Raw genomic sequence first — 114,506 nt, 5'->3', positions numbered from 1 at the left:
CCACACAGCCCGGAAGACCCACACCAGCCATCGTATGCCGGCCGTGAAAGCCTTCGACAATACATTAAACTGTCCCGACCCAGAAACCTGTGTGGGAGATCAGGGTGTTTTACAACTCGATGCAGCGTTCATCTGATCACTTGGACTGTGATTTGAGTTGTGATGGCTTTACCTTGAGAGAACAGTTAGCCGAATTCTACCCATTCTGGAGTAGTTTTCCCTTGCCCCTTAGTTTTCTTTCAACTATTTTTAACCTTGATATAAAGACAGATTCCTAGTAATCAGTGACTCTCAGTCTGAAAAGGCATCTAGCCCGAGATTATGTCCTCTCGGGGAGGAAAGAAAACTGCCACTTGGCACCTCCCAAGTGAAGCAGGCCAGAAAAGGATTTCCCTGGAGTAAAGCAGTGGGTGGTAGGATTCCTTCATAGGTTCTTCTCAGCAGTTGTGGGGCAATGGAGTAGGGTTATGGGTAGAGCTGCTGAGACCCCCTTGAGGTCCCAATCCATGATACCCCACGTGTGTGTGTACCACTGCAGCTACTTCTTTTCAGTGCCCATGTAACGTGGTTTCCCCAAATGGGAATAGCCTGATGGACGTGTATGGAGAAAGGAATAGATGGTGTTCTGTTTGCACTGGGGGAGCCCAACTCTTCTTTGGAGAATGATACTTGGTCTTTTAGTTCTAGATGGTCTGGGACCAATTCAGGTTTTAGAATGAAAGAAGTTACTGTAGTCCTGTTGGGTTTTGTGTGGCACCTAGATGTTCCTGCCAAACTTCTCAGGGGCTTTGGATGCCATTAACTATGGCTGGATTCCCTCCACAGGCCAATCCGTAAAATAGTTTGCTTGTTTGTAGCTTGATGTGCTATGTGTTCCTGACTAGGATTATTTACTAGACCTAGAAAAGCTGTTTAAAAAGAATGTAAAATGCAGGTCCTTTTTACAAGAGAAGCCGGGTTTGATTTTGGCTCTTCTTTCTCCTGCCTGGGTCATTAACTGATTCAGAGCCTCGTGGTTTGGGCAGGAAGGACAGGGACATCAGTGCCTTGTGAAGTCCTGACAATGTTTAATAAACCAGAAAGGGGCCAGACAGTTTTTCACAGAACTGTGCAACCATTCAGAACAAATTTCTGCACCAAAGAACTACTATGAAACAGCAAGTTCTCTCTGTTTATTTACAACCCTGTGCCACATTTCTGAGAACCTCTGCTGACAGGAAGAGCACTATACAACAGCTTCCAAGAGAGTCATGCTGAGCCCCGTTTCTTCCCATCCTAACAACCACCATGAACACTAGGTCAGCCAAGTGGTCTATTTTCTGCACTTTCTGGAGGAAAGGTTCTTCTGACTGATCCAGAAACAAGGCACTTTTGAAAAGCTGTAAATCTAAACAAAGTAGCAGCTCCCCTCAACAGCCAACTCACCAGCAGCTGCCTCTACCCTCAGCATAATCTTGCCAGCTACCCCAAGCAATTGGGAAAGGCACCTTTCATCTGCAGGACAGCTGATAACATCCTACTGTATCTGCCTGAGTCTGACATGTAAGCATACAACAATATTGGCTTGACTGTTCGCAAGATGGGGCAGGGAAAGCTAGACTACAAAGATACAGTGCCAGCAAGGAAGTCCGGGGTTGCAATCATTCGGCTGGCTGGCTTCTTTCAGGGTAGATCTGTCAAAGAATCAACTGTAGTTCCCAACCAGGATTTTCTTCCTTCCGCCACTGCTCCTCATGATACCCTTGTATTATTACATAGGAGCGGCGTATGGAAACTCCCCAAGGACAGTCCTGTGTGCTGGTAAGCAGGTCCAGCACCATTTCCCCTAAAGTATTTCTCAATAAACAGCAAGGATATCTCTGCAAGGATCTCAGCGCTTCACTCGTCGCTTCTCCAACTCTGCTTCGACTCGTTGCCGAAGGGCTTCCTGCAAAGCTGGTTCCAGCTGATTCTGGGCACTGATCTTCTCAACCACTTCTTCAGGGTCATTGTCCTGCACCAAGAAGCAAAGGGGTCCATTAGGAAACATAATAAGCTGTAAGCACCCAACATTTCTCTCCTGCACTGCTCAGATGATGATGCATAAACAGAACTGCTCCTCTATTTTAATACAGCTGGGGAGCCCTTTTTGGAATATAAAGCACTTTCCTAAAGCTTCTAAGAGCTTAATACACACATTTCACTCTTTTTAGAAGGAAACAGTGAAAATTGGTTTTGCCACCAAACTTCTCTGGCATAAGGTTCAGGTTGTTGGTGGCCACAAAATGGGGGTGCAACTCCCCAACCCTACTCCCCAAACACTTCAGTAAATTATCATGGTCAGTAGTACCAAAAGCTGCTGAGAGATGCACGAGCATCTCTCTTTTTAGGGTGCCTAAGGATCAAGACAACCGGTTTCATTAAAGAGCTCTACCCCCTTCTCCAGGTTAAATATGGAATATAGGATACTGGCCAGTATTTATCCAAATCAGCAGGGACTAGCAATGGCTTTTTAAGTGAAGGTTTCACAAGGGTCTTCTTGACAGTTGCAGGGAATACTTCCAAAGGTAAGTACTTATGATGCAAGGGATCACTGGCAAAAACAGCCCCTCTGAAAAGCCAAGCCGGAGAGCAACCCTGCAGGCTAGCAGCAGCGGAGCATCTGCTGCTTCCTCAGGAGACAAGCACCAAGCCGGATGTTAATCAACAAGTTCAGTTATTTTAAATTTCTAGCCTTTCCAAATGAGAAAGATTTTGGTGGGTGGTAAGAAAAAAGCTGAAATTTAGCAATCTATTGGTAGTGCTGGTCCAGGTAAGCTCAGTCAAGAAAGTGTGCATAGGCTTTACTAAGTGGCATATTATTTCCTGCTGAACCTTAAGCCCAGTGAACTGTTACATTCATAATGTGGGGGTTAGGGTTGGGGGGGTCACACAAATTCCTGTATCATTTTAGAAGGAGCCTGAGACCCTGGGATTGCTCAGCATGAATCTGAGTGATTTTAGGATGGGATTGTCCCAGCCAATGCAGAAAAGTTTGAAAACATGAAGTTGCCATGAAAATATAAATTTAATCATGTGTTCTGTGGTTGAGGTCACCAAGTTTTGCCTGTAATCCTATATGCATTTATTGCGATAAAGTTGTCTTGAAGTCAAGGAAATCAATTCATACCTGGTACAAGATTATAGTGTAACTTGCTCAAAGTGTACAATTTTGTCCCTGTCCAATCTTGAGTCTCTGGTACAACCTTTTTTTTCATCAAAGAATAATTATGATTTATTGTTATCTATGAAACATGTTTTTGTTACTTTGTTTTATGAATTAAAAAAGGAACTAATAGAATGGCAGCTCTATGTTCCAAACTCAAATACTGCTACGTTCCCCATACAGATTCTGCAACAACTATTCTTTTGGACTAGGTCCTAAGACGTGCAGAGCGATTCACGAGCACCAGAATGAAACTCTTTTTTGCACCATGCATAAACAAACTGTTGTGGGAATGGCACTTGAAATGGATAGTTTTAAAAAAGGAATAAACAGGTTTGTGGAGCATCAGACTCTCGTGGGTTACTAATGTTGATGTCTGTTGAGTTGCTCCCGAATCCCAAGCAGCAGACCTGAAATCCTGGTTGGTGGAAACCAACAGAGTAGCCTTTCCATCATTTGCTCACTCAAGCTATTTCACTCTTTTTTTAGCGCAACAGATTGGAGCAATAACCGTGCAAAAAAAGGATAAAAAACTAAATGGACTTGAACCAGACCTGACGAGGATGACAGAATGCTTGCACTAAAAGATGGCAAGGCAGGCCCTTGCAAAAGAAACATTCCTCCCAACCAGCATATCAGACAGGCTCTGTAATTGCACTGAAATGCAGAAAAATTGTGCAATCTCTGCAGCATCTCCAGAAGGGCAAGAGAACAACATGGAAAACATGGGGGGGGGGGGGACAGCCTGGGCAGCCCCGTGTTACCTAATAACAGAGTGGTTCAGTCCAGGTCAGTCCAAGAGGAAACAGGTAGTGCTAAGGCAAAGGCGCTCTTTTATCTTTTAAGCGTTTTCAGCTTGAGGCAGCAGGACAGCAGGTCCTCCTTCTTCACCAGCAGCCACAAAGGAGCTGAGCATCTACCTGGCATGCAAAAGTCAAGAAGGAGCTGAGCACACCTACCTGGTACACGACCACCGAGGTAACTTGGCCACCGTCAGCCTCATATTCCAGGCAGAAAAGGGCAGGTCCGCGGGGCTCTCGCTCAGTACTGGAGCTGCTCCCGCTGGACCCCTCGTACTCGTGGCCAAGGGGGGCTTCAGCTTTACCTGGAAAGCAGAGAGTGGGCGCAAAGGAGGGGTCATCGGGCTCCCCTCGGACTCCCACCGAGACGGACCGGGGGGGGGGAACCGAACTCACTTCTCCGGCAGGGGTGATAGACCTGCTGGTCGGGCCTCCTGGGCCGGGGAGGCGCCGGGGTGTGCCGCCTCCTCAGCTTCTCCTTGGCCTGCTTCACCTCGCGGTCGTAGTCGTCCCTGGGCGAAAGGGAAGAGGAGGCGGTGGGAGCGGCCCCTGCGGGACCCCCTCCCCCCCGGGAGCTCAGCAGCGGGGGCGAGGTTCGAGCTGGGATCCGGACCCCCCGGCCCCGCCTTCCCGGCGGCGGCGGCGGCGGCGGCGGGGACGCCTCCCCGCCGGAGCCCGGACCTGGCGATCTGGTTGCGCCGGATGTGCCGCACGAAGCCGTGGCTCATGTCCAGGCGCCCGCCCGGCTGGCAGCGCCTCGCGTCCATCGGCGCCCGCACCCTCCGCCTCGGCCTCCGGAAGCGCGCCCGGCCCGGCCCGGCCCGGCCCGGGGGGAGGAGCCCTCCCGACGGCCTGGCCCAGCGGCCGTTCCCCGCCCGCGCGCCTGCATGGCGGGGCCCGGCGGGCCGGGGGCGGGGGCCGGGCTCGGGCTCGGGGCGGTCCCGCCGCCCGCCTGCAGGGGCGCCCCGCGGCGGCGCGCGACCCTCGTGACGACACCGCGGCGCGCCGGGCAGCCGCCCGCATGCGCGCCGGCCTCGGCGCTGCGGAGATGGCGGTGCGGGTGAAGCGGGAGCCTCGCAGCCCGCAGCCGTGGCGGGGCCCGCTGGCCGGCGCGCCTCGGGGCGCGGCGGGCTGGGGACGGGTGAAGCGGGAGCCCGACGACGAGGTCGCCATCAAGCAGGAGCCCGACGAGCCGGTGAAGGAGGAGCGGGGGGAGGAGGAGGACGGCGGCGGCGCGGAGCCCGCAGGTGAGGCCTCGGAGCGGGCTGCGGCGGCCCGGGCCGCCCGCCCTGGTCGCGGACGAGCGCGGGTCGCCGGCAGAACCGCTCTGGCTTCTCTCTTGAGGGGCCGGTTAGGGCGCGAGTCTGCCCTGCGGGTCGGAGAGCCGCCGCGTCGAGCGAGGCCACGCCGGGCGGGTGGACGGAAGGCTTTGAGGCGGAAAGCCAAGGCGCTTCGGGCCAGGGGCTCGTGGCTGTGCCGGGCGGAGCGGGACCGCCCTGCTGGCTCCCAGGCGAATTCGCCCGCAGCGATTTCACGCGAGGAAAAAACCCACCAGACGCTGTACCGTCGGGGCAATCGCAGTAATGGAAAAGTGCGCCGAAGCACCGTAACGCGTAGAAGTTATTAAGACCAGTGGGTTTCTCCTGTTGTAACTTCCATCATTTAAGTATGCAGGCAACAGTCTTAAAAACACAGATTTTAAAAGGAGAGGGCTGGAGTCTGAAAATAAAGGTGTAAAGCCAAGGGAGCTGGGAGAAAACCCGATTTCTAAAGGGAGAGAGTTCCCAAAAGCTGAAGCAACCCTTAACCGTAGAGATTTCCAAACCGCCCTCATTCTGAGATGGTGCCTGCAATGCGCTCTTAGTGGATGCTGGAGCTGTCATTTCACCACATGCAGGCAAGCAGGACACATCCTGGGCACAGGTGGACCTTGGCAGTTTCCCCCAAGCTCCCATGGGGAACTGCTAGGCAAAAATCTGTTGGCTGCGTTCTTGGCTCACTGCGCTTTTCAGCTTCCCTTCAGGGGCTGCTGCGTGTAAAGGTCATTAAGTTGAAAAATAACTAGCTGGTAGATAATGGTGGCCTGGTCAGACTTCTCCAGGAAGGGGTACAACAGATAGATTCTATGCAACTGGGTTAGGGTTAGGGTTAGGAAAGCCAGAGAAATAAATTCTTTAAAAATCAGACAATGTGATTTTCTGGATTTTTTCCCCCATTTTGTCTCTCATAGTTGAGGTATACCTATGATGAAAATTACAGGCCTCTCTCATCTTTTTAAGTGGGAGAACTTGCACAACTGGTGGCTGACTAAATACTTTTTTGCCCCACTGTACATGTGTTTTATCAAGGCCTGGTAAATAAAAAATTCAATGTAGTCTGTTAAAGATTTGAACCTATGCTTCCCCTATTTATTTCCAGAACTCTAGCAGCTGCAACCATCCAATATCCATCTGTCTGTCGGTGTATCTATAGGTTCTCTTATTTGTTTCATGGGCTTTTAAAAACTTACTTGAACTTTAATTTGCAGCTTGTATTACTTTGTAAAGAGGAAAAAGCTAATGTTAAAAATCAATCAATATAAACAATTCATTCCACTAAGGGCATCAGATTCCAGCAACTTGCTATCTTACATGCTTACTTAGATCTTGATACTAAATGTTTCTGATTTACTTACCTTTCTCAGTAAAGTATGGTCGATTTGACCCAGAAGATCGACGGAGCAGGCACTGTCCATACCTGGACACCATAAACAAGTCAGTATCAAAATGAAATTGTATGTGGGGAGGGCATCAGTGAATGAATAATTGTATTAAAAAATGGGTCCATGCAGAGACTGAAAAAACACATTGCTGCATTAGAAAGCTGTCTGTAGGAGCACCGTTTAATCCTTGGTGTCCCCCTTTATTAAACGCTACCAGCATAACTCTTAACACCCCAATTGAAGCCTCCTTTGGCAGGAGGATCCTCTAGAAAATAATTCCTGTGAAGGGCTTGGAACAGTCCTAATCCAAGATCCTGCCCTCAAGAAAAACTCTGGTAGGTCCCACTGTTGAATGCCCTGGGCTGTCCCTGTGACGTTTCCTTTTCTGTGGCAGAGACTCCTCAGAAAAGGGGGGAAACATCTTTGGTCCCCCTCAGTATCCGTAGCCAGATGCACGTAGTTCTCACATGTCTCTCCCTTATTCCTCCCTGGCCTATTGCTCCGAAACTGGGGGAAGGGCTTTCTTTCAGAGAGTGGAGTCAAAGAAGTCCCTTCTCAGATGTTTCGACTGGGCTGAAAACATTGCATTCAGTGATTTGATCCAGGAAGAATCTTCTTCTGGGATGACATCAGATTCTGAGCATTTCATTTTCACTTTCCCAGATTTCAGAGAATTAAACGTTTGTGTAAATTGAAAAAAGTTTTTCTCCCTTTTTCTGTTAAGAGTATATTACTTGATTTGCAAACATAGGCCCCTTTCTTATGCAGAAGAAAATTGAGGAATCTGAAGTAGGCAAGAGTCCTTGAGAGTGGCACATGTTTATAGCATACCAGAATTATATACAGGAATCTAATACTTAATATTATTTCCAGATTTTGTTTTGAGGGGAAAAGTCCTTGGGAGAAAAATCTCTAGTCTTCTTCCTACAGCTTTAAATCTTTCCTTCTAAGTCTTTAGAGAAAAAGCAATATGTTTTTCTGTTTGAAGTACTAAGATGAGGTAGGAAGGGTCATCTCCAATTTAAAAGCGGTGGAACCGCCACCATGGGGTGGTGGGGGGTGGTATTTTGTTCCTCTGCATCTTCTGTCGCCTCTTAGAATACCCCTGTAATGCATTATTTGCATCTCCTAAATTCACTGGCATGGTATTGATAGTTCTGCAATGTTAAGAGGGCCATCTTCTGCCACTGCAGGAGCGTCCTGGATTTTGACTTTGAGAAGCTGTGTTCAATCTCACTCTCTCATATCAATGTCTACGCTTGTTTGGTGTGTGGGAAATATTTCCAGGGTAAGTCTGTTTCTGTCTCTTATACCTCTTTTTTGACAGTTGGCATAGGAGTGTGCATGTAATTCTTGGTCAGCTTAGTAGGAATTTTCATGCATAGTAACTGGGGGTCTTGCTGACCTTGATGAGCTTCATCTTGAGCAGGTATTAACTGATCTCAAATGTAAAATGCAGGAATGTCCAACTATGAGTTGTCCTAAATGAGAGATCAGCGCTTGAAATGCAGCATTCACCATTCCTTTCCATTAGGATTGGCAGGGTATAATGCCATGGAGGTATCAGTAGCCGCAGCCAGCTGACACATAACAACTGACACCCCCTTCTCCCCGCCTTTCTCGCCTCTCTTCTTTCCTGTTTGTAGTGCGCAAGCCTGGTCTTTTTTCTTCTTCTTCAGCTTTGCTTTCATGATTCATTGAAGTTTTTCAGATCACTGTTGGCCTGTCACATTTCCTTCAGCACTTCTCAGCCAGTCTTACAGCTCACTTGCTGCTTGTTGGAAAGAATAAGCCCCTCAATCTCTTTCCTGCCTGCCCTTCCTTTTGATCCTTTTGTATCTTAGCTCCTCTCTGGCCTACACAGCCTGCCCTTAACCCAGGCCAAACTGACCACTTTCCTTTTCCTTTTAGAAAATGGGCTTGCACCCCTCCAGTGCTCTGGAAGCTGGCCAAACAGCAGCCTCCCTTCATTATCCCAGCAGGGTACCTGCAGGAATTAATTGGGTGGCTGCAAGTCCACTCTGCATGGGCTTCTTACTCATGGGGTTTCTCTGCCTCCCGTCTTCTCCGCAGGCCGGGGCCTGAAGTCACATGCTTACATTCACAGTGTCCAGTTCAGTCATCATGTGTTCCTCAACCTTCACACCTTGAAGTTCTATTGCCTGCCGGACAACTATGAAATCATTGACTCTTCTCTTGAAGACATCACTGTATGTGGCTTCCTGGTGAAGGGGGGAGGGGAGAGGTGGGATATCCAGCTCAGCTCAAATCATAATAGTAAAAGTGTTCCTTCTCAGACATTCACCCCACCATATCCTCCTTTGTTGCCCCTTCCCATCCTGCCATATTGTGCTGGAAAGCTTTGAACTAGAGCTTTGTCTGTTGCTATAGAAGTGCAGCAGAGGGGAGGTTTTTAGCCACCCTCCAAACCTAGTGTTTATGTCCTGGATTGTAATGCTGTATTTGTATATTGTAAGCTGTAAACAAGTCAGTTATACTCCTCCTTCCAGCTTTCTCTGTCCTCTCTGGCAGCTTCCATGTTTAATGACTCAGCCTCCCTGAGCCAATATATGTATTTGTTAAACTTGATCAATCTGCCAAACCATTGGTTCTTTTAATTTTTTTTTTAAACTTCTTCTGGAATAAAACAAAAATACCTATAGAAAACAGTGGCAAAATCCAGAATGTTAATTGAGATTTAAGTGCTGGCTGTATGATCTCCCCTATCTGTAATTTTCTGTTCACCACTCGATAGGAACTCAGGAGGCAATTGGGAAAAATAAAAAGATGCCCCTCCCTCAGTTGGCTAGGAAAATGGGGAGCCAGCCCAGTAGTTCACCAAAGGGGGATTAGAAATTGAAAAATTCTCATCCCAATTCTCAATCCCAATAATCTGGTTCTAAAATGAAAGCAATCCAGTTGTTGAAACTTCTGTAAGCCAATCCCTCTCCCTTTCAAAAAATCTGGTTAAAGAGGATGTTTGCTTTTATTTAAGTTGGCTGCTAAGAACCTGACACCATCCCTGCCTCCACATATGATACTGCAGAAAAGATGAGAGTTTCTATGTTCAGTTCAACCTGAAAATTTCTTTTCCAGGTTTTCCTGTCCAAATTCACTGTTAGAGAAAGTAATAATAATATTGCATTTATCATGAACTATTAAGCTTAATTTGTTTCAACTTTAATTGACACTCTGAAAGTTTGAAGATCCTATTAGTATTTGCCCTTTGAGGAGAGTGTGTTGTTGTACCAAGCGGGCATGAGCTGAATGATCTCTTACTTTCAGTGAGAACAAGTCATAATTTATTTGTTTACAGCTTACAGTGGACTTTCAGTGGAAGGTCCTCTCTCTTGCTTACTCCCTCCTTGCCGTCTCTTGTTTTCCAGTATGTGTTGAAGCCCACCTTCACCAAGCAGCACATCACCAACTTGGACAAACAGGCCAAACTGTCACGCGCCTACGATGGCACTACATACCTGCCAGGCATTGTTGGACTGAATAACATAAAAGCAAATGATTATGCAAATGCAGTTCTCCAGGTACTGTGCTGTCTTTGAAGTGGAGAAGAGTAAGAAAACACACTACAGGTAGGCCTCGTTTAGCGACTGCCTCACTTAGCAACCGTTCGCAGTTACGACGGTGATGAAAAAGTAACTTTATGACCAATCCTCACATTTACGACCTTCGGAGGTCTGTAAAGCAAAGGAAAGCTGAAGTAAGATCATAAGTATGGTCGCAGTTTCACTTAGTGACTGCTTCACTTAACAACCAAGTTGCCAGTCCCAATTGTGGTTGCTAAACGAGGACTGACTGTAGAAGGGCAATATTTATTCCGCAGATATTTATTCTTACAATGGTATTGGACAGAAATAGGAATCTGTTACACAAAAACTGCTTTCATGTTCAAGAGTTGCATTGCTTTAATTCTAGTTTCTAATCTGATAGTAACCAGTAGACATTTGGAGAGGGAGAGGCTGAACATGTAAGTAAGTAAGTGTGTGTTTTGTCACTGATTGTGAGTATTTGTGTACCCAGGCATTGTCAAATGTCCCACCCCTGCGGAATTACTTTCTGGAGGAAGAGAATTACAAAAATATTAAGCGCCCTCCAGGGGATATCATGTTTCTGCTGGTTCAGAGGTTTGGAGAACTCATGAGGAAGCTGTGGAATCCCCGGAATTTCAAAGCTCATGTCTCTCCCCATGAGATGCTGCAAGCTGTGGTTCTGTGCAGTAAGAAGAACTTCCAAATCACCAAGCAAGGTAGGATACAGGAGGAATTCTGGGAGAAACAGGTGATGCTGAAAACAATATGCTGGAAATTTGTGATGATTGTTCCGCAGAATCTTGAACTTGGCCATCTGGTCATAGCAAGCACATGACCATTATGCATCTGAATCTGGAGTATTCACCGTTTGGATATGAGGGGGAACAAAGGGGTGAGACCACCACTAAAAGGAGAGCCAATATTTCCCCATGTGTTGTCCCCTTCTGAAAAGTTTAAACCTGTTATGGTCTACTTCATGAGAAGGAGATTCTGCTTTAACGCTGGACCCCACTGCCAGGTTACAGTGGTGTTCAAAAGAACCCTTCCTTTCATGGCCTTCATCTTCTCCCGCTTTGCAGGTGATGGAGTTGACTTCCTTTCCTGGTTCCTGAATGCCTTGCACTCTGCTCTTGGGGGGACAAAGAAGAAGAAAAAGAGTAAGTGAGAGGTATCGATGCCACTGATAATTTATGTGGCATTTTGTAAGAGTATGTGAAGCTTCAGGGTTTTGAATAAAGCCCCTTCAAAGCAGCTTCCTGAAGCAGTACTGGTCCGGTCACTTCTAAGACCAGAACCAAATGAAGTGGTCACTTTGGAGCCCCTCTCGGTGTTCTCCCAGAGAGGAGCCTTTTTCAGCTAGGTTGAAAGGAGCTTTCTGCTGCAGGGATGACCAGGGCATCTCCCAGGCTGTGAGCTGCAGAGGAGTCCTGCAGCACAAGCTAGAGGTGGCTGCCACAAAACTGCCTTAGTGCATCTAGAGGTTTACAGGAGTGCTGCCTTGTCCACCCCTCCAATGCCAGTGGGGAAAAACTCCTGGCTGGTGCTCCTATGGCAACCATAGCATTGTCCATTACCAGCACTTGCTTGCTAGAACTCCTGGCCAGCTCGTCCTGGGGGAGATGAACCAGCGGCACCACCCACTTGGTTCTCTCCAGTGCTGTGTGAAACAGAAACTATGGCCAGTGGGTGACAAAGGAGGTGGCTGTAGTGTGTCACCCATTTCTTCAGCCACACACTGAAAATGTCCAGGTTCAGCGGCTTTCGTGAAGGATTGCCTGTAGAGGGTGAGCACTGATCTAGGCTGGAGATCCTTCTCGTGCACAGAAGGTCTTCAAGGCTAGATAGCCATGAGATACTAGGCAATTCTAAAACACCTTCCAACAAAATGGATACCCATGCAACTTTATCAAAAAGTGCCTGACCATAGAACCTGCTACAGCACAACCAATACAACCCATGAAAAGGATAACACTCCCATACATCAAAACATTTCACAAATAACCAACAGACTACTACAAACACATGGCATCACTGTAGCGCACAAACCAACTAAAGCCCTCTAAAACATCTTAAGCAAACCAAAAGATCCAGTAGCCCAAGAAGAAAAAGCAGGAGTCATCTACATGCAAAGACTGTAACAGCCACTATGTAAGACAGACAAGCAGAAGACTAGCAGAGCCCATCCATGAACACCAACTAGCAGTCATAAGACATGATGAAAACTCCTTAATCTCACAACACATGGACAGACTCAACCACAGTTTCAGCTGGGAAGCTATTAGCATCTTAGGCCAAGCCAAATCCAAAAAATGCTAGGGAATTCCTGGAAGCTTGGCATTCAGACAAATCAGCCATCAACAGACACATAGAGCTAAACCACATTTATACACCATTCAAAAGAGACAGTAAGAAAGATAAGAAGGAACCAAAAAGGACCAAAACACATCCCTCCAGTAGCCAACACCCAGATAAGCAGGGATTAACACCAAAATACAAACAAGCAAAAAACAATGTCCTAATCAAGGAACTACCAAGGAGGAAACCACACCCCCATCAAAACTGGCAGGGCAAGCTACTGTATATAAACAGGGAACAAACCCCACACCTATTCACACTGATGATGTTACCTAGTTGGGTAATAAAACATCTGCAAGTGAACAACCAAGAACTAAAGCCACCCAGCCTGAAGTGTGAGCCCAGAATTGGATATAGTACTCGAGGTGGGGTCTGACCAATGCAGAATCAAATAATTCCCATGACTTGCAAATTATACTTCTGTTGATGCAGCCTTAAATTGTATTTGCTTCTTTTGCAGTCCATTGTACTGCTCTATCTAGTTTTTGACTGCCCTACCTCCACAAAAAGCAAGATTTTTCCACAGATTCTTTATCATGATTTATTGAACAAGGATAGGAGAAGGTGACAGAAATCTCAGGAACTGGATTTTTGTTTTTATAATCCAGTTTATCTTCTAGGTTTCTAAAGGCTTTCTTAGTCTCTTACTCAGTCTCTTTATGAACTAGAGGCTGTTTTCTTAACTGAAAAAAGAGAAACATTCAGATGGTTAGGATGTGAATCTCTCTCAGGCTCTAAAAATACCATTATGTGATAGTATATATTCAATTTACAATCAACTATTATTTCAGTATCATCCTCACATGTACAGTTATCAAGTGTTCTTGACCAATTCACATTAACGTCTGGTAATTGCTACATTTTCAAGAGTCTTGGACTGACATTGATGCCTAAGAGTTTTTAAGCAGATTGTAAAGAGATCGACGAAACTCATCTGTTGTTTGCTGAACCTTCTTTTCCCCTTTTTGAAGCTAGGAACAACATTTACTCAAACATTTCATCAGTTCTCCAGCTTTTCTCTCTGTATACACATATAGATATTGATAAACACGTGGTTTTGGCCAGATCATCAGGTCTTTCAGCGCTCTAGGTTGCCGTTCATCTGGTCCTGGAGATTTAAACTAATTCAGTTGAAGAGGCGTTCCCTGTGTTTAGAAACACAGTCTCAAGCTACAGTCCTGCCTCTTCCTCCTGGTAGAACACAAGATCTTTTTCTTTTCCTTCTCTTATGAACATGCTTAAAGAATCTCTTTTCTTACCATCCTTTGCTAATCTTAGCTCATTCCTAATGTTTGCTTTCCTGACATTAACTTTGCAGTACTGGACCACTGGACTATACTGTTCCTTTGTGACTTAGCCCTCTTTCTGTCTATTTACATGTCCTATGCTTTTGATGTAGCCACATTGCTTTTCCTGTCCTCCAGTTTTCTCCTCATTGGAATGCTTGCAATGGTGCTTTTAGTATCTCCTCCTTTAGGAACTTACACCCATCTTGAGCTTCTACTATGGAAGCCTACTTATAATTGTTCTGAGTTTATTAAAATCTACTTTTTTTGAAGTCCAAGATTTGTGTTTGACTATCCTAAGTTTTAATTTCCCTTAAAATCAAGAACTACAGTTTCACATTGTCACTTTCCTCCAATACCCCTTCCATTTCTTCAGCTAAGTCTCCCATAAGTGTCTTGGTGAAGATCATGTCAGGGACACCTGATCCTCTTGTGCTATCCTCCATTCTGGAGCAAACAACAGGAAATGAACAATTTGTTCTCCTTATTTTAACTCAAATGTTCTGCAAATCATACTGCCCTTCTATACTAAGAGCTCAAGCTTCTCTAACTTATTTCTCATGTTCTGAGCATTAATACAAATCATTATTCTAGTTGACTACACCCCAGATGCAGTTACATCTATTTGCAGTTTTAGGGGTGGGGATGAAATTCTGTTTGGGTCAAATCCTTAACCAGAAACAAGTGGGGAGAGACAGTCCCATAAGTAAGCTTCTTTATGCGATACTCATTCTGTGATGCTATGGTTGTGGCTGATCTTTGCCATAGCATTTGTCCCCACATATAGCAGCAGGAAGGAATAACTTTAGGAACCCATCATCCTGTAATTCTGTTTTTTTCTCCTGAATCCTCAGAGCATTAGAGGGGATGTATTGAACTGATATGGATTGTTGTAATTTTATACGAATTTTGCTAAAATCTATGGTTCTAAATAAATGTCCATATACTGAAAGATACTCCTAAATGCTCGGAGCCTGCTTCAGCTGCAAGTGCTTGAAAATTGTTTCTAAATTCCAGCAGTGCAAGTCTTACCTTCTACATCTTTTTTCACCTGATTATTATTTTTACCCATGTACTTGTCCCTCTGTTTGTTTTCTTTGCTTGTGAAGGGTTGGTTCCATTGTCAGTTCCTGTTATAGAGAAACAGATTTGATCAGTTGTTCTTTCTTATCAATTTGTGACCACTCCACATTATTTGACTTTTTTTTAAAGACTGCTACAAACTTGCAGTTGCTGCAAGTTCATCCCAGGTTGTTTTCAGGCAGGAGGAGAAACATTCCAGAAGCATTGCAAGTCACAGTTGCAGGCTCCTGTCTGTTCGCCTCATTTTTTTCTTTTTGGAGCTCCATCAGTAAAAAGGTTTTATTTTTCTCTTGTTTCTTTCTCAGACATTCACATTATGAACTACAAATGCTTGATTTAGGAGGAAGAATGTTTAGGATTCCTATTAGTTTTCCCTATTCACTTGCTCCCTGAAACAGGCTGCCTTCTATTCCTTCTTATAGCCTCTGCTTACTCACTCCCCCACAGGGCAGTTAGGCACTCTTTGCAATCAGCAGCTGTTCAAGAGGTTACCTTTTCACACTTCACAACTCAGCACACAATCCCTCAGCATACATGGTTTTTTCAGTCATTCTTCTCTTTTCCTCCTGTAGAGCTCCACAGGCAAACTTTCTCTGTCCATTTAGTTGATAAGTACATGTGAGCTAATCTACCCCATTGCATTGATCACATGTTAATTACATTGATTCTCAATTTGCTTCTTGAGGTCAATTTAAAAAGTCAGTCTTAGGCCCTTTGAATCTTTACACACTCTGGCCAGGGTTATTGTAAGGACTGTCTTTGTCTATGTCACCCTGCCTGAGCCTTCATCTAGGATCAAGTTGGTGGACCCTGGGCCAAGCCTTCATTTTGGAGGTATTGGCAACTGCGGAACACAATTCTTTTTCTCTGTCTGTTTTCACTGTTTTACCATTGTTCAACTAGACTATTACACATTTATATGCTTGTACTTTTTTTTTAATTCTGTGAGTTGATGTAGAAAATGTTGGAATGCAGATGATTAAAATAAAAACATGGAAGGTAGGACTGGGAATAAATTGAGTCCTCTTTTGTTCTCTCCCATGTCTGCAGCCATTGTAACAGACGTCTTCCAGGGCTCCATGCGGATATTTACCAAAAAATTACCACACCCTGATCTGGTGAGTTGGGGGCCTAGTTGCATTTTTTGCATGAAAAAGAGAGTGCTTCCTCTGAAGTGAAAAAGATGAATGCTTGCCTTTGCTAGGACATTTAATTGAGTATCTCAGCTACTCACAAGCATGTTGGAAGTTGAATCCCACAAAAGGCACTTCTGCAGCAGTTAAAGGCTGGTGCAGGTTCCTCTTATAGGTGCTCTGTCAGTCCAGCTACCCACACCACTGCCACCAACCATACAGCCAAGCCAGATGTCTCTGCATCAGGCCTTGATTTCCTTGTCCTTTGCTATTCAGCTCATAGTATTGTTCTGTTTCAGCCCGCAGAGGAAAAGGAGCAGCTACTCCAGAATGATGAGTATCAAGAAAAAATGGTGGAGTCTACCTTCATGTACCTGACCCTGGACCTCCCCACTGCCCCCCTCTACAAGGATGAGAAGGAGCAGCTCATAATTCCACAAGTGCCGCTTTTCAACATATTGGCCAAGTTTAACGGAATAATGGAAAAGGTAATTCCTCTACTTTGCCATCTGTTTAGTAAGTTGTACTGGAATGGGCTCTAGAAGTCCCAACTGGGATTAAAAGCCATGGACGTGGTACCTCCAAGAACGGCCTCTTTTGTCTGGCAGCAACAGCAGTAGTGTTGGCCAATCTCAGTTGACTTGGTTCTTCGAAGTCATGCAACCCACAAGCCTTCCCTGGAGTACATGTCACCAGTTTTCCTGATTGCCTGGGAAGGAAAGAGCCTGATCCGCAGGAGTGTGCTTTCTCTATCCAAACAGATTGGTCAAGGATTCTTGATTCAAAGGGCTTCATTCTCTTTGCTGGATAGAGAAGATCTCTTCTCCTCCTCTTCCTCCTCCTCGAGAAAGAGAGCAGATGAGCATTGGGCATAGGTCACACTGGCTGCTAACTCTGGCTCCTATGTCCCCACCCACTGCTGCATGTGGTCCTTTGGGTCCCAACTAGGCCTCTTCTAAACAGGGTATGGATTGACTGAAGGGAGCCTCTTTGACACTGGTGAGTGCAGCACAAAAGGTGGCCACATAAGAAACCCGCATCTGCTCCCCTTCTCCCCCATTAACATCCCATGGGTGAGTTCATGATGGTCCTGTGATAAAACACACATAAATGGCTATATTGAAAAGAGGCATAAGCTGGAGGTTATGTAGCTTATTGTTGGCATAAATGAACTAAGGAAAGCTGGTTTCAGAGAAAGTGTGTCTAAAGTTGTGCTTTAGCCAAAGGTGTCTTGGCAAATCTGTCCCTGCCTAAACCTGGTTGCTCAGCTCTGGCTGAGGAAGGGTGCCAGCCAGCCCTGCTAGATGAGGGAAGAACCCAGTGCTGCCCTGCCTGGCTCAGCTTCTTGAGAAAGAGTTTCTTTTTGCCCTTCAGGAATATAAAACATACAAAGAGAACTTCCTAAAGCGCTTCCAGCTCACCAAGCTCCCTCCTTACCTCATTTTCTGTATCAAGAGGTTCACCAAGAACAACTTCTTTGTGGAAAAGAATCCCACCATTGTCAACTTTCCCATCACGTATGTATGACTGTTCTCCATAAGGAGCAGCTCTGCCTTAGCAAAGGGCTGGGCTGGCCTCTGCCCGAATTTGTCCTTCATCTCGTGAAAGTCTGGAGGCTAATGCTGGGATTTGAAAAGCCAGATGGCATGCAAATCACTCCTTACAGCAACCATCACATATTCCAGATCTGTCCCTCTAGAATACCAGCTTTCCAAAGCAGGAGAACATTGTTGTAAGAGGTGTGAGAGGTCCTGGTATCTGCCAGCAAGGTCTAGGCTCTTACTAGGGAACTTTGTAGGCCCTTTGGAGAGGATGTCAGTCAGCAGGATCCTTTTGTAGTGTCCTACTTCCTGCTACTTTGACCCAGTCAAAGTGAATGCTACCTCCAGGAACTTCAGATGCATTCTTTTTCCAGGTCATAGGACTGCATTTTGTTGTAGCTGTGAGAAATCACAAACACCAAAGCCTTTGTGAGCTTTGGAAGGCCAGTGGCAGAGAGTTCCATTTTGGCTTAGCATAAACTTGTCAGAAGCAGTCCTCCCCCCTGAAGCTGCTTCCACTCCTCTGCAAAGCCACAAGAGAAGGGAATCCCTCCGTGAGTCCCCAGTCAGGGCCTTTGCAGTTGGTGAGAGACCTGAGCCGCAGAGCCTTGACGGCGTCTTTTCTGCTGTAGGAACGTAGATCTCCGAGAATACCTCTCTGAAGAAGTGCAGGCTGTGCATAAGAACACAATCTACGACCTCATCGCAAACATTGTGCATGATGGTAAACCTGCTGAAGGAGCCTACCGGATTCACGTCTTGCATCATGTGAGTTTTTGGCTTCCCAAAAGGATTGCTCTCCTCCGTATTCTGTCAGCTCCTGGCTCGGGTCCCTTGCCTTCAGCCCTTGGCCTTGGGAATAAAACGCCACTGGGCGTGGATTCACCCCTGGTGGCTCCCTCTTGTCCTTGGAGACCAGGCCTCTGGTGATACCTTCTGACTTCGATGTGATTCTTGCAGGGCACAGGCAAGTGGTATGAGTTGCAGGACTTGCAGGTGACAGATATCCTCCCCCAGATGATCACGCTGTCTGAGGCTTACATCCAGGTGAGTGTTTGGTGTTTCTGCTGCTGCCCCTGAAAACCATGGGGGAAGTCAGGGCCAGCAGGGATATGAAAAGACCGCAGGGGCTGTGGGGGCTTCCCAAAGTTGCACAGAAAAGACTAGTAGTGTGTACTCCCTTCTTAATATGAGTTGGCTTTATTTCTGTAGATCTGGAAAAGGAGAGAAAACCAAGAAGAGAGCCACCAGCAAGGAACATGAAAAAGGAACAGGCCCAGCTAGAGGTTGGAGCGTTGCTGCAGATGGAGGGTTCCAAACACGGGTTGCCTGGGCTGTTCTGGGAAGCTGGTGAACCTTTAGAAACCGTGTCCAGTTTTGTTTCTCTGTCAGTGGAGGTTCCTTACTGGCACTTCGGCCTTGATGCAGGAGCAGCAGCAGCAGCAGCAGCAAGTAGGCTGGTCTTCACTCCTCTGGGCACCACTAATGCAATCCTGTTTCATCCTCCACTTGGAGAAGGTCTTGTGGGGGGGATGGACATTTCTGCTCCTCTCTCTGCATTAAACGTTTTTTTTCCTAAATGTTTATTTTTCCTAACGTTGCTGTTTTCCTGTTCTCTTCTTCCCTCGTGCCCCCAAAAACACTTGCTTCAAACAAGGCAAGCATCCCACCCAGAGGGGGTATGTGTTAGGGACTTTCACATTATTCAGATGCTGCTTTTGGTAATAAAGGAACAAGCACGCACACGCTCAGCAGGAACAGGTTCTTTAAGGATATGCAGAAACAAAAATCTAAACAGCAACAAAATGTATTGTTAAAAAGAGCTCCATGTGTTCATGCTATATTCACCTCACATACCCACAGACAAGCCCTCTATATCAGGTTGATCAGGCACTGCCAAAGGGGAATGGGAACCATCAGGTGTAGATCACACAAGATGGACAGAGGGATGAGGAGGCTCTGGGCCTTTCAGAACCTCGGCTACTTTGCAGTCTGTATGGCTGGGCAGACGTCTGCTGTTGACTCCCAGCCAGGAGAAGGGAAAATTGTTTTGGCAACCTTGGCTTTCTGCCCAGAAATTCTGAGATGTTACATAAGCCTTCTCTGAATATGTCACCCAGCAGCGGCTCTGATGAAACCCCTCTTCCCCACCGTCATGCCTGCACTGCACAACATTGGTTTTCAAACTTTGTATGTATGTATGTATGTAACCACACTCTTTGGATCCTGTTCAGGCATTGAGGTTTCTGCTTTTCCTGTTTGTTACTCTCCTAAGCCAGGGCTGCACAACCTTTTCCAGGACCAGACTTGGATTTTGAGCAGTGCACTGGAGATCCTGTGAGCCAGGATCAGAACAGAAAGAAAAAAGAAATTTAAAAAATACTGCTAAGGAGACCAATGTTCAAGTCTCCACTGAACCCTGCTGCTCACTGGATGATGTTGGGCCAGTACTTCTCTGTGTGTACTTTTCTATCAGAGAAAGCCAGGGGAAAAAGCCTCCTTGTGCTCCAGTTGCAAAATGTGACCCTCAAGCCCACTGTTTCCTATCAGGAGAATAATACACCCCTATTGGAAGACCCACACTGGTTGCTTATTGTTCTCTGGCTTAATTTAAGGGGACGGTTTTAATGTTTCCTACCCTAAATTATTTGAAGAACTGCGTATCCCAAGGTTGACCATGCCTGAACAGTGAGGTCAGCGGGGTGTGTGTGTGTTTTTAAAGATTTTCTGGAGTCGATTCAACTAGCACTTGGGAGGGTCTGGATAGTTAGCTACCATGAATGTTCTTTGGGTAGAAATGGTTATAAATCAAATAAATGACATATAATAATTGTGCCCTGCCTTCTCAGGGAAGGGGTGGGATATAAAATAATAAAATCAATACATTATATTCATTGTTAAATCATTTTCCCTTTCTGCCACATTTAATATTCTTTGGTGACTTCTGAGGGCCTTTGAGAGCTACATCTAGTTTGGAGTATTAAATTATGCCCCTGCCTGAGCCATGCGATGCCTCTGGGCCCTATTTCCTCAACATTGTTTTCTAGGGCTAGGCAATGCTTCAGCATCAATTTGGAAGAAGTGCTTTGGAATGTCCCCACAAGGGAATTCTTGGGGGCTGGGAAAGAAAAGGGTGTTTTTCCAAGCCTGGCAAATGAGGAGCAGATGGGCATTTCAGCCTTATTTCCTCAGCAAAGGGTCAGTCCATCAGGGCATCTCTGAGAGAGAAATTCCAACAGCTTGCAGTATATTAGTACTTACTAATACATGAAGGCTCTGGTGTTTTTGCTTAGTTTCCAGGGTTCTGTAAGCTAATCCCTTTTTCTTGGCAATAACCTGATTCATGAGACACTGGAAATCTTCCTTCCTTGGTTGTGTGTGCTGGTGTTAGGGGCTTGGCAGTGCTGAAGCACTTCTCTGAGGTTCATTACAGTAGCTGTGTGATTCTAGAAAAAGACACAGCTCCTTTAATGAGTCAGAGTGGTGCTTGGCTCATACTCCTGCATGTTCCAAATTGATTCCAAGCCATTGCCCAGCCTTGCCGTTTTCTGCCCCACCCCCCACCCCCAAGATTTCTAATAGTAGCATGGTAGAATTTTCAATGGCATTGAAGCCTCAAGAGTTCTCATGTTTTAAAAGTAAGATATAGACTTGGTCTTAATTTTTTGGTTTTTGTACTCTGTCATCCTGCACTCTGTTGTTGTTGTTGTTTAGTCGTTAAGTCGTGTCCGACTCTTCGTGACCCCATGAACCACATCGCGCCAGGCCTTCCTGTCCTTCACTGCCTCCCTGAGTTTGCTCAGTTTCATGCTCATTGCTTCACTGATGCTATCTAACCATCTCATCCTCTGCCGAGTTAGCTTGCACAAGGAAAACACTTTATCAGTGTGATCTGGAGGTTAATTTTAATAGCCGAGAGAGTAAGATTCTTTTCTTCATCAGCAGACAAGGTGAGAGAAGCAGGGCTGTCCTGCCTTGAGCAGGACCCCCATCGCTTGGCTACAGCCACACGTGGTCCTGGCAGTGCTGTACAGCCTAGAGGAGGATGAGAGGGGGAGGAATCAGATTCTGGCTCCAAATGAGGGATACACATCCCCGTGAGCCCCTGCAACTTTCTGGGATAAGCCATACAGAAAGAGTGTAACAGCTAAGCTAGTTTAAAATTCATCCACTTGGAGAAAAGAGCTGCAGAGGCCCATTCCCAATTCTGCACTCACTGAATTGCTGGGACTGAGATAGCACCGGTGAACTGGCAGCTGTTGGCCATGGAGACCTGAGCAATGACCAAAGCCAGCTTTGAGAGCCGCAGCTTTCAAATGTTGCAGGGACACCTGGGAGGAAGAGGCTGTATGTGCAGGTGTATGTGCCCACAGTCCTCACCTTGCACTGCTTGGCTGTACTCAAGCTGGAGCACCAGTAGGTGGGTCCCTGGGCACAGGCAGTGGCTCTTGGAAAAGGCTTCTCGGCCCTGCAGGCACCCAGTTCCTGTGGAGGGAACAAGGGGAAGTGAACAACTAGGGAGACCACATTTGTGTAACCTGTTTGGATAGGAAGTTCACCTGTTCTTCCCTCCTTGACCCAAGAGGAAGGGGGGAAAGTCTGACTTCACTGGCAAGTCTCTTGTTTTTTGTAAGTATCTGTTATTCAGCAGCTGTTTTAAAGCCTTCTGTCCTAACTCTTCCTTTCTCCTTGCAAGCCACTTTCTTGTTCTCTTTCTTTAATCTGGAGAGAAAAGTGGTGCTCAGGTTAAATGCCTGTTTCTTTTAAAACCTCTTGGATGGACAAGTCCACCTAACAGCAGCGCAAGACCCCTTTTAACCAGAATAGATGGGCCTTAACTCCCTTTTCTAATGATTGCGTGCTTGGCTGCTTTTTCCTCATGCTGAATCCCAAAGAGATCTTTCCCCAAGAGAGGCAGCAACGTCTCCCCCTTCTTAAAATCCTTTGTACGTTTACACCCTTTTCCTCAACTGCCTTTGCTCCTCCAACCCAGAATATGGGGCTTGGATTGTAAACACCTGATCCAGGAGTCTTCTCAGGGAAAGTTCTGCAGAGGGCACAGCCTGTGGTTTAATTCCAAGTGCTCTGCCTCTTAGAATTAGTCCGAACAGCAAATATCAGTTGGCTGTTCTTGAAAAGCTACCTGGCCTCCTGGTTCTTCATACCTGGCAGGTAGTTTGGGAGTCCTGCAGCTTCATAAGCAGTGCAAGCAGGCTTGGCTGGTGCTGATAGATGAAGTGGTTGCACTGCAAAAGAAGAGTTGGGGGAGCAGGGAGAGGAGACAGAAATGCATCTTCCAGGCCACTGGAATTCACATCCCAAGACCCACAATCTGAGCAGGGGCGTGCAGGTGAAGGGGATGACACAACCCTGCACTGTCAACTGAGGCAGGGCCAAGGCCAAAGAGGGGTCCTCTCTGGTTTATGAAGGCAACCTGTCAGCATAGTCAAGGCTCCATTTTTCCTAAGCGACCCTTGAACTATTAGGCGTAAAAATGACTGCTCTTGCCTATCATAAATGCTGGGAACTTACTTGTAATATATGCTTCACCTCTGGTCCCTTTTCAAGCCCTCCCATTCCTCTACCAATGGGAAATGCCTTTTCCATAGCCATCATGCTATTCCCTTTCAGGATAAGCAGCATTATGCGGAGCACAAGAAATAATAAGGCAAAGAAATTAAAAGCAGGTATCAGGAAAAACTAACAGACATACTTAAAACTGTCCATCCTTGATACTACCACGTCCAGATGGTGTTTCATACATTGTCTTTGACTTTTTTTAAAGTCACCTCTCTGAGGATCTCATCTCCTCCATTGAGGAACCATTTCCTCAGTTTTCTTCTTTGCTGATGTCCTCATCCTTCATACATTAGTTTTGCAGTTTGATTCTCTTCATAGGACTAGCCACCTCTACGTTCTTTCAGACTGGTCATTGTCCCCTTTTGTATTCAGTTCACATTTATTCCTGACCCATTTTTCCCTGTTCCATTGCAGAATTGCATTCCCTTTCCGTTCAGGTTTCTCCAAACACCCAGCTCTCCTTCCAGCTGTCTAAGCAAGCAGAAGCTTCTTTTCACTTCTTTTGACAAACGCTCATTCCTTACCACATTCTGCTTACTATCTTTTGACTGGCATTGGCACATCTTAAGATTTCTTCATTCCATTTTTAGTAAACATTCTATGAAGATATGCAAATTTACAGTGGGGCAAAAAAGTATTTAGTCAGCCACCAATTGTGCAAGTTCTCCCACTTAAAAAGATGAGAGAGGCCTGTAATTTTCATCATAGGTATACCTCAACTATGAGAGACAAAATGGGGGAAAAAATCCAGAAAATCACATTGTCTGATTTTTAAAGAATTTATTTGCAAGTCATGGTGGAAAATAAGTATTTGGTCAATATCAAAAGTTCATCTCAATACTTTGTTATATATCCTTTGTTGGCAATGACAGAGGTCAAACGTTTTCTGTAAGTCTTCACAAGGTTTTCACACACTGTTGCTGGTATTTTGGCCCATTCCTCCATGCAGATCTCCTCTAGAGCAGTGATGTTTTGGGGCTGTCGCTGGGCAACACGGACTTTCAACTCCCTCCAAAGGTTTTCCATGGGTTGAGATCTGGAGACTGGCTAGGCCACTCCAGGACCTTGAAATGTTTCTTACGAAGCCACTCCTTCGTTGCCCGGGCGGTGTGTTTGGGATCATTGTCATGCTGAAAGACCCAGCCACGTTTCATCTTCAATGCCCTTGCTGATGGAAGGAGGTGTTCACTCAAAATCTCACGATACATGGCCCCATTCATTCTTTCCTTTACACGGATCAGTCGTCCTGGTCCCTTTGCAGAAAAACAGCCCCAAAGCATGATGTTTCCACCCCCATACTTCACAGTAGGTATGGTGTTCTTTGGATGCAACTCAGCATTCTCTCTCCTCCAAACACGACGAGTTGAGTTTAGACCAAAACATTCTACTTTGGTTTCATCTGATCATATGACATTCTCCCAATCCTCTTCTGGATCATCCAAATGCTCTCTAGCAAACTTCAGACGGGCCCAGACATGTACTGGCTTAAGCAGGGGGACACATCTGGCACTGCAGGATTTGAGTCCTTGGCGGCGTAGTGTGTTACTGATGGTAGCCTTTGTTACTTTGGTCCCAGCTCTCTGCAGGTCATTCACTAGGTCCCCCCGATTTCTTCACACCAAGCTGCTTGCCTATTGCAGATTCAGTCTTCCCAGCCTGGTGCAGGTCTACAATTTTGTTTCTGGTGTCCTTCGACAGCTCTTTGGTCTTGGACATAGTGGAGTTTGGAGTGTGACTGTTTGAGGTTGTGGACAGGTGTCTTTTATACTGGTAACAAGGTCAAACGGGTGCCATTACTACAGGTAATGAGTGGAGGACAGAGGATCCTCTTAAAGAAGTAGTTACAGGTCTGTGAGAGCCAGACATCTTGCTTGTTTGTAGGTGACCAAATACTTATTTTCCACCATGATTTGCAAATAAATTCTTTAAAAATCAGACAATGTGATTTTCTGGATTTTTTCCCCCATTTTGTCTCTCATAGTTGAGGTATATCTATGATGAAAATTACAGGCCTCTCTCATCTTTTTAAGTGGGAGAACTTGCACAATTGGTGGCTGACTAAATACTTTTTAGCCCCACTGTATGTACTTGCTCTAGATGTTCACCATGCATAGAAGACTTGCAAATGTTCACTCCGGTTATCAGGTCAAACATAAGTACCATGGTTTTTGATACTTTAATTTTCAGGTCCATATTTATTGTTGTACCGTACAATTCATCAGCAGTCGCTTACAAGTCATTCAGGTTCTTAGCATTATCTACATACATTCCAGTCCCCAACCAGCCTTCTAAAACATATTAAACAAGTCCCACAGATTCTCCATAAATGCCCCCCAGGTATACTATTTTATCGTTTCTCTAGCTAATGCCAACTACATTGGCCTCTTTACTACTTTTCTACATTCTCACAGCATTTTTAAAATATTGTTTGCCTTTATTTAATACAGCAAAGAAAAAAAAATAAGAATCAAAACAATGCAACAACAGAGTATATGTGTATTACCGTAGTCAAATGTGGGTTTCTCAAAGGAGTTATAAAATAGCTCCAGATTCTCTATGGAACTCCAATCTAAGATAAAAATCAATGGTCTTTTTTCATCTGCTTTTTCACTCTAAAAAGGTATGAGGCATGGATATCCTCTTCTCCTTTAATTTTTTATATTTCTTTAGAATTTTTAGTTGTGCTATTAGACAAGATTATAATATCCATAGATTTTTGCATAGTTCATTAGAAAATACATTGGTATTCTACGTGGATGATATTTTATCGCTTATCTCTGAAGGTCATACTTTGATTCTGGCTTTGATGTATTTGTTTGGGAGAACTGTGGAAATCTCTGCTAAATGGTCTGTCAGAACTGATGCCAAAAGGCAAAGGTGGTTTATTCATATAGTAAGTGATTATTATTTTTGTATATGTACTGAATTTATTAACTATTTAGGAATTTTTATCCCATGTCACATTTCTCAAATAATTACATTAAATATGAATAAGATACACAAAGAGGTTTCCTTGGACACTGATAGGTTTAAACCTTACCCTTGGAGTAGGGTAAACACTCTCAAAAATGGAGGTAAATCCCAGTATACTGTACATGATATTTTGCTGGAATTCTTATATTTTGAAAATATTTTCAAAAACTCATTACATTGTTGCAGTTCTGAAGATATCTTTGAAAAAGATGCAATTGTCATTAAAGATGGAGGTTTTGGTTTCCCAAATCTTGAATTGTACCATTCTGCAGACCTATTGACTACTACCAGATTTTGGACACCTTCACTTAGTATAGATTCAGCAGTGAGCTATGTCCTGTTCAATATCTCAGCATGTCTCCCCGTGTCATACTTACAAGAAAAGGCTAACTCTGCACTCCTGGGAAAGGTTGAATGCTAACCTCAAAGCAGCAGTTGCACCCCAACCCCGGGACACTCACCTGATGCCAGTACGAAAAGGTATGGCTACAGGCTGTGAGCAAGGCTGCCTCAACATCCATCCAGGTGCTGTTTGCTCTTAGAGAGGCTTTGACTTGGTCACTGATCATGAGGCACACCTGGCATCCATCAGCTGAAGCAGGCAGCAGGCCCTGAGGGCTCTCTGCAGAGGAGAAGCACAAAGTGATGGGCACAGGCTACTTATCTGCAGGGCATTGTGAAGCTTACCATGCCCCAAGAAAACCCCTTTTCAGCCTCAGCTTCCCCTGGAGAGATACCAGATACAGCAGCAAGTAACCTTTTCTCAAAACTGTCCCTCACATGAGAATTTTGTTGCAGGCATTGCAGGCAAACAGTGTTTCTCCTCTCAATTGAAGAAGCTGCTGTCTTCCTAAACCAGACAATACTGATTTCAGGGAAATAGAGTTCAAGGGTGATAGCAATGCCTAGCATGTCTCCATCTTTATATTGAAGACTGGCTTTTCTGGAGGCCAATGAATGTCTTATGCCATTAAAATATTTACATGCAACTAGATATGTTCCCATAGCTTCACTGAAGCTTCCACCTTCTCATATCTAGCACATTCACCAGGACTCAGGGAAGATAACTTGCTTGGAGGCCCAACAAGAAGAGGGAAATATGCTGACTCAAACAAGGCATTGGGGCATCTCCATTTTGGACAGTCAAGCCACTGCATGGACTTTCCTTGCTGAGACCCAGATGTCCCACCATTCTCCCTCCCCATGTTTGGGCATAGCCTCTTCTGTACTGGACTTATATTCTCATACTCATATTCTTATTCTCATATTCTATTAAATATTTACAGCTCAACTGTACCTGGACCACAGTTTTCCTCTGTAGCACACATGAACATCATTCCACATATCAGGCGTGGCCCCAGCTTGCTCACAATCATGTCCACAATGATCACAGTATATTTCTCCATCAGACACTGGCACATGCCAGCAATAGCTGCTGGCAGAACATGGCAGAGTTGGGACATGGTTTTGCCAATAGCAGCCTGGGGAAAGATGGGATATGTGAGTAAGGAGGTCAACAATCTGTCCCACCTCTCATTCAAGAAATCATGTGGGGCTTACTTGAAAGCTGCTGAACTTTGTAATTTGCAACAAAGAGATTCTTGAGATATTACCTAACTCTTTCACAATGTTTTATTTCATAGAATGGACAATGCTTTATTCATAAAATGTATGAATTATTTCCTCAACTGCGTAGAGTCCTAACGTGAATCAGACCAACATTCCCTCTTGTCCAGGGAATTTCTACTGTGGTTGACAGGTGAGTCCCGCTCTCTTGCAACTGGCATTCATCCTTCTGAGGCAACATTTACCCCTGCTAGCTGAGACCTTTCTCTGCCTCCTCCAACATTTTGTCCAACCCCCTTCAAAACTACCTACTGTAAGCTCTTGACTACTGCAAGCAATTCATGGTGAGTTGTGCAAAGTAGACTTCCTGTGATATCCTTTGAATCCCTTTGCATTAGATCCCCTCCAAGTCAAGTCACATCAAGCTAAGCTGCCAAGAGACAAGAAAACCAGGACAGTTGCCTTAGTTACACAGTATCAGAGATGTTTAGGGCCAGAGGCAGCCTTGGTGACTATCTAGACCAAAAAGCAGATTCTACAAACACATCATCTTCCCTTAATAAGGAACCACGCAGCCCCAGCTTGATATGCCTTTACAAAAAGCCAACCTGAACCACTCATGCCAGTAAAGCCAGCGGTTATGAACCCACTGCTTCAATTAGTCCCCTTCCCTGTGGAAAAAGGGCCACACCCCACTGCAATCCCTGGGAGGACCATTCCCTCCTGTCTTCCTTGCCAGTGGCTGTCTCTGCCAGTATTAATATATGCCCATTCTTTACGTGCTGCAGTCTTGCTGTCTTTCCCTCTCTTGGTGCTGACTTTTGCCACAGATGGAGGGCACAGCCTGATGTGTGCATTAACACAGAAAAACTAATTCCATACCTTGGGGATGACAGATTCAGCCTTGCCAATAAACGTCCTGCACAGCCAGCAGAGAGGCAGAGGGATGGGCAGCAGTTCCCAGGGGGGCTCCTAGCAAAAGAAGAGCCTGTAACTGGGAGTCTTCTCCTGTGGCTGGAGAACTCTCACGCCATATTGGAGTGGGTCTGCACGGCACCTTTGGCCAAGAGGTCAGAATGCCTCTGGTCCAGCACAGGGCATTGACCCTGCGGTGTTATTTTCCAGCAGCAAAATCCCTCCCTCTCCATTTCCTCATCACATGTACCCCATGGTGGAACCCTGATCTGATTTTTGCTCTTTTTTCATTCTACCTGCCTGTAACTCACTGTGCCTCTCAGTCTTTTAAACATAAAGTTTGGAGTTTAGAGTGGAAGGGCATCCTGCCCTTCCCTTTTTCCTGGCTTCCCCTCCCCTTTTCACCTACTGTACACTGCTGAGAAAGAACGGGCCCCACACACACTCTGCCCTTCTGGAACATGGCTCAGGCTTCACAGCCAGCCAGGCTTCCTTTCCAGCTGGCAGAAGCAGAGGAGAGCTGTTGGAACTTGGAAGCTGCCCTTACCTGCGTGCGGCCACTGGGCAGGATGAGATTCTCGCCTTGCAGCCATGGAAGGAGCTGTTCTAGCCCTGCAAGCAGGAACATAAAGGCATCCTTGCTCCCTGGTAGGTCTGCTGGACAGGCACTCAGCTGGGCACAGACAATGCTGGGGTCCTAGTGGGGAGAAAGAGTGAGGGCTATGGAATAGCCAGCAGCAGCAGCTGTGCTGTTGGCCTTTGGGGTGGAACCCCTAGAGAAGCTCTTTTGCATAAGCTCCACTGAAATCAGGAGTGGTGCAAGAGTTACAGAGAAAGCCTTCCCAGTACAGGATAGGTGGCTCTTGGCTGCTGCCAGACCTGGAACTCCCACCTAATATATACCTGTCTTGAAATAAGGCAGCCATCCATCCTCCCTGGCCCAGAGACTACCTTCTCTGGGAGTTTGTGGTCAAGACATCTGCCCATTCAGGGGTAATAGCTACTTACAAATTGTTTTTCCAGACTGGCAATTAAGCGGGCATAGTAGTCCTGTACCAAGGCCTGGCATTGTGGGATAAGTGTCTGGAGTGGCAAATTGGTACATTCATGCTCCAAATACTTCTGGAGAGTTTTCTGTTGAGAGATAAATAATGTGAAGAGGTTGGGACAAGAGTGAGATCCCCAGGGTCTCCTCTTCAGCTAGGAGCTGCTTAGACCACTAGGCTCTGCCCTGTGGCTCCAGCAGTTAGAAAAAACATTTATGCAACAAAAGAACAAATATACTGCACATCTGAGTCTGGAGAAACTTGAGGAGAATAGCAGACCCAAACAGTGTTGTTAGATTCCACCCATAGAGCTGGTAAATTAAGGCAATTCCTTTGTCACCTTAAAGGTTGATTCCTTGGCCATGCGCATGAGGATGGTGATAAGTTGTTTGCAGTCTGCACACATGTTCTCCTGGAAGAAAAGGTAATTCAAGAACTGAAGGTAGTTCCACCAGACATGGGTTCAGTGGCAGAAATCATCAATGCCTCTCATCCATAAATGTATGTCCTCTGAGAACCTCCTCCCCAAAGCCTCCACTCACCCCATCCCTAAGTATTTCCTCTTCCCTGAACTTCGCCATGGTGACTTTTGAGTCTTGGCAGTCAAGGAGACCAGTGGATTCCTGTTAGCCCTTCGAGGTAGTCCAGATAAGAAGCACAACCAGGAGCACTATCTTTATTGTATGGTTACATTAAACAGCATCTTGCTAGACTGAAAGTTTCTCCCCTCCTCTCTTTTTAGTTTCTGGAAAACTAAGGAGGATCCCTTCTGAAATGTTTCCCATGTTTTTCCCCCACCTGTGGACTGAGCTGCCTCTTATCAGACTGTTGCAGGTCTTCCTCCTGTCTCCCAAGGTCTTTCCCACATACTATCACAATACCTACATTGGCGATTCTCTTCCAGACACTCCTATTGGTGGCTTGATTCCATCCAGCCTGGACACAATGATCCAAAGCGCCACACTGGATAGCCGTCATTAGGTTGTTGCACCAGTATGCTGCCCCCTTGGTGCATTCATTCTGGACCTTGCTGGTTAGGACTGGGAAGAGAAGGAGAAGGCCAGGTTTTTATCAATGGTGTGCAGTGAGGACAGAAGAAACAGAATGCATCAAAACAGACCCTTAATTTTAGTCTGCCCTTCTGTTCAGAACAAGTGTATATTGTTTTCATAACAATTCTGTAAAATAGGTTAGATCGACTAGCGCAATAGATTGACTGGCTCAAGGTTGTGCAATTCATTTCATAGGAGACTAAGCTTTTGACCCAAAGTTCAACTACTCTTATTCCAGCACAGCAACAGCAGAATGACATGAGCAAATGACCCAGTTTCCAACTAATGATTTACAGTGTTTGCTCTTGTCGTTCTGCTGTTGCTGTGCTGGAATAACAGTAATGCAGATAGGCTTTATATCACTTTAATGATGGCTAGGAGATGGTATGAAGATGCTATAAGTCACTAGTGTCAAAATACCCTTGGTTCTAATCTAGTGTCTGACTACAACAACAAGCTGACATTTTAGCATTATAAAAAGATTTTTAGCCATGCTATCCTTACAGAAAAGAATCACAAGCTAGAATTAAGATTGCAGGGAGAAACATCAACAACCTCAGATATGCAGACAATACCACCCTAATGGCAGAAAGTGAAGAAGAACTAAAGAGCCTCTTGATGAGGGTGAAAGCAGAGAGTGCACAAGCTGGTTTGAAACTCAACATTAAAAAAACTAAGATCATGGCATCTGGACTCATCAATTCCTGGCAAATAGAAGGGGTAGAAATGGAAGCAGTAATAGACTTCATTTATTTGGGCTCCAAGGTCACCGCAGACGGAGACTGCAGCCATGAAATTAAAAGACACTTGCTCCTTGGGAGGAAAGCTATGGCAAACCTAGACAGCATATTAAAAAGCAGAGACATCACCTTGCTGACAAAGATCCGCATAATCAAAGCTATGGTTTTTCCAGTAGTAATGTATGGGTGTGAGAGCTGGATCATAAAGAAGGCTGAGCGCCAAAGAATTGATGCCTTTGAAGTGTGGTGCTGGAGAAGTCTCTTAAGAGTCCCTTGGACTGCTAGGAGGTCAAACCAGTCAATCTTAAAGGAAATCAACCCTGACTACTCATTGGAAGGATTGATACTGAAGCTCAAGCTCAGATACTTTGGTCACCTAATGCGAAGAGAGGACTCTTTGGAAAAGACCCTGATGTTGGGAAAGATTGAAGGCAAAAGAAGAAGGGGACTACAGAGGATGAGATGGTTAGATGGCATCACTGAAGCAATGAGCATGAAACTGAGCAAACTCAGGGAGGCAGTGAAGGACAGGAAGGCCTGGCGCAATATGGTTCATGGGGTCATGAAGAGTCGGACATGACTTAACGACTGAACAACAAAAAATCCTTTCAAAATGTATTGCTCTCATTTTGAGGATGGGATTGAAGGGGAACTGGAGTAAGAGGAAACGTGCCCAGGCTTGCATCTTCTCTGCAAGATTGGGTTTCCAAAATCTGTGATTTTCATATGACCGACACAGATGTCTACAAAGCTGTTACCAAGGTCAGAAGCATACATGGAATGCTATATTTCAGTTCAGAGCCATTTTCTATTTATTACAGGAACCTTGTCATATAAACCAAGAGAGGATTCTTTCCCAGATGAGCATGTGAGGCTTGCAAGTTGCAATCTGAGACAGAATGGGGAGGCACTGAAAGTTCCTTCAAGCTGGTATGTGTCAGAGGCCAACCCTTGTTCAGGATCTGGATAGGCAGTGATTATGAAGTTGGAAATTAAAAAGCAAGTTAATTAAGCAGACGTATCGGGGGGGTTAGTGATTTGGGAAAGAGAAAACTGAATTAGGGTATGAGAAGAAGAGGGAGCCTTCGCCTACATCTCCCATAGAACACAGCCGTAATGGAAATCAGAAGCTCCCCATCCCTGCAGTAGGACAAAGGAAGAGAGATTCTACTAAGTATTTCTCAGTGAGAGGGCCGAATTCCAGGCGTGTGAGGCAACAAACAAGAGAGAAGGGAACCAGACATCTCTGGTGGTTGAAGAAGCCAAACTGTGGCCATAGATGTGTCTGTCTATGGAAAGAAAGAAAGAGGGGGCAGAGTGGACTGTGCACAGCCTTGAAGTTAGAACAAGGAACTGGTGCTAAATCAGGGAGCAGATGGAGAGCCATCTGAAGGAAGACCCACCCTCTGACTTGAACAACAACAGAGGAAACTAATTCTGAGAGGACCAGGTGGGAGAGAGAAGATTGGAACAGTGCAAGAGATGGCCAGACTTTATTCTGTTACCTTTTAAAACATGGGTTTATACCAGTGAATGACCTGGACTAGAGATTTCCCAGTTACAGAAATGCAGATTCAAGTGAATGCTAGGACAAAAATATCCTAACATCTAGAGCCAACTGGCAGCACACTCAATGTCCCAGAGAGGCAGTAAGCTTCCCTTCACTCCAAGCAGAGAATGGGCAATCCTTGGCTGGGAATCTTTGATTGTCATTCATGCACTGAGCAGAAGGAAGGTTCAGCTCCACTGTCCAGCTCTAGGATACAGTGATCCTAATACTGCAAGTGTACTAGAAGATCCCATAAGGCACAGATCCAAGAATATTTTGCCAGTATGCCCTTGGATAAAGACTGAGTATGAAGTGATGAACTGACAGTAGAACATAGCCTTGGAAGAGAAAGGGAAAATGATGCCAGTGTTCTGTCTATTCTTCATCCTATCTGGATAAAACTCTCAATGTTGTTATGGGTGGCTGACCCCTTCCAAAAGGAATGGGAAGTATCAGGGCACCCCTGAGTTTATTGCAAATGTTCCCACTCAAGTTGTTTGCTCAGGTCAGTACAATATTAAAGTACAGACAAGAGAGGCTGCCTGGGTTTGGGAGCTGAAAGGTGAAACAGCCCAGCTGCTGCTGACTCTATCCATGTGGGCTTTTAAAGTACGCAGAGTTTAAATTCTTTGCTGCTGATGCTGGAGAGAGCCAACAGACATCTAATTCACCAATGTCAGCCATTCAAGGTAGATCAGACCAGGAAACCAATGTCATGTAGGTCAGGTGATTTTTACTCTAAAGCTATAGTAACAGAATCTTGCAAGGTTGAATGCACTTCCCCCCTCCCTCCCTTTATCTTCATGAGAACTAGGGAGGGGCTTGTCTGAGATGTTTGTTGTTGTTCAGTCGTTAAGTCGTGTCCGACTCTTCGTGACGCCATGAACCACATCGCGCCAGGCCTTCCTGTCCTTCACTGCCTCCCTGAGTTTGCTCAGTTTCATGCTCATTGCTTCAGTGATGCTATCTAACCATCTCATCCTCTGCCATCCTCTTCTCCTTTTGCCTTCAATCTTTCCCAGCATCAGGGTCTTTTCCAAAGAGTCCTCTCTTCACATTAGGTGACCAAAGTATCTGAGCTTGAGCTTCATTATCAATCCTTCCAATGAGCAATCAGGGTTGATTTCCTTTGATTGACTGGTTTGACCTCCTAGCAGTCCAGGGGACTCTTAAGAGTCTTCTCCAGCACCACAGTTCAAAGGCATCAATTCTTCGGCGCTCAGCCTTCTTTATGGTCCAGCTCTCACAGCCATACGTTACTACTGGGAAAACCATAGCTTTGACTATGCGGATCTTTGTCGGCAAGGTGACGTCTCTGCTTTTTAATATGCTATCTAGGTTTGCCATAGCTTTCCTCCCAAGGAGCAAGCGTCTTTTAATTTCATGGCTGCAGTCTCCGTCCGCGGTGATCTTGGAGCCCAAATAAATGAAGTCTGTTACTGCTTCCATTTCTACCCCTTCTATTTGCCAGGAATTGATGGGTCCAGATGCCATGATCTTCGTTTTTTTAATGTTGAGTTTCAAGCCAGCTTTTGCACTCTCCTCTTTCACCCTCATCAAGAGGCTCTTTAGTTCTTCTTCACTTTCTGCCATTAGGGTGGTATCGTCCGCATATCTGAGGTTGTTGATGATTCTCCCTGCAATCTTGATTCCGGCTTGTGATTCTTCCAGCCTGGCATTTCTCATGATGTACTCTGCATATAGGTTAAATAAGCAGGGTGACAGTATACAGCCTTGTAGTACTCCTTTCCTTATTTTGAACCAATCGGTTGTTCCATGACCAGTTCTAACTGTTGCTTCTTGGCCCGCATACAGATTTCTCAGGAGGCAAGTAAGGTACCCCCATCTCTTTAAGAATTTGCCACAGTTTGTTGTGATCGACACAATCAAAGGCTTTTGCATAGTCAATGAAGCAGAAGTAGATGTTTTTCTGGAACTCTCGTGCTTTCCCCAAGATCCAGCGAATGTTGGCAATTTGATCCCTAGTTCCTCTGCCTCCTTGAAACCCAGCTTGTACATCCGGTAGTTCTCGAAGCCTAGCTTGTAGGATTTTGAGCATGACCTTGCTAGCATGTGAAATGAATGCAATTGTGCGATAGTTTGAGCATTCTTTGGCATTGCCCTTCTTTGGAATTGGAACGTAAACTGACCTTTTCCAATCCCGTGACCACTGTTGCGTTTTCCAAACTTGCGGGCATATTGAGTGCAGCACTTTAACAGCATCATCTTTTAGTATTTTAAATAACTCAGCTGGAATACTGTCATCTCCACTAGCTTTGTTGTTAGCAATGCTTCCTAAGGCCCACTTGACTTCACTCTCTAGGATGTCTGGCTCAAGGTCAGTGACCACCTCAACATGGACATCAGGGACATCAAGATCTTTCTTGTATAGTTCTTCTGTGTATTCTTGCCACCTCTTCTTAATCTCTTCTGCTTCTGTTAGGTCCCTGCCTTTTTTGTCCTTTATCATGCCCATCTTTGCATTAAACGTTCCTTTGATATCTCCAATTTTCTTGAAGAGATCTCTAGTCTTCCCCATTCTATTGTTTTCCTCGATTTCTTTGCATTGTTCATTTAAGAAGGCCTTCTTATCTCTCCTTGCTATTATCTGGAAATCTGCATTCAGTTGCCTATATCTTTCCCTTTCACCCTTGCTTTTCACATTCCTTCTTTCCACAGCTATTTGTAAAGCCTCATCAGACAGCCATTTTGGTTTCTTGCATTTCTTTTTCTTTGGGATGGTTTTAGTTGCTGCCTCCTGTACAATGTTACGGACCTCTGTCCATAGTTCTTCAGGCACTCTGTCTACCAAATCTAATCCTCTAAATCTATTCATCACCTTCACTGTGTACTCATAAGGAATATGATCTAAGTTATACCTGAGTGGTCTAGTGGTTTTCCCTACATTCTTCAATTTAAGCCTAAATTTTGCAGTAAGAAGCTCATGATCTGAGCCACAGTCAGCTCCTGGTCTTGTTTTTGCTGTCTGTATAGAGCTTCTCCATCTTTGGCTGCAAAGTATGTAATCAATCTGGTTTCGGTATTAACCATCTGGTGATGTCCATGTGTAGAGTCATCTCTTGTGTTGTTGGAAAAGAGTGTTTGCTATGACTAGCTTGTTCTCTTGACAGAACTCTATTAGCCTTTGCCCTGCTTCATTTTGTACTCCAAGGCCAAACTTGCCTGTTATTCCGATTACTCCTTGACTTCCTACTTTAGCATTCCAATCCCCTATGATGAAAAGGACATCTTTTTTTGGAACTAGTTCTAGAAGGTGTTGTAGGTCTTCATAGAATCGGTCAACTTCAGCTTCTTCGGCATCAGTGGTTGGGGCATAGACTTGGATTACTGTGATGTTGAACGGTTTGCCTTGGATACGCACTGAGATCATTCTGTCGTTTTTGAGGTTGTACCCCATTACTCCCTTTCCCACTCTCTTATTGACTATGAGTGCTACTCCATTTCTTCTAAGGGTTTCTTGCCCACAGTAGTAGATATAATGGTCACCTGAGTTAAATTCACCCATTCCCGTCCATTTCAATTCGCTGATTCCCAAGATGTCGACGTTCAATCTTGTCATCTCATGTTTGACCACATCCAGCTTGCCTTGGTTCATATATCTTACATTCCAGGTATCTATACAATATTGTTCTTTACAGCATCGGACCTTCTTTTCGCTTCCAGATACATCCACAGCTGAACGTCCTTTCGGCTTTGGCCCAGCCGCTTCACTCTTTCTGGAGCTACTTAGAATTGCCCTTCGCTCTTCCCCAGTAGCATATTGGACACCTTCTAACCTGAGGGGCTCATCTTCCGGCATCATATCTTTTAGCCTTTTAACGTTGTCCATGGGGTTTTCTTGGCAAGGATACTGGAGTGGGTTGCCATTTCCTTCTCCAGTGGACATTTTATCAGAACTCTCTGTCATGACCTGTCCGTCTTGGGTGGCCCTGCACAGTATAGCTCATGGCTTCACTGAGTTACGGAAGCCCCTTCGCCACGACAAGGCAGTGATCCATGAAGGGGCTGAGATGTTTACTCACGCTACATTCTTGCCCCGGACTCAGGCCTCTTTTATCTGACCATTGCCTTGGTAGCAGCTCTTCCTCCTGTCCCCCAGCCCTCTACAACCAACCAACCAAGAGCCACCTTGTATGAGATGGGTGGCTATATAAATATGATAGATAGATAGATAGATAGATAGATAGATAGATAGATAGATAGACAGACAGACAGACAGACAGACAGACAGACAGACAGATGATAGAGATGAGAGAGAGAGAGAGAGAGAGAGGAAGAGAGATATTAAAAAACCTGCCAGGCCAAAAGTCACCAAGATTACCTAAGGGATCTCTGTCCTGCTGCTTGTCTTAAAGCTCAGGGCAAACCAAGTTAAGCCAGCATAGGGAAGAGCTTCAAGAAGTAGATTCAGAACGTCGGAATTTCTCCAATTCAAACTACAGTTAGTGCAATCCAACATAGTCCCTAGATCCAAATGAAATTCAGAAGAACAGCTTTGTTTTTCCAGGGTCTAAGTGCAAGAAAACCAGAAATAACTGTAACTCGTTTTTCAGTAAATAGCGGATGAGCTAGATCTTTATGAAAGAAGTTTGCCAAGTTTTCAAACTATGCTTCTTTGAAATGTGATTGTTTTAAAAAATACCTGTAAAGTTGTTGTTCAGGAACATAATATGATTAAATGTATAATAATAATAATAATAATAATAATAATAATTCCCTCCGATGGCTTGGATTGATTACAAGAAGGCACTTGACTCCCTGCCACATAACTGGATAATCGAGTGCCTAGAAATAACAGGAATCAGTAGAAACATCAGAAGCTTTGTGGAAAGATCAATGGCACAGTGGAAGACATAGTGGCCGGTCAATGGAGATAGACTAGGGGAGGTTAATATCAAGAGAGGAATCTTTCATGGAGACTCACTATCACCACTACTGTTCGATTCCTCTGTCAACAATACTGAACAAATCAGGCCATGGCTACCAAACATCAAAATATCTGCCAGGCTATTCCACCTCCTTTAACATAACAAACTGAAGCTATATGAAAAAAACACCATCTGAAATAGAATCGCTGCTCAACGCTGTCCAAATATACAGCCGAGATATTGCAATGGAGTTTAGACTGGACAAATGTGCCACCCTTACCATCAACAGGGGAAAAATAGTGAAAACTGAAGGAATCAAGATGCCCTATGGAAATAACATCAAGAGTCTGGGTGAAGAAGATCATTACAAATACCCGGGCATCCTTCAAGCTGACAACATCAAGCACATTGAAGTCAGGAAGAAGGTTAGTAGTGAATACATTGTGAGAGCGAAGGAGATCTTAAAGTCCAAACTCAGTGGAGGAAATACCATCAAGGCAATTAACACCTGGGCAATTCCAGGCATTAGATACACAGCTGGAATAATGGACTGGACTCAAGCAGAACTAGAAGCCCTGGATAGGAAGACCAGAAAAATAATGAGAATGAATCATGCCCTTCATCCACGCAGCGATGTCGACAGACTCTACTTACCAAGGAGCATAGGTGGGCGTGGAATGTTGCAAGTACAGCAGGCAGTTGAAGAAGAAAAAGGGCATTGGAAGAATATCTGAAGGACAGTGAAGAAGATGCATTGAAACTAGTCCACCATGAAGGCTTACTGAATACTGAAGAGATCAAACTGGCCTTCAAGAAAGACCAAATGAAGAATAGAAAAGAGACATGGCAAGGCAAAGTATTACACGGCCAGTACACAGAAAAAACTAGCAGGCAAAGCAGATGACAACAAGACCTGGCAATGGCCAAGAGCAGGAAAGTTGAAGAAAGAGACAGAGAGGCTAATTCTGACTGCAACAAGACCAAGCCTTAAGAACAAATGCATATAAAGCCAGAATTGAGAAGACAGCAACCGACAGCAAACGCCATCTCTGCAAAGAAGCTGGAGAAACAGTGGACCACCTACTTAGCTGCTGCAGGAAGATTGCACAAATTGACTACAAACAATGGCATGACAAAGTAGCAACAATGGTGCATTGGAATATCTCCAAGAAATACCATTTGCCTGCAAGCAAGAACTGGTGGGACCACAAAACAGACAAAGTAATAGAAAACGAAGAAGCTAAAGTGCCCTGGGACTTCAAGCACCTGCCACACAACGCCCCAGACTTAAGTTGTTGATAAGAAAGGCAAAAAAGTCTGGATAGTGGACACTGCAATACCTGAAGACAGCAGAAGAGAAGAGAAAGAATTGGAGAAAATCACAAAATACAAAGACCTGCAAATAGAAATAGAACAACTGTGGCAAAAGAAAGCAAAGACAGTACCAATAGTTATAGGTGTCTTAGGTGCAATCCCAAAACATCTGGAGCCCCATGTGAAGACCATTGGCATTGACAAAATCACCATCAGTCAATTGCAAAAGGCAGCTTTACTTGGAACAGCTTCCATCCTGTGTCAATACGTTTAACACCATCAAACAACAACATCTACTTACCTCAGGTCCTTGGAAAGGACTCAGTAGGTGGATAAAAATGCCAAATCCAGTCTAAACAACTGGCTGACTGTGCGATCAACAATAATAATTAAATTTGACAAAGTTATTTCAAAAAGAAATAATGTTTGTTTGTTTGTTTATGGTTCAAGGTAGCCCCACCTGAATGACTGAATAAATGAAGAAATAATACACATAAAAAAAGAACATGGCCAACCAAGCCTGGGAGAACCACCACACTTTTAGTAATTTCCAGAATGTCATAAGGGTGGGAGCCACATGAATCATCAAATGGCATTGGGAGGTGCCTAAATTGAATAAATTAAATTTTCCAGAGGGCAGGCCTGCAGTTGAGTAGCCATGCTTCCTGGGTCCTCCATTGTTTGATGTACAGGATACAGAAGGACCCGCCCTGCTCGATCACACCAGATGGGCAGAAACAAGTGGAGATAAGCAGACCCTCGGATAGCCAGGCCCTATGCAGTGAAGGACTTCAAGGGGGATAACCAGCACCTTGAACTGCACTTGGAAGCCACCTGGTAACTAGTGTAGCTCGTGCAGCAGTGGTGTCATGTAAGCATAATGCACTGCTCTCATCATCACCTGCCCCATTGCTGCATACTGGACCAGCTATAGCTTCTGGATGGTCTTCGAGAGCAGCCCCATGTAGAATACTTTACAGTAATCCAAACGTGAGTAGGGTGTGATGGTCCAGGAAAGTGTGCAATTGGTGCACCAGATGTACCTGTGTAAAGGCCTCTATTTTTGAATAGATATTTTTGAAATATCCATGTCCAATTTCAGACTGATGTAATTAAGAGGGTTTTGTACAAAGGGAGGGAGATCTCCTGAATGGGGTAGAACTGATTGACAACAGATGCGATGAAAGCGAAAAGCAAGATCTCTGGGGTCTTCTCCATAAAATCAGCCAGGCGTGTTAGAAAATGTACAGGAATAAGACATTGCAGGCCATGGGGATTCAGCTTGACTGAGTGGCTCAGGTCCTCCAGCTGCAATTAAAACATGGCAGAACCATTTTTGCTGCATTTTCTCTGGAGCTGTGGGGCACGTTTTCCATGGTCTGCCAGGTCCCAACCCATCTAGTGCCAGGGCACTAGAAGGCTTTGTCCAGACACTTGACCAGATGGGTTTTCATTCTCCTCTGCAGAAGCATTCTTCTCTGCTCTAATATTCTCCCCCACCATGCTTTTCTCCTCTCAACTACCCCATGATTGACCTAAGAGATCTTCATGGCTGAGAAGGGAAGGAGGGATTTGAATCTGGATCTCTCCACTACAGGCCCAGCAGGTGGGTCTTCGGTGTCATGTAGCCTGTCATGTCTCAGGCTACATGACACCGAACGCAAAAAGGACAGTTGGAACCACACCTCCTTGGGGAGGGGGCAGAGTTTTGCTGTCTGGAATCTCAGGGAATTCTCCAGATGCATATACTGTACACACTAGAAGGATGCAAATTATTTTGAATTTGAAACACATAAATTCCTCAGAGAACTTAGTCAGGATCCTCTCTCCACCCCTCTAACAAAGATCCCTTCATGGTGGCAATTGGCCCTTTAGGTAATCTTAAACATAGGTGATCTAATAATCTCACTTATCTCCAGATGCGTAATAGAAATAGATCAAGGGCATTTTAGAGGGAGTGCATTTAACTATAATGCAGCAAAGTTTGTCATCTATTTTTTTTTCCTCTGAAAATATAAAAGTGCAAGTAACGAAAACATTGAGATTTTATGGCGAGACAGGGAAGCTAGGATGAATTCTATTGACTTAGAAAAACTAACGGCTGGGTAAAATTGAAGACAAAACGTGGCGATGGAAGTAGAGATGAGGAGGGAAACATCCCAAGTTGCTCTTTGGCCAAAAGTAGAATGGACTGATATGGACTCAGGGTGTCCCTCTACTTGAGGACCTCTGAAAGTCTCCTGGTTGGCCACCCAGAGATGACTTGGGTTGTCTCCAAGAGGAAGTCAGTCAATCACCTGCATGTTCTCTAGCTTCTTCCTTTTCCACCTCAGTTAGGTGTTTCCACTGCAGAGTAATGGATTACAAGCTGTTGGGGCAGGTTTCATAGCTATTCACAAAGCAATTGAAATGTCACTTGCCCACCGCCTCTACATCCTTCAGGAGGCCTAGCAGGACGCTGCCCTTCTGTCAGGTTCAGCCCAAGAACAAGGCAATCCAGTACAGTTCAGTTCCTTTATTAGCTCACACCTAATAGACAGAACCTCGCCAGACTAAACCTATGCTATAGCAACTAGTGGATAAAACCCGTGAGACTCTAGGGAGGGGCCAGCCTCATCCTCTTCGTCTTCCCACACTCTTGTTGCGGGCTGAGGAGGCGCTTGCCCGGGAATGTCTCTCCCCGCTCCTGACAACCTTGAAGTTCTATTCCAGAATCTTCCCCGCTCATGCCATCCATTACACCTTCCAAGGAAGGACAAGAATTTCCTCATGAGCCTTTCCCTCAGTTTTGGATTCTGTTAATGAGAAGCCTAACCCAGATGGTGGAGGCCCCACGGGTGGTTATGCGTGCCTCTCTGATGTGGCTCCTGGAACCCAGGAGCAGCTCACTTCCCACCCTGCCCCACCCTATGTTGCTTACCCAGGCCTCCAGAAAGCAGGCTGAGCAGGAGCAGATGCCACATGGTGGAGCTGTCCAAGCATGCACAGAGCTATGAAGGTGCCCTTTTTATTGTGCTGAGCAAGCAGAGGCAGCCAATGGAGAAGCTCATGGAGAAGCATCATGTTCTTGGCATTTTCCAATCCATTCACCTGTGACTTCCCCTGGGAAGGCGGCTGCCAGGTTCTCAAGATTAGGCGTCTGCAGGGGATGTGGCTTTTGCAACTTGGGATGGGCACTTCAGATTTGCAGCTATGCTGGCCCTCAATTTCGTCCTGTGCAGCTCTACCATTCCTGGGACACTCCAGCTATCTTCTATAGTTTCTATGCTTCTATAGCAATTGCTTTGCCCAAAATGGACCATGTTCACTCCAATGTCTTCACAGCAACCTCCTCACCCTCCTGGGATCGAGTCATCCTCTATGTTAATATTTGTAAGAAATGTTATAAAGGCATGTGCTGGCATGGCTCTCCTCATGCCTCCCTCAGTTGAACCAGGGCATTATTTCTGGCACCCAGCTCCATCCTCTCTGCCTGCCTGCTGATTGGCAGGTGCCCTGGAGTGTGCCACCTTCATCTCTTCCCTGTGTTGTGGTCTCCCATGCCACACACACAGTCACTTAGTACATGCTCACAGGTAGGACTGCAGTCTGGGGCCTGCCTCTTTTCAGTGTCTGACTTAGCTGATTAACTGAGATCAGGGCAGAGGCTCCTGGCCTTTCGGGGGGCATCCTTTTGAAGGAGACTCCCTCTTGGGGGGCTGGCAATGGTGTCCCTCTGCTCTCATGGAGCTGGGCTTTGCCTTTTAAAGCTCTCTGCCTTGAACAGTGTCTGTGCAGGGAATGTCATCCCTGGAGACAGTTGGTTAAAAAGCAGCCTGCAAATCTATTCATTCAGCCATGAACATCTCAATCCTCAGTAGAGTCACTGATTTCTAAACAGCAGAGATCAAAATATATAATTATATGTTATCTGAAACACCAAAATCATACACTGTACAAATGATTTTGCTTTCTTCAGAACTGAAAGCATTTATTGAAAACTGTCACCATTCTTCTATTTACCTGTAATAAATGTTATTTATTAATATGATCTTGTTATATACTGTATTCAATAAAATGGAGAAAAAAATGTTTTTTCTGAAACCCTCCTGCGCTTTTGTTATGGGAGGGAGGGGGTTCCCAAGATATCTCCTGACCAAGACTGGACCTCCATTTTGCTGGCAGGTGTGCCAAGGTCCAATCTCCTAACCTCCCTTCAGGGTTTGAGTTAGGGTCAGGCTTTTACCCCAAAGGTGTGGAGGCTGCCTTTAGTGGTAGGTGCTGCAGCACCCAACCTAGAGGTGGGATGGGGTGGGGGACTGAGAAGGATCTGGGATGCCCATACCTCATGATGGGCTTTTGTAGCAGAACTGATTGTTTTTCGGTCAGGTGGGTACAATCCTGCATTTGGTCTGGCCTCTCTCTTAATTAAGTAGGACTCTTGAAATAAGCTTATGCAACTGAGCAAACAAGTTCTGAATAGACTCATTCATCCACTTTTGGATGGAGAATGAGGAAAGCGTCCTTCTGTATTTAGAGAAGTGGAAGGGCACTAGAAGAAAAGAGGCCCCCTTCTCCTCTCATCACGCAAAACTACAGAAAGTCAAACATCTCTCTTCTTTACCTTCCCAGATTTTTCTTTTCAAAAATAAAGATAATTAAGCAGCTCATATGAACCAGAAAGAAAAGCACAGACTTTACCCAGATGGATACTCCAGACACACAATAAGGGAGAAAAGGCCGAGGGTGGGGAGAAATTGTGACACAAGTGATCAGTTCTTAAACATTTAGTTACAGCTATGTACTTGCATTTAACTAAACAGTACTACAGATAGTCCTCAGATTACGACAGCAATTGGGACCGGGATTGCCGTCACTAAGCAATGCGGTTGTAAAATGCAACATCATGTGACCACATTGCTTAGCGATGACAATTCCAGCAGTCCCGGTTGCTGTCATAAGCCCAAGACATGCACATCATTAAGCAGGAAGCAGTGGGAGTCCCAGGTAAGGAGTGCAGGGGTGCTCCAAGGGCTGAGGGGGTGCCGCAGGGGGTGGTGGAGGTCAGGGGAAGCCCTGCGAGGGCCGGTGCAGGCTGCGCATGAGTTGGGGGAGGCCAGAGGAGGACTTGGGAGGCCCAGCACAGGCCACGTGTGAGTGCAGGAAGGCTAGGGGGACTTGCCAGAGTGACTTGCGACCTTCCCTGCCAGCTTCCCCATTGATTTTACTTGGGAATCACATGACCGTGGGACACTGCAACTGTTGCAAGCGCAAGCAGCTTGCCAAGCACCCAAATCGTGATCGCATGAGTGCAGGGGCACTGCAACAGCTGGAACTTCAAAGACCAGTCATAAGTCCCCCTTGTTCAGCACTGTCACATCTTCAAATGGTTGCTGAACGAGTAGCTGGTAGTGAGTGAAGACTACCTGTGCCATGCAGCTCACTTGGCCTTATGTTCACACATATGCCCATCACAACTGGCATCCTAAGAATTGTTTCTTGTGCGTGAGCAAAAAGTCCTGAGGAAATATGCATGAATCCAGTCAGTAATCTGATTAAATGCTGGTGCTTCACCCAGATGGTGGCCCTTTTATGCAGAGCTGCTTTTGAGCTGCTCGGTCAGCAAGAACAAAGGTTGGAACCAAGTTTCTGGTCCTGCGTCAGGGGCATCAGGGTGGGTTTGCACTTAGACCTCTCATTCTTACAACATGCTAAACAATGATGGGGTTTCAGAGACTCCTAGTTGGAAGGAGTCTAGGGAGGGCCTTGAGGCTATAGTCCAGCACCCTGTTAAGTGAAGGAATCCAAACTAAAGCTTGGCAGTAAGATGGCCGTCTACCCTTGGCTTAAAGATATCTGGTCTGGGTCACTGGCTCCATTGCCCAACTGCTCTTGTGGTTAGGTCCCCCCCCCCCCAAATAATCAATTGGCCTCCCCCTTCCTGCAACCTACATCCATTATTCTATGTAGCACACTACTGGATGAGAAAGGACAGATCTTAATTTCCTCCTATGAGGTATCAGCTTAGATATTTGAGCAGTACTGCCATAGCCCTTTCAGCCTTCTCTTGTAAAGCTAAGCACACTCAGTTCCTTCAAACTCTTTTCATGGCTTCTAGGCAGACCTAGAGGATCCTCACTGGCCTCCTCAGAAATTATTCTAGTTCATCTGAATCATTTTTAGTACAATGCCCAGATTGAGATGTAGCACTTAAAATTGGGTCTGACTAATACTGAACTACTATTGTTGTTGGTCGCACAGTCAACCAGTTGTTTAGACTGGATTTGGCATTTTTATCCACCTATTGAGTCCTTTCCAAGGACCTGAGGTAGGTAGATGTTGTTGTTTGATGGTTTGATGGTGTTAAACACAGGATGGAAGCTGTTCCAAGTAAAACTGCCTTTTGCAATTGACTGATGGTGATTTTGTCAATGCCAATGGTCTTCACGTGGGGCTCCAGATGTTTTGGGATTGCACCTAAGACACCTATAACTACTGGTACTGTCTTTGCTTTCTTTTGCCACAGTTGTTCTATTTCTATTTGCAGGTCTTTGTATTTTGTGATTTTCTCCAATTCTTTCTCTTCTCTTCTGCTGTCTTCAGGTATTGCAATGTCCACTATCCAGACTTTTTTGCCTTTCTTATCAACAACTGTTAAGTCTGGGGCGTTGTGTGGCAGGTGCTTGAAGTCCCAGGGCACTTTAGCTTCTTCGTTTTCTATTACTTTGTCTGTTTTGTGGTCCCACCAGTTCTTGCTTGCAGGCAAATGGTATTTCTTGGAGATATTCCAATGCACCATTGTTGCTACTTTGTCATGCCATTGTTTGTAGTCAATTTGTGCAATCTTCCTGCAGCAGCTAAGTAGGTGGTCCACTGTTTCTCCAGCTTCTTTGCAGAGATGGCGTTTGCTGTCGGTTGCTGTCTTCTCAATTCTGGCTTTATATGCATTTGTTCTTAAGGCTTGGTCTTGTTGCAGTCAGAATTAGCCTCTCTGTCTCTTTCTTCAACTTTCCTGCTCTTGGCCATTGCCAGGTCTTGTTGTCATCTGCTTTGCCTGCTAGTTTTTTCTGTGTACTGGCCGTGTAATACTTTGCCTTGCCATGTCTCTTTTCTATTCTTCATTTGGTCTTTCTTGAAGGCCAGTTTGATCTCTTCAGTATTCAGTAAGCCTTCATGGTGGACTAGTTTCAATGCATCTTCTTCACTGTCCTTCAGATATTCTTCCAATGCCCTTTTTTCTTCTTCAACTGCCTGCTGTACTTGCAACATTCCACGCCCACCTATGCTCCTTGGTAAGTAGAGTCTGTCGACATCGCTGCGTGGATGAAGGGCATGATTCATTCTCATTATTTTTCTGGTCTTCCTATCCAGGGCTTCTAGTTCTGCTTGAGTCCAGTCCATTATTCCAGCTGTGTATCTAATGCCTGGAATTGCCCAGGTGTTAATTGCCTTGATGGTATTTCCTCCACTGAGTTTGGACTTTAAGATCTTCTTCGCTCTCACAATGTATTCACTACTAACCTTCTTCCTGACTTCAATGTGCTTGATGTTGTCAGCTTGAAGGATGCCCGGGTATTTGTAATGATCTTCTTCACCCAGACTCTTGATGTTATTTCCATAGGGCATCTTGATTCCTTCAGTTTTCACTATTTTTCCCCTGTTGATGGTAAGGGTGGCACATTTGTCCAGTCTAAACTCCATTGCAATATCTCGGCTGTATATTTGGACAGCACTGAGCAGCGATTCTATTTCAGATGGTGTTTTTCCATACAGCTTCAGATTGTCCATGTAAAGGACAAATTACTATTACTATTACTATTATTATTCCCACCTGGGTGGCAAACATATCTAATACTCCTGCCATCTATTTTTCCCACAATAACAACCCTGTGAGATGGGTTGGGCTGAGGGAGAAGGACTGGCCCAACGTCACCCAGCCAGCTTTCATACCTAAGGGAGGTATAGAACTCAGCCTCCTGATTTCTAGCCAACACCTTCACGAAATGAGCTCTCAGTTGCTATTGCTCCCTGTCATTTAGCATCTGTACTTCCTGTGAAAGAATTCATCCTTTTAATAGCCAGATCCCATTGCTGAGTTATATGCAGCTTGCAATCAACTAAAATTTAAAAATAATTTTCAACCTGTTCAACCTATCCTTCATCTCTCAAGTAAAGAGTTTTCTATGAAATTGTATTGTTAGTCTATTTTTCTAACTTCTCAATTTTGAGTGTTGTTTCTGTCCTTTAAAGTATTAGCTATTCAACCCAGTTTTGTTTCATTACAAAGTTGATAAGCATTTTCTCCACCTCTTCAATCATCTTTAATGAAAATGCTTATAACTTTTTGAATAACATGGGCCAAGAATGAAACTTTTCTCATTAAATCATGGGTTTTATGTATTTATTTTGTAAATTTATATGGCTATAACTCTAGGTGGGCGGCAACAACAACAACAATAAAAATAAAAAACTCAACCCATGAAATAACGCCAATTTAAAAATGATCAAGGCATCTCACAATTGTGGAGTCCTTGGGGTTCTCTGAGCTTGGTTTTTTTCCTGCAAACTTCATTACCCGGCTAGGTAACATCTTCAGTGCTGGCATGGGATGGGGTTTGCTCTCTCTTTATATACTCTTGCGTGCCCTGCTTCCAAGCTTCCAAGAATTCCCTTGCATTTTTGGATTTTGCTTGGTCTAAAATACTAACAGTTTCCCAGTTAAAATTATGGTTATATCTGTCCACGTGTTGTGAGATTAAGGAGTTTTCCTCATGTCTTCTGACTGCTAGTTGGTGTTTGTGGATGCGCTCTGCCAGTCTTCTGCCTGTCTGTCCTACATAGTGTTTGTTGCAGTCCTTGCACTGTATGTTGTAGGTGACTCCTGTTTTTTCTTCTTGTGCTACTGGTCTTTTGGTTTACTTAAGATATTTTCTCGGATCCATACGTTAGGTTGTATTTGTGGGAGTGTAATGCAACTCCTAGAAGCTATAGCACTGTCAGGCCTAGCCCAAGGAACTCCAGGAGACCATGCAGATTCAGTTCAGCAATGTTTATTAGCTACGACCTCTAGCAAGAATCTTCCCAGACTGAAACTTAGTTCCCACAGTCAGCCAGTGAAAACAGAGTGAATTCCTCAGGGAGGTGCCAGGCTCTTATCTCTTCCTCGCCCCTCAGGAGACGAAAGAGGATGTTTCCCTCTTTCTCTTTCTCTTATGAGGGCCCTGAGTGTGGCCCTCATAATTCCATTCCATCACAAGCACTCCCACAAATACAACCCAAAGTATGGATCCGATATGTAGATGACACCTTTGTTGTAATAAAAAAGGAGCAACTAGAGAAGACATATGAAACCATCAACAATATCTTCAAAGGAATAAAATTCACCAGAGAGGAAGAAAACAACAACACACTAGATATCCTCATCAGCAGAGGAAACAATAGCAAACTAGAAACCCAGGTTTATTGGAAGACAAACCACACTAATCAAGGACTCCATTACCAAAGTAACAACCCAACCTCCCACAAGAGGAGCATTATTATTATTTTATATTATTATTTATTATATTATAATAAATTATTATATTATTATCCACGCAACTTTATCAAAAAGTGCCTGACCACTCAACCTACTACAACACAAACAACATAAACTATGAAAAGGATCACACTTCCATACATCAGAAACATCTCAGAAACCACCAACAGACTATTACCATAGAGGCCTGCTGTCTTCAGCCCCAGATTCTTCATCTTCTTGGACTCTCCTTTTCCTTATTTTTTAGTAATGTTTTTCAAATTTTGATGTTTTATGTATTTATATGTATTTATGGTTTTAATGTTTTGTGTGAGTCGCCCAGAGTCCCCACTGGGGGGAGATGGGTGGGGGAGAAATGTAATAAATAAATAAATAAATAAAAATTTAAAAACCACATGGCATCTCCGTGGCACACAAACCAACGAAAGCCCTCCAAAATATCTTAAGTAAACCAAAAGACCAGTAGCACAAGAAGAAAAAACAGGAGTCACCTACAACATACAGTGCAAGGACTGCAACAAACACTATGTAGGACAGACAGGCAGAAGACTGGCAGAGCGCATCCACAAACACCAACTAGCAGTCAGAAGACATGAGGAAAATTCCTTAATCTCACAACACGTGGACAGATACAGTGGGGCAAAAAAGTATTTAGTCAGCCACCAATTGTGCAGGTTCTCCCACTTAAAAAGATGAGAGAGGCCTGTAATTTTCATCATAGGTATACCTCAAATATGAGAGACAAAATGGGGGGAAAAAATCCAGAAAATCACATTGTCTGATTTTTAAAGAATTTATTTGCAAATCATGGTGGAAAATAAGTATTTGGTCAATATCAAAAGTTCATCTCAATACTTTGTTATATATCCTTTGTTGGCAATGACAGAGGTCAAACGTTTTCTGTAAGTCTTCACAAGGTTTTCACACACTGTTGCTGGTATTTTGGCCCATTCCTCCATGCAGATCTCCTCTAGAGCAGTGATGTTTTGGGGCTGTCGCTGGGCAACACGGACTTTCAACTCCCTCCAAAGATTTTCCATGGGTTGAGATCTGGAGACTGGCTAGGCCACTCCAGGACCTTGAAATGCTTCTTACGAAGCCACTCCTTCGTTGCCCGGGCGGTGTGTTTGGGATCATTGTCATGCTGAAAGACCCAGCCACGTTTCATCTTCAATGCCCTTGCTGATGGAAGGAGGTGTTCACTCAAAAACTCACGATACATGGCCCCATTCATTCTTTCCTTTACACAGATCAGTCGTCCTGGTCCCTTTGCAGAAAAACAGCCCCAAAGCATGATGTTTCCACCCCCATGCTTCACAGTAGGTATGGTGTTCTTTGGATGCAACTCAGCATTCTCTCTCCTCCAAACACAACAAGTTGAGTTTAGACCAAAACGTTCTACTTTGGTTTCATCTGACCATATGACATTCTCCCAATCCTCTTCTGGATCATCCAAATGCTCTCTAGCAAACTTCAGACGGGCCCAGACATGTACTGGCTTAAGCAGGGGGACACATCTGGCACTGCAGGATTTGAGTCCCTGGCAGCGTAGTGTGTTACTGATGGTAGCCTTTGTTACTTTGGTCCCAGCTCTCTGCAGGTCATTCACTAGGTCCCCCCATGTGGTTCTGGGATTTTTGCTCACTGTTCTTGTGATCATTTTGACCCCACGGGGTAAGACCTTGCATGGAGCCCCAGATCGAGGGAGATTATCAGTGGTCTTGTATGTCTTCCATTTTCTAATTATTGCTCCCACAGTTGATTTCTTCACACCAAGCTGCTTGCCTATTGCAGATTCAGTCTTCCCAGCCTGGTGCAGGTCTACAATTTTGTGTTTGGTGTCCTTCGACAGCTCTTTGGTCTTGGCCATAGTGGAGTCTGGAGTGTGACTGTTTGAGGTTGTGGACAGGTGTCTTTTATACTGATAACAAGGTCAAACAGGTGCCATTACTACAGGTAATGAGTGGAGGACAGAGGAGCCTCTTAAAGAAGTAGTTACAGGTCTGTGAGAGCCAGACATCTTGCTTGTTTGTAGGTAACCAAATACTTATTTTCCACCATGACTTGCAAATAAATTCTTTAAAAATCAGACAATGTGATTTTCTGGATTTTTTCCCCCATTTTGTCTCTCATAGTTGAGGTATACCTATGATGAAAATTACAGGCCTCTCTCATCTTTTTAAGTGGGAGAACTTGCACAATTGGTGGCTGACTAAATACTTTTTTGCCCCACTGTATAACCATAATTTTAACTGGGAAACTGTCAGTATTTTAGACCAAGCAAAATCCAAAAATGCAAGGGAATTCTTGGAAGCCTGGTATTCAGACAAGGCAGCACACATAAAGATAAACAGCATATACACACTATTCAAAAGAGACAAAAGACCAGCAATTATCATCAAGATAAGCAGAGGTTACCACAGGGCACACAAGCAAGCAGCAAACAATACCCTAATCAAGGAACTACCAGAGGAACGAAACAAAGCCCCCACCCCCACCAGCACTGGCAGGGCACGCAAGAGTATATAAACAGAGAGCAAGCCCCTTCCCATGCCAGCACTGAAGATGTTACCTAGCTGGGTAATGAAATGTTTGCAGGAAAAGAACCAAGCTCAGAGAACCCCAAGACTCCACAATTCAACCCTGAGCTACACATATTCGCCTCCATTGGCATCTCACAACTACTAGACTGCATGGCCAAGATATCCTGCCCCTGCATCTGAGGGGTATTCACAGCCTCCCAGGCAGTTGGCCGGGGCCATGTGAATGTCAGGGAGAGTCTGGCACCAGAACAGAGAAGGCAGGCCTCCTGCATCCTATTAGAGGAATGTCCATTTTGCCAGATCTGGTGGTGTTGGGCATGACCAGCTCTGGATCCATCTAACGGTAGCATAGTGCAATCCACTTTTTGCTGTGTTCACAATTAAATTTCATGGGAGCTTGTCTAATGCTTTGCTGAAGTCAAGGTATATTATGACTACTGCTTTTTCTGATCAATTACATTGGCCCTTCTATTAAAAAGATCAGGTTAATTTGATGAGAGTTATTATTGATAAACACATGTTGGCTCCTGCCAAGCAATGCTGCCACCGAGACAGATTAAAATCAAATTTAAAAACAGCAGGTTAAGAAAATATTCTGCTTCCGTGTGATTATGAAATGGTTTCTGAGTACCTTCTAATTTCAAAACAAACATAGCCAGAAATCTGATGAAGATTTTCTGATATTGTTACTTGTGTTATTGAACAACTTGTGTTGTTGAGCCTTTTTAGCAGAATCAAGGAAAAACGTAATAGCAATGTTTTAATCTTACCATTCATTTAGAGAAGATTAGATTGAGTCTTCTGTAAGACTTCATTTTTCAGAGCAAAACTAAGGACTTCACAATAAATGCCCAGCAGGGCTTATCAGCTGTACAAAAACAAAAACAAGTTGTAGCATGAGGGGCTCCCTGAGTACTGAGCTGATGATCTCCAGACAAAGCCACTACTGCCACAAATTGGCCTGCTTTTCCTAGCTTCCTCTGGGATTCCAGTGATGTAGACTAAGAAAGAGTGAGATTCCAGAGATGTGATTGCATCCTGAAGAATCTTAGTAGTAAACTAATTCTAGTTGTGACTACTGACTTCACATGATATTCCAATTAATATTCAGTTGTCTGCTACATTCATCTGGGAATTTACTGTATTATCAGTATCTTTAATAGCTTTTTTTTTTTTTTTTTTGGCCTTTGAGTCTGTATGGACTCTTGGCGACTGTCTGGAGATTTCTGGAAGCGGTTTGTCCTTTCTTCTTCCTTGGACTGAGGGACTGGCCCAAGGTCAGCCAACTGGCTTTGTGCCTAAGGTGGGACTAGAACTCAGAGTTTCCTGGTTCTAGTTTGATGCCTTAACCACTACAACATACTGGCTCTCTTAGTAGCTTTTATATCTGCTCTCATTTGAAGATCAGCCATCAGATCACAGGAGCTGCTGACATTGCCATTTTAGTGAGTGGTGGTAGAATTTTCTTACCTGCTGACCAGACGGGTAACAAGCAAGTCCTCTCTAATGATCAAATGCTTCATAATCACCACTTTCTGGTTCCGAGAGTGGCAATTACCATAGCAAACAATTACCAGGATATAAATTATAGGAGGAGGCTAGTAGCCATCTGACTGCAGAGCTGTCTTGACTGGAAGTCCCATATCACTAATAAAGCAAAATTTCCAGAACAAATTAAACCAATCTCTGGAAAACTCAGATTACTGGAGAGAACACACAAAAAAGGGGATGTTCTTGTACTCGTGACCTATTTGAGAAGATTCTTTGGGGCATCTATTGACTATTGCAAGATCCAGGAAGCTGGTTTAGATGGGCCTTTGGTTCCAATTGAACATTTCTATTCCTCAGAGAATCTGGGATAAACTCAAAATCCGTGCTATCCTGAGAATTCAGCCTGCCCTTCCCAGCAAAAAGGTTGAAACTCTTTTAACACGATCTCCTTCTAGGTGAGACACCAAGGTGTGCAGTAAATCAAACCGACATGATAAGTATGGACCTTCGCAGAGCAGCCTCCCCTCTTGGGACCGGCCTGGCCTTGCGGTGGAGCATTAAACGCGCCCCGACGACGAAGCGGTCCTCTTGGAGGCACCAGCGGTCCAGAAACAGCCGCCGCCGGGGACGCGGCAGCGCAGCCGCGGGGCTCGGCGCGTCTCTGCCCGCGCAGATCAGCGTCGGGCTGCCCGGGACCGCTCCGGAGGCCAGAGCCAGGCCCCGAGGAAGCGTGAGCGGGGAGCACCGGCGCCGCGGAGAAGAGAAGCGGACGCGCGGAGCCTCGCGCGCACCGGCCCGGAGTTCTCCCCGGAGGCACCGGGCCGGGGGATGCCGGGGGGACGCAGGGAGAGGAGCGCGGCCGGCTCGAGAGGCTGGGCGAGCGGCGGAGAAAGCCCCTGGCGCAGGAGCCGCCGAAGAGCGACGGGCGCGGCCGCCGGGACTGGGCGTCCGATTGGCCGGGCACGGGGCGGGCGGGGCGAAGGGCGGCCAATGGCGGCGAGCGCGGGCGGTTGGAGCGCGGCGGTCCGAGATGGTGGCCCGGGCGCTGAGCCGCGCCGTGCAGTGAGTCCAGGGGCAGGGGCGGCGCCGCGCCCGAGCTGCTGGCGGGGCCGGGCGGGCCGGTCCCGCGGCGGGGCGGGCGGGGGCGGCTCCCGGGCGCCGCCGCGGGAGAAGCCGCCCGGCCTCGCTCAGTCCCTCGGCCGGCCATGGTCCTGGGCCCTCTGAAGGCCGCGGCGACGCGCTCCGGGCGGCGGGCCTGCCTGGCGCTGCTGGCCGGCGCGTACCGAGGCTGGCCGGCCTGCCTCACGCCGCCCTTCCGTTGCAGGCTGCTGCTGGGGACGCTCTACCCGGCCTACGCCTCCTACAAGGCCGTGAGGAGCAAGGACGTCCGGGCGTACGTGAGTGGGAGCCCGGCCTCGCTGTCTGCCTCTGGGTGCCGGACAGCGGGCCTCCCGTGGGCGCCCGAGCGCGGGGGGGCGCCTCCCCCAGCCGGGCCTCCCTCCGACTCGGAAGGCCGCGCGGGCGCCCGAGGCCTTCGGGGTCCTTTCCGCTCGGGGCCCCTCCCTGTTTCTCACCGTCCCGGGACGGGGTTGGGGGCTGGGCCGCGCTCGTCCCTTCGGGGCCCGGCTCCAGCCCCGGCGGTCCTGGGCCTGGTGACGCCCGCTCTGACCTCTCCTCAGGTGCGCTGGATGATGTACTGGATCGTGTTTGCCCTCTTCATGGCCACGGAGGCCGTCGCGGATGTCTTCGTGTCCTGGTGAGTGACTTCTCGGCTCCAGGATGTCTTCCGCAGGCGGGCGGGCGGGCGGGCGAGGCGAGGACTGCACAGCCGTTCGAACTCCCAAGCCAAAAGGAGCGCTCACGCGGCCCAAGGCTGGCAGCACCCTAAAGTCCCGTGGCGGTGTGTGCTTTGCGCACCCCTCCCCCCAATTACTGTCCGGGTCCTTGCACAGGCCTGCTGGAAAGTCGCCAGTCTTCCTCTGCGTTTGAGGGGAGGGAACAGGCTTTGGCCCCATGTTTTTCCAACAAATGGCTTGCCCTTTCTTAACATCTACTCCATGGGTGACTCAAACTAATGGTTAGCTTTTTGTTGCTCCTCCTGCTCTGTCTTGCTTGGCCTGCAACCAGAATTATTTGGCCACCAGGATAGATAATGGATAATGCAGCTGGATGCTGCTGTAGCTGTTGTATTCCATATTGTTTTTGACAGAAATCGTGACAGATCCAAGTATGCCGTAATAAAAAATTCATTACATCTGTGCTCTCCTTTCAAGAGTTTCCCAGTTTATGCTTGCAGTAACCTTTTTAGGTAAATGAGGCTGAGGCAAAAAAAGCCAGCTTAGCTGAGTAAGCCACAGCTGGCTGAGTTACCACCCTAAGTCCTAAGTCAACATGTTATTGCTTAACGTGATGTGGTAAAGGAGCCAGTGAGTTTTCTGGGCGGAGCTGAGACCATTTTAACTGGTTCTGAGCATGTTTAGAGGCAGATGGGATCCCACCCTCCTTGTTGGTGTGGCAGATTCAGCCAGGGGATGGTCTTTGCAGTGAATCCATCAGGGGGATGCTGGGGTGCATTGGCCTTGTTCTGCCTTTTCTTGCTTGGGAGAGATTACTTGACTGGGCCAGGGTCAAAACAGCAACTTCTTTTGCTAGCTGATTGTGCGAGGGGGTGCCTGAGGGAGATGCAGCAAGGGTTGAGGAGGACATGCGGGGATGCATGAGTGGCTGAGGGAGGGTGCACAGGTGGGGGAGACTTACCCCAGCGACTTCAGACCTTCCCTGCTGGCTTCCCCACTGACTTTCTGGGGAAGCCAGCAGGGAAGGTTGCAAATGGCGATCACGTGATTGCGGGGCACTGCAACTGGTTGTAAGTCACTTGGATTGAGATGGGCGGCTATAGAAATTGCATAAGTAAATAAAATGTGTGAACTGGTTGCTAAGTGCCCAGATTGCAATCAGGTGACCATGAGGGTGCTGGGACAGTCAGAACTCCAAGGACCAGTTGTAACCACCATTCGTTCAGTGCTGTCGTAGTTTCCAGTGGTCACTGAACGTAGGCCAAGGACTACCTGTAATAACTGAAATGGCTGCAGACAGTCAGTGAATCTGTTTTTGTATAACTCTCAGGGTTGGCAAAGGAGTGCTGGGCTCCCTTTCCTTCCCTGATCGTCTCTGGGTTCACAGGAAAGGCCTTCTTCTAATCCTCCTTGGCTCTGAAAACAGCCCTCTTGGTTCAGCAGCTTGCCAGGCCAGCCCCTATAGAAGTCAAACAGGCAACCTGTTGGATGCTGATGGCTCCATGGTTGTCTTTTCGGTTGCAGGTTTCCCTTCTACTATGAGATCAAGATGGCCTTTGTGGTGTGGCTCCTGTCTCCTTACACGAGAGGGGCCAGCCTGCTGTACCGCAAGTTTGTGCATCCCACATTGTCCAGCAAAGAAAAGGTAATGATCCTCCTGGTCCAAGCCACTGTCTTTGGAGACCAGGTAGCAGGTGCCTGTTGAGACCTTTGACTTGTCATCCACCTTTTTTTCAACCAAAGTAACACAGAGCATTTCTCAACTCTGTCTTTAAAGGGCTGAGCCTGCATGAAATTGGGCTGGCTTAGAATGGGTTGCCTGTGTTCACCAGCAAGGCAGAATAGGGAGTCAGAGCTGGGAGGAGGCCTCCTTTGGGAACAGATACAGGCAGCAGAAGATTTGGGCGTCTTCTGGCAGTCTTTCAATCTCTGTAGTGATCACGCCACTGGCACAGAAGTAGCTATCTCCCTGACACCCATAACAAGAAGCAGGAGGGAGAGAAAAGGAGGAGTGGGTTTTTTGGTGCCAGACCTCCTACTCCCCCCCCCCTTCCTGCAGGTGGGGAGCACTTTCTCACCTTGTGGCAGGAGTTGTGGGGAACGTGTGGAGGGAATGGTTTCTTTGGTGCCCCTCTCCTGATCCTGTGAATTGTAAATTCCTGCAGGAAATTGACCACTTCATCCTCCAAGCTAAAGAGCGTGGCTACAAGACTCTTGTGAGCTTTGGGAAGAAGAGCATCAACGTGGCAGCCGCAGCAGCTGTCCAGGTGGCCGCAAAAGTAACCTCATGTTTCCTTTGTTCTGATCTCTTGGTGGGACTGGTCTGGAGGATAGTTTGAGCCTTGAGCAGTGGAGGTGACTGAGGAAGAGAGGGGCTGCCACTGTCCTCATAGGCAGAAGAAGAATTGTGGGCTGTGCAGACTATCCTGGTATATTCCTTCCTGCGGTCACAGGTTTCTCACCCCCAAATTGCCTTTGGTAACCAGGCATTCGGGCTGTTTTCCTCCAGGATTCCATGCCCTTTTTGCAGCTTGTAAATAAATAAATACCACAGTTGAGAATACCAATAGAGAAGCCACTTACTGATACCTCCCGCCCCATCCCCCGCATGGGTGGAAAATGTTGGGTGTTGTCTCCCAAATCCTGCTGGCAGTGTGACTTAGGATTAATTAATTAATTAAGCTTATACCTCTGAGCGCAGGCTGGTTCCCACTCTGGAACAGGCTGGCACCTTACCTGGAATACAGCTTCCTTTCTGGCCCTTGAGGAGATCCCACCAACGGAGGTTTTTGCATTTCTAAGACAGGCCATCTTGCCTCTTCATGCTTCTGGTGAATCCCCTAATCTGCCAGCTTTTTTTTTTTTTAAACTAATTCACCTCTTCTCCGTTCTCTACCACATTTCCTCCTCCAGCTCATATGGGCTTCTCATACATGCAGTGTGGGTTAAGTGTCAGGAACTGTGTGCTGACTGAAGGGTCTTTCTCCTCTGAAATGCTGTTTCTGGAACAACCCCTTCCTTGATTCAGGGAGAGCAAACAATTGGTCTTGCCCACCCTTTTCCCCCTCTTGTCTCCTGGTTAGAGCCAAGGTGCCCTGGCAGGGCGTTTGCACAGCTTCAGCAATCAGGACTTGCGTTTCATCTCAGAAACAGCCACGGTGCATTATTCAGGTCCCCTCTACCTGGAGGAACAGGAGGTCTGCCGACGACCAATTGGTAAGGAAACCATTGTGGAGCTGTGGGATGCTAGGTCTCTAGGAAAGAAGCAGTAAGTTCTCCACTGTGACAAATTGCCTTAAGAGGTAAAACCATAGATGGTTTTTTTTAAATTCCTCCAAGGTTAGGTTCAAATACCACGGTATTTAAGGTATTAAATAACCTTAACATGGCATTGGGTAGCTTGTAGCTCTGCATTTTGTGCCTTAGCATGTTCTATGAACCAGATTATCCCTTTAAACCATCCTATGTTCAGGCATCGCAGGCTATGCCGACAATATCATTGTGAGGTAATCCATTTAGTGTGAACCCAGCCCATCAGTTGGTCAAATGTTATAGCCAGTTCAATGGATTGTGAAGGCCACACATGCAGTTCTTGCCCTGCTATTGTGGAACTGTAGGGTCGAGACTTCAGATGAGGGAGGGAATTCCTGTGTAATAGGAATCCTTCTGTAGATATTTGTCACTTCTGCTGTGGCTTTCAGTCTTGAGATACATGTCCAAAACTGCATGTGTGTAATTTACTGGGAAGCACTGGCAGGCCAAAGGATGGAAGCTGTGAAAGGCTGGATGGGGAGAAACTGATTCTGACTCAGTCCTACCAAGACTGAGTGGCTGTTGAGACCACCTAAGTCTGCAGATCTTCCATCTTTACTCCTAGATGGGGTTGCATTTCCCCATTCAGGAGTGGTGCACAGCCTGGGGGTCTTCTTGGACTCTCAACTCCTACTCAAAGAGCAAATGGTAGCTGCAGTCAGAGAGCCTTTGCAGAGTTTCATCTGGAGTACAAGTTGTACCCCTTCCTGGATTGGGTGGCCCTCCAGTCTCTCACACCGTTGTTACCTCACAGCTCAACAATTGCAGTGTGCTATACATGGGGCTGCCCTTGAAAACCACTCAACTGCTCCAGAATGCAGTGGTGTGAGCAATGGTGGGCCTGCTTTGGCATGCCCACAACACCCCTGCTTCACAAGTTGCACCGGTTGCCAGTTTGCTTCTGGGTGCAATTTAAGGTGCTGGTTATCACCTATAAAACCCTACATGGCACGGGGCCTGTTTATTTCAGGGACTGCCTATCTCCTGCACTTTCTGCCTGGCCAGTAAGAGCCAACAGACTGGGTATGTTCCAGGTCCCCTTGATCAAACTGTCATATTTTGGGACTCAGGAAACACACCACCTCTGTCACAGTACCTGTTTCTGGAATGAAGTCCCCACCTTGAGATCAGACAGCTCCCACCCTGATGGTGTTCCAGAACACCTTAAAGACCTGGCTGTTCTCCCAGGCCTTGGGGTAGGGTGGATGAAGCCCCTCTTGTTAGAGGTGACTACTGTTTTTTGTTTTTGTTTTGATGTCCAAACTGCCATTTCTGTTATTTATTTGTTACTGCATCTGTACTCTGCTTTATATTGTGAGCCGGCTAGAGTTGCTCTGGAGTTGGGCAGTGCCCAAATCAAATTACATTCCTTCAGCCCAGCCTGATTTCTGGGGTGTCTTTGAGACTGAAGTGTTACTCTGAGTTCCTTAAGGTGGGGGCAAATTCTGCACCAAATACTTTGCTTTTAATCAAAAATCCAACCTAAGTTTTGCAGTTTCTTTTTCCAGTCAAAAGGGATGAGAGATCTCAAATGTCAGGTAAGCCAGATTTTTAAAAAATTGCTCCCTCTCTATTTGGAGGTACTAGTTCAGACATGTGTTCAGCCATAGCCTGGTTTCTTTGGTATTGTCTCAGTGCAGGGGTCTTGCTGAAAGTAAGCAGTATGTGCATTTTTCCCCAACCCTAACCTCAGTTTTATTCACTGCGGATTACACAATCCGTTATCAAGTTAGGGGTGCCATGCATCCAGCTTCACTCTGGACATGTGGTGATAAAGATTCAATAGGGTGCTTTCTGAGTCTTCCTTCAACCTGTTTGTTGTGTAGGGCGCAGGCCAGTGATGCAGCCACTGGGTTCTGATAGCAACGAGGAGAACTACTGGTCAGACTCTGAACTGTCTGCCACTTCGGGAGGCTGCTGCCAGGACCTCCCTCTCCCTAAGCCATTGGCAAGGAGCCAAAGCCTTCGCCAGGTGAAAAAGAAGCCACCAGCTAAAGAGGTAAAGAGGACAGTTGCGAGTCTGCGGGGAACACCTGACCTGCTATGACCAGAGAGGAGGGACAACTCCTCGCCTCTTCTCCAAGCACTGGTTGGTTCATTCTTTTGGCAGGGTTCTACTCGGGGGGTGCGAAGTCGTCTCCGGAAGAAGACACCAGATCAAGACAGCTAGGCTTCCTGCAGAGAGGCGTGGCTGCCAACTCCCTGAGCTGCTTGGGGGTGAGGCTTCAGGTCTGGCACCTCTTTTTATTTTTCCACAGCCAAATCGACCCAACATACTGTTGAGTTCTGGCTGTGGAGGAGAATGACTGGCATCTCTGGCTGCCTTGGGGACCACGACTGAGCATCATGCAAGTTAACTCTGGACCGCATTGAGCGACAGCCTTCTTCCCTGTTTTGGTGCTGCCTTTTGATGTGGGTGTTCTGAGTCTCCAGCCTGAGGCACGGTGCCTGAACTGATGCAACACTAGGAGCCATTAGCTGGGCATCTCTTGAGCCCCATTGGTCCTCTCAGCCCGGAGCATCCCTGTGGTGCTGCGGGTCCCGGGTCCCTGCCGTAAAGCAGAAGCCAAAGAAAGGACACGCTGGTTTTGTGCTTCCTCGCCCTCCTGCGGGGTCGCACTTCGCTTTGCTCCTCTCCTGCCAGTGAAGACGCAGAGTCGGGCTCTTGCTGTGCCAGGCGCCTTTGTAATTTTAGTCTTTCAATAAACGCGTTTCTCTTGGGGCCGCCTCCTGCCGCTCAGTGGGAAGAACCGCGCCCGCGCAACCACTCGCCCCGCGGGTTGGAGACGGGGCAGGGGCGTGGCCGGCCGTGACGTCCCGGCAGTGGAACGGCCGCGCAGGCGCCGCGCTCGGGCCGTCCTAACGATCTCGGGGCGGCGGGATGGCTACGCAGGAGCTGGAGGCGCTGCTGAGCGGCAAGGGCTGGCCAGTGCCCGCCGCGGGCGACTATGACTTGGGCACCCCCGAGCCGGCGCGCCTGCGAGGGAACGTCTGCTACGTGGTGATGGCGGTGTTACTCAACGAGAAGGTGCGCCGCGCGCCGCGCCGCGCCGCCCCCCCCGGGCCGCCCGCTGACAACCACTCCCTCCCTCTCTCTCTCTCTCTCTCTCGCGCGCGCGCAGAACGAGGTGCTGGTGATGCAGGAGGCCAAGCCCGAGTGCTACGAGACGTGGTACCTGCCGGCCGGCCGGATGGAGCCCCGCGAGACCGTCGTGGAGGCCCTGCGGCGGGAGGTGCAGGAGGAGACGGGGCTGCAGTGCCGGCCGCTCACGCTGTTGGCGGTGGAGGAGCGGGGGCCCAGCTGGATCCGCTTCGTCTTCCTCGCCCGGCCCACCGGTGGGCGCGCCCGACGCGGGTCGCGGGGGGGGGGCGCGCGCTGAATCGGCTGAAACCGAAGGTGGCTTGGAGCTGGTTCGCCGGGGAGTGGCGCGCGGAAGGGAAGGGCCGTCCCCTCCTGGTCGGTGGGGGGTGTGCCGCTGCTCGCCTTAATTTCGGGGAAAGGGGCACCGGGGATTTTGAAGAGCGCCTGCTGGGATGGGTCCTAGGTTGAAAAGCGCCTGCTTGGCACTCGATGCTTTTGTGCCCTTTCAACAGTAATTAACTTTCTTCTCCCAGCTGGTACCCCTTAAGAAGCGATTTGCCCCTTCAAGTCCTTGGGGGATGCTTCCTAAAAATGCTCCCTATTTCAAGAATGACTCTCTCAAATTCTAGCCTAGGATTTTTTTTTTCTCCTTAGCTCAATAAAGCTTGGCATGCTTTCTCTGATGCTGCTTTAGCTTTGCTATAAATCCATCCCATTTGTGCTTTGCCCCTGTTAATCCAGCCTAAGAGAAACTTTTTGCGTGCCTGCAGAACCCTGCCGCTGATTTCTCTCTAGCCTTATCTGCGTATTTCAGGCCATGCTACTAAAAACACAATCTCAGTTTGTGTTCCAGATCCGCACCAATTCTCTCCAGCCCGGTCCTTGAAACAAACCACGCCAGCGCCACCCACCACATACACACCTGTGCCCGATTTAGCCACCTAGCTCTGATGTTGCTTTCTCTAGGTGGTGCCCTCAAAAGCCTGCAGCAGGCAGACGCAGAGTCCCTGCAGGCCCTGTGGTGGGACCGAGAGACGCCAGCTCTTCCACTCCGTTCACGAGACATCCTGCCCTTAATGGACCTGGCTCTACAGTATCAAGCCAGCCCCCGCCATCCTCCGATTCTGCCTGTGGAGCTGCCGTGTGCTTCAGTTTGCCAGCGATTCCTGCTTGTCTTTGCTGGCAGCAGCGATGGTGTATGGGTGCTCCTGGGAACAGCAGGAGCCCCACACCTCCCCATGGCGACGAGCAGCCTGGATCCCCCAAAGCTGGGCAGCAGGCTCCTGGTGGCCATGCAGCAGCTTCTCCAGAAATGCATGGCCCAGTCCAAGGTGGCTGTCAATCCCCAGGGCTTGCTTGGCCTGCAGCACCTTGGCAAGGAGCCAGGGCAAAATGATGGCATCTGCTTCAATGTGGTAGCCACGATTGGAGGCAGCAGCTCACCGGAGCAGGGACCACCAGCATTACAGGATCCAGCTTTCACCTGGTGGAAAGTGGAAGATGCAGCTCTGAAGAGCAAGATCCTCCAAAGGCTTAATACCTCTTCCTTTATCCCCATTCAGAGTTAGATTTTGCCAGCCAAGGGCTGTGCCAGCAGAGCAGAAATCGAAGCCACCTCCTCTTGACCCAAGTTCTGGTCAAGGAGGAAGCAGTGATGACAGGACCCAGCAATCTCAAGAGAGGAGCCTTTTATCCCAAAGCCCTGCTGGGAGTACCCCGATGTCACAGAATACAGCGTGGGTCCACAATACCCCTTTTCCAGATGATGCAATGCTTCCCACCACTGCAGAAAGCAAGGTGGGCAGGAAGGGTCATGGTACATTTACAGCTGCTTGCAGTAGTGGCCAGCCAAGCTTATGCCCAGCGTAGTTAATAAAAATGCTTGTTTCCTTGTGGCTTTGCTGTGTTAATCTGCAGGGAGAAGGTGACAAAAGGTTCCCAGAACATTTATTCATTAGATGCATATCCCATCTTTCCTCCAGGGGCTCCAAGCAGTCTTGGAGCAAAGATAGCGAAGGCAGGTTTCCTTTTGTTCACTATTTATTTCAGGCCTAAGATCAAGTCACTGCAAAGCCCTAGGCAATATGCAAAGATCGAAAAACACATCCAGACATATTCATTGACTTGGGACACCCTCCGAGGAATGAGATGGTGTGGGTTTCCATTATCTCATGACAGCAAACTCCTGGTTCAAAAAAAGGCAACTAGGGGTCAGGTAGAATGGGCAGGGTTAGTCTTAACACTGTGATGGAAGACATTGCAAAAAAACAGATACCAGCACAGAACCTTCACCTTGGGTACATATGCCCAGAAAGGTTAAGTGGGCGCAGAAAAGAGAAGAGGGTCACTTGGCTGGACAGTCCAAGAGAAATAAGTGCAAGCTATGGCCAGGAGTCTTCGGAGCCTTCCCCTGTTGGCCTGGGCTTTGTGTTGCACTTAGAGATGACCACAGTTGTAATAGGAGCAGCAGAGAACATGAAAGGAGGCATAGTTTATAGCAGCAGATCCCAAACTCCAAGCACCATGGAAAACTTTTACAGGGATCTCCATGATTTAATCCCAATGGCTAAAACAAGCTGAAAATAGCCCCACCTTGCCAATAATTGTAGAAGATAGCAGTCCAGACGCTTTATCTGGATTTTTTTGTTCTTGAGGAAGATGCCAAGAAGACCTCCAGGATATTAGGCTCCTCTTCCAGAAGAATGACAAGGCCAGGGCTGGCAAGCTGGGTCATGCATCAGAAGGCAGGCAGGCTAGCTCACCAAAATCACAGCACAATCAAGGGGCACAAGTGAGAATCTATCTTGCTTTGCTCAGGTAAGGGGAGCTGCACTGGGGCTGCTGATGAAGCAACCAATTGCTTCTTATCCCACTGTCCCTGCCTTGACTCCTCCTCATGCGGAGCCACTTTTATACCAAAAGCAAGGAGGTGACTGCTGCTTTTCTCTACACACAGGAAGTCGCCTATGGTGCTGCTCTTTCATTTATAGGTGAAAGCCCCAGAGAGACATGGGAGCCAATGTGTCAGAGACCCAGACCTTTCAGCTGGGTGAAGGGGCACACTGCTGACTCTGTCCAGCAGGGCCCTTGAGCACAGACTTGACAAAGACGATGGCAGCCAGCTCTTTGCAGAATTCCTCCAGCACAATCACCCCCTCCAAGAGCATCTGGTGGCCAATCCTATAAGGAGATTGGATGCAAGACAAAAAAGATAGTTGTCCTCTTCTTGTCAGCTGCCCTCTCCCTGCCCCCCCCCCCCGCCGATTCTAGATAAAGTTTATAAAGGCCTCTACATAGGAAAAGCTGCTGACAGCAAACGTAAGGACCACCTGATTATTATTACTGCTCTCAAATTTGCAACCAGAGGTCTCAGGCTCTACACGCTTTCTCCAAGGCAGGTCACTGCTATTGGAGAACAGCTGCTTCCATCAAGATAATGGCAGGGCTAGACTGACCCCAGCTGTTCTCTGGGCCACAATGCTGTAATAGTCTCTGTACACCACATGGAGAGCTTTGTCTCAGGGAGCCAGGACTCCAGAAGACGACAAGAACAATTGGGGCCTGAAGGTGCTCAGCCAAGTTGCTGAACAGAAGCTGACCTCTGAGACAAACTAAAGAAACAGCAGCGCTCCTCTCTCCAGCCCACTTACAGTTGCTCCTCCAGCACCAGCCCCATTAGCTTTCTCCGGACCAGTAGCAAGTTGGTGGGGAAGTCTGTGATCCGATGGGCAATCTGCATCAGGCTGCCAATCACCTGGCAGGAAAGAGAGAGGGTGAACAAGGCGGTGCAGGGAGTGCAGCAGCAGCAGCAGCAGCAGCAGCAGCAGCAGCAGCAGCTGGAGAGGAGGTGGCTGGGCACTCCTTGACTTCTCTGCAGAAGCTCATGGCTCCGCCGTAAACTCAGTGACAAAGTTCCCCACCCTGTGCTTGTCCCCACGTCACAGGCTAAATGTTACCCTGATCAGCACCGAGAAGAGGGTCCTGCAGCCAGGGGCCAGTGGGAGGTAGGGGTCCAGTAGATACTCATGGAGATGAGGGTGAGGGAAGAGGGCCAAGCGAGACAGCAGTGACGTCACCTGCAGGTTCACTGCATAGGGCTGCCATTGAGGGGGAGAGAAAAGACACAGGGTTTCATCCACAACCTGCCGCTGGCTGAGCAGCAGCAGGACTCCATCAACCACCCAGAAGAAAAGGGAGCAGAAGGAAGTCACCGCCTGTGACACACACCCACAACAATGGTTGCGCTGCACCATGTTCCTCAACTATAAAAGGGCAAGAAGAGAGGCCTGGAATGTTCCAGGACCCCTTTTCCTTGAAGCTGCCTTCCTGCAACAAATTGGGGACACTGCCTTGCTATCTCCAGAGGGAAGCCTCCATATTGGAGCCTGAGGATGCTCTCCCAGTCTGCTTCCCTTAGGATCCTACCTGGTGTAAGATCTGGGCCAGCCGATCAAAGAGTACCTGCAGGAAACGGCCCTCATAAAACTGGGGTCTTGCAGGACTGCTCTTCTGGGGCAGCTGAACCTGGGGCCACTTCCAGTGCACAACATTCGCACAACATTCTTGAAACTGTCAGATGAGAGAACTGGTTGGATCATCGCTAGTCTGGATGTTTATTCACTTATCACAAGGTTTTATATGTTGCCCATTTCCATAGGACTTGAAGAGACTGACAAAAACAAGGAGTGCAAATACCAAAACCGCCTAACAGCCACCACACCGTTAGGTGCCAAACACTCAATGAAACACCCAGGTTTTAGGTGACCCGCAAAGGAGGAAACGACTCCCTGCGACTCCATTTACTTCACATGAGGAGGGAACCTTTGGGAATCCCAGGTCAAATCTTGCTGGGAAAGAGTCCTGCAGAAACCTAAGAACCAACACTTTGAACTAGACCTGGAAGCAAATGGGCGACCCGCTCAGTGACTGCAACATTAGGCATCATGGGGCTAAATCTGCCACCTCCAGTGGGCAGATGGACCAAGGGAAGCTTCCAAGGCAGCCCCGTCTAGTGTGTGCTGCAGCAGTCAAGTCTCCCTGATCCAGGTAAGCTCACAACTGGCACCCCAGCCAGAGCTGGGCAGAGGCGGCCCCAGTTCCCACCCTCTGCTTCAGCACAGCTGGAGATCTATGAAGGCCCTGAAGTTGCAGAGGTGCTCCTTGCAGCGAAACCTCGTAGCCCAAGGGCTCAGTAGTCCCAGAGCCAGAACTGACTTGCTGGGATTTACCCTGATCTTGTCCTGGCGGCCTCCAGGCACCAAGACTTCCACGGCATCCCTGGCTCAACCTGGAGTGACAGTCCATAGGTGAGTAGCTTCAGCTTACCAAGGGCACCTCAACCCCTGACAGATAACAGGTAACCTCTCCCAGCGGTTCGCACAGATGTTAAATTACCCAGGGGGAGGACTGAGCCCTGCAGCACCCCACACCAGCTAGACTACGAATACTGACAAGAGCGAGCCAAACCATTGCAAGACAGTGCCTCTGGTCCCCACCCTTTGCAGCTACTCCTCAGTAGTCAGTGGAACTGAATGCCACCAGAGGGCGCCCTCCCTCCAGGGCCTGGCAAAGGTCAATGAAGAGGATGACCAATTATGTTTCTGTTTCATGCCCAGGCCTGAAGGTCTACTGGAAAGGGTCTAGAAAATTCATTTCCTTCAGAACCCTTGGCTGTTGCAACACACACATCCTCCCTTTTTAACAGTGTGCTGCACCAGGCGCCATTTAAAAAAGAGGCCGGTACAAGAGAGGGACCAGGGGACACAGTGATATTTCTATCGTTGGAAAGGACACTGATCATTCCAGTTAACATTGGCCCACTGGAGTTCAGAAAAATAAACCAATTTCTTGTTTAGGATGCAGCATGGGAAGGGTATCAAAGGACTCACCAGCACTTTAGCATCGTGCACATAAGTGTCATATCCTGCCTCCTCCAAATAAGGTGAGGTCTTCACCTCACCTGGTACTAGGCAAAGGAAGCTGGGGGAAAAAAAACAGGAAGTACAGGTTAGGGCTAGCTGGAGTCTGAGCTCTGCAGACCCCATGCTCCCTGCTTACTCACACTTCATCCTTTCTGGCTAAGCAGAGCTGCCCACTTCAACCTTGGCTATGTTCCCACCATACCCCAAACTCTCCTAAAGGTGGCTTGCTTTGGGTCCCTTGTTGGGTGATCCTGCACCTATATTCATTTCCCTCCTGAATAAAATCTCCAGGGTGAAGGGCAACCAAGTCATGTGCCACACAGAACATAGGTGCCTTTCCTCGCAGTATCTCCAAAAGTCTGGGTTCCCTGCATGCCCACCCTTCAATCCTTTTGGCTACCAGGAAATCTGAAACTCTCCTTCTCAGATTTGCTTGCATACCAACCCTCAGGAAGTCACGGCCCAGATTTTGAGAAACACGGGCTTGAAGCAAAGGTGCATTTTCCTGAGGCTGCAAATCACTGCAGAGAACAGCCACATAAATCGAGAAAAACACAACTACTTTCAGGTGCTCCTGACGGGCTTCATGCACACCCACACTTGCTCCCAACTGCATTTCTGCCATTTTCAAATCTCGATTTCTACAGAATAATATTAAATATGCACTGAAAGAAGATGCCCCACAAAATCCAGACGACTGCCAGTGGGTGTAACTACAAGGGGCATTTTCTGGCAGCTTGGACAGAATTCTCAGTGCAACCTTTTTGCTTTGCCATCTCTTATTCCCTCAGATTTTCTATATGCTTTGACTGTGAGTACTCCAAGATGTGGGAAAATTCTGTTACGATGAGAATGCTATAGCTCATCCTAATCCGACCAAATAGGATCCTAAAGTAGAAGGTGAAATTTAAAACCAACGTACAGTATTGTGCAAAAGTTTTAGGCAGGTGTGAAAAAATGCTGTAAAGTAAGAATGCTTTCAAAAATATATATTGTAATTGTTTATCAATTTACAAAATGCAAAGTGAGCGAACAGAAGGAAAATCTAAATCAAATCAATATTTGGTGTGACTACCCTTTGGCTTCAAACCAGCATCAATTCTTATACTTGCACACTTGCACAAAGTCAGGGATCTTGTAGGATTAGAGTCAGGTTTATGATTAACCAATTATACCAAGCAGGTGCTAATGATCATCAACTTCATATGTAGGTTGAAACAGCCATTAACTGAAACAGAAACAGCTGTGTAGGAGGCTTAAAACTGGGTGAGGAACAGCCAAACTCTGCTACTAAGGTGAGGTTGTGGAGGACAGTTTCATGTCACAGGTCATACACCATGGCAGGACTGAGCACAGCAACAAGACACAAGGTAGTTCTACTGCATCAGTAAGGTCTTCCCAGGCAAAAATTTCAAAGCAGACTGGGGTTTCAAGATGTGCTATTCAAGCTCTTTTGAAGAAGGAGAAAGAAATGGGCAACGCTGAGGACCACAGACCCAGTGGTCGGCCAAGGAAACTTAATGCAGCAGATGGAAGACACGTCATGCTTACTTCCCTTTGACATCAGAAGATGTCCAGCAGTGCCACCAGCACAGAACTGGTGGAAGCCAGTGGGACCCAGGTACACCCATCTACTATCCAGAGAAGTCTGGCTAGAAGTGGTCTTCCAAGTGGTCTTGGAAGAATTGTGGCCAAAAAGCCATACCTCTGACGTGGAAACAAGGCTAAGCAACTCAGCTATGCACGAAAACATAGGAACTGGGGTACAGAAAAATGGCAGCAAGTGCTCTGGACTGATGAGTCAAAATTTGAAATATTTGACTGTAGTAGGAGGCAGTTTGTTCACCAAAGGGCTGGAGAGCGGTACAATAATGAGTGTCTGCAGGCAACAATGAAGCATGGTGGAGGTTCCTTGCACGTTTGGGGCTGCATTTCTGCAAATGGAGTTGGAGATTTGGTCAGGATCAATGGTGTCCTCAATGCTGAGAAACACAGGCAGATACTTATTCATCATGTCATACCATGTTCCAATTCCAAAGAAGGGCAACGCCAAAGAATGCTCAAACTATCGCACAATTGCACTCATTTCACATGCTAGCAAGGTTATGCTCAAAATCCTACAAGCTAGGCTTCAGCAATACATGAACCGAGAACTACCGGATGTACAAGCTGGGTTTCGAAGAGGCAGAGGAACTAGAGATCAAATCGCCAACATTCGCTGGATCATGGAGAAAGCACGAGAGTTCCAGAAAAATATCTACTTCTGCTTCATTGACTATGCAAAAGCCTTTGATTGTGTGGATCACAACAAACTGTGACAAATTCTTAAAGAGATGGGAGTACCAGACCACCTTACCTGTCTCCTGAGAAATCTGTATGCGGGCCAAGAAGCAACAGTCAGAACTGGTCATGGAACAACCGATTGGTTCAAAATAGGGAAAGGTGTACGACAAGGCTGTATACTGTCACCCTGCTTATTTAACCTATATGCAGAGTACATCATGAGAAATGCCAGGCTGGAAGAATCACAAGCCGGAATTAAGATTGCAGGGAGAATCATCAACAACCTCAGATATGCGGACGATACCACCCTAATGGCAGAAAGTGAAGAAGAACTAAAGAGCCTCTTGATGAGGGTGAAAGAGGAGAGTGCAAAAGCTGGCTTGAAACTCAACATTAAAAAAACGAAGATCATGGCATCTGGACCCATCAATTCCTGGCAAATAGAAGGGGTAGAAATGGAAGCAGTAACAGACTTCATTTATTTGGGCTCCAAGATCACCGCGGACGGAGACTGCAGCCATGAAATTAAAAGACGCTTGCTCCTTGGGAGGAAAGCTATGGCAAGCCTAGATAGCATATTAAAAAGCAGAGATGTCACCTTGCTGACAAAGATCCGCATAGTCAAAGCTATGGTTTTTCCAGTAGTAATGTATGGCTGTGAGATCTGGACCATAAAAAAGGCCGAGCGCCAAAGAATTGATGCCTTTGAAGTGTGGTGCTGGAGAAGACTCTTGAGAGTCCCCTGGACTGCTAGGAGGTCAAACCAGTCAATCTTAAAGGAAATCAACCCTGATTGCTCATTGGAAGGATCGATAATGAAGCTCAAGCTCAGATATTTTGGTCACCTAATGCGAAGAGAGATCTCTTTGGAGAAGACCCTGATGCTGGGAAAGATTGAAGGCAAAAGGAGAAGAGGACGGCAGAGGATGAGATGGTTAGATAGCATCACTGAAGCAATGAGCGTGAAACTGAGCAAACTCAGGGAGGCAGTGAAGGACAGGAAGGCCTGGCGCAATATGGTTCATGGGGTCACGAAGAGTCGGACACGACTTAACGACTAAACTACAACAACCATCAGGGAGGCATGTGATTTGCCCCAAATTTATTCTGCAACAGGACACCGACCCCAAACATACAGACAATGTCATTAAGAACTATCTTCAGTGTAAAGAACAAGCAAGGCGTCCTGGAAGTGATGGTTAGGCCCCCACAGAGCCCTGATCTCTGTCAGATTCAGCCTAGAAAGCACACACTGCTAGCCCAGAGCCGCTGGTCAGTTTCACCACCTCAGGCAATAGGTGATCAGGGCAAGGAAACAATGTAACTGCAAGTTAACTATGGACAGGGGGCATAGTTAATTAGAAGTGGCAGGGAGTTAATTAGAAGCAGCCAGCCCCCCAGGCACCCCGGGTAACTCCGTCTGACAATACACCGGGAGCACAGCAATCCAGAGGCAATCAGTGGCCAATTCAAAACCAGATTAAAACAGCCACTCCAACTCAACATGAGAAAAGCTGAAGGAATGCAAGGGACAAACAGACAAAGGAAGATAACAGAACAGAAACCGGCTGAATTTGCCATCAAGGGACAGATGGGTGCCCAGGGGAAGGGCAAGGGGTGGAACCAAGGGGTAATGATGGGTCAAGGGGGGAACCCTATAAAACAATTGTAAGAAAACATGCCAAGCCAACCCTGGCTTTGTCTGTAACCGCTCGCATTATGCCTGAATAAACTAGCTTCATTATGCCTGAATAAACTAGCTTTCGTCTGAGCCTGTGCCTCACGAGGTTTCTGTTCAGAGCCGAATGCAGTGAACCTTACCATCTCAGCATCATTGAGTCTGTCTGGGATTACATGAAGAGACAGAAGGATTTGAGGCAGCCTACATCCACAGGAGATCTGTCGTTAGTTCTCCAAGATGTTTGGAACAACCTACCTGCGAGTTCCTTCAAAAACTGTGTGCAAGTGTACACAGAATTGATGCTGTTTTGAAGGCAAAGGGTGGTCACACCAAATATTGATTTGGATTTCTCTTCTGTTTGCTCACTTTGCATTTTGTAAATTGATAAACATAAACAATTACAATATATATTTTTGAAAGCATTCTTACTTTACAGCAATTTTTCACACCTGCCTAAAACTTTTGCACGGTACTATACATGTGGATGTATGTTGCATAAGCTTCGTTTCAAGCTTATGCATAATACACTCTTAGGCAACACCCTTCTGATGTTCACAGCTGCAGAGCCCCAAACTCGGTAATTTAGGCAGTGCAACTCAATCATCTGTGGTAGTGGACTTGTTTCTTTGTATTCCAGCTAGGGATGCAACTCCCCACCATTGCTCTGTAGTAGCTGTACCTGCTGACCGCCTCCTTCACATCCACAGGCCCCTCTGGTTGGCTGGCCTGCTCCTTTGGAGCTGAAATGGCTGGCCTGCTGGGCCTCTGGAGGACAGCTGCTGGGAACCCGTCTGCGAAGTAAGGATCTTCTTCTAGGTCTCTGCAGGGATACGGAACAGGCCAGCCTTGACCATTTTTTCAAAATTACAGGCTATACTTTCATTTAAAGAAGCAAAAAACAAATATTTAACAATGTAGGCCAACTTCAACATTGCTGCCTCAGGAAAGGAGAACTGACATGCAGCGTGTACTGGTCTGTAAATCAGCCCTGGAATCCAAGCTCATCAGCTACTGCTTGAGCAGAAACAAGAAGAAATCAGCCCAATCCAGCAGAACTGAAGGAGATCCTCTCCTAGGTTCTGGCTGTGAACAACTGGTTTTCCTCCTCTTTCTTTCCCGCACCATTGCCTTAGTCTGTAAGCTAGAGGGGAGGCTCTGAGCTTCTTGTGGCGAAGTGTAAACAAATGCTAACACTGTATCACTGGGAACCATAAAAGTGGTTTCAACCCATTGAAAATGGCTCATAGGAACAAAAGGGGTCAGCCCAGTGCTAAAAAGCATACAGGGGTGGCAAGTGTCCCACCTTCTCCTTCCCACGCACAGATGTGGAGGCCACAAGGTGCCATCCACTCCTTCCCTAAGCCACTTACAGCCCATCTTCACAGGACTCTTGCTCACGGACGGCAGGTTCTTCCTGCCCAGGTGGACTTCTCAGGATGTAGCTGCGCTCCTCCAGATGGCACAGCACCAGGCTCTGCAAAATGCGCTCATCAGGAAGCTGAAGCAGCTCCTCAAACAATCGCAGGGTGGCCATACTGATCTGCAGCAAGGAGGAAAGTGTGAATAGTCGGGCTCGGTGAAGAAAGTCTGCGCGGCTCCAAGAGCCAAGCCAAGTCACTCAGGTCGTGGACACCATGGATGAAAGCCAGCTTTCTGGCCACGGGCTGCTGCAGCTTAAGTCAACGGCAAGACACTGTTTCCTCCCCTCTGGGGTACTGGAGTAAACTGGAATCTAAAGCTCGACCACAACTCCCAAAAGCTCCCAATCCTCAGCCAGGAGGCACAGCTGGCTAAGGTTTAAGACCCCTTTATAGAGGTGCTCTCATTTCCTTGCTGACCACTTAGAGCTTCTAAGCTGCAACAGAGCTCGAATGGAAAAGTACAGCCCAAGCCCAATTCTGCTTAGCCAGCTGTGCTCTTCAGACAGTGATCTTTCCCCTCGACTCTCATCTGGAAGCACCAGGGCCTCAGCGAAGAGAGAAGGATGCTTTGCATACACTCTCAGGTGCTTGTTGCAGAGGTAATTCCTAGCATTCAAAATATTGATGGATTCAAGTCCTGGGGGGTGGGGATGGGGGGCTGTACTTGTATTGCAGTTCTTGTAGAACTGACATGGAATTGGCAAGGGGTCCATCCGAGGCCCAAGCCTGGCCAAACTTTCTCTGCACAGCCCTGGCTCACCTCATCAGACGGATGGTTGCAGTTCTCAATCAGGTGTGAGCATAAGTTGGATGCCTGTTGCTGCCAAGCTGAATCTCTGGGCCTGACAGGATCCATTTCTGCTCCTAGCACAAACCCAACCAGCTGCCGGAGGAGGGCAGGAGCACAAATCCGCCCCACCAGGCCTGTCAGGATGGCTGTTGAAAAGAGAATCCCAGATTCTGACCTGCCAAGAAAGGACACACTGAGCAGAGGGCTGCCCTTTGGCTGTGGCTTCCATCTGAGCTCCCTGGCAACGTGGCACCTGCAGTCAAGCTGGTTGGTGTCCACTCAGCCCAAACTTACATTTGCAAGAGGTGAGGCTGTAAGGTTTCCAGGAAGAGCCTCTGGCCCACAGTTTTGCTCATAGCATCTCCAATAACCTGATGGGGTGCACAGCCACAATTAATCAGTCCAGCCCACCCCCCATCCCACCCTAATGATGCACTCATCACCTGGAGGCCAGCAAGCAGACCAAGACCAGGGAGGCAGAGGAAAAGGGCATGGGGAGAGGTTTCGTACAGGATGAGCCTCTTTTGTGAGACAGTCACAAAAATCCAGCCAGCCAAAGAAAGCCTGAAGGCTGTATTCTCCTGGAAAGGAGCTTTCCTCAACACAGGTATCCCTCGGAAGCCTGCAAAGTTAAAAGAGGAGAGACTCAACCCAACTGCAACCAATCGTGCTGGCATCCTTTTGCTGGGGGCGGGAGAAAAGAGGAACCAAAGTCAGGGAAATGGATGGCAGAAAGTTTCATCAGGAAGCTAGCCAGATGAACTGTGGGTTTTCATACCTGCCAATGTTTTCCTCCCTATAGTGTGTTTGTGTGTCAAGCTGACCCTCAGTCATCCTACTAAGGTATCTTTACAGTCCTTGTCTGATCTTGAATCACTACATCACACCATTTGCCCAGGTAGCCTTTTCTTTAAATCTGATCCAGGCCCTTTCACTTGGACTTGGATTTGCAACATGGGTAGCTGCTGAAGAGCAAGATGCTGACCAGAAAGATGGGAAGCCAACACCTTCTTGAGCGGGTGGCAAGGTAATTTGTCTCCTGATGAAATTTCTGCAGGTCTCCGACAAACTATGTGAATGTGGCTGTTATCCTGCCTCTTGAGCAGGAAACATTCTCCCATTCTCCACACACTTCCCGTGTAATGCATTCAGTAAAAAACAAAAACCAACCAAGTCAGTTATTACCTAGTATAGCCACAGGAAGCCTTAAAAAAAAGTGAGCATGTATAGCCTAAATACAAATAGTCCACGACTTATGACGGCAACTGGGACTGGAATTTCCATAGCTAAGTGGATGCAGTCATAAAATGCAACCGCACCACTTAGTAACAGCAATCCCTGCAGTCCTGGTTGCCATTGTTAACTGGATCTCAGGGTCATTAGGTGAGGTAACTTCCTGCCGGTTTCCCACAACCAAAGTCAGTGGGGAAGCTGACAGGAAATTGCAAGTCCCAGGCTGGCAGGCAGGTAAGTGGCTGCTACTGGGTGGGGGAGGGAGTGAGGGGGTGCGGGGGAGGCATGGCGAGGGTCAGGGAGGGTGCACGAGAGTTGAGGAGGGTGCAAGGGGGTGTGCAAGAGGCGCCGTGAGGTTCAGGGAGGCTGCATGAGCATACGGTGTGGGTTGGGGAGGGTGTGCGAGGTGTGGTGAGCGGCAGGGAGGATGCAAGGAAGTGTGAGAGAGGTACAGCGTGGATCGCAGAAGGTGCATGAGGGTGCAGTGCGGGTCAGGGAGGGTGTGCAAGGGGGTGCGGTGTGGGTCACAGAGGGTGCACGAGGGGGGTCACAAGGGTGCAACGTGGTTCAGGGAGAGTGCACAAGGATGAGGAGGTACATGAGAGGTGTGGCGCAGGTTGGGGAGCGCAATGACCTTGGAAGATTGGAGGGGGGAAGAGTTGCTGCCTAGGGAACAATCAGATAAAAGGGGGAGGAGCTGAGCCTGCAACTGAGTAACAGGCAGAGAAAGAAACTTAGAAAGGATCCGCCCTAACCGATCAGGCAGTAAAAAGAGAGAGTGGGAGATTTGTACCTTCAGACTTGCAAGATTCTGTTAATGTAGCCTAACTATAAAGTAGAACTAGCTCATCTGATCGTGTTTCTGTCTGGTTTACTTGGGAGGGCTGACAGGGAGAGTGGGTGAGGAGGTGTGTGCAAGGTGTGGCAAGAGGCAGAGAGGGTGTGTGAGGGTGCAGTGTGGGTCGGCTGTGGCACAAGTCGGGAAGCATGCGCGGGTATGCACAAGTGGCCAGTATGAGCACAGAGGGGCTGGGGGAGGGTGCATGGGTAAGGGAGACTTACCCAACGACTTGTGGCCTTCCCTGCTGGCTTCCCCATTGACTTTCTGGGGAAGCCAGCAGAGAAGGTCGATCGCATGGTGCTGCAACCAGTTGTAAGCGCAAACTGGTTGCCAAGCGCCCAGATCATGATCACGTCACTGTGCGGGGGTGCTGGGATGGTCAGAACTCTGAGGACTGATTGTAACCACCATTTGTTCAGTGCCATCAGAACTGTTCCTGAACAAATGGTCGTAAGTCAAGGACTACCTGTACACAAAACAGGCTCACGTAAAGACCAAGCAGATTTGCAAAACGTAAAAGCTTATTTAACCTATCTTGTTACTTTATAGTTGCTATACTGTGCAAATCCAGAAAATAAGTTGATTCAGTAACAAGGTGAATGCAGCCACAAGGCATCGTGGTTATGTTGTCTCTTAGGAAGGAAAGGCAAGAGATTTTGTTTTTTCATAAGATTTGTAAAATTTTTGTAATATTTTTATTATTATCATTTTTTATTTGTGAGCTGCCTAGTGTCACTTATACAGTGAGATGGGCCACATATAAATTTGATTAATAAAATAAAATGAATAAAGAGAATCTGGTGCAAAGATTTTTAAAACTAAGTAGAGAAATAAGGAGAGATGTTTATAGCAATATTTTGACTTAAGAAAGTTAAAGTTAGACCAATTCTTTGCCTTGAGGCCACGATCCAGCCTTCAGTGGCAGAGATCGTGGGCTTAACATTTTAACAGCTTTGTACCTCCACTGTACTGGTGGAAGTGCAGCAACATCAGCAGGGTTGATAGTAATAGGGATGGCATTGTACAGGGTGCAGAGATGGTCAGACACCAGAAGGCACAGCATGCTCTCTTGGGCCAAGGCCCGGGCAGCTGTTGGATGGCCCATACTGGTAAGAAGCAGTAGATTCTCCTGGGCTTTTAGCATAATCTTCTTATTCTGCAAGGGTGAAAAAATACAACTCATGCAGCATCTCCTCCTACAGATGCTGTGTGTGGAAGGGAAGAGGCAGGGAGAGAAAATCTCATACCATCTCCTCTAGCAGGAGGCGTAGCTTTCATGCACCCCAGGGCTACCAGCACTAGTAGTCTCATACCTTGCTCTTACATAAGCCAATCAGAGAAGTCACCAAATTCAGCACAGAAGCAGCTGGCTCCAAGAGTAATGCTACACCCAAAGGTTTCTCTGGACACGGGCCTCTGCCCTGTTCTTCAGAGGAGGGCAGAGGCTGGCCAGAGGTCATGCTTGGCTTAGCTCCCAATCCCAGCAGACCAAAATTCTGATCCACATGCTTGCCCTTGAAAGCAAAGGGGAGAGAAAGGAGGAGTTCAGGCCAGGTTCCCCGAAAACAGTCAATTTAGACTGAGAAATCAAGTACAACAATAAGCTCAGCCAGATACAACACTCTGATCTTTCAAGAATAATTGGCTGCTGGAGATAACAATCAATGAGTCCATCTAAACAAAAAGGACCAGTTCTATTTCCTAAGACAAGTCATCTAGAAATATTGAATCCCTACAACCAAAAAAACAAACACACACACACACTTTTCAGGCAATGCCACCCAGTCCTTCCTGCACAGAAGAGTTAGGGTACAGAAAAATCCTATAAATGGCTGGAGGAGTTTGATCCACACCAGGCCTTTGATCTGAACCAGCCAACAGTATCTTCTGCTGAAGTGGCTGCTTCTGCATTCTGATGTAACTGGGGCTCCATCTCAGAGAACTTTAGATAAACAGCAGCCCACTGTCCCTTTCAGAACTGAAGCGAGCAGGCACCGATGATAAAGAAGCCTTTCTAATCCCATACTCTGTTGGACTGCAATTATACCCTCTGAATTGCAGTTTCGTCTTGTCTAAGGCTGCTGCTGCAGGAGCAGCAGATTTTCACTTGGCACAATCTTCTTCTCCACTTGCACACCTACAGGCAGCCAAGCCCTGCCTAGTCTGCCCCTGTAGAGGAACACAGAGATGACTGTGGAAAGGTACGTGGAGACCATTAGCAAAACATGAGCTTACCCAGGAAAACAAGACAGTGTGAGAAAGAAACTTAATTGCTTTGCCTTGACTCTCTCTGGTATAAGAGGGAGGGAAGGGGAAATACTGTCAGGCATTTAAGGTTCAGTTATTACAGCCTGTATCAATAAAGTAGAGTTCTAGTTATTTCTTGTGACATCCATTTCCTGACCTAACCTACCCCCACAGGGCTGACACACACACTGTGAAAAGGATTGGCACCTCCAACAATCCCTTACCTCTAAGACATATGGTAGGAGAGCAGGTTCCTGCCTGATTTTGGTACACAGAACAGCAATAAACTGCAGCACTTCCTTCTCAGGCTCAGGGCCCAACGCATCACCCTGAAGCTGAAGAAGTTTCTGTAAAAGGATTGAAAGGTGGGGCAAAATCAGTAAATAGAGAGATGCTTTAGGAATACCCCACAGCCTTTGAACATGGACGTATTTTCAAGTTTCCCATGATTATCAGAGGCAGAATGGTGCAAATTTGCTTTATTTTCAAAATGGACACAAACTGCTGAGCCTCTAAAAAGGCCCTCACCTGAACAGGCCGGTAAACATTGAAGTAATGCAAGAGAGGGCTCTGCATCTGCCCCAGCAGGCGACTGAAAAAGAGAAGCACCTGCGACCTCATTCCGGGAGGATACTGTGGGAAGCAGAGAAACAAGGCTGACATTAGGAAAAGTTCCTCAAAGTTTCTCTAAGCTTTTCATCATCAAAAATGTTCAAAGATCCCAATGACTATATTACTTTGCTAGCAGTAGCACAGTGATAGTTTGCTGAACATTAGACTGAAAACAAACATCAGGAAACAGGTATCGGTTGTTTACAATCTTCACCCTGTTTACCACAGAACACTCATTATCAGTCCTGTGGCTTTGAAGTAACTTCTTTTTACTTTGTTTGTTTACTTTAACAAACAAAAATGAAAATGAAGCCATGGTAAAAGATTTATCTTGATAAATCACTCTTTTGGAAGAAGAATGACCTATATTTAGATGCAGAATCCCAGAAGAGAGCAGAATTTGGAAATTATGCCAAACAGGCCAGAACAGGGAATTTCGCTAATAGGAAAATGAATGCCTGAGTTATGACTGGAAAAGGCCTCAGGAAACTCCCTGAACCACCCCACATCATGCTGCTATCGCTCCTGGCAAAAGGAAGGAGAACGGGAGCCACCTCTGCCTTCCCCAGAGTGCTGAGCGTCTCCAGGATTTTGTGCTGCAGCAAGTACTCCAGGCAGGGTCCTGTTTCTCCTTCTGGCTGCTGCTTCTCCTCGAAGACTAGGATGTCCAGCATCTGTTTTAAGCACCAAGGAATATCCGTCTGCTTTGCCGGCTTGTTTTCATCTTGGGAAAAGACAGAACATCATCAGCACCCTATTTGGGCATTGTTAAGATCAGAGTCGCTGCTACAGGCTCAGCATTAACTGAGGGGGGAGAACACCAGCCAGGGCCCGAGCGGGACAGAAAACTAGATTCGCCTTCCACCGCCCGACTCGCGGCAGCTGAGGCCACCGATCCTTTCCCCCACCCCGGCTTTTCGGACTGGTCTGGAAGCCAACCGGACTCCGCCCGGTTACTACTTGGACGGGAAACCACGAGGAAATCCCAGGGCCGGAGGCCGGGCTGAACCTCCTACCTGAGGCCTCCAGGTAATAGCGGGTGACGCCCTTCCAGTGCTCCGTGAAGGCGGCCGGAAGGTCGAGGCGCGGCTCGTCCTGCAGCGAAGCGAGAAGGCCCCGTCAGACGACCCCCACCGGACCCCCGCCGCCCCTCCCCTGCCCCTGCCCGCAGAGCCGCCCACCGTGTCCACGGCCCGCTGCAGGAGGGCGCCCAGGCGGCCGAGCAGCGCCATGGCGGCGGGGACGCCATCCACCCGCGCCCTGCGACGTCATCTGTGCGCGTCGGGGCGCGAAGGGCGGGGCCTGGATCGCCGCTGCTCGGTCGCCATGTCCTTGGTCGCTCTGCTTCGTGCGGGCCGCGCCCGGTGGTGGCTCCCCGCCGGGAGGCTGGTGAGGAGGAGGGGGAGGTGGCGGGGGGGGTTCAGGGGGCCGCGTGGCCTGGCCTGGGATCGCTCTCCCTCCCCGGCCGCAGCCTCTCCTCTCCTCTCCGGCGCCGGCCGCGGCAAAGGTCGCCCTTCCTGGCGGGGAGCCGCTGAGCTCGGCGGCCGGGCTGCGGCCTGGACCCACCTCGAGGGCCGAGAGCCGCGTCGATCGGGGGAGTCGGAAGCGCCTTCCCGGCTCCCTGTGCCATGGAGAGGCGCGCGGCGCTCGCTGTTGCTGTTGCTCTAACTGCGAGTGCCGCCCGACTCCCAGCGGTTTTAGGCCATGAAAGCAAGGAAAACCAAAGGAAGGGTGACGGTGGCAGAAAGGCAGAACCGGATGGGAACAAAGGAGAGTGGCCCAGCGCGGTCCGAGAGCGCCGAGACTCCTAAACTGCGGCAGGTGGGGCCGTCCGGACCGCGGGGGGAAGCTCGTTCGCTGCGGCGGAGGAGGTGGCATTGTTCGGCCAGAGGAACCTGGGCACACCAGCCCTGCCAGGTTGAATTGGCCGAGCGGCCACTGGGAGACAGGCCTGCAAGTAACCGGGCCCTGTGCCAGGAAGGGCTTTATAGGTAACAACCAGCACCTTGAATTGCACCTGGAAGCACACCGGCAGCCAGTGCAGCTCATGATGCAGAGATGTTACACAGGCGTACCGAGGCATGTCGGTTACTGCTCACACCACCCCATTCTGGACCAGTTGAAACTTCTGGGTAGTTTTAAAGGGCAGCCCCATGTAGAGCACATTGCGGTAGTCAAGCCATGAGGTGACTAGGGCACGAGTGACTGTCTGAAGGACCTCCCCCCACCGATATAGGAAAGGGTGCAACTGGCACACAAGATGGAGTTGTACAAAGGCCTTCCTGGCTACAGCTGACACCTGCTGTTCACGCAGGAGCTGTGAGTCCAGAAAGACCCCAGATCGTACACCACTCTTGAATGGGGAAGTGGCATCCCATCAAGGTCAGAAATGGAATATTCCCAGATCCAGGTGGCCCTAATAAACACAGTTATTTGTTCTTGGTAAGATTGAGTCAGGGTTGGTTCATCTCCCTCCAAATCTGCACAGCCTCCAGGCACTAGGATAGAACCTCCACAGCCTCACTCGGCCAGCCTGGAGTTCAAAGAGATAATTGGGTATGATCAGCATACGAATCATGAACCCCATACCAGCAGATGACCTCACCCAGTGGTTTCATGCAGATGTTGAAATCAAGGAGAGAGAGTAGAACCCTGAGGCACTCCACAAAGGAGGGGCCAAGGGAACACGCTCTCCTCTGGCCAGTGCTGACTGGAACCAGCTGTCAGCCCTTCAAGGTAGTCCCAACCGGAAAACCAAAACCTTTATTGTAAGGTTACGGTAACAGAATCTTGCAAGTCTGAAAGTGCTCCCCCCATTTCCATTCCAGAGAACTAGGGAGAGACAATTCTAGGACCCTTTCTCCACCCCCATTCCTGCTTTCGACTCAGATTTCTCTTATCAGACTGTTGTCTAGGCGGCAGCTCTTCCTCCTGTCTCTCAAGGTGTCCCCAATCCCCAGCCCATGGAACCACTCAGAAGATACTGTGGTCAGTAGCATGAAAAGCTGCTGAGATCTCAAGGAGCACAAGGCTCCCCTACAGGTCATCAAGGCTGTCTCCATACCAAATCCTGGCCTGAAACTTGTCTGAAATGGGTCTAGATAAGCTGCAGACTGACCCCCTTCTCCTAAGATCATGGATAAGGGCAGCTTTGTTATACACCCATCTGGATTCAGAAGGAGCAGCTGGAGCCCAGGTCCAGGATCCGATAGCCAGGCACTGAGGGTAGAAGCCAAGGGCCAGACAGCAAGACTGCTTTCAAACAGCAAACTGAATGTCCCCAAGAGTAGCCCGCCCTCAGGTTCCTGCCATAGCTCCCTCTGCCCATCACTTCTGAGATGGTCCTGCACCCCATGTTTCCTCCCAGGCCACATACCCCAACCTCTTCTCCCCCTTGCATACATACAGCAACTCAGTCTCCCTGGTGACTCCCCCCTTGGAACCTTGCCCCCACTAGCCACACCTGCTAAGCATATGGTGTTGTTGGGGGTTTTAAGCCCCAGCAGGGGAGATCATTCAGGCTCCACCCACAGCCCCACCCCTAAGGCAGGACACTCATGCCCTCAAGGGTGAAAAGGCCCCCACCCCACTCTATAGAGCCCCCACCCACCAGTGGTCCAAGTAACTAAGAACCCCCCAATTCCCCCCGACATTAGTCGGGGGGGAATGGTGAGGAGCCCACTTTGCCACGTCAGCACCGCCACAGCCTTTGCTGCAGGCCTCCCTGGGCCTGGTGGCCTCCCTGGAGTCTGTACAGGTCTTAGACCCAACAGCCTAGGCATAGCCCTGTCCAGGCCCAGCAGACTCACTCCAGCCCTCCTCAGGCCCACCACTGATCTTGGGCCCAACAGTCACACCTGAAGTGCCGCCCCAGTCTCAGTCCCAGCAGATCTGGTACAGCTTCTCCATTCTTCAAAGTCCAGTGCCACCGCCAATTCTCAGGGCTCCAAGACGGCCACAATGGTCTGTCACCTCTGCAGCCTCCAATGTCCCTTGAAGCCATCACATCAGCTCTCACGCGAGCTCATAAGGTTCTTGCCCTGTAACAGTAATGTTAATTGCTTGCCTTCGACAGACAGAGTAGGTGAAGATTCAGGCCCTTCCTTAAATTCTAGAAACTGACAAAGGTGAAATATTATATTAGTTTAAACAACTCAATGTAGGTAGTAAATAAAACTATCAAAGCAATGACTAATAGACCGAAGAAGAAACCAAAATCAAATAAACTATATATTTGCTATTTTTGTATAATTTTTTAATAGAATGCCTAAGAGTCAAGGCAGTTTACAATCAAAACAGAGCAGAATAACTAACTCACAGAAGCAACGTTCATAATATAAAGCAACCCTAAAATCGGCGCCAAATGCCTTGCAGGAAAGTAAAGTTGACCTATGCCACATGGGCCAAGCAGTAAGGGGCCTCCCTTAGAGGTGTTCCAAACAGGGCACAGCCACAGAGATGACTCCTGTTGCTTCCTGAGGGTGGCAACTGTCATCATGCCTTCTCTCAGGGGCCGAAGAAATGTGCTGACTCTTGGATGAAAAGACAGCCCTCTGGATGCCCAACACCAAGCCAAATAGGTCATCACCTTTAAATCACCCTGACTGAGCCCAGAAGCAATCCACTAACTGGTCAGCAACTATAGCATAGTTAGACGGCTGCTGAATCTGCCAGGTCCAGCTAGAAAATGGGCCAGCTTGGGCTAGCTGAAGCGTCCAAGTTGTCTTCAAATGCAACTCACGACTGGTGCCACGTCACGACTGGTGATGTGAAAGAGAGGAAGGTAGCTACCGAAAAATTTTGATAAAGATGATATTTGATTAGCATCTCAGTGGAATGGGGGCTAGGTGGGCTTTCTTGGTGCAGGTTGCCATCCTAAGTATTGTATTGAATGGCCTGACTATTTCCTAACTATTTTGGATTGCCTAACTATTTCCTGGGGAAGTCACTGCAATATACAGTGGGGCAAAAAAGTATTTAGTCAGCCACCAATTGTGCAGGTTCTCCCACTTAAAAAGATGAGAGAGGCCTGTAATTTTCATCATAGGTATACCTTAACTATGAGAGACAAAATGGGGGGAAAAATCCAGAAAATCACATTGTCTGATTTTTAAAGAATTTATTTGCAAATCATGGTGGAAAATAAGTATTTGGTCAATATCAAAAGTTCATCTCAATACTTTGTTATATATCCTTTGTTGGCAATGACAGAGGTCAAACGTTTTCTGTAAGTCTTCACAAGGTTTGCACACACTGTTGCTGGTATTTTGGCCCATTCCTCCACGCAGATCTCCTCTAGAGCAGTGATGTTTTGGGGCTGTTGCTGGGCAACACGGACTTTCAACTCCCTCCAAAGGTTTTCCATGGGTTGAGATCTGGAGACTGGCTAGGCCACTCCAGGACCTTGAAATGCTTCTTACGAAGCCACTCCTTTGTTGCCCGGGCGGTGTGTTTGGGATCATGGTCATGCTGAAAGACCCAGCCACGTTTCATCTTCAATGCCCTTGCTGATGGAAGGAGGTGTTCACTCAAAATCTCACGATACATGGCCCCATTCATTCTTTCCTTTACACGGATCAGTCGTCCTGGTCCCTTTGCAGAAAAACAGCCCCAAAGCATGATGTTTCCACCCCCATGCTTCACAGTAGGGATGGTGTTCGTTGGATGCAACTCAGCATTCTCTCTCTTCCAAACACGACAAGTTGAGTTTAGACTAAAACGTTCTACTTTGGTTTCATCTGACCATATGACATTCTCCCAATCCTCTTCTGGATCATCCAAATGCTCTCTAGCAAACTTCAGACGGGCCAAGACATGTACTGGCTTAAGCAGGGGGACACATCTGCCACTGCAGGATTTGAGTCCCTGGCAGCATAGTGTGTTACTGATGGTAGCCTTTGTTACTTTGGTCCCAGCTCTCTGCAGGTCATTCACTAGGTCCCCCCATGTGGTTCTGGGATTTTTGCTCACTGTTCTTGTGATCATTTTGACCCCACAGGGTAAGACCTTGCGTGGAGCCCCAGATCGAGGGAGATTATCAGTGGTCTTGTATGTCTTCCATTTTCTAATTATTGCTCCCACAGTTGATTTCTTCACACCAAGCTGCTTGCCTATTGCAGATTCAGTCTTCCCAGCCTGGTGCAGGTCTACAATTTTGTTTCTGGTGTCCTTCCACAGCTCTTTGGTCTCGGCCATAGTGGAGTTTGGAGTGTGACTGTTTGAAAAGTATTGAGATGAACTTTTGATATTGACCAAATACTTATTTTCCACCATGATTTGCAAATAAATTCTTTAAAAATCAGACAATGTGATTTTCTGGATTTTCCCCCCCATTTTGTCTCTCATAGTTGAGGTATACCTATGATGAAAATTACAGGCCTCTCTCATCTTTTTAAGTGGGAGAACGTGCACAATTGGTGGCTGACTAAATACTTTTTTGCCCCACTGTAACTGTCTAGAAATACATTTTTAATTTCTATTTAACTCAATCTTGGTGTTTAGTTTGAAATGCTGAGTCATTTCAGAATTATTGGTGAGAATTCTGCTGACAGCTACTGATCTTTATGCCTCCCATTGAGACGGCAGTTTAAACTGGTTCAGGCCATTGGTTTGAAATGCTGTATAATGTGCCTCTTTTGAAACTATTCTGATTTGTGTTTGAAGACGGAGGACTGGTGACTGTCTTCTATTATTCAAGGTTGTCAAACAGGGTTGTCAAACACCTTTTATAGATTGTTGGGTTTCTTCTGTTTATGTTTTTGATTAAACCATTATATCTAAACTCTCTGGTAGATTATTTTCCCCCCTCCAAAATGTATATATGGAATATTGTAAATGATATTGCAGAACATAGATGTGCATTTGACAGATATTCTCCTCACCAGGCAAGGCTTCATGTTAGTTCCCATAGGAACCTTCAGTATGGCTGGACAGCATTTATTTTGGGAGATAAAGCTAGTACGAAGTTCACTGAATACAGCAAAGTCTTCACAGTGGATGGTAATCTGCACGCTGGCACAGCGAAACTTGCCCAACAAGTGGCAGAAAAATTTGGTATGTAATGGGCCGTTATATACTGTTAAACTGTAACGTAGTAATTTGAATATCAAGAATTTGGTGCTAGTATAAAAGATACAAATGAGAATGCTACCAACAAATATAAAACACTTCTGTATTTCAAGGGTGAGAAAGTGATACCTGTTTTAATTTCTTCTCTATTGTGTTAGGGCTTTGGGTGAGCTGCAAATCTCACTTTGAGGCAAGTTGCAGTTGCTGTTCTTTTGGGAACAATGTAGAGTATCTGCCAAAAGGTTTCAAGTAGCTTTTGCAAGCCTATTATATATAGAATTGAGATAAAATAGAAAAATGTAATTATATATATGGCTGTTACTTTCACAATAGGATACTTATTGAATGTGCAGATTGCCATTTAGTTGAGTGAAGAGGCTTTCCTTCCTTTGTGCAAGAAGAGGACTGTCTCTTCAAAAAAGATTATTTCACTTGTATCTGGGAAGAATTTAATTTTCTGCATCAGTAGATACTTGGCATTTTTAATGCTCTTTGCAGGTATGCGATATTTCCCAGAAGCTGATGTTCATCTATTAGACAGACTCACAGGAGACGGAAAAAAACTGGATTTAAAATATAATGGCAGTTGCTGTCTGGAGACGTTTTACAATGAACCTAAGCATCCAAATGGAAACTCTTACCGGCTCCAAGCTTGGATGTACTGCACCCGCCTTTTACAGTATGCGGATGCTCTAGACCATCTTTTGAGCACAGGTAATCTAGCAAGACTTTATTACTGTAAACAAGTGGAGCAAATAGGGATTATTGCTGTTGTACCAGCCTTCCTGCTGCATAGCAACCTCCCTGCCTGACCGCCTTGATTCTGTGGCCAGTTGGTGGTGGAGTTCCCCAGGCTTATGGTCCTGGGGGACTTTATCCTGCCTTCTCTGGGTGTGGGGTCAGAGGTAGCTCCAGAGTTCATGACCACCATGACAGCCATGGGCCTGTCCCAGGTCATCCAGGGCTCACCGCATAACAGTGGCTATTTTCCTGACCTGATTTTTCTGTCGGACAGGTGGCAAGGTGTTCTGGATTTGGGGGAGATGGATTCACTCCCTGGTAAACTCCCTGGTAAACCTGCAGTTCTCTGGCATCAACCCCCACCGCAGGGAGGCTGGACCTATTAGATTGGTCCACTCCAGGTGACTAAGGGACCCAGCCGGATTTCAGAGGGAGCTTGGGGTTGTTCCTAAGAGTCCGCCACATGGTCTGACTGAAGCTCTTGTGGCTGCTTGGGGATTTGGATTGGATTGCATCTGAGCGGCCTTTCTGCAGCCCTGGATCCCAGAACTACCACTGGTTTACAGAGGAGATTAGGGAGATGAAGCAGATGAAGAGATACCTAGAGCACCACTGGCAGACAACAAGGAGGGAACCCAACTGAACGCTGGCTAGAGCTGCTTTTGGAGCCTACCTCTTGGCAGTAAGAGCAGCAAAACGTGACTCTCTCTCCACCCTTATTGTGTCCACCGATAGCCACTCTGCGGCCTTCTTTTGGGTAACCCAGACCCTTCTAAGAGAGAGTAGTTCTGGGATTCACCTACAGGGTCGTTGTGAGGAATGTGCTACTAGGCATCTGACAGATAAAATCACTTGGATTCGCTCTGCGTTGGACTCTGGCCTTGAAGCAGGGCCAGTGGAGGCTGCCGGAGCTAGGTCTTGCGTGGTTATCTGGGAAGAGTTTGATGCTTTTGGGCCTGAGGAAATGGATGGGGTGCTTGCAGCTGTTAGTTTGGCCACTCTGTATTAGATCCATGTTCCTCCTGGGAGGGGACTTGTGATTAGGTTCAGACAGTGGTTAATTCCTCTTTCAGGGAGGGGGTGGCCTGCTGGCTCTTCAGGAGGTAGTGGTGCACCCTCTTCTCAAGGGGCCATCACTCAACCTAACTAGCTTGGATAATTTTCATCCAGTTTCCAACCTTCCCTTTTTAGGGAAGGTGTGAAGAAGGTGGCTGCACTGCAGCTTCAGCAGGCTCTGGATGAAATAGATTATCTGAAATCCTTTCAGTCAGGATTCAGACCTGGGTATGGGACCAAGACAGCATTGATTGTGCTCTTGAATAACCTCTGGCAGGAGTGGGATGCGGGTAGTGCGTCCATCCTTGCTCTTGACCTCTCAGTAGTTTTCAGTACCATTGATCATGGTATCCTGGACCGGCTCTGGGAATTGGGGGTGGGTGGCACTGTGTGCTGGTTCTCCTTTTTCCTCTGGGGCTGGTTCAAATTGGTGTTGCTGGGGAGAGAGATCCAACCTGCAGCCTGTGGGGTGCTGCAGGGCTTGGTTCTCTCTCCCCTCCTGCTTAACATCTGCATGAAGCTGCTGGGTGAGGTCATCTGATGGTTTCAGGTGAGGTATACCCAGTATGCTGATGATACCCAGTTTTACATCTACACTCCGGGCCACCTGAGTGATGCTGTGGACATCCTGTCCAAGTTGTTGGAGGCTGTGGGGGTGCAACAGGTTTCAGCTCAACCCAAACAAGACTGAATGGCCTCCGGTGTTTGGACGTTCTAGTGCCAGGGATCTTCCATCTTTGGTTCTGGGTGAGGTGGCATTGCCTCAGAACACTGGTGTGCAAGCTGGAAGTCCTCCTGGACTCAAGGCTCCTGCTCAAAGAGCAGGTGGCAGCTGTGGCTTGGAGAGCCTTTGCACACCTTCCAGTTGTGTAAAGGATAGGTATGCCTCAGGTTCAGCTAAGGAATGCTGGCTGGTGAGGTCCAGAAAGAGCCTTTCCTGCTGTAGCACCCACCCTCTGGAATATTCTCCCTCCAGAGATTAGGTTGGCCCCAACCCTGCTGGCCTTTCAAAGCCCTAAAGACCTGGTTCTGAGCCTGGGTCTTGGTGCTCCGAGTGTGTTAAGGACCCTGTCCCCTGGTTGTGCTAATGATTAATGATTGTTGTGTTTCTCTCAGCTGCCATGTGTTTTAATTTTTGTTAGCATTGTTATTTTATTTTTATTTTTAATATTACTCACCACCCAGAGTCACTTGTTGAGATGGGCAGCTATACAAATTGATTAAATAAATGAATAAATAATCCTAGAAAACCTGCTTTTCTAAAAGCAGATTTTCCTAAAAAGAAACTGGGAAATGAAAGAAGTACACAGAGTGGGAACTGAGCAATTTGGTAACTGAGGTGTGCAAAATATTTCAAACCCAAAACTGATCTTGCCAAAAATGATCTGAAGCTTTTCTGACCTCATCAGAAGTGTTCAAGTCTTGAAACAAGCATTGTCCAAGCTGCAACCCTCCTGGTGACATCAGAAAAGCTTTGGAACATGAATAATATTTTGAGTTCAAAACATTTTGCACTCTCTAGTAAAAATCAGTTGCAGTGGTGTTTGCATAAGAGAAGTTTTATGGCTGTGATCCTACCTTAATTTCAGGACAAGGGATAGTGCTGGAGCGCTCCCCCTACAGTGACTTTGTTTTCTTGGAGGCGATGTCAAAGCAAGGCTACATTCACCCAAGGTGTAAGTAATCTCTTTTTTACTGAGAAGTGATGATTGCTAGTGGTTGCTGAGATAATTTTACTTTACCGCCCAAATTTTCACAATTCTCCATGCAAATGCCCCATTCCATTCTCAGAGTTGCATTTCTATTCCCACTGAAATGAATTGTGGGGTTTAGTTTATGGTCAGTGGCAAAACTATGTGGTAATTTTTGTCATGGTTGTTCTTTAGTTTGGGATGATGTAATTGGCAGCTCCTTAGTGGAAGAAATGATTATGGGTACTGAAACTAGGGTGAGGTGTAGTCATTTGGTACAACTTAGTGCAGAGCTGACATAACCCTGACGGATGCACGGAAGTAACACAAAACATTTAAAACAGTTTTCTCCAGCCAGAAAACTATTATTTGTATTTCATAAGTGTTGCATTTATTTATGAAACATATTTGTATGCTGCTGCAATCAAAATTACTCTTGGCAGCTCACATCAAAAAAAACCCAAAGCAAAACAAACTACAAAAGCAGAACAACGCAAGACTAGAAAGAAAATAAAAGATGGCAAGCATTAGAGTGAAAGTTAATATGTTATGTATCTAAGCAGGAACACCTTGACTGGAATGGCTACCTGCATGATCTGAATCTTACCATTAAAAGATATTTATGAGCCCAAAGGGGAACTGATGGGTAGTTCATCATTTATTTTTCAGTCCCTCTTTACCTCCTTTTGGATAGAAAAATCAAGAACAGGAAGATTAATCTTCAGTTGAAACAGGCTTTGCCTCTTCCTGTATGGGGAGAGTTTTATGGAGCTCCCGACTAGAGGGAAGGTGATGTTGCAAAACTTCCCCCTTCCTTTGGGCGATTGCCCTCCCCCTGCTCAGAAGCAGCCAGTTTGGGGCCAGAGAGGGGACTCCGTAGCCTGGTTCTGCATGGCACCAAGCTGCTTTTCTGTAGCAGGAGGCTGCTGAGTTGCTAAAGGAGACAGTTATCTGGTGAAAAGGTGGAGTGAGCACTGCTTGCTGGATTATTGGGTGGCCACTTGAGTTGCCCAAAGGGTGCCGAGCAGACATTGGGTCAGGCGCTGGGACAAGGATGCATAATGCTGCAACAGTGTAGCCTGAACACCTGCTTTCAGATGGGAAGCTTTCTTGAAATACTACTCGGCCTTAGGGGATTAAATCATTTGCATGTGAATGCTGGTTTCTTTTGTAGGTGTGAAACACTACTACAGGATGAAGAGCCTTAGTATTTGTGAGGTTTTGCCTCCTCACTTGGTCATTTATATTGATGTGCCTGTCTCAGAAGTTAAGAAAAGGATTGAAAAGATAGGCCAGGTAAAGCTGCCTTTAGTAACCTTGTATCTTAGTTTGTGACCAGGAGTACTTTTGCTCCAGGGCAGTAAAATTGGTTGCATTGGGGGCTTTGCCTGTTTATACGCTGCTTTGCCTGAAGTTGTTTTGGCAGGGATAAATCAGTTTTAAACACATCCAATGTCTTCCAATATTTATTGCTCCTTGTTTTTAATCCAGCAGCCCTGAGGTGGGAAGCCTAGTTGATTGCCCTTTCCTTCTCTGTGGAAGAAACTCCCTGCATGTAGTAAATCGGTCCCCTTAAGATCGAGCTGATCTTGCCTGAGTTGCGTAGTCCACTTGTGGTTAACTGCCTAGAGTCCATTGGGATTGAGGTGGTGGGTACGTTGCACAAAGAAAGAAATAAAGTAGCCTGGTAAGGGGGCAAGAGTGAGCTCAAAGATGTTTGCTTCTTCTGTAAACTACTTACAATTTATTCAAGGGCTGAAATGTAAAGTCACATGAATAGCAAGGGTTATCTGATCATGTCAGGCAGCAGAAGTATTCTCATTAATTGTCTTTTCTTTTGAGCCATATGAAAAAAAAGTGTCAGCAGCTTATCTACAAAGCATTGAGGATAGCTATAAGAAGTCTTTCCTGCCGCAGATGAGGTAATATGTATAATTTTATAAAGTGTATCTAAACAATTCTCAACTATATTAATTACAGCTATGCTATACTATACTATATAATATGCTAACAACTAAATTAATTATATTTACGTGTTGTGCTTCACCATATATATATTGGCCCCAAAATCAGAGTGCCTAGAATCATAGGATTGGAAGCAGCCACAGAGGCCACTGAGTCCTATCCCCTGCTCCCCACAGGAATCTAAATTCAAGCACTGACTTTGCCTAGCCTCTGCCAGAGAACATCCAGTGAATGGGAGCCTCCTTCCTCTCTGGGTTATTGGTGCCATTGTTGCAAGTGCTTTTAACCTTCAGTCGAAATCTGCTTTTCTGTAACTTCAATCCATTATTTTATGTTTTGCAGTTCAAATGACAGAGAACAAATCTTGACCTTCTTCTGTTTGTAAAGTGCTATTGTATCATATCATATCATATATCATATCTCAGTTTTCTATTCACAAGGTTAAATTCTTCCAATTCTCTCAAGCTCCTTTCACATGACTTAGAAACTGATCACCTCCTAATCACCCGTGCTGCCCTTCTTTGTTCCTGTTTTGATTTGTTCTTAGAAATGGAACTGGATACAGTACAGTACTTGAGCTGGTGTCTGGCAGCACAGAATAAAGAGAGTATCATTTCCCAAGAAATAGAAACTGTACTTCAGTTTATGCAGTCTAAACCTGCAATTCCTTTATTGCAGCCACAACATTCTACTGTCCCATCTTAAATCTGTAATCAGTTACTATTCCAAGATCTATTTCACAAATACTATTACCAGACCAGGTTGTTTTCCCCCATCCTACAGCTGTGCATATGATTTTTGTTTTCAAAGTGAAAGTCTGGCATTTGTCTTCATTAAATTCCATTCTGCTATTTCAGTCAATTTCTATAATCTATAAATCTATAATCTATAAATTCAGAACATATCTATATGTTCTGAATTATATTTCCATCTTACAGGATATTATCAGCCTGACCTAGTTTTGTGTCATTTGCATACTTGATGAATATGCCCTCTGCCTCTTCATCCAAGTCATTAATGAAAATGATGAAGATTATAAAGCCCAGGAGTGAACCTTGAGGCATCCCATTTGTTATCTCTCTCCAGTTTGATGAAACATTTACTTTTTGATTTGATTTGATTTATATCCTGTATTTATATACAGGAGCTCAAAGAAGTGTACTTAGTGCTCCATCCTCCTGTTTTCTGCACACCCCTAACCCTATGAAATAGGTTGGGCTGAGAGAGAGTTACTGGCTCAAAGTTACCTAGTGAGCTTCTGTAGCTGGAGGTGGTCTAGAACCTGGGTCTCCCTGCTTCTAGTCCAACCACTACACCACACTGGCTCTCTATTTGTGGATATTCTTTCAGTGTACTTTCAGGCCATACAGCTCACAATGAACTAGCATGCTAATCAGAATTCTGTGGAATACTCTGTCACGCTTTTTAATCTAATTATGTTATGTCTATAGCATTCCCACAATCTACAAAGTGAGATAAGTTTAGTCTGGCAAGATTTGTTTTAAATAAATCCATGCTGAGGTCTGGTGATTACATCTTTGTCTTCAAGCTGGTTGTAGACTGATCTCTTCATTAATTGCTCTCCAGTCTTCCCAAATATCAGTGTCAAACTATAGTGATCTGTACTTCCTTGGATCGTCCTCTCTCCATTTTGACGGTAGAGACAACACTTGCCTCCTCTTCTCCAGAGTTTCTTAAAAATAATACATGAAGCACCTTTAGACCATGGCTCCTGAGGCAACTGTCTAGGAAGCAGTTGTCCCGCGCTTGACCCATTTTTTTTCTTTTTTCCCCTCACGAAGTGGAGAGATTGCTTAAACAAGCTATTTCTTCCTGAGCAGCTTTTCCCTGTGGCGTGGTTAATGGCTGATGGCTTTTACCTCCAGAGTAGCTCACCGCTCGCTGCCATGAGCAGGCAAGGCAAACAGCCAAGTGTTCCTAGGAGTGGGGGAGTGGGGCAAAGGGCTGTAAGATCTGTCCTGCGGAATCGGTGAGCCAAATTCTGGAGACTGTCCTCACCTCTCAGGCTCACCGTGGCTGATTGAGGAAGGACCCCAGGTGCTGTGAGTCTATTCAGGGGCATTGATCAATACATTGTCTCAAAAGTGTGTTGCTGTCCTGGTGTCTCCTTTGGTGGTGTTCTTTGGTATCCGTTCTGCAAATTCTAAATTAGGCATTGACACACAAATTACCGGAAATAGTTTACCTGGTCTTGAAGATTTAAGCTCATTGAGTCTAAATAGGTATACCCTTCCAAAAAATTAATCAGTCCCCAGTTATAGTCCTGCTGCTTCATATTTGCCATGGGGAACACGTACCACTGTATTGGAGAAAACAGAGGTAAAATAGGAGGAGCGCTCCCTTTCTTACTTCGCTAATCTATTTCTACATTTTGTGCATGTATAATAGTAGATACCAGCAACACTTCCTGGTCAATGGCCATAATGAAGTTTTGATTTGACACCAACAACAGTATTGCTTGTATTTGTTGTTCCCCTTTAACCCATATGGTTCCTACAACATAGTAAAGTACATTCATTTGGATATCTGAGCAGGAGTGGATACTTTGAACATATAGAACAATTGTCTTATTTTTTTCTATTCATTTTGATCAAATTTATACAAATTTATCCTTTAGTGACTGTATTCTAATCATGTGAGTTATCCCACCAGGATCTGTTATATCTATTAAATCATATTTTCCTTCCTTTACTAAGAATTTAAGCTCATCTTGTTTATTTCCTAAATTGTGTGTGTTGGTGTAGAAACAGTGAAAGTCAATGAATTTCATGAGCCAGTGTTCTTCCTAAATGTTTATTGATGGTTTAACAGGTCCCATTTCAGCAACAGAGTCACTTCTCATGAGATGGGCGGCTATATAAATTTGATTAATAAATCAACATGCTCATCTCCTTTCACAGCACACAATCCTTGATCTAAGGTCCTTAATTTAGATTTTTTATTTTGATCCCTACACATTTGTACTGGTCTTTGAGAAGTGCCATTGTTTTCATGCCAGCATCCAGCATCTGGTTAATTCAGACTCTCGATCTCTTCTGTCAACACCATTTGTTCTCCGGTCATTAACTTCCATATTGTTTCCCTTTCTCATTCTCTTCTGTGGACTGGAGGGATGTGTAAGAAACCCCTCTGAGACTTTCTCAATCTTTAGAGTTCATGATGTTGCTTGTTGCAACATTCCTTCATATCAGAGGACAGAAAAGCAAAATTATAACATTTTCATCTATAGAGCTGCTTTTCATCATTCTTCACCTTCTCTTACCTCTTACCATATCCAGCCATAGGCATATTTTTTCTGTTCTAAATTGCATTCTCTAAATGTAGGTAGATAACCTTCAAACATATTTTGGGCTTGTTCCCAGTTTTCCTTTTTGATCTTCCTCCTGTGTGGTAGTCCTCATTCCTCTCTAGTATTGCTTAATATTTCTATATTTATTTTCTTTGCTATTTGTTACAAGAGTACATGTCCCTTAATCTGTTTTTTACAACTTCCACAGATCCTCAAACATTATGATGACCCCGAACACTTAAAACATGATACATGTGTGCAATTTTTACACTAGAAGGAATACAGGTAGTCCTTATTTAGCGACCACAATTAGGACTGGCAACTCGGTCGTTACATGAAGCAGTCACTAAGTGAAACCACAATTGTGTTTATGATCTTACTTCAGCTTTCCTGTGCTTTACAGAACTGTGAAGGTCATAAATGCAAGGATTGGTTGTAGTTACTTTTTCATCACTGTTGTAACTGTGAACAGTTGCTAAATGAGGCAGTCGCTAAACAAGGACTACCTGTAGTGCAAAGGACTCTTGGCCACAGCTGCTACCTGCTCACGAAGCAGGAGCCACAAGTTCAAGAGGGCCCCCAAATTGCACGTCATTGGGGAATGCTACCCCCATAGAGACGAAGATGGAAGATTTCCAGTTTTGAGATGGTGGGGCAAAACCCACAGCCACTTGGTCTTGCCAGGGCTGAGTTGAAGCCTCTTCTTCCCCATCCAGGTCCCCAGCAGCCTCCAGAGTTTGGGACAGCCCATTGATAGCATTACTTGCAAAGCTAGAGGCAAAGATATATAACTGAGTATTATCAGCATACTGATGATACTTCACCCCATTCTTCTAGATGACCTCTCCCCAGTGGTTTCTTGGAGATATTAAACAAAAATGGTGAGAAAGTGGAGCCCTGAGGCACCTGGCAAAGCTGGTGTCTAGGCTCACCCTCCTCCAACACTGACTGGAGCCTACCTTGAAGGAAGAAGAATCACCACAACACTGCCTCCCACTCCCAACCTCCTGAGCCAGTCCAGAGGGCTATCATAGTTTATGATATCAAAAGCTGCCAAGAGGCCAAGGAGGGCCAGAATGAATGCTCTACCTCCATCCCGTGCGGTCTGTAGGTCAAGAACAAGGGCAACCAATGCTATCTCGGTATTATGACCCAGCCTGAAACCAGACCGAAAGTGGTCTACATAATGAGCTTCCTCCAAGGCCCTTTGGAGCTGCAGATCAACTACCTCTCTAAAAAGGGAAGGTTGAAAATGGGACAAAAAATTGTTCAGTTCTGTTGGATCCAGGAGAACTTGAGGAGGGGGTGGACCACTGCCTCTTTCAGAGCTGGCAGAACCACCCCCTCCTTCAAGGATGCATTTACCACTGCCTGGTTCCAACTACATAACCCCACACTGGCAGCTTTAATCAACCAGGGTGACAGCCTTGAAGCAAATATTCAGAAACCATTGTGTAAACAAAGAGGACAGGAAGATTCCTTAAACTCTGGAAAGGAAGGTAGTATTAAGAGGAGACTCAGGCTGACTCCTCCCTGACTCACTAGGGCTTAAGGAGGGGAGGAGAAGCACAATCAGCCATACACTATGGCCTATCTCAATAGAATAATTCTGGTCTTCCTGTGGAGTCTGTTCCCTGATCAAGTGTACCTCAAGAAAGCTAACATTGCCCCAACAGTTGGTCTACTTCATCAGGACCAACAGGTTCAAACTGATCCCAGGTAACCAGGCCAGACTGTGCCTCACTCACCTCTGTGGAACTTGCCCAGCCAAATCCAAGATTCCAAATCCAAGAATATTCTTTGCATCCGTTTGCCAGATGCAAAGAATATTCTTCACAGCAGCCTTGTAAGGGCTTCCTGGACCCTCCTTACCCAAGAGGGACTGGATCACCACAAACAAGGCCATTGGGCGGCAATCAGCAGGTGCAATACGAATGTTTCACCAGTCTTATTGCCACAAGGTAATTGTTAAGGAAGGCTTCAGCCTGCGCTCAGGAGTCACTCTTCATTTTTCTTCAGTGTCATTCTAGGCATCTTTTCTGCCCCTTCATTTTCCAGAGGGCCTCTATAAACCAAGGGGCCTGCCATATCCACAAGCAGAGAGTATTGGACAGAGGTGACCTGATCCAAGGCCTAGGTTGCCCTCTCCTTCAAGAGTCAGCCAAGGCGTCAATCAGACTGTGAATCGGAGCTTCAGAGATGACCCCAAGCTCCCTTGGGAACCTTGTAGGGTCCATGGGCACCTGGGGTGGACCAATAAAATAGGATCTTTTATCTTTTTCAGCTAATATTAAAAGGCTAATATTAAAAATGTGTGACACTGGAGAAGAATGAAGAGTGACTCCTGAGCACAGGCTGCAACTTAACCTCATCAGGTGCATAGAATGGCTAGACTTAAATAGATTTAAACTGGAATGAGGTGAGGGGAGTTGAATACAGGTTTGCTATGCAGATACAAGGATAATGTGAGACAGTTTACTAGTACCTTATCAATTAACAATTGTTGTTTAGTCGTTAAGTCGTGTCCGACTCTTCGTAACCCCATGAACCATATTGCGCCAGGCCTTCCTGTCCTTCACTGCCTCCCTGAGTTTGCTCAGTTTCATGCTCATTGCTTCAGTGATGCTATCTAACCATCTCATCCTCTGCCGTCCTCTTCTCCTTTTGCCTTCAATCTTTCCCAGCATCAGGGTCTTTTCCAAAGAGATCTCTCTTCGCATTAGGTGACCAAAGTATCTGAGCTTGAGCTTCATTATCGATCATTCCAATGAGCAATCAGGGTTGAAATTAACAATTATAATGTGTTAGCATTATAGTGTTGAGTCCTTCTGAGAGGGCTGCCTGAAACCTTTTGATGTACATGAGTTCAACAATGTCTTGCTCAGTGGTGCTGTTAAAAAGTTCCATTTTTCTAAAACAGTCACTTTGCAGTCTGCCATAGTGTCTGTTGGTAAGTCGAAGCTGAGGTTGATGGTAGGGTGGAAATTGTTGAAGTCATGATGGCATTTGGTCAGAAATTCATTTTCATGGGGTCAGATGATAAAAATATCAATGAATCTCATGTAAATGAGAGAATTAAGAGCTGAGAAAGTGTTCTAGTCTTCTATCATAGACTAACCTGGCTCTCTTCCTACACAGAGAGTGATCTGTTTATGACAAAGGACTAGTGGCAATATCCCCCAATTCCAGATCATGTTGCCCTGCCCCAAGACAAAAGCCAGGTCTACCATATGACTCCCACTGGGTGTTGGGGCCCCTGGGTCAGGTCCATGGTGGCCATGAACTCTCAAACTGCCTCCAACTCCATGCCCAAGGATGGCAGGTCCCCCAGAACCACATCTGGGGAACTCCACAGAAGCCTGGAGCATGGCCAGTTGGCTGATATACAATAGTAGCAGCATTCTCAACTGACCCCTAGAGCCTAACTTCACAGTGTCTCACGCCCAGTTATCTGCACAGCAGCATTCTTGACAGCCACCAGAGTCTCCTGGTGCCTCACACACATTTCTGGAGCCGGGTACAGGGTCCTGGGAGTGCTGTTTCCCTCACAAACCAGGCAGGTGTTCCTAGGCCTGGCCTGGCCAGTTGTTCAAGCATGAGAAGAGGCAACTGTTCTTTGTCTCATGGGGCCTCCTTCTGAAGAGAAGGCCAAGAAGCTGCACTTAGTTCAAAAGACAGCAGCAAGATTTTTTTTTTTTTAATTGTTGGTAAGAGCAGAAAAATCCAGTGTTGCATCAGTGTCATGTAGCCTGGGAGGGCAGTCTGTGTCCATGCCAAACCACCTGTTTTTCTGATAAGGTTCTGCTCTGTATCCTCTTATAACCTAGGCTGAAATGGATGAATATACCAGATCAAGATGCTTTGGCCATTGCTACTAAACCTGGGGACTTCCCAGAGAAACTGGATTAGTTCCCTCCCTTTTCACTTTCCAATAGTTTGTGAAGACTTTCAAGGAATGAAAGCAGGAAGATATGATCAATGTACAGTATTTGTGCATGTATCAGCCCTACTAGGTAGACCAGACTATGATATCAATTCCACAGAAATACTGTAGCTAGTTTTATTGAGATTGTATAGCCAATAGCAGAATCTTGCAAATCTGATTAGGTTATGCTTCCTCCCCCTCCTTATCATTCAGTGAATTCGGGAGGTGTCTGAACAGCTCCTGAATATCATTCAAAAAAGTTTCAGCCCCTTTCGCATAGGCGACGGCTCCTGCGTATCTCCGTGACGGTCCTCTTCCTTGCTCTCTATAGCATATATGTGCATCTATATGTGTGTAAACTCTATTGTGGTCTTTCTAATCTCTGTTAGATATTATCTCTCTTTGATCCTTATTCTAAAAAAATATTGTAAACCTTTAAATGTATTAGAGGTTCTGGAGCATGGCATATTAATATTGTAGTTGTTCTCTGCCATATGCTCTATGTTGGCCACTCAGCAGACTCTCTCACCTAGCATCTTCTCTCATCCTGGGTGCATACATTCAGGAGCAATAATGAACTCGTACTCCAGTTTTAGAAGATTTAATGTTCTTGTATTTTCTGTCAAATGACTCATTGCTACTCTTTTCTTTGTAGTGAGACCTCTGAGATCTTGCAATATACAGCCAGTGAAGCTGACAATGTGGACAGAGTAAGTGGTCAGGGACCATATGTCCCTTTTTGCTGCCCCAGCCCCCACCCCCACCCTACCCCTGGGTGTGGGGCTTTCTAGTAATATATTAGACATCACCTGCTGGCTTTGTGTCACAAAGAAGTCAAACTAAAACAGGCCCAAAGAAGTAGACTTATGCTAAGAGAAGGCGAGGGTTTTTTGAAAAAGTTGAAGGAACTAGTGTTTAACCAAACAAAAGATGGGATATGTTGCTTTCAAATGTATTTAGCTGAATGGAGTAAAAAGTTATGGCTATTTATGTGCACCCGTTTAATGTGAGAAGCAGCAGCAGCAGAAGAGTTTTGTTTCTTCAAATTCAGATTAAATCTGCAAAAGACAGAAGCAAGAATTTTCCTCTTTTTATGTTGAGAAAGCTGGAAAGATGGGAGCAATAAAGCACCTGCTTTGTACACTGAAGGCACTGGGTTCAATCCTGCCATCTCCAATTTCAGTTTGCAGGGCAGTGTTCCTCCCAAATGGTTATAGGAATTGATTCTCATCTTTTTATTTTTACAGATTATTGAAGATATTGAGATCCTGAAATTTGATAAAGGGCCTTGGCTTGCAGAAAACGATGTTTCGTTGCATTACTTGAGGTGTCGGTAAGTTCAGTTCTCAAAAACTCCATTTCAGTATTTATTTGTAGAATGTTTTCCTAGCAGCTAAATCACTGTACAGGAGCATTTCTCAAACAATGACAGTTGAGGGACACTCTGATTTTTGGAATTTAAAACAAGAAAGTTGCCTTCTTCCAAAGAAGCGTTCATGATGGTAGAGTCCAGAGCAGTGACCCCAAAGTGGGATTTCTGTACCATCTAATCCAGAGACAGTGCCAAGGTGTTTCTCTCTTGTGAAGCTGATAGGTAAGAGGCAGATCCTAGCAGTGCCCCAGAGATTTCCATGAGCACCTTAGCTTGGGCTTTCAAAACTATTTGCAAATTTCATTTTACATATTTACACCTCTCCAACCCCAACACAGAATTAGGAAATTATGGGTGTCAGAAATGTATTTGGGAAAAACAGGCACACAAACAAGATTAAAACCATTTCTAGATGGATAACTGTTACTTGTTGCAGCACGAAAATGTCTTTAATACCACAAAATCCATAAAAGGATTCACAATACGTGTGGATCAGTTTATAAATGCAAGAAGCTCTGTGATATGTAAAAACTGTTTTTTGTGTTCCATTTCTTTGACCCCCATCATTTACTCTTCTTCCCCCCTCCCGCCGCCCCAATCATGCCATGTAGAGAAAGTACAGTGTGGCAGATTTGGTGAAAGCTTTTCTGTTGCCCCTCAGTAAAAAATAGATAAATGCAGAGAGTATGAATTTATTGTAAAGCTTCAAGAGGTACAATTAAATGAAGGAAGATTTTCTGCTTATAGGCCGTTCCATGAAGACTCACATGGCTTCCTTTGGGGAAAGTGCTGTGTGTGATAATTAGATGGCACTGCAGCAGCGCGTTGCCTCTCGGGGCCCTTTAGGGCTCCTGCCGCTTGATGTATGCCTGCTTGGGGCTGCTTGAAAGATGAGGCTGGGAACAGATCCAGTCTGCATGTTCCAAGCCTCCTTCCCAGGGCAGTGGGGCAAACAACGTCACTGCAGATTATTCCGATGCCATGAAGCCTGTGGGGAGGACAGGAGCAGACCTGGGACTCCCATGCTTTCTTTTAAGAACACGAGAATTTCTGTGCTGGGTCAGAACACACAGTTCATCTTGTGCTTCTTGAAGTGGTGTCCAGCAAAAGCCAGCTATAATTTGTTCCCAGCACCTAGTCCTCAAGAATTAATCTGCTTTATACCTCCAGGCTTCATTTTATCATCGGAGATAATTGCCCAGTTAGTAGTTTTAACTAGTGGTATTATTTCTCTCCATCCCTGCAGTAAACATGAACTCTGTAGGAAGAGCTGAAACTGGGCAAGTGCCCTTGGGGAAGTGGAGAAGTTGGTGGTTCCTTAAGAGCTGCTTGGGCAAGTTATACATCTGCAAATCTTTCAGACTGATGGGCTGAATGGGCTCCCTCCTGTCCGGTGGGATAGAGAAGTCCTGGATACCTATTCCCATCCCTTTTGTTACCTCAGAGGAAGTGATTGCTTTCCATACCCACCAGCCCAAAGTCTGATTTCAAATACTTCGCTGAGCCATAGTGAAGAAGTTTGCAGTTCATGTTGGCTGAGTTCATATTTTGGCTTTGCCTGTTGTGTGAACCCAACCACAATATGTCTGTTACAACTAGCTTTCACTGTAACTAGCTTTCTTTTCCTTTCAGTGTTAATGACAAATTAAAAATGATGAGTCCTATAGCTGTTCCTGACTACATTCCTGAAGTCACAATAGGAGGCCTTGATGCTGATGAAATCTTCCATAATTATAGGGAGGTAAGAGGACATTCTCCTGGAGAAAATCTGTGTAGTTGTTAAGAGTGAACACTGAGTTGATGGTGGTCCTCACTCAAGAGGACATTCAGCGACTGGAGTGCTCAGGGTTGTTTGTGGCAGAAGGCGATCTGTGGAGAGACTGGGCAGTGGAGGGCCTAGTGGCCAATGAGGCTGAAGGAGAGCATTCAGCTCCTTTTTCTTGCAGTAAATGTGCTGCCAGGATCTGTCAGGATTAGCTTGGAATGAGATATATTACCCAACTCTTTCAGGCATTCTTGTTTGAAGGTCACTGATTCATGTTGTCATTGGATCTTAGACTTGTAGCTTAAGAGAGGAAATAAAACTTAAATTTTAAATCAACTCTGATACTGGACTAGACATCACACCACAAAGTTCTGGAAATAGTAGCTTGGAAGAATGCAGAGAATTCCCTGCTGAGGGCCAGTTCCCAGGACTTCCTGAGGAGAGAAAGAAGATCAGATCAAGTCTATGGGATGGACCTGCTCAGAGAATCATAGTAGAAGGAAATGTTTACCTAATGCTGATGGACCTTCCCTGCTTCTTTTTCATTGTAGCTTCCTGGACGTAAGTATGCATCTGGTTACAATGCTGATGTGGGAGACAAGTGGATCTGGCTAAAATAACCAATTTCCTTTTGAAGAATCAAGTTGGCCACAGAAAGATGATGAGGCTCCTGTTACTCAGCCAGTTGTAAATAGGTGACATCTGTAGCAATGGTGACAGGGCTTCAGCTGGGAGAACTAACCAACCAAGACGAGGAAGGTACCTTCAAGATTATTCTGAGCTGAGTCCCATTAAGAAGGCAGAGAAGGATCCACTGTGGCAGGCCTGCTGAATAAAAAGGCATCTAATCTAAACTGGAGCTTCCTGTATTCCTTGCTGAAAAAATAAAGTTCTTCGGTGTAGTTTTTGCCAGTGTGTTTTGCCTTGGTGCTTCATTTCAGGCAGAAGCTCCCACAGACACAGCCCCTCCTCCCCAGGTGGCCTGCCTGTTCATCCAGGGCAACGTGTTCCTCCCCAGGAAACAGCAAAAGTCTTAGCTCTCCCTGGCTGGCAGAAGGCCACCTCTGCTCAACATGGAGTGCCCGAGCAGAGGTCCTACAGCTGGGGCAGGACTCCAGTCGTTTGCAGTAAACAATCTCTGCAACAGCCAGATTAGCCAGAATGCTTTAGAATTCTGTCACCCAAGACTGAACCACACAGCAACCCAAACTCCAAGGAGACACCAGCCAAGAACAAGGCTTTTTGAATAAAGCTGCTTCACGTTTAATTAAAAAGAGGAAATTGTCACAGATTCTGACATCAGCAAAAGTAGGTTGGTGGGACTGAACTACTGTTAGAGGTCCATATTTAACAACATGTTCACATAAGTAGCAGTGGGAAGAGAGTAGAAGCCAGTGACTTCTAATTACACTCTACATCTGCACAAAGTTGAGTGGCTGGGAAGGGAACAGCATGGCGGGCAGAAATTGTCTGGAGGAAGGGGCATTGAGCTGAGTTCCAGGCTCTTGTGGCAGAGCCTTCAAAGGCAGTTTCCACAATCTGTGTTGTTCTCAGACAGTCCAGGCAGCTGGAGTTTAGGTGGGACACTTACCCCATCTCATGATTTGCCATTTCAGGGAAGGTGCCTCATCTCCCTGGGCATCAGTAGCTCCACCTCTATGCCTGGAATGCAACAAAGGCTGCAGCTTCCTTCATGCCCATGCCAAACTCTGCTGGGTTCCTCAAAGAGCTGATCGCTTCAGACTCAATCCTCCCTTCTGCTGAACATGACATCCTTTTTGGGTTGTTTGCCAAAGAGCATGATGGCTGGAGAGCCCTCCTTCCCCACATATGAAACACCCCATAGATCTGACTTAGTTTGGTGCTATTGTTTGCAAGTGGTACTTTGGGTAGGTCTTTCTTCTTTGGGGGTTTCCTTTTCATGGGGGGGCTGAAGACTCCTTAACAACTTCAAGGCCTGCAGAGAGGAATGTGATTTCAGCCTTGTGCCCATAAACTTAGCTGGAATGAAGAGGTGCCTCCTGACCACTCAAATCCCCCAACCATTGCCCCCCCTCCAGTCAACAGCAGCTGATTGAGGCAATCAGCTGCTGCTCTGCTCAAGACCCCCTCGCCAACAAATTCTTGTTGCTCATCAATGGCCTTCATGGTCATGTCCACGTCTATGGTGTTTGCTTGAGCTGATCAAGTGCCTGCTTGGTTGATGATGGATGGAATGGAGCCTCACTTCAAGAGCTGTGTCCCTGCTTTAACTTGGCACACTCTTGATTCAGCTGCATGTGAAAGGTCATCTGCAGGCAGCCACTCAGGAGGCAGGTTCAGCCTCAGTGTTGTGGCAGTTCACTGTGGCAGCAGCCCCTTGCAGGAAGAGAGAGGCAGCGTGGAAACTTCTGCAGAAAACCTTTCCCCCCTTCTCCCTTCCACAGCAAGCAGGATGGGAGATGGTAGTGGGGCGGAGGGAGGAGGAGTTCTAACTCCTTGCCTTTTACACCAAGGTGAGGAGCAGCTGCCTTCTTGTCTGCCAGCTCCACAGAGAGCCTCTGGCGGGTTGGTGCTCAAGGCAGCTCACTTTGCCATCATGTTTTTTTAGCCTTAGAGGATCTTGGGGCTAAGTTACACCAATTCTTCCTCTGGAATGATTCAAACTGTCACAGAAACAGTCACGTTGCAGGGCAGTCTTAGTGTTTCTGGGGAAGGGGATGCAGAAACAGCAGGCCCTGGGTAAGGCGAAAGAGAGCCTTGGGGGCCCAGCCCCACACACCTCCCCCTGTTCCTGGGGGAGCAATCACCCAACTTCCTGGGGTGGCTTGGGCAGGACAGGCAGAAGCGATCTGCAGCCAGGACAAAGGCCTGCACAGGCAGGCTGCCCTTTTGTCCAGAGCCCCACCTGGAAGCCCACGCTGACTCTGCAGGGTTAGAAGGCCCCACGGCTCACCAAACTGAAAGGAAGAGGATGGGGCAAGCACTACAAGCCTGGGAAATGGAGAGGGGAGGAGAAATGGATGGCTCTTAAAGGTGTTCTGTTTGGGGGGGGTGCTGCTGCACAAAGCTTGCTGAGGGACAGCAAGGCCATTGGCCAAGGGCCACAGGAACAACCAAGGCACTGAGATTTAGATGGCATCACTCCTGCTGACTGGCAGTCGATGAGATGCGCCTCAGGTGCCAAGAGGCAGGGTCGGTGCTCTGGTCCCAGGGCCAGACTCTCTGGACGCAGCTGCTCCCTCTCCCCACCCAACTCCTCCATGTTCTGGCTCATGCTCAGGGGTGGCGGGGGGGGAACTGTTGGTTCCTCTTGCTACAGGCTGCTCCTTTCCCCCCTGCCTGAGTGGGGCCCACCGGCTCCCTCTTAGCTGGGATGGGTGAGGAGTATTCCTTGGAGCCCGCTCAAGAGGCGCGCTAAAGCCTCTGCGATGCACGACACACGTGGAGCTCACGCTGAGCAGGGTGGCTGGCGAGGGAGTCAGAAGAGAAAGGCTTTCTTCTTCAGCTCGTTCCGCTTCCACAGAGCCAGTTTGGAAAACTCCTCCGGAGGCATTTCAAAGGCCCGCTGGAAGTCCTCAGGTGACAAATGCCGCTGGGAGGGAGAAGAAAGAGGACCCTGCTTTGATGGAGGCCCGGCGCAGCACCATGTCTGCTGAGCAGCATCTGTCCCTGCCTGCCTGTGCCGGAGCGGCAGGAAGGGGCGCTCCATACCTCAAGTCGCGTCCGGTCCACTCCTGGAGGCAGCTTGACCCTTCCTCGGTTGGTCACCATCAGCATCTCATACGGGTAAATCTTGGGTGGGAAAGGAACCAAACAGCCAGCTAGTCAGCTAGGCTCTGAGGCTTGTGCGGGAACACTCCCCCGCGACCCCCCAGATGGGCTCTCACCTTTTGCTCCAGCATGCTGGGAAGGGAGCTCCCTCTGTCCATACGCCCTCTTTGGCCGTTCTGCAGGGGAAGCACACTTGGCTCTGAGCCAAAGGCGGGAGTTCCCATCCCGCCCATGGGACCTCCTCAAGGCCTTGGAGCACCTGCCCCCCTTCTTTCCTCTGCCCCAGGCTGGGGCGGGAGCACCTCTGGAGCTTGGGGGCGCTCGCCAGCCATGTGCGGCCCGTGCTGCTCTGTCCCTGCCCTGATCAAGGCGCCCGCTTACCTGCAGACCTGAAAGACAAAGGGAGAAGGTGGCCGTGATTGGGAGGGGCAGAAAGGGGGAGGGTCTGCCCAAGCCTGCAGCGGGGAGGAGCTTCCCTTACCTGGACTGCCTTTCTCACTCCCAGCAGTGCTGAACTCTGTGGACTGCAGCTGCAGAAAGAGAAAGAGAGCAGCAGAGGCCACGTCACCCGCAGGTCAGGTCGCCCTCTCTTGCCTCCTCCAAGAAGGCATGAACAAGGCAAGGCGTGGGCAGCTGGGAAGATTCTGCTTTCTGTGGAGGGCTGGAGCCTGATCCGCATGACCCGGGGCCTGGGGTGGGGCAGGTGTGGCAGATGCATCCCACGAGTTGGCTGAATGCAAAGCTGACAGGGCAGTTTGAAAGGGGTGGGAGCCACTACCCAGGATAAGCTCTGCTTTCTTTGAGCACCTTCCTTCCATCCTTCCCCCATCTCCTTCCTCTTTCTCCTTTCTCCTTTCTCCTTTCTCCTTTCTCCTTCCTTCCTTCCTTCCTTCCTTCCTTCCTTCCTTCCTTCCTTCCTTCCTTCCTTCCTTCCTTCCTTCCTTCCTTCCTTCCTTCCTTCCTTCCCTCCCTCCCTCCCTCCCTCCCTCCCTCCCTCCATCCATCCATCCATCCATCCGTCTCTGGACAACCAAGAGCAAGAACCTATTTGGAAGTGGAAATCCACAAACATAAATGCAAGGAAACCCTCCTCAACTCACCTGCACATCTTCCCCACTGGACTGCTTGCATTTCAGCCTTCCACGTGCCCCGCACCCCCCAATGTCCTGAGGCTGTCTCCTTACCCTGGCAAGCGTACTTCTCCCAGAGGCAGGAAGGGATGCTGATTTTGAGCTTCCTCCATGCAAAGCTGGAAGAGAAGAAGCGTGGTCACTTCAGGGCAAGCTGCCCCAGCGGGTGGGCTGGTGATGGGTGTGGAGCAGGAGCACCCTCTCCTGTGACAGGCAAGGAGATCTGGCCTGGGGGGCCCAAGCAGCAGATGGACTTTACCCCACATCCATTAGCTGCGCACACGGAGAGCAGAGACCAGCTGCTTGACTTATTCTTTCTCATAAGGAGCAGCAGAAGTGGGAAAGGCCCAAATACTAGTGGCAAGAATTGTGATTAAAGGTTCCTACAAGCCCAAACACATCAGCATTTAGACCCACTTCTGGTACTCTCACAGTTCTGGTTTAGATTCCTTCCATCAAATCAACCGGAAGGCAGGGCTGGTTCCTTCAGTCATGGCAAAGGCCAAGAACGGTCACCACTGAAATGTCAATTCATGGTGGCGGCAGCTGTAGCAGCAGCAACCACCCTTTAAAAACAGGAGTGCCCCCCAATGGTAGGCCATCAGCATTAATGCCAAGAGGCAGCCCCACCCCCCAGGAACTTGCCCCTTGACCTTCTCTGGTCCAATGAAAAGGCAATCCTTGTACTCAGGGTGACCTGCAATGCAGCTGCATGAAAAGGAAAGGCCATGCTAGGCCACATTAACAGAAGCCACTGTTCTCTAGCTGCACTGGTCATGCTGCATCTACACTACTGCATCTAGCTCTGGGGACTGCATTTTAGGAAGAATTTTGGCAAACTGGAACATTTCCAGAAGAGAGTAGCAATATGATAAGGGGCCTGAAAGGAAAAGCTCTGGGTATGTTTCGCCTGGAGAAGAAGAGTACAAGGAGACATGGCCGTGGCACTCAAGTATCTGAAAGGCTACCATATGGAGTGGGTTTGTTCTGTGGTAATCCAGAAGACAGGACAAGAAACTATGGGTTTTCCTCACAAGAAAGCAGGTTTCAGCTGGACATCAGGATGAATGTCCCAACAGCACGAGCTGTTCCACAATGGATGGGGCATTCTTCTTTGTTAGAGCTGTTTCAACAGTCTTGAGAGCCATCCGGGGGTGCAGATTCCTGCTCGATCAGGGGGTGGGTTAGACAGTCTCCAAAGTCCCTTCCAACCCGCATGTTACATTCTAGGATTCTATGCAGTGATCACTCACAGGTATGGAAGGGAGTTCGATCTGGAAGGGAGCGGGTTTTCCTCCGGATTGGGAGAGATTTCTCCATCTCCTCCTTCAGAATGAGTTTGCCCAGATTGGAGGCAACCTGAGACAGTGAAAGGAAAGAGGGCTGAAAGGAGCCCTAAACTGACCCTCCTCCTCCCCCTCCCCCACCTACAGTGCTCCCCGCTACCACTACCTTGCTCAGCTCTTGCTCCTGCAGCTCACGGAGAGTTTTCATTTCTTCTGAGTCCTCGTCCTCATCCTCTCCTCTCTTGGATGCCTTTTGCCTCCGCCACTCGGTCTCTGGGAGTGTGCAACCAGGACTTACAAACTGCAGTGGTGTGTGTGTGTGTGTGTGTGTGTTTACCCACAGAAGGCTGGCAACCAAAGGCTCTTGTCTTGCAATATTTGAAAGTTGCCAAATGAACAGATCCTTTAAGAGAGATCTTAAAGTTCTACACATTTCAAAGGAAACTAGGTGTAGAACTGAGACCTTTGTGCAAGAGTGAGCAACTCTGGAAGGGCTTCAGAGCCCCAGCATCTATCAGACTCGACCACGAGGAAGAGGAGGCAGAATGGCCCTTGTGCACAGGTGAGGAGCTCCCCCAGAAAATGAACGCTTATGTGTCCCCAGAGAACCCAGGGCTCAGTCCAGAGGTCTTTGCTACTTCCTCATCCTCTACCTTTCAGATCACCCTGCTCTTTTGTTTGTATCATTCTGACTCAGCCTAATACAGGTAGTCCTCACTTAACGACCACAATTGGGGCCAGAATTTAGGTCACTAAGTGATGCAGTCATTAAGCAAATTATTATGTGACCACTTCATTTAGGGACTGCAATCTTGGCACTCCTGGCTGCTCTCATTAAGTGAGAATCACAGGTTGTTAAGCAGACGGAGTTCCAAGTAAGGAGCGCAGGGGTGCCTCAGGTGGGTGGGGGAGGTCCTGGGAGGCCCAGCACAGGCCACACACAAGTTGGGGGGGGTGCTGCAGGGTGGCGCAAAGCCTCAGCCACCCCTGGAAGCCTAAGCTGCCCCAGCCCGACTCAGCAGTGCTTATGATTACAGGGATGCTGCAACTCCCCCAGCCACCTATCTCCCCCTCCGATCTATGCCCTTTTGGCCCCCCTGCACAGTGGCACTCGGCAGTGGTACTGCTGGGGTTGGGGCTGAAGTAAAGGCCCAAGGCCTCAGCCAGCTTCCACTGCCCCCAGGCCTTGACCTCAGCCCCAGTGCTGCTGCCACTGAGAAATGCTGCCTCAAGCCCCACACCACTGGCCTTTGCCGCCTCATGCCATTCTCCAAGCCACACCTCTCGTTCCTTCCCCAAGCTGCGCATCCCTTTGCATGAAGTCGCTTTGCAAGAAACTGCCTGCAAAGGTTTGCTTTTGTCAGCTTCGTGCAAGGGGCTTCTCAGTGTGAAGGGCCAGGCCGGGCATACCTCATCACCAGCAGGAGCAAGAAGATGGCAAGGTGAGCTGGGGTGGTGGAGTACAGGGCAGCAGGGGTCTCCAAATGCAGGGCGGCGAGGGCAATTGCGGCTGGGACTGGGCTGGGGTGGCTACAGCTTCCTGGGATGTGGCAAGCAGCCCTGCAAGGCAGGGTGCAGGGCGGCCGAAAGGGCAGAGATGGGGAGGAGATAGGCAGGTGGGGGGAGTTACAGTGCCCCTGCAGTCATAAGTGTGGGCTAGGCACTCAAATTTTGATCACATGACCACAGGGGACTACAGGAAGCTGTAACTTCAGGCACCAGTTGTAAGTCACTTTTTTCAGCATGTTCATAACTTTGAAGAGTCGCTGAACGAATGGTTGTTAAGCGAGGACTACCTATAAACCCAGTTATGGGGTTCCCATTTTTTTCTGTGGATCAACACTGTTACTTTTCTTCCTTCTAGAAAATGGAGAAAGTAATTGAAAGGGCCTGAGAGCAGACAGAAGTGGCAACCTAGACTCTAAAACTGGGACAGAAAGAAAGGCCACAATGCCACTCATGGGGGGAAAGTATTCACAGCGCCTGCAAGGGCTCTTCTGCTGTGTCTCCTGAGTTGATAGAGTAGAAGAACACATCCCCTGGATTCTGAGCTGCTGGCTGCTGTTCACAGCATCAGACCTAAACCAATGGTTGACTGGTGGAAACCACCTACCTACAACTGCCAGGGATGGTGGGCAGGGCCAGTAGTCGGTCTCAATCTTGGCCGGCTGATTGGGATCTGGCGGCTGAGCAGCAGGGAATTTGGAGGATTCAATGATCAGGCCCTCAACCAGCCGTTTGCTCTCGGGAGTTGGTGCCATCACAGCCTCTGGAAGAGGTCCAACAATCATGCTCATCTGTCAGCCTTAGTCCCAGATAATGCTCCCACCACCATGCCTCTCATAGCAGCAGCACCTACCCCTTTGCTTGTAGATGGGTGGCTTCTTGTAGATGTTCATCTCCATTGTGTTGGTCTCTGGGGGAAGGAGCAGAGATAGGTGAGGCAAAGATGACACGCAGATCCACCCTGTTCCCTCTTCCATGGGCCTCCTTCTTCCTCCCTTGATGGAGTATTTGCAGAGTAACTGCACCTTCTTCTTTGGGAACTTGCGTTCTAGTGGCCCAGCTACCACCTTGCTGACCCAGAGGCTGGAATAAAACCAGTAGTGAGAGGTTGCCTACCTCTCTCCTCCCAGTACCTCTCTGGTGCCTGTCCGACCACCTGCAAACCTCTAGAGTGGGAAAGCCAAAATGTTTGGGCTGGGGGGGGGAGCTTAAGCGGCAATTGGATGGCCCATGTGCCCCTTAAATATTCCCACCCATCAGAACTAGCCCCAAACTTCAGGGAAACAAATCGCTGAGCCTCTGCGCAGTTCTAGGCCAGGAAAGGCTGCTGGGCACATGGACGAGTTCTTGGAAGAGAGTGAGGATGAAGCTGCTGCTGCTAGAAGATGCCCTACAGAGACGCTTCAGCCCTTGGAGACCCTGGCCAGAGGGATAGGGAGGGCACCGCTGGCCCTGCAGGAGGCAGTACCAGGATGGTGGAAGTGCTGGACTCCAGAGCGGCTTCTGCTGCTGGGACGGCGTCCAGAGGCCTGTGCAGTGCTTCCCGGAGACTTGGCCTCCGCCCAGCCGCGGCTGACCTGGAAGCAGAAGGCGAATCACCAGATGCACACAATTCTTCCTCTCCCTCTTGCCCTGCCTGCCCCTCAGCCATCTACCCAGAGCTTCCCTTCCCTCCTTCCGAGAGCCACTCTGTCCTTTAAAGCTTTCTTGCCAAGGGAGAAGAAGCCCATGGCCCTAACCCAACCCATCTGAGGGCCCCCCATGCAGCTGACCCCCTGCCAGTCCAACCACCCCGTCAGAGGAGCACTTACTTCTGGAGATGGGGGAGGAGAGAGGGACGTGGGCGAGAGCGAGGGCTGCAAGAAAAACAGCCGGGAGAGAAGGACGTTACTTGACCTAATGTGACTCAGCCTAACACCCGTCACAGTTATTGCAACGATGGCATAACAGTTGGGGGAAATTTGTTTGTAAGCATCCCCCAACAAGTGCACCAGCAGTGAAGCAGCCTGATTCACCACCTTCCTCAACCAAAGCAAAGCAGGCAGGGTCCCTTGTGGTCTTCCTGGGCCTGGCCGTCCTCCACTCCCCCCAACAGGACGGATGGCCAGATGACTTCAGCCCAGAAAGCTACACAGGCGTGTCCCTAAGGCGTCTGGCGTCCAGCCCAGCTTGAAGGAGGCTTCCCTTTCCAATGCTGGCCCCGCTTCTCCTCCCACAGGCCTCACCTCTCGGTCGAGGAGGGAGTAGGTGAAGTGGGGCTCGTAGATCATCAGGTCAGGGCGCTCGATGTCCAGGATTGCCTTGTCCCTGGGGATTGCTGCCAAATCCTTGTAGCCAAGGACTTCATCATCCATTTTGGCCTGGGAAGAGGCAGAAAAATGACTGAGTGGAGATGGATGATGGGTCTTGGGTCCTGACACTCCCAAAGATGGACTCCGCTTGCCTGAACACTGCACATCATGGAGAGCGAGAAGCAAGATGCTTGCGACAAATCGTTGTCTTCCTGACAAGGCTGCACCATCTGCTCTTCCAAGCTGGGACCGGGTACACCCTTCCAGGGGAGCTGCCCACATCCTGTCAGGAGCCCAAACCTGGGCCAAAATTTTGCACCACCTCCTAATGCTTTGTTCCACCCAGCTGAAACTTTGTACCTCATTCAGTCGCGTGCATGTCAACATTTTGATGCTGAGTAAATGGACAAAGGCCACAAGAGTCAGTTTGCTCAAGCAGTTAAGGTCAAGCAGGGCAGCCATAGTTCTAGATCTGCCTTGGGCATGAAGCCATACGGGTGACCTTGGGCCACCTCTTTCCTCTCAGCCCCGGGGCAAAACACACCTGAAAATGCTGCCTAGAAAATTGCAGGGGCCTGGCAAGGTTTCCTTACCTTTGTTTTGAGTGTGTTTTAAAAGAAAAAGAAAATGCAGTTGTCTGAGCAACTTTTACAATGGTCTCCTAGGGGGACATCAGTATAGAAATACATTTTTATTTATAATTCAGCTACAATCAATTTCTTCAGTGCCAGTAACAGACTTACTTTACATAAAATGTTTTATGTATTCAAGTTTGTTATTTTCTTTTTGTTTTCGTTGTGCTCTTTGCTAATCAGATTAATAACAGTACTTATGAATGCGATGAACTTTGCATCTGAACCCAAGAAGACGCTTCAGAGCAGGATTAGGCCTGCAAGCCGCCCTTCCTGGCACCTCCTCAGGGAAGCTGTCTCTCTTCCTGGCTACTGTGCAAGACAGACATCCATGAAGGAGGCATCAACAGGTGCAGCACGTGCTTCCAGACTTTCTCAGCTTCATTCCTGAAGTGTGGGATATCCCTATAGCACTGGTACTACAGGTGCTTTGCAGAGTGATGGGATCCCAGTACTAAGAGAACCTTAAAAGTACAAGCAAACAGACAAACAATAATGGTAACAGGCCTTTAGTCAGTCTGACTGAAAGTCTCTCTCAATCCAGTGCTTCTTAATTTTAGATCTTAGAACTCAAGGGTGCAAGATTTTTCTTCAGAGAGGAGTAAACCTAGTTATCATCACCCCCACCATCACCACAAGACCATGGTTGGGAAACAAAATTCTTGTGACTAACTGGAAAGTTTACATAATTGGTGGAAAAACTAGAGCAAGAAAATTAATTTCTGTTCCATGGTAGAATATTTGCTACATTTGGAAAAAGGAATGGAAAAATTTTAAGACCTGCTGGTAGAAATTTAGCAGATGGTATGTGATCTGTTGTGAGGAATGTTTGTTTGGCAGAAGACAGAAAAAGATTGTGCCTAAGAGTGTACTTCTGCCCACTTTTTTATATGGAAAGGAGAATTGGGTGTATGAGGAGAGACAAAAGTAAGTTGCTTGCAGTGGAAATGGAGCAAAACAAGAAAAATTGGGGTCAAGAATGAATGGATGATGAATTAATGTGGATGGAGTACAAATGTGACCAGGACAAAAGAAGGGTATTGAGGTGGTCTGGTCATGGAGACAATTGTCTCATGGAGACAATTACTGAGCATCACAGCACAAATATGAAGAAACAGTGAATTGCTCAACAGGAGGAAGAAGACAGAGAAAATTGTACTTGGATGGTGTTCAGAAGATCCTCAGAAACACAGAAGGGAGAAATTTAAAGAACAAAGGGGAATGTATGAAGTGGTTTATGAATGTGGTGGAAGCACTCGTAAGGACAGAAAACACTCTGTAAGGATAGAAAAGTATAGAGAAGTAGAGTGAATGGTGTTGGCCTAAACCAAATTTAACTCGATTTTCTTGTTTGTTTTCTTCTACCATTAATTCCTTTTGCTCTCACTTCTTACTCTTTCTGCACTTTGCATGTTACTTATCCCAAAAGGGAATTTGTGATGAGTAGGCATGTTTAACTGTATGTGCTGAAGGACAAATGGGCCAAAATACAGCTTCAGGCTTTGCAAGAAAGCGTAAACCAATTTAATCACCAGCCCACAGAAGTCTGCAGAAGGGTATTAAGATGAGATCCTTTGAATCTCACCAGAAGAAAATCCCACACTTTTCAGTGTGGGATTCTAAGGGAAAGGAGAAAATCAACGTCAAGTTCATGGAGTTATCAGAGTTGTGTTGCTGTGTAGTTACTGTACCTGCAAGTACATGTGTAGTAACACAAGGTTAATTCTGGAGGGCAGAACCAGAAGCTGTTCCTTCGCCTGCGATCATTTACCGGGACAGAAGAGATACCTCTGGGAAGGTTGGTGGGTGGATAACAAATGTCATGTCAAGCAGCAGATATAAACCTCTGTGCTTGGGAAAAAATAACTGAAGATGGAAAATTACTTGTCTGGAATTCTGACAAGGAGAAAAGAAGGGAAGTGGCAAGCTGTGGTTCTTCTTAGCTCCTGCTATTTCCTCGGGTGCTCCCAGAGTTTCTAAGGGGCTCTCTCCACCTTTTCCATCCAATGGGGAAAAAGTAGCAAATATGAATTTAGAAACCCAGTACAGTAGATTGGCACGCACTTGACTCTGCTCTACAAAGTAAATCCATTCTCACTGTGAAAAGGGGGCCTTTCATAGCGTCCCACTTTCTGGAGGAGGGGAGAGGCAGAATGCCCCAATTTGAAATGTCCGTTCCCCCTTAACAATGGGGCACAAAGCCGAAGTTTGAGGGGAGAGCGTGGCACAAAACCTTAGTTTAGGTTTCGGGGAATAGAACACTGTTTTTTGGGGTCTTCCTCTGATTTGAACTGTGTGTGAGACCCAGTTTGGTGCAACAAAACAGCACAGAACCTTTAGCACAGGGGATGGGTGCAGACTGACTTGAACACAGTTGAAGAGGAGCCCCAGCAGAGAGGCAGTGGAGGAAGAGCCACAGAAGGCAGACAGAGGCAGTCAACAACTCGGGGGGGGGGGGATTGGGGGCTTGTGGGACTGAAGCGACAGAGAAGGACTTCCCTCCTCCTCTCACTGCTAGCTTCACCCCCAAGGAGGGTCACGTTGAGTTCCAGGGGACCCTGGCACCCAGGAGAGGGCACCTGGTTGTGCTCAAAGGGACCCAAAACTTCACAAAGACACCAAGGCTCTTCTCTGGGAAGCAAAGAGCATTCAGAAGCAATGGAATATGAGTTGAGAGTTGCTTCAATGGCTGGATGAAGCAGCAAACCTGACAGACAGAGCACAATTCAAAGGTTGAGTTGTGGAATACTGAAGCACCCTGAGCCTCCCCAGACCCCTATGCTCCAACCACCCCAGCCCCACTGGAACATGGTGGTTCCAGTTTCCTTTCAGTGAAGCTCCTTGCTCCCCCTCTGACTCCACCACACCTCAGAAGGTTGCTGCTGCCCCCTCTCCTGTAGAGCTGCTATCTTTTGGGGGGAAAAGCAGCCCGGCTCTTTCCAAAATCCATGCCAGCGCAGCACGTACCTTCTCTTTCGGGCTCCTGGGCCAAATGA

The 114,506-nt window shown here is 47.1% G+C and overlaps 8 protein-coding genes and 1 long non-coding RNA gene across 24 annotated transcripts; 4 read left to right on the top strand and 5 right to left on the bottom strand.

Annotated features, from left to right (window-relative positions):
• Positions 1–1,157: 1,157 nt before the first annotated feature.
• Positions 1,158–4,893, bottom strand: CUNH2orf68 (chromosome unknown C2orf68 homolog). Its single transcript, XM_088152018.1, has 4 exons — positions 4,666–4,893; positions 4,381–4,496; positions 4,144–4,289; positions 1,158–1,993 (listed from the first exon to the last, which is right to left on the bottom strand). Exons 1-4 carry the CDS (start codon positions 4,749–4,751, stop codon positions 1,871–1,873), a joined length of 471 nt encoding a protein of 156 aa, XP_088008144.1. The 5' UTR covers positions 4,752–4,893; the 3' UTR covers positions 1,158–1,870.
• USP39 (ubiquitin specific peptidase 39) lies at positions 4,865–20,518 on the top strand. The gene is made up of 13 exons (XM_088152002.1): positions 4,865–5,231; positions 6,668–6,737; positions 7,879–7,973; positions 8,759–8,895; positions 10,072–10,224; positions 10,721–10,946; positions 11,310–11,387; positions 16,005–16,072; positions 16,387–16,575; positions 17,462–17,604; positions 18,261–18,396; positions 18,589–18,675; positions 18,841–20,518. Exons 1-13 carry the CDS (start codon positions 5,006–5,008, stop codon positions 18,889–18,891), a joined length of 1,659 nt encoding a protein of 552 aa, XP_088008128.1. The 5' UTR covers positions 4,865–5,005; the 3' UTR covers positions 18,892–20,518.
• LOC112541398 (uncharacterized) lies at positions 13,071–16,925 on the bottom strand. The gene is made up of 3 exons (XR_003085393.2): positions 16,667–16,925; positions 14,904–15,001; positions 13,071–13,268 (listed from the first exon to the last, which is right to left on the bottom strand). It is a non-coding gene; the product is annotated as an uncharacterized LOC112541398 (long non-coding RNA).
• A 996-nt stretch (positions 20,519–21,514) lies between the features above and the next one.
• On the bottom strand, positions 21,515–54,501 carry SFTPB (surfactant protein B). 9 transcript variants are annotated; one of them, XM_088152005.1, is made up of 13 exons: positions 52,780–53,738; positions 52,080–52,177; positions 37,392–37,534; positions 30,594–30,748; positions 30,049–30,120; positions 29,671–29,796; positions 29,210–29,359; positions 28,630–28,719; positions 27,479–27,662; positions 26,643–26,803; positions 22,794–22,874; positions 22,009–22,113; positions 21,515–21,663 (listed from the first exon to the last, which is right to left on the bottom strand). In XM_088152005.1, exons 4-13 carry the CDS (start codon positions 30,684–30,686, stop codon positions 21,628–21,630), a joined length of 1,098 nt encoding a protein of 365 aa, XP_088008131.1. In that variant the 5' UTR covers positions 30,687–30,748; positions 37,392–37,534; positions 52,080–52,177; positions 52,780–53,738; the 3' UTR covers positions 21,515–21,627. The 9 variants fall into 9 exon arrangements, with proteins under 9 accessions (XP_088008131.1, XP_088008129.1, XP_088008132.1 ...); XM_088152003.1 differs by lacking the exon at positions 37,392–37,534 and having other exon boundaries at positions 52,780–53,740; XM_088152006.1 differs by lacking the exon at positions 52,080–52,177.
• On the top strand, positions 53,787–60,628 carry REEP4 (receptor accessory protein 4). Of its 3 annotated transcripts, XM_088152017.1 has the most exons (8): positions 53,787–53,862; positions 54,125–54,197; positions 54,480–54,556; positions 56,121–56,241; positions 56,762–56,875; positions 57,680–57,812; positions 59,735–59,907; positions 60,019–60,628. In XM_088152017.1, the coding sequence occupies exons 1-8, from the start codon at positions 53,831–53,833 to the stop codon at positions 60,076–60,078; spliced, it is 783 nt and encodes a 260-aa protein (XP_088008143.1). In that variant the 5' UTR covers positions 53,787–53,830; the 3' UTR covers positions 60,079–60,628. The 3 variants fall into 3 exon arrangements, with proteins under 3 accessions (XP_088008143.1, XP_088008142.1, XP_088008140.1); XM_088152016.1 differs by lacking the exon at positions 53,787–53,862 and having other exon boundaries at positions 53,873–54,197; positions 56,762–56,863; XM_088152014.1 differs by lacking the exon at positions 53,787–53,862 and having other exon boundaries at positions 53,873–54,197.
• Positions 60,629–60,712: 84 nt separating this feature from the next.
• On the top strand, positions 60,713–62,885 carry NUDT18 (nudix hydrolase 18). The gene is made up of 3 exons (XM_088152013.1): positions 60,713–60,936; positions 61,031–61,244; positions 61,957–62,885. The coding sequence occupies exons 1-3, from the start codon at positions 60,790–60,792 to the stop codon at positions 62,556–62,558; spliced, it is 963 nt and encodes a 320-aa protein (XP_088008139.1). The 5' UTR covers positions 60,713–60,789; the 3' UTR covers positions 62,559–62,885.
• Positions 62,886–63,012: 127 nt separating this feature from the next.
• On the bottom strand, positions 63,013–79,342 carry FHIP2B (FHF complex subunit HOOK interacting protein 2B). Of its 3 annotated transcripts, none has more exons than XM_088152000.1 (17): positions 79,201–79,342; positions 79,036–79,114; positions 78,574–78,743; positions 77,936–78,040; positions 77,632–77,754; positions 76,474–76,674; positions 76,120–76,316; positions 73,597–73,708; positions 73,381–73,457; positions 73,057–73,261; positions 72,246–72,415; positions 71,555–71,695; positions 66,879–66,969; positions 65,452–65,559; positions 64,947–65,087; positions 64,641–64,744; positions 63,013–64,170 (listed from the first exon to the last, which is right to left on the bottom strand). In XM_088152000.1, exons 1-17 carry the CDS (start codon positions 79,249–79,251, stop codon positions 64,032–64,034), a joined length of 2,214 nt encoding a protein of 737 aa, XP_088008126.1. In that variant the 5' UTR covers positions 79,252–79,342; the 3' UTR covers positions 63,013–64,031. The 3 variants fall into 3 exon arrangements, with proteins under 3 accessions (XP_088008126.1, XP_088008125.1, XP_088008127.1); XM_088151999.1 differs by having other exon boundaries at positions 65,416–65,559; positions 79,201–79,341; XM_088152001.1 differs by lacking the exon at positions 65,452–65,559.
• NDUFA10 (NADH:ubiquinone oxidoreductase subunit A10) lies at positions 79,265–101,819 on the top strand. Of its 3 annotated transcripts, none has more exons than XM_088152011.1 (10): positions 79,265–79,408; positions 84,904–85,072; positions 85,586–85,801; positions 88,474–88,560; positions 89,750–89,871; positions 90,418–90,497; positions 98,431–98,485; positions 99,023–99,108; positions 100,780–100,888; positions 101,464–101,819. In XM_088152011.1, the coding sequence occupies exons 1-10, from the start codon at positions 79,346–79,348 to the stop codon at positions 101,530–101,532; spliced, it is 1,056 nt and encodes a 351-aa protein (XP_088008137.1). In that variant the 5' UTR covers positions 79,265–79,345; the 3' UTR covers positions 101,533–101,819. The 3 variants fall into 3 exon arrangements, with proteins under 3 accessions (XP_088008137.1, XP_007434598.2, XP_025026502.1); XM_007434536.4 differs by lacking the exon at positions 79,265–79,408 and adding an exon at positions 79,470–79,840; XM_025170734.2 differs by lacking the exon at positions 79,265–79,408 and adding an exon at positions 81,616–82,802.
• Positions 101,572–114,217, bottom strand: DMTN (dematin actin binding protein). Of its 2 annotated transcripts, XM_025170728.2 has the most exons (12): positions 110,813–114,217; positions 110,399–110,443; positions 110,056–110,164; positions 109,441–109,497; positions 109,195–109,350; positions 107,248–107,354; positions 107,049–107,154; positions 105,850–105,914; positions 105,145–105,195; positions 104,782–104,847; positions 104,606–104,686; positions 101,572–104,486 (listed from the first exon to the last, which is right to left on the bottom strand). In XM_025170728.2, exons 1-12 carry the CDS (start codon positions 111,338–111,340, stop codon positions 104,373–104,375), a joined length of 1,485 nt encoding a protein of 494 aa, XP_025026496.2. In that variant the 5' UTR covers positions 111,341–114,217; the 3' UTR covers positions 101,572–104,372. The 2 variants fall into 2 exon arrangements, with proteins under 2 accessions (XP_025026496.2, XP_025026498.2); XM_025170730.2 differs by lacking the exon at positions 110,399–110,443.
• Positions 114,218–114,506: the final 289 nt, after the last annotated feature.

This window comes from Python bivittatus, unplaced genomic scaffold (genome assembly GCF_059951505.1).
Source record: "Python bivittatus isolate LINGU-HERP-01145 unplaced genomic scaffold, Pbiv_v1 ctg000680_np1212, whole genome shotgun sequence".
In the NCBI taxonomy this organism is placed as follows: Eukaryota; Metazoa; Chordata; class Lepidosauria; order Squamata; family Pythonidae; genus Python; species Python bivittatus.
This window is presented reverse-complemented; position numbering and strand designations above follow the sequence as displayed.

What these genes read in the sequence shown, in the direction of transcription:
- USP39 (XM_088152002.1), top strand. Translation starts at nt 5,006, where the DNA reads ATGCGCGCCGGCCTCGGCGCTGCGGAGATGGCGGTGCGGGTGAAGCGG. An exon ending in GTGTGGGAAATATTTCCAGG is followed by an intron (nt 7,974 to 8,758) that starts GTAAGTCTGTTT and finishes TCTTCTCCGCAG; the next exon opens with GCCGGGGCCTGAAGTCACAT. An exon ending in ATGCAAATGCAGTTCTCCAG is followed by an intron (nt 10,225 to 10,720) that starts GTACTGTGCTGT and finishes TTGTGTACCCAG; the next exon opens with GCATTGTCAAATGTCCCACC.
- SFTPB (XM_088152003.1), bottom strand. An exon ending in TCTGGAAGAGAATCGCCAAT is followed by an intron (nt 30,121 to 30,593) that starts GTAGGTATTGTG and finishes CTTTTCTTCCAG; the next exon opens with GAGAACATGTGTGCAGACTG. An exon ending in CCTTTTCGTACTGGCATCAG is followed by an intron (nt 22,875 to 26,642) that starts GTGAGTGTCCCG and finishes CTTCTTTTGCAG; the next exon opens with TGCAACCACTTCATCTATCA.
- REEP4 (XM_088152014.1), top strand. Translation starts at nt 54,006, where the DNA reads ATGGTCCTGGGCCCTCTGAAGGCCGCGGCGACGCGCTCCGGGCGGCGG. An exon ending in GCGGATGTCTTCGTGTCCTG is followed by an intron (nt 54,557 to 56,120) that starts GTGAGTGACTTC and finishes TTTCGGTTGCAG; the next exon opens with GTTTCCCTTCTACTATGAGA. An exon ending in CTGTCCAGGTGGCCGCAAAA is followed by an intron (nt 56,876 to 57,679) that starts GTAACCTCATGT and finishes TCTCCTGGTTAG; the next exon opens with AGCCAAGGTGCCCTGGCAGG.
- NUDT18 (XM_088152013.1), top strand. Translation starts at nt 60,790, where the DNA reads ATGGCTACGCAGGAGCTGGAGGCGCTGCTGAGCGGCAAGGGCTGGCCA. An exon ending in CGGTGTTACTCAACGAGAAG is followed by an intron (nt 60,937 to 61,030) that starts GTGCGCCGCGCG and finishes GCGCGCGCGCAG; the next exon opens with AACGAGGTGCTGGTGATGCA. An exon ending in CTTCCTCGCCCGGCCCACCG is followed by an intron (nt 61,245 to 61,956) that starts GTGGGCGCGCCC and finishes TGCTTTCTCTAG; the next exon opens with GTGGTGCCCTCAAAAGCCTG.
- FHIP2B (XM_088151999.1), bottom strand. Translation starts at nt 79,251, where the DNA reads ATGGCGCTGCTCGGCCGCCTGGGCGCCCTCCTGCAGCGGGCCGTGGAC. An exon ending in TCACAAAAGAGGCTCATCCT is followed by an intron (nt 73,458 to 73,596) that starts GTACGAAACCTC and finishes GCACCCCATCAG; the next exon opens with GTTATTGGAGATGCTATGAG. An exon ending in TGCACGATGCTAAAGTGCTG is followed by an intron (nt 65,560 to 66,878) that starts GTGAGTCCTTTG and finishes CTCATCTGACAG; the next exon opens with TTTCAAGAATGTTGTGCGAA.
- NDUFA10 (XM_007434536.4), top strand. Translation starts at nt 79,724, where the DNA reads ATGAAAGCAAGGAAAACCAAAGGAAGGGTGACGGTGGCAGAAAGGCAG. An exon ending in GGATTGAAAAGATAGGCCAG is followed by an intron (nt 89,872 to 90,417) that starts GTAAAGCTGCCT and finishes TTTTCTTTTGAG; the next exon opens with CCATATGAAAAAAAAGTGTC. An exon ending in TCTTCCATAATTATAGGGAG is followed by an intron (nt 100,889 to 101,463) that starts GTAAGAGGACAT and finishes TTTTCATTGTAG; the next exon opens with CTTCCTGGACGTAAGTATGC.
- CUNH2orf68 (XM_088152018.1), bottom strand. Translation starts at nt 4,751, where the DNA reads ATGGACGCGAGGCGCTGCCAGCCGGGCGGGCGCCTGGACATGAGCCAC. An exon ending in CTATCACCCCTGCCGGAGAA is followed by an intron (nt 4,290 to 4,380) that starts GTGAGTTCGGTT and finishes TCTGCTTTCCAG; the next exon opens with GTAAAGCTGAAGCCCCCCTT. An exon ending in CCTCGGTGGTCGTGTACCAG is followed by an intron (nt 1,994 to 4,143) that starts GTAGGTGTGCTC and finishes TTCTTGGTGCAG; the next exon opens with GACAATGACCCTGAAGAAGT.
- DMTN (XM_025170728.2), bottom strand. Translation starts at nt 111,340, where the DNA reads ATGGCTGCCCTGCTTGACCTTAACTGCTTGAGCAAACTGACTCTTGTG. An exon ending in CTCCTCCCCCATCTCCAGAA is followed by an intron (nt 110,165 to 110,398) that starts GTAAGTGCTCCT and finishes TTCTGCTTCCAG; the next exon opens with GTCAGCCGCGGCTGGGCGGA. An exon ending in TGGACCGGACGCGACTTGAG is followed by an intron (nt 104,487 to 104,605) that starts GTATGGAGCGCC and finishes TCTCCCTCCCAG; the next exon opens with CGGCATTTGTCACCTGAGGA.